At 35.4% G+C, this 144,179-nt stretch overlaps 1 protein-coding gene and 1 non-coding gene across 3 annotated transcripts; both read right to left on the bottom strand.

Moving 5' to 3' along the window:
* Positions 1-12,995: 12,995 nt before the first annotated feature.
* Positions 12,996-13,102, bottom strand: LOC129239947 (U6 spliceosomal RNA). Its single transcript, XR_008581984.1, has one exon. It is a non-coding gene; the product is annotated as a U6 spliceosomal RNA (small nuclear RNA).
* Positions 13,103-18,915: 5,813 nt separating this feature from the next.
* On the bottom strand, positions 18,916-101,947 carry LOC129238818 (myc protein). Of its 2 annotated transcripts, none has more exons than XM_054874011.1 (3): positions 101,659-101,947; positions 59,753-61,170; positions 18,916-21,249 (listed from the first exon to the last, which is right to left on the bottom strand). In XM_054874011.1, the coding sequence occupies exons 2-3, from the start codon at positions 61,023-61,025 to the stop codon at positions 20,402-20,404; spliced, it is 2,121 nt and encodes a 706-aa protein (XP_054729986.1). In that variant the 5' UTR covers positions 61,026-61,170; positions 101,659-101,947; the 3' UTR covers positions 18,916-20,401. The 2 variants fall into 2 exon arrangements, with proteins under 2 accessions (XP_054729986.1, XP_054729985.1); XM_054874010.1 differs by lacking the exon at positions 101,659-101,947 and adding an exon at positions 70,023-71,988.
* Positions 101,948-144,179: the final 42,232 nt, after the last annotated feature.

A 144,179-nucleotide genomic window follows, 5' to 3' on the forward strand; every position in this document is an offset into this window, starting at 1 on the left:
GGGTAAAAATTTAATGTTTTTTAATTCATTAATACGTTAAGGCGGCCGCCGTAGCCGAATGGGTTGGTGCGTGATTATCATTCGGAATTCACAGAGAGCTCGTTGGTTCGAATTTCGGTGAAAGCAAAATTAATAAAAACATTTTTCTAATAGCGGTCGCCCCTCGGCAGGCAATGGGAAACCTCCGAGTGTATTTCTGCCATGAAAAAGCTCCTCATAAAAATATCTGCCGTTCGGAGTCGGCTTGAAACTGTAGGTCCCTCCATTTGTGGAACAACATCAACACGCACACCACAAATAGGAGGAGGAGCTCGGCCAAGCTCCTAACAGAAGTGTACGCGCCAATTATTTATTTATTTTTTTTAATAAGTTAAGGAGTCCACCACTACTTATCAGCACTTTTGCTGTAGGCATTTCCTAACATTTTCCAACTATTGCGGTCAAAATAAAGTAAGCATTTAAAAAATAAAAATTATGTATCTCAGTTTGTAATAATAAACTGCTTTAACAGATTAATATGACTTTGTTACTAATCTACAAAGCAAACGAGGTATGTACATATTAACACTTTTGTGAGCTTCGCTCAAAAGCTTGGTACTCTTCTATCAGAGATCGTATTTTCACATTCGGGTGCCTCGCCAAAAAAAGTATCGAGTTTTCCACCGGAAAATTAAATTTTTAATATTTTAAGACTTCTGTTAAAATATTTCAGAAAACTATTAAGATTTCAACTTTTAATTTCTTAGCTTTACCTGTTTGGCGCCAGAAAAGTTCAAATTCAAAAAGGTTGAGAGATAATTTAAGTCAGGCAATATTCTAACTATGTAGGGACTTACTAAAGCCAACGCGAAAAATCTTAAAACTACGAACATTTCTGGAAGGAGCATTAAACCGTATTCTTTCTAGAAGAGCCGGGCAGTAAATTTCGCCATTAACGAGATCAAAGGTAAATGACACTGTTGTTTAGTGCAGAAGACTGGTCAATTATTAGAGCCTATGACGAAATTTAGAAACTTTTTCGATAGGTTGCACAGCAAAAGTTGAAATAATGATCTATAAGTATTTATGGGTATCATTTTAATGCACCAAATGTTTCATACAATCGACAGCGAGATTCGTAGAATGGCTTCGGGTCTGAGAAATTGAGTGAATGTAGTGCAAAACGCACAACAATTTCTCTAACACTCTCTACTAGATTTATATGGACTGCATGATAAGGTCGCCAAATAAAACCAGCGTAATCTAATTTGGACCGGAAAAACGTAGATTATAATATATTAAGGGGTCCCAGTGGTCTAGAATTTTCAAAAAATTGATTTTTTTTAATATTTCGAAAGTGTAGGCTTTTAAGCATACATATACTGCACAATTTTTGGAAGGATATTTCCAGTACTTTCGATTCTACAGCCATTTTAGTAGGTAGGGTCAGATTCGTCACAGGGCGGCATTAATGGTCCCATTATTCACTCTCAAAACTTTAAACTCTATTATTTCAAAACTACTTTTCGAAGTATCGTCTGAAATTCTACTACTTACTAGTAGAATCATATTATTATTTCAATTATTTCGTATTTTTTTGATTAAAGACGTGAAAAACCCCCGATTTTTAGAGAGTCAGATTCAAAATAGCTTCATTTTGTCAAATTTTTTTTTTGTTTTTATTCTAGTACAGGACATACATACATAGCTACAGTTACACTGATTAATATTTTGTTTTGGTTTTTGTGTTCCAGATAAATAGAAGAGCCAAAATAGGCTACACTGTCCAGGTCCAATTTTTCGGGGGGGTCCACTTTAGCGCCATTTTTTAAATACATTTTTTTTAAATAGTTAAATAAAAGGCCTAAAAATTTGAATAACGTTTTTCATTTTTTCCTTTATTGTAAAAAAATTCTGAAAATACCCTAAATTCTCGAGCTCTAAACCACCGAGAACCCTTAAGAGTACTGTAAGGTCTCTTTTTATACGGATTATTTTTATGCTATTTTGAAGTTGTGCGGTTTGTATTTCATCCGAAAATTTCTTGGCAGTCTTTAAAAATCGTTGCTAAAATCTATGAGTTAAAGTTCGAATTGTTGGACCATCCACCGAGTTCACCAGATTTGGCACCTATCTACTTCTATCTCTTTCCAGGTGTAAAACAATTGACGTGTGGAAAGCGTTTTTCATCAAATTATGAGGTCATAACAGCTGTGGAAGCGTACTTTGCAGTTCTTCCAGATTCTCACTTCAGGGATGGAATTCATAAATTGCAATCTCGTTGGCACAAGTGTATTGATGTTCAGGAAGACTATACTGAATAATAAAGTGTATGTCAAACTATAAAACTGTGTTTTTCTTATAGCACCGCAAAATTTATTGGACATTCCCCTCTCTTTCTTCACAAATATCATTATTTTAAATCTGCTGATAAAATTTTTAAATATTTAATGCAAAGTTATGCTTAAAATCTTTTATCTGAGGTGATGTCGTGGAAACTAAATTTAGTTAAATAGGAAGAACTTGATTTTTGGGGATATTTTCTCTTCGGTCAAGCTCGCATAAATCTTAGTATTTTTTCGGAAATATATTGGTGAAGGCTTTCAAATATAATATTATACATTTTATAATTCCAGTACAGTATCGATAATTTTTTTGTTTTCTTTGGAGAAGATGCACCCTAAAGTGCATTGCACGTATGCATGTATGTGTGTACTGGTTATATTATTAAATGCATTTTTATACTAAATACGTATCGATAATTAGAAAATATATACATACATAGATATTTGCGCAATAATCGCAATTCTATATTTACATACATATGTACATGTGTCTGTGTGACTAATAGTGTGTGTAAACGTACGCATATTGCAAATTTGCAAAATTTAGTTCGCTTCCCATGTTTCAATTCCTGCAGAAGTTTACTTTTACTTGTTAAAAATATCTTGTATACTTAGATTAAAAAAATTAACTCTCTCATTCCTTTTGTTTCTTTTTTAAAGAACTCTGCCTTCCGGCCATTATTTGCTTGTGTTGAGTACTTAAATTGTTTATATGTATGTTTGAATTTTTCTTGCACTTTTTATAAGCATAATTTTTTTTAATTTTTTCTTCTATTTTTTTAGTTTTCATAGTTTATTTTATGTTTAGTAGCACGTTTGCAAATATTTACCAAAAATTTTCGTTTTGAGATGATCGCTTTTGTTTATTCTAATTTTAATATTTTTCATTGCAATGCATAAATTCATTTGTACTTTCTGTTTTCATTCTATTAAATGTTGTCCAAATTAAATTTCACATTTACTGATCGTAATTTTTTAATTAAATTCTTTTTACCAATTCTATCCAAAATATTTTGTTTATACATACCTACATATACATATATGTATAACGGTGATTTTTTAGCTATTATCTTTCTAAACAGTTGGTTTAAAAAGCTGACGAACGTTTCGTGTTTTTTTGCACTGTCAAACATCTTCAGTTTGGTCTATAATTTAACCATGAATCGTCTTACAAACGAACAACGTTTGCAAATCATTGAATTTTATTATAAAAATGTATGTTCTGTTAAGAAAGTTCATCGCGCGCTTCTTCCATTTTATGGTCAGTATAATCGATCCACTGAAGCGGCTATTCGAGCTATTGTGACTAAATTAAGAACCAAATTTACATAATTGCACATCACACCACCAACACGCTTACGTCGAGTGCGAACTGAAGAAAATATCGCAGCTGTATCGGCCAGTGTTAATGTTGACCATCAATTATCGATTCGTCGCCGTTCGCAGCAATTGGGTCTCTGTTACTGAACAACGTGGAAAATTTTGCGAAAGGATTTTGGTGTGAAGCCTTTCAAAATACAGCTGGTGCAAGAATTGAAGCCGAACGACCTACCGCAACGCAGAATTTTTGGTGAATGGGCTCTTGGAAAGTTGGCCGAAGATCCACTTTTTTATCGAAAAATTGTGTTCTGCGACAAAGCTCATTTTTGGATCAATGGATACGTAAATAAGCAGAATGTCGATTTTCGCGTAAAGATCAGCCAGAAGAATTGCAAGAGCTACCAATGTATCCAGAAAAGGTCACAGTTTGGTGCGGTTAATGGGATGGAGGTATCATTGGACCGTACTTCTTCAAAGATGCTGCGAATCGTAACGTAACTGTGAATGGTGAGCGCTACCGTGAAATGATATCCAACTTTTTTTTGCCCAAAATGCAAGAGCTTGACTTGCATGACATGTGGTTTCAGCAAGACGGTGCCTATTGCCACACAGCACGCGTAACAATGGACTTGTTGAGAGGCGAGTTCGGTGAACATTTTATTTCACGTTCAGGACCTGTCAATTGGCCACCCAGATCGTGCGATATAACGCCTTTAGATTATTTTTTGTGGGGCTATGTTAAAGCTTATGTCTATTCAGACAAGCCTGCTTGAATTAACGCATTGGAAGACAACATTAAAGCATTTATATGTGAGATACCGGCCGAAACATTGGAAATAGTATGCCAAAATTTGACTAAGCGGATGGACCATTTGAAGCGGGGTCGCCGTCAACATTTGCATGAAATAATCATCAAACATTAAATTGTATGGGCTGTACTATCGATTTAAATAAAAATTTCATGCATTTTTCTGAATTTTAGGTGTGTTTTTTTGAAAAACTTTCCTATAGCTCCTAAAAAATCACCCTTTAAATATACATACATACATATTAGACTGTAATTAAAAGTAAAAATGCAATAAAGTTAACTTCAAATTTATCCTGCATCACAAACGGAGGATATTGAAGCCCACGCAAGGGTGGAAAGCCTCTGATGGCCATTCGCTTGACAGTGGCAGGACATTTCACGATTCAAGCAACTCACAGGTTGCCCCCAAGTGTCCTCTGCGTAGCTGCCAAACACCTATTTAGGAGCGAGCTAATGTGAGGAGGCGAAACTAGCGAGGATTTCTGGCAAGCACAAGCCACAGAATAACTCAGAATAGAAAATTATGCTAACGAAAAAATATTTTATGTAAAAAGTATTGGAAGATTTATACTTTTTGAGCGAAACAGCTGCAGTGCACAAACAATCAAGGAATGAAGCGCACAATGATCAAAATAAAGATTTCTATCGCTCAAAATCATTTTTTTTTTTATTTAATGAAAAGTTATCAAAAACAAAATTGGGTGATTAACTTTGCGCCATCTTGTATAAACTTAGAAAACTTCTCTAACGACATCCGTAACCTACATGAGGAAAAGATTTTTCATAGTGTGGCCACTAGCAAACCGTTCACCGGCTCTCAACGAATTTAAAAGAGCCATGAAAAAGTGGAATTGAGTTGGTGTTACACGAAAAAAATTAACACAATTCTCCCACTCATGTTGCTTGGTTACCGATTCTCCTGAAACTTTTATCTTCTTGTCAAAATAGTCGATTTGCTTTGTCACATTTTTCAACAAAAGGCGAATCATTTTGAGCTACGAAATCAAACAATAATTGTAAAATTATAATAAAATATCTCAACCCAATCGAGTATAACACCGATGTAGACTTTCATATTACTCGGTCAAGAAGGCAAACGTAGGGATTGGATAACCACGAAATGACATCTACTACGTTAGTGAAGTTTGAACAAGATTTATTCCCTATGAAGGATAATTTATTGTATGGATCGTCATGTACTCCCAGCTTTATAAAGGGACACCCTTGAATAAAAAGCTTAATAGGCATTCACACAGTTTTCTGTCAAATTCACCGAGAGCTGAGTAGCGATACGAGATAGGCGCTACCTTTGTATTCTCTCAATCGTGTAAATACTCTGACCAAAACAAAATTCCCGAGTTGTCATGAAAAACCAGGAATATAAAATATCGATTTTGGTTGGAAGCAAAATTCAATACATATCGCTCGTTTGCTGGGAGAACGTCATAACCCAAACAAAAAAAAAATATTTTTTTTAGAAAAGTTTGGAAAAATTACCACAAACTGTTCTTTCATGTTATGTAATGAATTTAAGCCAATTTCTATTACAATAAAAATATTTCATTAGACGAAAATATGGTCTTGCTATTATTTAGGGGGGCATAGTAAATTTCCATGTATTCCATAAAAAAATTATCTGCTGTTCGGAGGCGACTCAAAAGTGTAGGTCCTCCATTTGTAGAACAGCATAAAGATCATCATCAGTTCCTGTTTCTCCTATTGGAGCATATCGATAAAGCATCTCCATCTTGTTCGGTCCGTAGGCAGTAGCTTAATTTCGTTCCACGACTTTCCAGACTCTTCGATTTCCTTCTGAACCATTTCCCTCCATGACATTTTTGGGCGACCAACCTAGCGAGCACCTTGCGAGGAGTATGGCCAATCCACCTCCACTTTCTCAGCTTTATCAAGTCAGCTATCGTTTGAATTTTGCACCTCTCGTACAGCTCGTCCGTCCGCAACTTTGAATTTTGTTTACAATCCAGATGTTTATAACCCAGATTTCTGAGCCATACAAGCGCACCGACAATACGAGGATGGTTCAATAAATACTCGTGTTTGATTACAGAGAGCATTCCTGAGGGAAGTTAGTGTTAGAATCGTGTGCCACTATATATAAAACGAGGGCAAAACAAATTTCAGACTGATTGATAGGTTAGTTTGGACTTTGCCTTACTAGCTGCCACGTAGTTCGTGATTTTCGCTAAGATAGAAAAAGAGCAGCATCGTTCGGTAATTCGCTTTTTGTTTTTGAATAGGAAAAATGCGAGGAGATAAAAGTAAAGTTGGTTGTTGCCTATAGGGACGCTTTACCATCTATGACCACAGTTAGATATTGGTTCAACGAATTTAAACGCGGGCGAACATCCGTTTTTGATGAGGAGCAGCCAGAATGCCCGGCATACGTCGTTACCGAGGAAATCATTCAAAAAGACCATGACTTGATTCTCGCTGATTTGCGAACGAAAGTGCGCGAAGTAACAGAAGCCGTAGGTGTGTCGACCGGAACGGTAAGTAATATTTTACATGATAAGTTAGCGATAAAAAAAATTGTCTGATGGCATCGTTGAGGCAACCTGGATGCATCATTACACACCGAAGACAATGCCATCGATCGGAAAGGTCATGGCAACGATTTTTTGGGATGTGAACGGCGTCATCCTCTTGGATTTTTAGAAAAAGGAAGAACGATCACTGGACAATACTACAGTGAGTTATTGGACCGCTTTTACAAAAAATTTAAGGCAGCATTTGGCGAAAATCCGGAGTTGTTGCCGCCAAACTGTATGAATTGCTGCCGCAATCATTGGGATATTCCGAGCGCGTAGCGCATCCCATATCCTAATACGAGATACGCTATAAAAAGCTGTGATGTAGTCTACAAACGTTAGCTGGAGGGTTGTCTGACATTCTTGTGCTTGTTCCACAATGAACCGCAGAGTGCTGATTCGGTCGACGCAGGATCCATTGCTTCTAAAATTTGCCTGCTGTTACCCCAAAGTGTTGTCTATGGTAATTTTGACGCGATTTAACAGCGCCCTGGACAGGGTCTTTGACGCTATTGACAGCATCATTATTCTTCTATAATTTTTGCAGAACAACAGGTCTCCTTTCTTTGGCAGTACTACCTGGATACCTTGTAGCCAATCATCAGGGAGCTTCTCTTCATCCCAGATAGCATTAAGAAAATGTGCAGTCTGCTCTGGGCAAGCCTTAAAAACCTCTGCTAGAAGACCATCGCCGCCGGCCGCCATGTTAGGTTAGACTAGCCACGTTGGCATTTGGGCCGCCTTGTTACTTTTCTATAGCAGTGAGTATATCCTATTTGGTTGGCGGATATATTTTGGACGAGGAGGAGGAATTATGGCATGAAGGTTAGAACATCGGCCCATCCAAGCCCTATCTTGATTTAGAATGTCACTGAAATGTTCTCGCCAGCGTTGCATTTGCTCGTTGTCAGATGCTAGTAGTCTCCCATCTTTTGCCCTTATGGGGCGAGTTCTTTTTTGGGGGGTGCGACATTTTCCGAATCGTATAATACAGCAAACGAGTGTTTTGGGCTAGTGCTGCTTGTTCGACCACGCGCGAATTCATTCATTCAACTGCGTTTATCTTGCTTACAGGCTTTCTGCACAGACTTAATAAGTTGGTTGTGGTGTGTTTGCAGCTTGTTGCTTATCAGGAAAGCGTTTAGTTTGGTCTCTGGTTTTCTTTGCCTGCCTTCTTTCTTCAAGAAGACGCCAGGTATGATCATCCAAGGCTTCCGACTTGGTGGTTTGTAACCCAAAGTCGTTTTGCAGATAGTAAGGTGGCTGGATGCGCGCCCCAAGTAAAAGGAGAAGCTCGGTCAAACACCTAAGCGGACACCAAAGGGATTGAAAAAAGTGTCCGCTTATGGGAAGTGTCCGCTTAAGAGAGGAGAGCGTACACTGTACTTATATATAGTAATTTTCTTGAATTTCTCTCCGTAAATGCGCGACATGGAACGAATTGTGATTATGAATTGCCTATGATTATGAAATACCTTGTTCAAATACTTATTCTTAACTGAAAGCCTTTGATTTTAAGAAAGTTTTTTATTTTTATTATTCTATTACAAATAAATAAATAAAATACCTACAAACTCTATAAGAGTGGGCGACATTTACGAACGACGCAATAATGCATTTGGCGTCCAATCGCGCAAAGCCAAACGCAATAAACTTTTATCTTCTTTCAACACATCGCACAAGTGCCTAATAAATCATTGGAAATGAGCAAAAATAATTTGCAAAATAATACAAAACAAAAATAGAAAAAAAAAAAACATTTAAAAAAGAGTAGTGAAATAATTGGGAGCGCTGAAATTGAAAGGAAAAGAGATAAACAAGGGCGCATATAAATGAAAACATAAACTCAAATGACCTTCACCTATAAACTGGCAAGCTGCCTGCCGGCCGGCCGGCACGCCCCAAAACAAAAGCGAATGCCGAACACCGGTATTTACTGTACGAACTAGAATGCATAGCATTACAGCTGATGGACGGTATCGAATCGGTGTTTTACTCCAGTAGGCAAACGTCACCGCGTCAATCAGCACACAACCCACGGCTGCTGCCCATCAACCTTCAACTGCCCACACCGCCCCATTTAGAGCGAGATTGGACGACTATTCGCGGTAATTGAGGAGCGAAAGTGTGCATGTGCGCTTGCAATACAACTACATCTGCATCCACACACAAATGTGTGTATGTGTGTAATGCTATTATTTCTCTTGCGTTTGTATGTTTGCAGTGGCAGCAGTTTTGATGTTATTGAAACACAAAATATTAATAAAAAAAAAACATGCATAACTGAACAAAACAATGAAATGCAAATAAAAGACGCAAAAAACGTAAATTTTATTGCCTTTTTTGCTAGAACTACTGAAAAAGTGAGTAAATATAAACGTTATTTTTAGCATTGTTAAAAGAAATTAATAACTTACTTCGCTCGCGCACGTCCGAGTTGTTCTCTGTTCGTGCACGATTTATTAATTCGATAAAAACCGTTAATTTATTTATTTTGTGTTTTTTGCGCCATGCAATAATTTTTAGCAACAGAGGGTAATAATTTTTTTTGCGACCCCTTTTTTTGGTAATATTTACGAGTTCGATTTAGAATTAAATGCCTGAAAAAGTAGTAGAGAATTTGTGCTCCTGAATGGGATACCTCTACAACTTATACCTGAAAATGACATGAGAGGCTTTCCTGAAAACATTTTCCATCATTAACATCACACAACTTGGTCTTAAAATATACCCATAGAGAGTCGAAATGATTTCACCACATTAGGAATTAGAGGAGGTTTATTAAGGAGTTGAAGTGGTTTCACCACATTAAGAGAGGAGGCACTTGAACCCATACTAGTGGTATCACAATGGACCTCTAGGCCTAAGTGGCATCTCTACGCCTTCATCGTAACCTAACCTAAACTAATAGAGCGATTCCATATCAAGTGATCCAAGTATTTTGGGAATCGCCATTTTTTCTGAATTTTTTAGCTCATTTGTAGTCTTGCATATAATAAGAAATAAACTGAAAAAAATAAAATAAAAAAAGTAAAATTTTGAGATTTATTCGATGGTGAAAATTTCTGTAAAATAAAAAGTTAACGACATCGACAAACTTACTTTATAATAACTTTTTTTTTGGAAATTTTTTTAGTAAACGGAAACAGTTAAAAAAAGTAATAATTTTGAGATTTTTTCGATGGTGAAAATTTCGGGAAAATAAAAAGTTTACCATATCGTAAACTTACTTTTTAATAAATACTTTAGGATTTCTCGATAATTTCAATCTGAACCAAGACTTTTTTATCACTACTGTAATTTTGATTTTATTCTTAATTTTTGTATGCCAAGATTTAAATATGTAATCTATTCTTAAGGTCAATTATTGTAAAAATAATCAATAGTCGTATGTTTGGCTTAAATAAAATAAAATAAATAAACATTGAACAGTTGAAATTTTGATTTTTTTCTTTTTATTTGGTTTCTAAATTTAAAAAAATTGTTTAAGTTACTCTAAGCTGTCAATCTTTGTTCATAGATTTTCACATTATAGGCTAAAAGCGGAAAATAAAATGCAATGCTTTTCTAATTTTTGCTCTACGGCTGCTACCTGTTAAATGTACTTTGATTTTACACCGAATTTTTAAATTCCACCAATTGTTTCCAGTTTTCAAGAAATTTTAAATAACAAAAACCATTCAAACAGAGATGAAACAACATTTTGGTGACCTCTTTCGGAACCTGAACAGACTACAACATTGTCGTGAAATTGTTGTGAAATTTCACGCATACTTCATGGACAAGAATTTAATATCAATTTTCATAGCTCATTTCATGCGAAATACCCTCATGGTCTAGGCTTAATAAAGAAAAAAAAGGATATGGTTTGTACTACGACTTCTATTCAAATGCACAATTAAATAATTTGTAATCAGCAATACAAAAGTTCTCTTAAATCCCATATTTGTTTGAAATTCTTATTCTGTGCATTTCTTAAAGGTTTATTTAAAATCGCAACTGTTTCGCTGCCAATGTAAAGAAAAATAATGGATTTGAGAACTGTTTCATCCAACGTTTTTTATTCCTGCAAAGAGCATACGAAAACTTCCAAATCTGATTCGCAGTCACGCGAAAAGCATTCGTTATACACCAGACTAGGCACGAATAACAGATAACAGATTATTAGGCGAAATAAAACTTCAAGTCCGTCCATTTGTAGAAAAACATGAAAATCCTACCCCAAATTAGTGTAAAAGTTAATAAAGCCTGAAGTTACGGAAAAAAATTCTTTTTATTTTAATTTTATTTAAAAATATATTTGTTGTTAGAGCATTTTTCCCTATAAACTATCATCAATGTCTGCTCTCAGTTAATTTTTTTTCTCTTCCTTTCAGTGGCATTTAACCTTTCTAGACTTCGTATTGCATTAAAGAGGCATTGCACTTCATTTACCAATACTTACTGTACTTACAATGTCTGTCGGTTCTTGCCATAGGACAACGCACCATCAAGAGCTAGGACTAAGAGAGGTTTGCTGGCGCCTAACTATGGGGCTACGCCGGACGAAATCCTTACTGGGAGAGTACAACGAAAAGAGGTTTAACAAATTCATAACAACAACATATTAAGAAATTCATTGTAAAAAAAAAACTAAAACATTTTAAACTTTTATGAGAAATGTTTAAGTCAGTAATTTTTCTACAATTTCTATAAATTTTTTCCTAAGTACATCTTTAAAAATTACATTTTACGAAACAAAAACTACCTTCCTAACCGGCCGACCCTGAATGCCGTTATCAGAGTCCAACCACCACCTATTGCAGCGACCAGCTGCCTCGTGAGACCCGCGTAACTTTGGCTCAATTTACGTTTGAGATATTGTAGTAGGTTAAGCTCCTACGTATCCGGAATAGACCCCAACATATGTTCGGCAGGTCCGACAGTTTCTGCGGTATCGTCAATAGTCATATTCTTTTGGAGCAGATGAGCTTTGATATTTCTCCCAGAGCACTGCGTTTTCTTCCTCCTGTGGTGACCTTTCAGAGAAGGACACAGTTGAGCAGTTTCTCTGTAAATGTTCGAGTTTGTCAGTTAGGTGATTAAGGACAGCCTGAGTCAGTGCACCAACCAAAATCCCATCAATCTTCTCCATTACATCAACAGCTCTGGCTGACTGTAGATATTTGCCTGTTGGAGAGGTTTCATAATATTTTCAGAACGGTGCTTTAATGCTACTTGGTGAGTGCCAGACTGGTACTTTAACCATTTCGTAACCATAACCAGAGTCTCAACATTACAGCTTTTGTCGATTAGTCATGCCGTAACAATAAACAGCTGATATTGAAGTAGAATTGATGACAACATTTGCATTTTGTCATAAAACATGGATAATTTTCCACTAAGTCAATTAATTCTTCGTCGTTCATTTCTGATATTCAATTTTTCATCGCAAACACCAAAGAAATCTCAAGTAAGTCACACGTGCTTACGGTTTAGATTAGATTTGTGGGGGGTTGTACTAGTCCAGGCACTCAGTCAGGAGACCATTGTACTACACCCGGATAGATTTCAGTAGAAAGAATAGAGATAGGAAAGATAAAATGTGGGTGGTAAGACGGAACAATTAGTTTGAGGTCATTCTGCCACAAATCTCTTGGATTCACTGATGAATCTTAAGAGATCAGATCATTGATGAATCTTTATCCATACTCAATATATCCCAACCCAATACCCTAAGTCTGATTTTGGAAAACGCCGGACAGCTACAGAGAAAATGCTCTGCAGTGTCGTCTTCTCAAGACAGGATAGGCATATCGGGCTCTCTACGAACCCCTTGGCAGCCATATGTTGACCACAGGCGCTGTGCCCCATGATTAAACCCACCAGTATTCTCAGGTCCTTTCTGCTTAGTTTTAGCAGAAAGGTCGCTATTTGCCTGTTTGGTTCTTTCACAAAGCACTTGGCTACTCTGCACGAGTTCAACTCAGACCAACGTCCTTTATGGGTAGTCCTCATTAAGTCGTCAATCCATAGTTGAATCGATGCCGCATTAAAGATGGGCCATGCTAATCTTCTCTGTATCGTTCCAATTTTAGTATATGTTCTGTCGAAGCAAGAATGCTGCTTATGGTTACGGCGAAAAACCAAAATTCAATAGATGCATACGGCTACGGTTACGGTTACGGCGTTATGGTGCGGCATCTATAATCGTTTCCAGTGATGCCCATATGTTTGAGCAGAACAGCTGATTGCTATGGCTACGGTTATGGCTATGGCACGGCACCAATAATCGTAGCTTGACAGGCCTTGGCCGCATATAGATCCGGATCGTTCCGGTAATGTATGTAGAACCAACTGCCGTTAGAACAACACTACAGCTGTCGTAGCTGAATGCGTGGCATTCGGTAGGTAGTGTACGGGTTTGAAGCACAGCACCGGACATGAAACACCAAGTGATGAAAAGTTTATTTCTAATAGGGGTGACTCCACGGCAGGCAATGAAAAAAACCTCCGAGTGTATTTGTGTCATGAAAATGATATTCATAAAAAACGATCTGCCGTTCGGAGCCGGCTTAACCCTGCAGGTCCTTCCGCTCGGCAGGCAATGGCAAAACCTGCGCATGTATTACTGCCAAAAAAAAGCGCCGCATAAAAACCATCTGCCATTCGCAGGCGGCATAAAACTGCAGGCCCCTCCATTTGAGAAAAAACATCAACTCGCTCACCCAACAGAAGGTGCAACCACATAATAATAATTATTTGTATTCAATTGAATACACAAATCGCCAGTTGCAACAAAATTAAGCCAACGTAGAAATTAGTATAGAGTGAAGCCAACAACTACGCGCCAGTAGACGAACTTAAACCCAATAGTACGCAGAAAACCAAGTTTAATAGCAAATCAAGCGAAATATTCTAAACAAACAAAAGTGAGAGAGAGAGAGAGAGAGAGAGAGGGAAAGAAATAAAAACTTCTACTGCTTTTCCGAAATAATAAAGCCAATAGTTTATTTTTTTGTGCTTTTGTTTACTTTTAACTTCAAAAAAGTTCATTTTTATTTACACGTTCTTTTGCATTTTTTTTTCACAAACAATTTTTATATTTTGCATTTTTCCTACAATTAAGTAATATTTTGTACATACAACTAGAATTCAAATAGAAATTTTTGTTTCGATAAAAAAGCGCTTTAATAGCTAATTATAAACAAGTACAAAAAAGAAATTAATCATTAAGCGAAAATGTATGTAACCATAGATCATAGATAACTAATAATAGTAATAATAATAATAAAAATAAAAAAAAAAACACTTGAATGGTTTACCAATAAAAAATATAGCATTATTTTGAAAATAAAATTTAAGTCCATTGTATATACCACAAACTGAGCGAGTTTTGAACACATATGATTTAGTTGTTTGTAGGTCAGCCGCGAGCAAATCCAAATCAAACGACAGAATTCATAAAAATTAATTGAATTTCAACAAATTGCAAATTGATAAATTGACGAGTTCACGCTTTCACGTATGGTAAATTTGCGTGCTTTTTTTTTTTTTTGTTTTCATTTTTCTTTGTAACTAGTTTGAATCCAAATTTAGCAAAAGCAGGCACGCCGAGAGCAGCTTGAATAGTACACGCACAGCACACGCACTGCACTGTGAGAAAATAGAAATTATAACACAATTTTTGAGGTATTTGCAAATTGCAAAAAATAATAGAAAAATTATGCACAAGCATTTTATTGTCAGCTTTTATATATTTATAACTTTTTTCACTGTTACTTAATCGTTCGATTCCTTTGTTTTTCGTTCTAAAATATGTATGTATGTATGTAGTAGTAGGTAGTGATTTTTCTTTCAGCAAAAAATTCAACTAAAATGCCTATCAAGCAATGCTGCATTTCTAACTCACAGATAAATTTTCGGTATTTTCGTATTATGCTATATGTATGTATATATTATCCTGGATAAGTTATACTATATAAGTTAGGTATGTACTTGTATGTATATTTCAAATTGTATATTCAACTTAGTTTCAAATATATTCACTAGCGAAAAATTGCATTACAAGTTTCTTGTTTTCTTATTTTTGTCAACAATTTTGTTTGCTCTTTTTTTTTGGTTTTTTTGTTTTTTCTTTTCTATTTTCTGTTTGTTTTCGGTTTTTTAGATTTGTCTATTTTTACAGTGTATTTATTATATTGTGTGTTTTCTGTATGTATTGTATAAAAAAACAAAAAACTAAACTTTTCAGGTGTGTAAAAAAATGTGAAAAGTTTATGCGAGGATTTCAGATTTTGGTTGCTCTCCATTTTAATTATTTCCATAAATTAACGCAACTCATTATTACAAGTATTTATTTATATGCTGTATTTTTATTTTTTTTGTCGAAGCTATTGCGCTTAATTGTAGATGTTGTTGTATGACTTCAACGCCAACACTGATTGATTGTTGTGTTTTTTTCTCTTTATATTTATTATGTTGCAGTTTCAATGTGGCTTTTTATTAACAACTTTAGTTTAGTTTGCGCATGCGCGCATGCACGATTGGATTGGATTTGTTTGCTCGATTTAAATTTTTTCTTTTTAATTTGCAAATTTTTCACAACTAGCGCTTGGTTGAATGCAAAATTAAATACATATATATGTATGTATGTATATTATTTTATAATTATAAAATATAAAAATGTAAAATATAATTAAAGTTTAATAAAAAAAAATATAACAAAAAAATTAAGAAAAATATATGTATATATGTATGTATATGCAGGTGCACACTCCATTGTGTGTGTCGCACTTAAATTTTGTTTACTTTAGTATCATATTTTGCATGGTGCGCGAAATAAAATATATTTCTATTATTCACTATGGGCACTTACTTTAGTAGAAAAATATAATTTTGTTATAATTTTGCTATGTGTACGTTTTGTGTATTTGTATGTGTGTTGCAGTGTGTGTGTTTTTGTAATTTATGGTTCTATGTATTGTTGTATAAGGGTGTGTGTGTGTGTGTTTGGTTTAGTATTTAATTATTTCTATGAATGTTGTATAAAAAAGGGTATTCTGCTTGTTGTACCGGAAGTTATTGTGGATTTTTGTATTGTTTTTGTTTTTGTTTCGTATGCGTTGAAATTGCTTGACATTTCGAAATTCATTAAAGGAGATTTCTCTTTTACATATACACATCTTCGCTTTTGCATCTTTGTTTTGCATTTTTGTTTTATTTTTTCGTGTGGCATGTACTATTAGTTACTATACATATGTATGCATGTATGTACGTATGTTTAGTAAAACAATTATATTCGTATTATCATAAGCATAAAAAATAGTTTTGCATTTATTATTATTATTTTTATATTTTTAATATATTTGCATACCGCTTTTTATATTATGTAAAGATTTATGTAATTGTATATAAGTATGTATGTATATATATATATATTATGTTTATTTATAAACAAAAAACTCTGAATTTTCACTGACATTAGTGGTATCAATTTATATTTACAAATTAGTGCATTAGCATCAGCAGCGAGTGGCCAACAAAAAAATCTTCTTCGAACTTCTTTTTTGAGGTTTGAGGTTTTTTTATATTTTTATTTGAGCAAATAAGTGGTAGAAAATTGTATGGCATGCTTAGCAAGTAAGAAGGGAGTGATGGGAGCGTTGACATTATTATTATAGCGCTTTATTATACAACAGAAGGCGCTGCTAACAAACAACAGCGCTTCGTTTGAGATTTAAGTAGGAAAGAAAATTGAAAAAAAAACAGATATAAAAAAATTAAAAGAAAAGATAGAAAAAAATAAAATAAAAAAGAAAAGATAGAAAACAAATAAAAAAAAAGATCGAAAAAAAGGTATGAAAAATAAAAAGAAAAGGGAGAAAAAAAATAAAAAGAAAGATAGAAAAAAAAAACGAAAGATAGAAAAAAAAATAAAAAGAAAAGGGAGAAAAAAAATAAAAATATATAAAAATATTAAGAAAAGGGAGAAAAGGGAGAAAAAAAAATAAAAATATTAAGAAAAAATTTGTATTTGTTTTTTTTTTTAATTTATTTAATATATTTTAAAATTTTTTTTCTCCCTTTTCTTTTTATTTTTTTATACATTTTTTATTTTTTTTCTCTCTTTTCTTTTTATTTGCTTTTTTTAATTTTTTTAATATATTTTTTAAATAACAAAAACAATTAAAATGCTTTTTTTTTAATTAGAAAAAAGTGGTATTGCTTACTATTTTATGCACACAAAAAGTTGAAAACTTGTCTAATGGCGTAAAAACACGCAGCAAACATATGTATGTATGTGCAATAGTATAAGCACATAAGATATTTTATGATTAAAAGGCACCACCCGCTACCAAATCTATGTATGTATATGTGTAAGTGTTTATTACCTACGAAATACGAAAAAATGCGTCAGGGCGTGTTGTTGTTGTCATTATTATTTTGTCAGTACTGCTTTGCATTCAGCATACGCAGTTGCGCTATACATTTCAAATATATTTACATTTGTACATTTGCATGTATATGTTTGTATGCATATGTAAATATGTATTATATATTATATGGTATTATTAATATCATATACATACTTATTAGCCGTACATGTTGTTGTAAATCTATATATGCACACACATATAAAGTATTTATATACATATATGCATATGTGTGTTTATATTTAATATATAAGTGCAGTAAAGAAATCTTAAGAGTAAAAATTACATCGACAGTTAAACAGTTGAGAACAGGCACCCCCACCCCACCCCATCCAATCACTAACACCCAACCAACGCAAATGCATTGACATGTTTTCAACATTTCTCCTCCTCAACTCACCACCACTACTACTGCTCATTTGAAACGAGACGAGAGCGCGCCGAAGCCTAACAACCACTAACTGACCTGTCTCAACTTGCAATTTAATTAATATGCTTTATGTATTTATGTATGTATGCATAATATTTATGTACGTACCATTTAATATAAAGTTATGTTTAATATATTTATATATATACATTTATTTATTTGAAAAAAAAAAGAGAAATAAACTATGCATATTTTCTTCAAAGCTTACAACTGAAAATGTTTAAGAAAATATTTATAAAAATTAATTCAAAAAACAAAAAAGTAACGCACTTGCAGGCAAATAAAAATTCAAACGCCTTCTATTCTATGATTCTTCTACTTCCTAAAATACGACCTACAAAACTACTAAAATATAAGTGTAAACAAGTTCCAGCAGTTGTGGTAGTTACTGTTATTGTTATTGGTGGGTATTAAAAAAAAACACCAAGTTATTTGTGAAATATGAAAGATCTTTTGTTTTTCATTTCATTTCATTATTATCGAAAAATGAAAAAGTTAGCTTATTAATGCGCTTTATACATTTTTAATTATTTTGCCAAACCTGCACGCTAGCAATGTGCTAGTTTGCTTGTGTGTAGGTGTGTATGTATATATTGAAGTGTGTATTTTGCAACGATTTGCGTCAAGGTTTCACTTTTTAACACCTTGTTTCGTTTTACAGCCGATCGAAATCAAATCAAGTGAAATTAAGGTAAACAAAAGTGTATTATTATATATATTTTTTGTATACTTTCAAATGTATGTACGTATGTTTCCTGCACACACACATATATTCATTTTGCTACAATAATAAATTGCCGCTGAATTAGTTTGTTACCAAATGTGTGGCAACCTCAATTCATTTATTTATTATTTATTTAAATAATAAAATTGTGCGGGGCGTGGCAACAGCAGCGCTGGAGTGACAGGCTGGCCACGCGCTAGCGCCGCTGCCCACTTTAGTGCCGCCGCTATATTCGTTCTTTGTAAATGGTAAATGTACGCTTTGTTGTTTTTGTTGTTATTTTTGCTGCTGCTTGTACCCGCTGCGCTCATCAAACGCTTTATATGCTTCATTAAAATACATAGATTTTGTTGTTTACTTTTTATTTTTTCTTCTTTAAATTAGCTTCAAAGTCGCATTCCTTGCAATTCTTTGTCTCTTAGGTTTAATCCGTCTAGTTTGTATCCTCTTTGTGTTTAAGGATATTTGTTTTGTCCAGTTAGTTTTGTATGTATGTATGTATGTATGTTTCTTCGTTCATTCTTCTCAAGTTCAAGTCACTAGTTTATTTATTGTTTTTCACATTTTTTGTTTTTTTTCCTTTTTGTTTTCCTAAAACTTAAAGTAGTTTATTGTTTGTTTTGGTTAAGAAAAATGATATCACAAAAATTTAAAATGTACAAATGTATGTAAGTATGTATGTATATAGTAATTTTAATTTAAAAAAATATTATATAAAAAACTATTAACTAATAGGCATTGCAATGGAAGCAAAATTAGACTTGTTTGCAACGCTAAAGCCGCAAAGGGCAGAGTGCCGGTTTTTCGTTTGCCAAAAAAGAGGGCAAATTCAAGTGCGTGGACTTGCAGCAGGGTGAGTGCGTGAAGAGTTGCACAAAATGGCGCGCACATTAGGATGCTTTTTGTTCTACTCTCACAAATAACTCACGCTCTAGCACTCTCAGAAATAATCAATTAGTTGGTACGAATTGTAATTTAAATACGTACTTACATATAAACACATACATGTAAGTATGCACGCATATTAGGAAAACAAAAAAAAAGAATAATTATTTTAAAAGCTTTCAGTTGGGTTGTTGTTCAGCGTCCATTCTAATTCTTCCATTACTAAGTTTTTGTTTTTTTTGTTTCTTGTATGCGCTCAGTGTTTCAAATTGTTGACTTATCACCTACGTTTTAACAAAATCGATTAATTAATAGCAAATAGTTATAATAGCAAGTTTAGTAGTATCTAATTAAAATTAATGATCTGAATTGTTTATCATCATTAAATGTTATAAATATTAAACAAATATTTGTAAGAACTTTCTTCAAGTAACAATTTTACTACCGCATTTTCATCATCATATCCAACTACTGCACTTTGCTGCGCTTTGCACTTTCCTGCACATGAAAGCCTGTCGTCTGCCTGCGCCTGCCTTCTCGCTTAGTTCGATTTCTCGCTTTGCATAGTAATCGCACTAATTCGGCAATGCCGCCTTAAGCTTTGTATGCAGACTCAAAACGAAACATATTTTACAAAAACAATGTTTACTTTTCACAATTCACGCATTCACCCGGAAGGCGTGAGCTGCTTCTAACACGCTAACAACATTTCAATGTGATTTCACATTTTCAAAAGCTTTTCTACTCTCCATGCACGCTGACCGCTGCTACGCTTCGGATGACGCCGTTGTTGCACAATACGCCGTCGACGTCCCCTCTTCGTGTTCGCAATCATCACCACTTCTGCACCATCGTTGACTGTATTGAAAAAATCATTGCCGCCTTCAGCATCCTCTCCACCACCATTCGCTTGCGCGACGGCCGGCCGCACGCCCCATAACGGCTATCAATCTCTCATTAGGCTACGCAAACGCGCCAAATATTCTTGATGTCTGCGCATCTGCTCTTTGAGCACCTCTTTCGTATCACATAGTTGCTGATTTTCGCGCGTCAGCGATTCGCACAATTTCGCCGCCTCACGCAATATATTCACCTTGGGCGCACGCTCCTTATCCTTAATGCTGGGTATTTGTTTCTTTAGTTCTTCGAAAAGATTCTTGAGACCGATGCGACGCTGTCGTTCCATATCGTTATGCAAATTGCGTTTCTCAATGGTATCGGAATTCTCGTCGAGACTGTAATGACGTCGCACAGTGCCACCGACAGCGACTGTTAGTGCACTCACACCGCCACCGCTATTAACACTGTGATGGCCGTGCTTTAACGACTTCTTGCCGCGATGTTTCTTGCTCGGCGGCAGCGTATAATCCAAGTCACGACTGGCATCAGCAGCATTGACACTACCGTGCACGGTCAGACGTTTACGCGTTTTATCGCCAGTTCCAGTGATTATATGACTGTGACCGTTGGCGTCGGCGCTTAGTGCGTTGGCCTGTTGTTGCTGCATGAACTTGTTGGCATAGGTAGTGGTATTGCTTTGGTACGGCGTGCTGGAAGGTGAAGGGTAGCGTGAGGTAGCAACTGACTTGACCGGACTACTGCTGGCCGGCGTGTAAGGTAGGGTGTAGGAGCCGCGGCGGCGTGGTGGGATGGTGCGTATGCCATTGGGATTCTTGACGATACGCCCCGTTGAAAACCGGTAGCCGACTTTGTGTTCGATAGCGCGACGATCACGATCGGAGGGGTTTGTGGGTAGCTTTTTATCACTGACAGACACAACGTCGATTTCCTCATCTGCAAAATAACGAGAGAAAAACATGGAAAACTTTATTATTAGAAACAGGGTTTTAGAAGGAGTAATTCAAAAACAAACTTATGCGTAAATAAAAAAAAAAAAATTATAATCAATGATGAATCTGAACCCCCCTCCCATCAATCTTGTACAAAGCTGCTGCCACTTATATGATTTTGCATCTTACAAATCATATAATATATTGCTTCTAATTGCGCTGGGGGCAAGTAGTGATGGTGCAAGGCAGCAGCCCATCTCAAATCCTCTGAAACCCAGTATCATAAATCTCGAAAAAGAGCGCAAAATCGGATTCGACAACAAATTGAGAGACACATAAATCAACAACATAAGTTTGACGTCATCCCTCGTACAGTCGGGTACATGCACGTGTACGCTCGTGAGTATAAAACCATTGGTAGAGTTACCAGAACACGGTGAAATTTATGTGGCAATGAATTTATATGTAATACTTGCTAAATGGAGCAATACGTTAGAGGTATAAAGAAAAAAAAACAAAAAACAGAGGTGTGCGGAAGCACAAATCAGCGCGAAGAGACAGCCAACCAACCACCCACTCAGTCAGGCACAGCAAAAAGCGAGCATAAAAACTATTATAGTGTATACTCAAATGCTAAATATATCAGCTATGGTCGATGAGACGACAAGCGTGTGGAGCATTAAATATAAAATGTCGATGGCTTTAGGGCCAAGTAACTTTACATATTGAACAACACGACGGCCTGACGGCTGTAGCTGCGGCTGGCATCGAACTGAGCTGTGGGTGGGGCCGCCTATGGACGTCAGCCCGCGGTATGATGTCACTAAGCTGTAGCCCAGCTAACAATGTTGCAACCGCCGCAGTCACGGACAGAAAGCAAACACTCTTCCACCCGAACACATAGGCAGATGTCAGCTGTCGCCGCAGATAAGGTATTGTAAGCTTCTACAAACACACACTCGCACAATTTGTTTGTATACTCATGGCAAGTGAGTTATATAAAGCTTACACTTGAGTGCAAAATGAAAGTAAGCGGTGAAATACCAAGTTTTAATATTTTTTTTAATTTTTTTATTTTGTTTTTAATTTTGTTTTATGATTTTTTTTTTCTTTTTTTCTTTTTCTTTTTTAATCTTTAATCTCTTTGAAAATCTTTTTAATTCTTAAATTTTCGTTTTTAATCTTTAATCTCTTTTAAAATCTTTTTAATTTCTAATATTTGTTTTTAATTTATTTTTTTTTTTTTTAATTTTTAATTTTTTTTTTTTTCGAAATGTATTAAACTTTCATGATTTGGAGATTTTATTTAAATTGTTTTTATTGCAGAATGCACTGTTTAAAAAAAATATATAAAAAGTTAAATACCAAAAAAAAGGTTGAACTTCTTAATTCTCCGTGCTACTACTATTTTGAACACAGCTGTACACACATACATACATACTTTTAATGCGGATTAAAGTATATATCCATCTATGTAGATAAATACAAAAAAAATGCAAAAGAGTAGGTGAAAGGTATCAAACTTCAGGAAGCAAATGCTGTTCATCACCGCGCTGTTCTGTCGAAAGTGGGCGTGATTAGCATACGGAAAAAAGGTATTTTTAAAATAGCTTGTTTCCACTGCTCGGCATGGTAGTGAAAGCCTACGAAATGACAGGAAGAAGATGATGTAAATCACAAAAACCTAAAAATAAATGTGATTAGCTTTTCTTTTTTTTTCTCTTTTCCTTTTCGTTTTTGCTGCGACTGTCAATATGTGAGATTTGAACTCACTAGACCTAAGCGAATTGTGACATTTGTATAGGATGAACGGCAGAAAAGGCATTCGATCTATGTAAACCATAAAAAGGCAGTTTTATGGAAAATGTGAAAAATAATAAATGCCGCAAAATTCAAGAATTTTTAGGTTAGAAAAAAAATTAGCTGGCGACATAATAATGGCGCCAGCAAACTACACATTTCTTAACATAGCAATAAAATGTGATAGCAAAGTTTGAGTGCATGAAGAAATAAATAATCGCAACAATTTCATAGTTGCATGTATGAAAGTTGAATTGCGCGATTTTTGGCGTCAATCGGGCAAGGCAACAAATGTACCATATGTAGGTAGCGCAGTGCAGAGTTTGCGAACCCAAAGCTGAATGTGCTCATACAAAAATGGTGTTGCACCAAAAAAAAAAATTAAGCGCCTGTCAACAACTAATAAAAGCTTTGCTGAATTAGATTAGTCGAGCACTAAAGAACCGTCGAAAGTGCAGAAAAGTCAAACATCATAGTAACAATAGGGCTGAGACTGAGGCTAAAATATTGCAAGTGGGTTAATGGATATGATTTTTTTTCGTTATTTTAGTCAATGTAGCAGTTAACGAATTACAGGCCAAAGTAAATTACATAAGTACACCCGAAAAGAAAATAAATATAGACAACAACAGAGGTCAAATGTAAAGAAAAAACTCATTAAACCAACACAAAATTTGCTTAGTTACAAATATATGTACATATGTATGTATGTTAGCCTAGAATGCATGAAATGAATTACTAATTAAAAATCAAACACAAAACCAAAAATGGTGATACTTCAAACACAAAGTAACTAGCAAGAGATTCCACAAATGAAAGGGGTGGAAATATCAGACATAAAGTAAAAAGCTAAAAAGCAACAAAAACATGGCTTACGGTCTCCAAAACACAACCCACAAACTGCTAAAATGCTAAAAGACTAGAATTTTGAAAACGTAGTGTAGTAAAAAAACTACATAGTCCTCAAAAAACTTGTATTTATATACATCTACACCCATATATGCCAACCCACTACAAACAAGCGGCAGCAACACACCCCTTCTCGGCAGTAAAACCACAAAAAAAACAAAGAAAAATCAACAAATTGCACACAGACACCTACCAAAACCAAAGCTAGCGCCCACCCACGATTGCCCCCACCATGCGTGGGATGATGGCTAGACCCCAAAAACTACGCCACCACTACACTAATACGAGCACTACACTAATATGAGTACTACACTAACAATGCTGCTACGGCACACTACACCAATAACGATGGATGCTAGCGGCAAAGTCAACACAGTGCGAGTACGGCACACAGCTGATATGCTGCTCGGAGATGGGACTCAGTTGAGATGAAGAGTGTGAGCGCCACAGCACACGACTCGAAATGCTTTCATATTCATACACATATACACATGCAGACGTACACTCATACAATAATAGCAACAACAATACCAACATAATATCTATTAATGTACGTCAACAGCAGCAAGCGACACACTTAACTCATCTTTTTCCGCATAGCAACAGTAAAATTTTCGCAGTAAAAGAAAGAAAGAATTTCTTTTTGTATACTTTTCAAGCCGTGCAGGGTAGGCCGCTACTCTAAGTTCAATTCGTTCAATTGACTTTGCTTTGGTAGTTTGGCGTAATGGTATAATGGGCCAACTTTGCGGCTAATGTCGATGAGGTGTGATGGTGGTGGTAATGAGAGTATATCGTTTGCTATGTGCTTGTGTGGCATGTGTGTGTGTGTGAGTGTGACGTTAGCTGACAGGCTGGCAAACGCGTGAGCAAGCAACGAGTCATGTGCTGTAGCGAAATATAATAAATGAGTAAAACGAGCAAAACTGGCATGAAATAATGAAATAAAAAGAATCCGAGTGATGAGGGGAGGAAAATGAAGCAAGCCTAAGCACTATAGTGTTGGCAGCCGAAAATGTGATACGTTAAGTGTATTTATTTAGGGTAAACTTATAACAAATAACTATTTCTGAGTTTTATCCTATTTAAAAATTGCCATTTACTTTGACATAATTAAAGGAAAAAAATTACTGTTAAAATTTTGCCAAGTTTTTAGATAATGTGTTCCACTTCTCAGCTTAACCAACGCGCTTACGCACTTTATTTGTGATGAAATATGATTGCGTTATGCCCATTCAATAAGCACGCAGCGATTTTCTACATAATGAACCAAATGTTAGCTTTCGGTATTTTAGCTTTCCACTTTCTGCCTTCCTTCCTTCCTTTTTGGGTCATACAGCCGCCTTAATCTCACATAGCCTCTAGAGTTTTTGAATATTTTTGAAATTAATTTTATTTTAATTTCATGTTATTTTAAATTATTCTTGAATTTTTTAATTTTGTATACCAATTTTATAACAATAATTTTAAAATTTATTACATTATTTATCAATTTTAAATTTTTCTTTTTTCGAATTTTCTTGTCTGAATTTCATTCAATTTTGACCGTTTGTTTTTAATATTGACGTTTGATACATTTTTTTTGTAATGTTTTGTACTATTAATTTTTTAGAATTTTTGTTCTTTTTTTTATTTATTTTATTTCATTCATTTTTTTTACATTTTTATTTTTATTTAAATTTAGTGATTATTATATGTTCTGTTCTTTTTTTATTTTTTCTATTGCATATATTATATTTTTATTTATGTAATTTCTTTGTTTTAGTTTTTATTTTTTTACTTTACTTCTTTTACTTTATTTTCATTTTTAATTTTATTTATTTATTTCGTTTTACATCTTTTTTATTTCCTTTTTTTATTTTTTTTATTTCCTTTTTTATTTTTATTAATTTGTAATTTCTTATTTTTTGTTGCAATTACATTTTCTAATTATTATTTTAATTTACTTTTTTATTTGTTATTTCCTTTTTTTTGTTTGTAATTACAGTTTTATCGTTTTCATGTTGTTATAAATTTTTCCTTGATTTTTCTTATGGTTACTGATTTTTGTTTTTGTGATTTTGTGTTGAATTAATAATTAATTTTTAATTTTTTTTAATTTTCACATCTAAAGGGTAAATGGACGTGCATTTGCATGAGCAGGTTACTTTCAGTAGCTACGTGTGGCAATCCGCGGAAATGAAAATCGCTTTAATTTTCATTTATTATGTTCGCAAATATCTGTTTAAACAAATTTTTTTTTTGTATGATCATAGGCAACGCTGATACACGCCAGGAGGGCGTGACGTGCTTGTGTTACGTAAAAACGTAAAATTTACGCAAGCAACTTGACTCTTTAAATAGAGCACGCCCACGTGCGGATAGTTGCCCTTTAATCGATTCACACACCAACAAATTATAAAGAATTCTACAATCTCACTGGCCGTTATCGCCGCAAAGATTAGAAATATTTTCTCGAGTCTAGTTGCGATGTGCTGTCAAGCGCGTAAACGCACAAAATTAAAAACTAGCAACTGTACGCTCGCGGCATTTATCTCCACAGAATCAACTGCTGATGAGTGAATTTCGGAAAGATAAATGTGTAGAAAATCCTTTCAATCGCGTTATTTCAGTAGAGATCTTTTTAGCAATTTTTCAAAATCAGTTGCTAACTACAATTCAGAAATGTGTGCATATGTACATACCTATTCGCTAATTTAATTACGGCAAAACTATATCACAAACACAGCACAGCACAGCAAACTGGGCGTATGGGTGACATCATGCAGTGTGCTAAAAAAAGTATGCGGATTACAGTTATGGCCTTTAGGTCGAGAGTGTTAGTTTTGCGGGCAACAATTCGTATTTTTTCTATTGTTTTTTGTTTTTGCAAAAACGTGTTAAATATTTGTAATAGCAAAAGTACAGTAAAGTAGCTGTCGCTAAGTTTGGTTCAAAGGCGTTTGCGTTTAGCAAGCAACCAGGATACTACAGTAGCTACAGTTTCAGACGCAAAGACTTACGCACAGCCTCTCAGTTGCATAATTACAATTATTACTTCCGCTGCTTGTGCCGTAATGTTTACTTAAGTATCTACATATGTAGGTGTGTGCATAAAATGCTGATAACTTCCCCTCATGTGCAAGAAATGTTCGTACATATGTATGTATATTATGTATGTGTTAGGATGTAAACTAATGCCGACATTTAACAAGGATGTTAAGCTCTTTTTCTCGGCTTAACATCGACAAATTTTTGCATACAAAATATAACATATGCCATGTTATTAAATTTATGTCAACACAATTAATGTCATACATTAAGAATTATGTGTGTTCAGCCGCGAGACACCGGAAATACAAACACATAAGACATAAATAAGTGTGTGTTGAAAGCAGAAATGAACGCAAGTTTTCGCTATAGCGTTAGAAAAAGTGTTGTTTACGATATTCCTGTAGGGCCAGGTCACAGGTTGCGTGATGAAAACCAATAATTTTTCCCGAAAGTGTTTTATACAAACTTATTTAGCTTTAAACTATTTGCTTTATAATTAGTTTCTAGATTAAACAGTCAAGTAAATGGCCAACAGGTAGCAAAGTACTAGTTGCAAACTGGTGTAGTTGTTACTAGTTGCAAAGTAACTAGTTACAAACTGGGGTAATTGCTGCCAGTTTCAACAAACTTATTTTTTTATAATCAACTTTAAATGTTTTGCATCTAATTCTTGAATCTTTACGAAAAAGTAACTCAAAATAAATGATTTTTTTTTTTAATAATTCGTTTCGTGTAAACATATATTTTTCTTATATATATATTATATATGTATGCATATGCACACGCACGTACCTATTACTAATAGAGTAGAGTAATTTCAGTAATTGTAGAAAATAATAATATAATTTATGTAAACGCACGCTCATAATCAAATCAAATTTCCAATACCATTAATACTAATTTTCAACGCCCGTGGCATATACACCAAAAGCTCATACTCAGCTATGTATATAAGACACAAAATCAATTTTAACAACACACAAGAAAACTAAAACGATTTGGATTACATAAATAATGATTAATAAACAGTCGGTATGAAGCGCATCCAGGACAAGTAAAAAATCCATAAAAAATATGTATCTATGTTAAGAACAAAAAATCCGAAAGAAATGGGGCAAACTGAACCCAAATCTCTACACACGAACCAAATTTCAAATAATTAACCACCAACTACCTACCTACCCTGCAATTATGCACACCACCATGAAGCATTAATAAAGTAAGTAACAAAAGCAACAGATGGAAGATTAATTGAAATTTCGATCAATTATGATTATCGAATTTGGCTACCACAACAGTTTCGTTTCACAGAAAAGAGAGCAACAAAGAGCGAAAATGTAGAGTAATGCTATTCACGAACTGTAAGTAAAAGCAGGCAGTGGTGATGGTGGTGGTGGTGGTAGGTAGGTGGTGATTAATCAGCCGACCGGCATGCATTCACCTTAGTTATGCGCTGTGTGCGTCGCCTATTATTCGGTATACTTTGCGGTCTCGTGATTAATAGGTAACGATATAAAACAATAAATGCAAATGTACAATATGACAGCATTTCTCCTTCACTATGCCATTTTTTTTTTGTTTTACCTATTGTCGAAAATGTTATTGACCGTTAATACTAAAAAATGCGTAGACGTTGATGTATTGGCTATGGATAGTTGTGTGCAGTAGCAAAAGTTATAAAACCGCTTTTGAGCAAAATACAAAAAACTACTTTTTAAATTAACAAAAAAATTTATACAAAAAACTAAGCAATAAAAAAAACTTTCTTTACGAAATACAACTATAATTGAAACTTTAGTAGCAATTTGAGTTTAATATTTATATTTCTTCTTTGTCACATTTTTATAACGCTGGTATATCTGTTGCCACCAGTGCTGCCATGTTTACGCAGTTGCTTTTGCTATTGGTTTTTTTTTTTTGAGCTTTTTTCTAGCGTAAGTAGTAATCACAGGGGAATTCGCAATCCACTAACACCGGCACCACTTGACTGGTATGTGGTGGAAAAACCATGCCACCAGGCGACACGCATTTTCACATGCAAGCATATGTGCCGACATACATACATACATACATGCACGCACTGCAGCTATAGCTGCTAAATTACTTAATTCACTTAATACATTATCGAATAGAAATAAAATATGCGGGCCAGCCAACTACCTAGCAAGCGCTTGGCAAAAATGCACATACAGGCAGAGAGATCTATATGTATGTAGGTATACTTGTATGTATGTAAGCGCACGTCTATTTTCACAGCAGGCAAAATAGTCGCCGCATAGACGGCACTTACACATAAAGCATATTGTATAAGCAAGTTTAATGCTACGTAATTATATTAATTATGATGTGTAAATGAGTCAAACATTCATATGGCGATAATATTTTACGAATTTTCCAAGACAATACAACCGAACAGCAGCAAAAATACCTTTCAAGAAAAAGCAAAGAGCATTTCCTGCGCATACAGCATATGCGGCAAACTGGTCCGGTAGAAACCACATTTGCACCAGTTGAAAATACGCCAGCAAAAGGCGAGGAGTGCAGTTCAGCGCACTAGACAGAAGATGCAGCTTACTGGCCTCTTGGTTGGGGTAAACTCGAATCATTTCGGTACGTAATGCCATGGGAATGATGATGACGACCGATGACTAGACCGAACTGGGAGGATTCATTCTCCCGACAGTCGGTGCTATGTTATCGAAACGACCCGGACTTACTATATATGCAGCATTCCCCATGCTTGTATGGGAAATATCTTTGATACAACAACTTGAAAAACTGCTATAACAATGCCAAAAAAAAAGAAAAAAGCACGGCGAACAACCTATCGTTACGAACTCAATAAAAGCGGACCACTTAGCAACTAATGTATCTCCTTGTTGGGTCTGTAAGCAGTGGTTATGTGTGTAATGTCATTTACTATATGCATTCATGCGGCACATAATTACCACTAATTGCAGCAGGTAAGTAAGAGACAGGCCAAATGTGTGTACAAGTTTGTAGAAAAAAAATGTAAAAATGAAAATAAAAATATTTTTTTTGAAATGTGCTTCTTGACAACAAAAATTATAATTGCACTATGTAGTATATAGAAAACTTGAGAGTTTGCTTTCGAATTTCCCCTATGCATTGCGATAACCACTTAAATTTAACCGACATTTAAAACTTTATAAGCTCGCATATCTGGTTTTTACTTAATAGCTGACAAAATGTCCCCAATGTAATCAAATTACAGATGACTGCTGTCGGAGCTACAGATGACTGCTGTGCGCTTGTTAATCAACGGCTTAAATTCAATTTGTAACGCGCGCTGGAAGCCGGGCCTAATAATTTATTTCTACTTGCATTCAAATTACAATTGAAAAAGTCCAAATTTTATATCTTACCAAAAAAAATCCTTAATCGTTTCATTCATTCTTAGAATTAACGCTTCGCGATAAGTTGAGTGTGGCGCCACTCATAGGAATGAATGCACTTTGTATTCAAATTAATTAAAATTGCTGCAATTAACTTTAAACACTTGGTTTTTTAGTTTTACGATTTTTTGCTTGTCGTGTGGAAAACGTGTTGAATGAGTGTTAATTAAAAGTTTCGCAAAAGTAAAACATTAAATAAATAGAAACAATTTTCACGTTCGTGATGAAATACGAGTAGACTAATGCTTGTATGTAAACTTTATTGGGCGCGGAAAAATAACTTGAACGTCTTCCTATGTATTGAGTGAAGCTTTGGTGAAATCGAATTTGCGACTTATTATTATTAGAAGGCCATTACGCACTCGAGTTATAGGTTTTTTTTTTTAATTTTAGCACAATTTCGGGTTTGTTGCGACTTACTCGCGTGCCAATGTAATGCGGAATACTGAAGTATGCCAAATGCAACAAGTTATTAAGTACACCAAATTCAACTAGTTATATAGTAGAACGAATGCAATTAGTTATGAAGTGGACCAAATGCAACTAGTCATGAAGTGTATCAAATGTTACTAGTTGTATAGTTTACCAAACACGACTAGTTACAAATTACACCAAATACAACCAGTTGTAATTTATGTAAAATGTAATAAGCGCGGATTTTACTAATATGAGAAATAGAAAAATGTGTATCACTCAGACTCAGCTCAATTGCCTCAATAGCAACTTATGTACTGTACATGTACCTCTGTACAGGCGGCAAGCGACAAACGCCAGAAAACTAAGCTGAAGAAAAGAGACAATCATCGCTAGCAACAGCGAAGACAGTTAATATGTATAAATTTAAATTAAATGCAGATTATAACATTTATAATCAACTTTGCTTGGTGATATTGAAATCGGTAAAACCAGCTGGAGCTGGAATCAATATACATACATATGCATAATATGACTATAGTTAACATTAAAATGAATATGTAAATATGTTCATATGCACATAGAAACTGATGTGTGTGCACATTCACAGCTAAAGTGATTTCTCAGAAAAATAGCTGCTATCTAAAATTTCAAATGAAATGCCTCCAATGCTGATGGCATAAAGACTGCAACGCAGCATCTTTAAGTGGAGGCTTGCACGCGCAATACTGAGCATTTAAAAGAATCACTTAATATAGGCAAAGATTGTAGAACGGGAATCCTTAAGATGCAGATATGCATGCATGGATGGATGTAACGACGACGGCCAATGCAGTTGGAAAAAGTCATTAATTTGAAATAAAAAATAATGATAAAAGGCAAAAAGGTAGTCAGCGTACCGGCAGGTAGTACAGCGTGACAAGTGGCATGCCGAACAAATGGAGAAGAACGAGCAAAAAATAAAATAAAAATAAATTGAGTGTTGCGACGCTTTTGCGACTCCAACGCAGCCGGCCGGCTGGCCGGCCTAGCCAATAACTTGTGTGGTTTGCGTGGCAACAGGCATTCATACAAACAAACTTACGGCAAGTGATCTTAACTTGCTATGCTATGTGTACGATGGTCAAAAGAGATCCGAAAAAGGTATTGCCGGCATAGCAAACATTATGTCGTCATCAGGAGATGAGTATCATCAGCGCATTAAAGGTGAGTGAGATAGGCGAAGACTTTTAATGGTGTGCTGCCAACACCATGCCGCTTGTTGCAGTCACAACTTGATGGCATGCTGGGGATTGTTGCCAAATTGGCGGCGGTAACGTCATGTCGAATGCCTGCTATAGCTGGTTCGAGGCGGCGTTTCTGTCAAACTCATTAACATATGAAAGGAAAAAAAGGAGTGCGCGCAAATGGAGGGAAAACTAAAAAGCCATAAACAAATAAAAATTAAAATAAAAAACTAAACTTAAAAAATTGGAGAATCTTGCATGTGGTATGCTAAGAATCTGCAGTTACTTTAGCTCTGTGCAGGCACATTTCTTTACAGAAAAATCAACAAAGCAATCATCTTTAAGCAGGATGATGCGGCAACTTCACGAACATCCCTGTTTGTGTGTATTTGCTTGGCTAACAGAAAGCTGCTTAGCGGCATACCAAGGAAACAACACAATGCACACAAGCCGCCATGTTGCATTGTCATTTTCTCTACACACTTAACATTTCACATTATAAATCATACGCTCACCTAAACTTATGCGCATTGGTACATATGAGTGTGCATGAGTGCCGCCAATAGGCAGCTTAGAAACTTCAAAGCAGCTGCAGCAAAGTGAATGTTGCTCTGCGTTGATTGTCTGGCTGCTGCTGCTACGTCTATCTATTACACTGATTGGCTGGCTGGCTGAATGGCTGGCAGACAACTCAAGCAAAAATGAATGGCACTTAGCAACCGTGCAAAAAGACAACAACAAACAACCAACAACCAGTAATCGCAAAAACCAAACACTAGTCACCACAGCAACTCAGCAACAATCCGCGTGACGTGCAACTTGTGTCTGTCTGCTCATGCTACATAAAAATGCACATACATACACACAAACAAGTTCGAGCAACAGTCGAGAGCTGCTGACTCGCTTACAGCTACAGCTTGTAATCTAAAAATCTCAATTCGTTGACCCAAATACCATGGGTCTGGGGTAAACTACAACAGCAATTCGCGCAAACGACCTCCAAAAATATGTAGTTTTGCCCACCCGTCAGCCAATGCAACCTCCCAACAACGTTCCATTCTCCTGTCACTCTCTACCCCAATAGCTGCAATCGACTCTACTCTACTCTACCAGTAAGTGCAGCAATGTGCACTTTTCAAACGAGTGAATGGTGGTGGTCTGCTTGCCGCAGCTGCTGATGGCATTCCCAAGTAGTAAAATAAAAAAGAACAATTGAAGTAAAAAGTTGCAAGAAAATCTGTTGCCAAGGAGTGGGGTAGAGAGAGAGAGTAAGAGCGAGCGCGAAGTTTTTGCTTGTGTTCACACTGGTTTGTCGACTCTCTATTCAAGTCGTATCTTTTAGCAACAACTGAAGCCGGTTTTAAGTGCCCCACTGCATGGCAGCTTCCCTCTCCACCAATCATACTCCTCGATGAGCAAACTGCAAGCTTCGCAAGAATCTACTGCAACAACTGCAAAAGCACCATTGTTACGGAACTTCTTTAGCTCATCACAACACACGCAAACACCATCATTTTTTTATTGCTGGACACAATGTTGCTAGACATGATGCTACACCGCAGGAATGCAACAATACTGTATGTCTGCCGTGTTAACTGGTTTCAAAAGCAAAAATAACAAAGAAGAAAACAATTAAAGAGATAAATATTTTAATGGCATGTTATGTTATAAATACAGAGAGAAAAAATGGAGCCATGTGAAAAAACATCGGCAGTGAAAGATGCGCTGGAAAGCAAAGCACGCCAAGGCAATGCAGTTGCTATTTGGACATTTTAGGGCAGTAATAAAAAAAAGCTTTTCTCTATTGGATTTATTAGTGTTGCTGCTGTTTTTTTTATCTTTTTTAAGTGGAAATAAAATTGGCAACGGCTCTGAAATAGGCAATTAGCGGTACGAGCTTGTGCCAAGACATTGCCAATTTCGATTTATTTATGGCTTGTAACAAATAAATGAATAAATGAATGATTGTCTGCACAGTTCGCGATGAAAGTGGTAATAGATAAAATTTAAATTGCAATTCGCAATAAATGAAGAGGAAAACTTTTTTGTTTCAAATTTACCACGAAATTCATGTGTACAAGTGTATGTATTCAAACGTCATTGTGTAAAGAAATATAGCAAAGTTCACAACATTCGGTGAATTCGTGGCAGAAACTCACTGTAGGTAAGGAAAATATTTTTTTCTAATAGAAGTTGTAATGGCAAAACTCCGAGTGTATTTTCGCAAGGAAACAAGTTTCAAATAAAAGTCATCTGCCTCTCAAGGGCATCATGGAATTGTAGACATCTCAATTTGCAGGGAAGCAGTAGTCAACGCCCCATAAATTGTAGAAGCGAGACATATTGCCACATTTTTTCTACTCATTTATTTTTATTTCTTAAATTTTTATTAATAGTCTTATTTTTAATTCCTTACTTATTTAATTATTTTTAATTTTTTCTTTATTTCCTTTTTATTTTTTTTATTTTATTTTTTTTTGTATTTTGGTTATACTTTGTATTCTTTTTATTGCTATTTCTTTTTAACCTTTTTTTATTTTTATCATTTTCTATTTTCTTTATTATTAATTTTTTTATTAATTATTTTTTTTTATTATAAATTTTTTTTATTATTAATTTTTTTATTATTAATTTTTTTTTATTATTAATTTTTTTTATGATAAATTTTTTTTTATTAATTTGTTTTTTGTTAATTTTCTACTTTTTTTTGTTAATTTTCTAATTTTTTTATTGTTAATTTAATAATTTTTTTATTGTAATTTTTTTTTATATTTATTTTTATGATTCTTTTTTTTTTATTTAAAAAAATTCTCGTGCATACGTTATAAGTCAATACATTTTTATAAGTCAGCCTTTTTTATTTTGAATATTTTTCACGTTTACAATTTCACAGCTTTGTTTATTAGCTTTTTACTATAGACAGTTAACAAGAAAAAGGTGCGCGCAAAAATCACCGAATTCGTAGAAGTTTCATTAGTCTGCCGAATACATTCATTCATTTATTTGCCAACTTAATACCCAGCAGGGAAAACCAAAACTAGTGGAAACGACTGAAAAGAGCCACGTCGCTACTCATTTCGAGGGTATGAAATGCCTTCGCGGTATTGGGACTCAGAGTATTACGGTATTAAAGGCGAAGGGTAAATATATAAATTAAAGGGCACATTATAAAAAAATATTTTTTTTAGGCATTCCTAAGAATCGAAACTTGGTTTCTTTTGAATAGGACAATGCGCGACCATAAGAAAAAATAATTTCTAATAATAACTCCAGAATCGAATTTAAAACCCTTTATTAATGATACACCAATTCTTTATTGAAGTTTTCTTTCCCAAATTTTTTGCTTAGGGGATTTAAGAGTTTCAGAATTTTCGATAATTTAAGAGTTTCGAAATTCACAATTTTTGATTTGGAATTCAATGGAGGTGCACTGGTTCGGTGTAAGTACTTCTTAAGATTTTCGTACCGGGTGAATTCGCCATCTCAAACGGCAATACACACGTCAACACAAATACTTGCAAGAAAAGTCATTAGTATGCAATTCAATTGCGCTCATTGTGGTTTTTCTACAATCACCTAACAATTAATTACACAACAACACTGACTGCCTTACTATAAATAAACTAAATACAATCAACTTTTACAAATTTACGTGCAAATATAAAATGAAATTAATAAAAATGGAAATACAATAAAAGATTGCAATTTCGAATGGTTGAGAAAGCGCCAAGCAAGCGGCAGATTGAATGAAAGGGTCGAAAAAAATAACAAATGCAAATTAAGAAAAAGCATTTATTTATTATTTGAAACAAATTACGACAGTCATCAAATGAAACGCTGAATAGCTGGCATACAATAGCAGAATAAAAATGCGCTTTACCCTGCGAAACTAGTTGCTATATTGATTTGCTAGCAACTTTTTTGCCGGCTGCTAAATTCATCGAAACGAGTCGAATTCGCTGCTTGCTTACCTACTCGCGCGCGCGCCCTTTCTTCTGTCTGTCTCGCTGTCTGGGCGCGCATTCAATTTCTCAAACGGTTGTGTGCACAATAGCAACAAAAGCGGCATAGGAACAAAAACTCACTCGGATCTGTTGCGAAACACTACTACGAGTTGTGTTGCTAAGCCGCGACGAGTTGAGAAAAAATTAAGCCAAGATCAATAGCAATAAAAACGTATACACATAAGTCTATGCGCGCGCGTTTGTGTGTATGTGTTTGGCAACAAGATTAAAACGAATGTTAACGCGATATGGGTATTTTATGATTTTTTTCTCAACTTTGCTTTGCATTAGTTCCTCATTGCAAGGCGAGATTTCTTACAGCAGCAACAGCAGCAGGGGACTGAAAAAATCCGACAGTCAATGAAGGGGAAGCAAGCGGCGAAATGAATGAGCGTTCAGTTCAAAGCGATCGCGGTCGTGGCTATTGTTTATTATAGCAGCGCGACATCGACTGACTTTGCTGACATCGTTGAACCTGAACTCCAATTCCAACCTTTAAGTATCGCGCGACTACATTGAAAACTACTACAAAGTGCACTTGACAGCATTGTTACTTATTTTAGTTTTTATTACAATTTTTTTTAATTTTTTTTTCGTTTTTTTTTTTATTTGGTGTTCGATAAGCAGAAGAAATAAATGAAAAATGCATATTCGGAATATATAAAATGACGCATATTAATAAAAAAATACTCGTAAACTGGTTATTTGGTGTTAGAAATGTGAAAGCAGCGTTTGGTGGGTGCGTAATAAAATTACATCATGAGAGGGGCATGGGACGATTAATTTCGAAAATTTATAATAATAAAATATATAAAATTAACAAAAACATAAAACACGCACACACACAAACATACATACACAGAATAATAAAAAGAAATGCAGTGAAAGCTTGCCAATCCGAATTAATGATTAGTCGGGATTGCCGGATGAAGCTGAAAATTTGAAACTGAACTGAAATGTACCTTCTTCTTTTCTTCATAATTTATGCAAAATTTGTTGTCAGAAATTGTAAAAATATCAACTCTATTAGAAAATTTACGGCTAAATTTGCTCTAAATATTGACAAGCAAATGACGTCGCATAGAAAAAAATAATAACAAATATTTTCCCATTGAAAAAAATACTAATTACTAAATTACAAATATTTCATAAATAATAGTTCACGCATAGCTGGATTAATACACAAGAAAATAAGAGGTACGCCTTCTTGCCTTAACCACGCCTACTTCCCTAAGATTTCTTCGTATATACACCCGATGGTAAAATATTTTTTTTAATTTTTATTTATTTATTTTTTTTGTTTATTATTATTTTTATTATTATTTTGTTTTATTATTTTTTATTAATTAATTTTTTTTTCTAATATAATTTTTTTTATTATTATTATTTTTATAATTATTATTTTTATTATTATTATTTTTTTATTACTATTTTTTTATTTTTTGAAATATGTATATCTATCTACAACAAAAACCATATACCAGAAAGTTTCCATCTTTGTACAAAGTTTTTCAAACATTTTATCACAATTATCAACTTTTAATCCGAATTTTCAGAATTTTTCTGTGTATGCAGTTGTATAGCCCACTGAATTTTAGTCTGACAAAGTACAAGTCTCAAGTGACTACGAAATATCGTTGATTTTCGACAAAAATTTTTTCGCTGACGAACTTATCCTCATTTATTGCTTTAAATGCTTAGCGAAATTTAAAAAAAAACCTTCAATTGCATCATTACAATATAATAATTATAAAGAATATACTTTTTGCTTCTAAATTCGAATATTGCTTTGATAAATTTTTAATGCCACATTCAATCCTGCATAGCTTCAATTCGTATCTCTTTAAGAAAATCGATCTGTTCAATGCGCGCTTCGTGCACTTTAAACAATTTGTATTAAAGAGTTTCATTTAATTCGAACAACTATCGAGTACCCAATGTCTAGAAAGTTCGATCTGGATTTCTAGATAAGTACCTGCTTCGACTGACGATCGTCCGCCGCTAGATCGCTGAATATCGATAAGAACACACATCCAACAACAAACATGCATGCTTGCCCAGTAATTTTTGTGGGAAAGTATTGAACGACGAACTGAAATGCTGAATAATGAATAAAAAGACCTTCAAAAGTATAAAAGACACGCTTAAAATGTATGTCACAGTGGCGTTGGAGTTTTTTCTTTGCTTTTTGTTTTTGTTTTATTGGTTTGTATCGTAAAAGAATACAATATTAGGTGAGAAGTCAGTTTAGTGAGAGTCGAGAAACACAAAAGGTGAATGGCACAGAAGCAATGCGCAAAAATACGGAAGAAATAAAATGAATAAAAATAAGAAGAAGTTAACAATAAAATGAGTGCATAACATGAATGTGTGATTACACAAAAGGTGAAATCAAAATGTTGGAGGAGAAATGGAGAAAGAAATTTCTATGCCCGGCAATTGAATGAAACAGGAAATCAATACAAAACATAAGTCAAAAGTATTGAAAACTTAAAGGAAATTATGGTGAAAAATACTGAATAAGGCAAGGAAATCAGAGAAAAATATATACATGCATATATATATATATAATTAATTGACAGGAATTTTAGGGAAGCATTTGTATATGAAGCCAGTAAATGAAATCGATAGTCGCCAACCTGTTTGTCAATGCATTACAAAGCTAATTTATTAGTTTCCAGAAATGCGCAGACCGCACGAAAATACCCGCAACAGGAAAAAATAGAAAAAATAGATATTTACGTGAGTTTCCTCAAAGTGCATGCACGATGCATGATAATTTCAGCTTTCCCTTGTAGCAGGCAAAACTATTGTAAAGTGAAAAGTGTTAAAAATAGTCACTAACCAAAAACCATTTTAAAATTTACTGAACTCAAATAGGAAAAGTATTTAATTCTCGGTGCAATAATTTTATCGCAAAATTTACACAAGCGTCGAATGCCTACAAAACAATTAGGCCAATAAACTACAGCCGACCCATGTACCAAAATAGCCACATATACACACACACATAACATTTCTGCCCGGTGAGTGTGTGTGAGTCGATTTTGTTGCAGTGACGCGCTGCTGCACCCAAATCAACATTTAGCGCATACATATACATGTATTTAAGAACGACAGCTACAACAACAATAACAACAACAACAACAACAACGGTAGCAAGCAGTTGTTGGCAAGTGAACACATTCTAATAAATTCGTAACATAAGTGAACTGCTTGTGACCGACAGGCATATGACAACATCAATGACTCACGAATGCAGAGCGGAATGACGGAATGACGTCAAAAGCACAGCAGCATTCTGCAAGCAAAATTGGAAATGATGCAAGTTTTCTAAGCGAAAAAGTTTGAAAAATCGAATCATGCAACAAAGAAACTAAGTCATAAGTGCGCATGAGAGTGAAATATAATATCTAACAGCGGGGAATAGCATATCATAAGGCGCCTAATGTTAAATGGAATACATACATATTTAACGCTTAGTCGTATTTCTGTGCAGCTAACATAATTATGTAAAAGTATAACATAGCACTCTCGCATTTACAGTGCAAATTCAAACATGTAATGTAATTGTACGAATTTTAAATTGTTTTTATGGGATTATTGTGGAGAAATTTGATGAAATGTAAAGTGAAAATTTGAGAGACTAGAATCTATACCTGAACGGGAGCGTGAGCGACTCCTAATATTATATTTTTATTACAAATGTCAAAGAAATATACACCTATTTTTTCAGCTTATAATATTGTAAATAATTTCGTGTGAAAAATTCAACATTAATATGGCTGAATAAAAGAGAAGGGGGAAAAATATTTAATGCGAAACTTTCGACTTTTTTAAAGCTGCTCTGTTGGCATTTTGATATTAAAGAAGCCGACGGATTTCTTGTTATTTTATTTTTAATTTATTTTTATTTTTTCTAATTTTTTTATATATTTTATTATTTATTTTTTTTTTTTATTAATATTTTTCTTTATTTTTTTATTTATTATTATTATTTTATTTATTTATTTTTATTTTTATTTATTATTATTATTTTTATTTATTTATTTATTTCCACCTTTCCATTTATTTTTTTTTATACATATTTTTTTATTATTTCTCGTTCACAGTATATTTCATATAAAATCAAAGAAATAATACTTTTGTGAAATGTATTAAAACGCTTTGCTAAGCAACTATTTTTTTTTAATTTTATATTTTTTTCCACCAACTAACTGCTGCATTACGTACTAAGTATGTATGTGTGTGGCATGCACTTCATGCCTGCAAAAGACTACTCATATTGCACCATCCACATTCACGAAACTGGCGTCGGTTTTTTGTTTTGCAAATCAGCCTCGCCGGACAGACCGGCTGTTACCCCTTACCCCTACCGCTCTTATCACTCGCTACATCTGTCTACTTGTCGTACACATTTTTTTGGATTTTTTTTTTGCATGCAAACCAGCCGCCAGTCGGGTTTTCTGTTTTGTTGCAGATTTGCATTTTTTGTTCGCCGCCTTTCTTACTTATTTTGCGAAATTTGCGCGCGCAACATGTTTATCCGGTGTCGGTTAAATTTTAAAGAAATATTCTATACAAGCATAAATACACGCACACACACATGTGAAATATGACAAAATGTGTGGTACTTCAAGCAAATGCCGTATTCGACACAAACGCAAGGCAGGCGTGTGGACGAGGCAGTGGCACAGACACATGTTGCCAGCAGCCAGCCAGCTACGAGTGGCTGTACTGGCGATCACTCGCCATTGCAATTGCGATTTTTCGCACGTTTGGCAGAAATGTCTTGCGTATACGAGTGCGAGCGAACGAAATAAAAAAGCGAAAAAAATTATAAAAAGAGATTAATAAAAGTTATTAAAAAGAATTGGCGGAAAGGCGGCAACGGATGCGCCACGAATGCAGTTTTAATGCATTGCATAGTAAAAAGCGAGAAGGCAGGCGACATCGCCTACATTTGGCGCCGGTTGTGTGTCAACGACACTTGGCAGCTGCCAAAAATTATGAAAGCAACAAACAAGTTAAAAAAAAGCCGTTACAAGCATTCGCCACTTCCTGTGCAGCTATGCACATATCTCTATGTGAGAAACGTTACAAATGCAAGCGATGAAAAAAGCCTTGGATATTTGGACTTTGAGACTTTGTGACTTTTGTAGCCGCCATTGGAAAAAGTGCATTAAGGCGCTGAAAATTTATTTGAAATTAATATTTGTGCTTTAATTGCTTACTACTGCTAAGCGGCAAGCGGGCAGCGCGCACATTACAAATCTGAGGCAGAATGATCAGCGAAGCTGAACCAATTCTAACATGAAGCACGTTACAGAGTCACGCAGACAGACAGTTGTGGAAGAAAAAAAAGAAAATGCATAGCGAAAACGTTAAAAAACTGTGGGTGGAAGGCGGTGCGCCAAAGATGGGTGTGGTGCAACTGCTTGTTAGCGGAAGCGCATAAATGACTTTCAAACAACAAAGAAATTATAAAAACGAAAACGAGAAACAATAAAATCGCACAATTGCAAAAAAGCAGCTGCAGCAGCAATACTAGAATCCCAACGGAGACACGCAAATGCTGCATAACAGTGAAAAATTGCGGCAACAGGCAGTCATTGCACCAGCATTCAACCACAGGCTCTGCACAGGCGGCAGACCGCAGCCGGAGAAAGGGATAGGAGTTGCTGTGCAGCAAGCAGCGCGGCAGCGAATGGCTTAATTGCAAGCAGTGCGGCGCTCGGTTGACTGCATCAGCGATTTACGACGGATTGTTTTGAATTGGAGCTACAGCAGCTGGTGTGCAAGCTATGATGTAGCGCTGGTGCAATGCGCGGCTAGTGGTATAAAAGATGCTGTTGTAAATGAGTTGAAGGCAGCCAGATTGACTAGGAACACGGGGAAACGAAAGACAGCAAGTGGTGGTAGTAGTCCAGCGTATGCGAATGAACGAATCTATGTTGGTTGTGGCTTTTGTCTGCAGATCATTAGCACTCCATTTCTTTTGGTTTGAATTAATTTTGCGTTTTTTTTTTTTTGCATTTTTGTTTTCCTTTTTTGCGTCTTATTAGCGTCATTTGCTTTTTGTTTCGCTTTATTTAGCCTTAAGCCAAAGCAACACTTGCATTTTTCTTCATTCAAGCGGATACGAACTTCATTCATTCAGAAAACCGCAACGGCGAAATACAGACGATAGACAAGGCAGACAGACAGACAGACGGACAAACAGGCAGGCGCAATTGCCAGCATTGTGAAATGGGTTTTCAGGCATAAGTGCGCGTTGTAACCTCAGCGCTTGCACTTTGGAACTGGAATTGAAACTGCCACTGTGGGAGCAACAGCAGCAGCAGCAAAGGCAGTGGCGGCGGCGCAAGCGAACGACAAATGCACAGAGATTAAGATGACGCTTTACCACTGTGTACGTTTTATTATTTTATTTTTGTTTTATTTTATTTATTTTTTTTTTTTTTGGTTTTTACAGTCTGACGGTAAAGTTGTGTGAAAAAATGCAAGATGCGCAAATTCTATATGAATTTCGTGCGGGAATGAATGAACGAGTTTGGATAGTGGAAAGAAGGCAGGAGGAGCACGCACACACGCACGCACACATACAGGCAGAAGTCAAATGTCAGTCTTATTTTTGTGTCCGTAGTATTGAAAATCACACGCCCAAGCGAAAAATTCCCCCCATATGTTGACAGTAAGGCGGCTATCCGCCTAGGCGCCGCAAAGTTTCAGACTGTTGCTGTTGTTGGTGAGGTCTACATACTTTTATGCAGCCACTCAAGAGATCGTGGGAAAATTTGTTTTACATATTGTATATGTATGCATGTATGCAGTATGTATGTGTGTGCGTACTTGTATACAAACAAATGCGCTTGAAGGGTGCAAAAATTCGCAGAATTAAGAATGACAAGAAATGTAAAGCAGCAAGTGAGAAAAATATTTACAATGAAATGAAGTGTTTATATGGTAAATAAATGGACATTTGGTGATTGGTGGCACAGTTGGGTGTGCCCGCCAAGCAGCAGCGACGATTGTGTCATCATTAAAAACAAAATCAGCGGCAACATTGGCGCTAACGCATAATGAAATCGAGAAAAGTTTGTGTAGGTAATATAATAGGCGGCCAAGGGTAGCCAATGTGGTAACCAAAACAAAGTACGCAACAACTAAACAATAAAAAGTCAGATTGTAAACAATAAACACAGCAACAGCTAGTCAAAAGAACAAACAGGCACAAAGTAAATGGAAGAGGGAAAGATGAAAAACAATTACAAACGGAACGCAGCGCACTTAATCAGCTGAAAAAATAAAGCAAACACAACAGAAACATACAAACATACAGACAATAATGTCCAATCACTTGTAGGCTGATTCAAGCACGAAAAATTACATCATCTCCAGAGGCGATCGCCGTGCCGCGACAAGATCATTGTGCGCCCAGACAGACGATTTTACGGCATAAATGCAGCGGCAGTTCGCATGGACACGCGTGTGGGCGGAGGAAACGTGTCTCATACATATCCACATAACTGGTTTCGGCGACAAGTGCATGGAAAGCCGTGACAACGGTGGGTGTAGCACGCATGAATAGCGCTGATGTACATGACTATGCATGTATGTATGCATGTACAAGCCACACAAACACACAACAGAGACAACAACAAAAGCCAGCTTAAACTGGTTTCCATTAAGGCAAATGTAGTTATTAGAATTCATACAATAAATTAGGCTTGGAATTTGAGACGAACATAGACACACACACACACGCGCACATACACAGAAAGGTTATGAATTAATATATAAATGGGCATTACTAAGCGTATGAGTAACATTAATTATTGCAAAGCGACGCAATTTTTGAAAAACAAAAAAAAACACAAATAGAGTGAGAAAAAAATTATAGGCGTAGGAAAAAAATGTTGACTTTATCGGCGCCTTGCTGGCTGCTGCAATGATGATAAGTGCAATAAAAATCACAGCAGCGGCTCATTTCGATGATTTACTGTGGCGACGTCATGTTTACATGCAGGTATGTATGTTTGTATGCATGTGTGTATGTATGTATGTACCAACCAACACATATTTACTATTATATATAGACGCTTATAATTGAAGGGCGCTGTGGTACTAATTCAAACAAATATTTTTATTCCTTTGGTGAAAGAACATTTTACTAAACAAAAAAAATTTAAAAATATACAAAAAAATAAAAAAAACCTAAATAATAATAAAAATAAAAAATAAGCAAAAAATAAAAACTAAAAAAATATAAAAAAATAAATAAAATAAAAATAAAAAATAAATAAAAAAGTAAGAAAAGTCAAATAAAAAAAAAAAAATTTTTAAAAATAAAAAAAGGATACAAAATTAAAAAAAACAAAAAAAATAAAAAAATTACTGGTATTTAATGTAGTTAATGCGAAAATTGTAAATTGTGATTGCTGTGTCGGCACCTAAGTGTATGCTAGAAGAACGCTTATATCCCCAAAAAAGGGATATAGTTGTATGTAAATATCGTCTTAAGCTAAATTAAGTTAGCTGCTAAAAACTTACGGCAAGTACAGAAGCACACTAATATACATATTTTTTTTTTTTGTTTTGGTATTATAAAAATAAATAACTTTTCAGCCACTCAACAAAGAAAAAGCACGTCCCGCAAGGATATTAAGTACTTTACGTGTACGCCGCAGAGCAAATGAATAGAATATTTACATACATACGTATGGAGCTATAACGACGACGCAGTAGTCTGGCAATATTTTACAAGCACCAACAAAGAGTGGAGTGCGCCCAAGACCCTCCCAATCGAAGTAGACAAAAAGCACAATGGATGCTGAAATGTGCGCAAATACGCTACGACAGAATGACGCATGCAATAAAAATGATGTATTATGTTGCAGTAAAATAGAGAGAACGAACGGGGAAAATACTTAAAGAGTAGCTCTATGTGCCTGGGAGAATGTCGTATGTGTGTGTGTATGCGCACGCCAATACATCCATTGTTCAGATTAAGACCCACCCAATTGCGTCTGCAAAAAAAAAGGCCAGCAGACACAGCAGTTACAACAACAATAAAAAAACAAATCCCAGATACTTGAATGGGTAACCCCGAAATAATGTGGAATGCAAACGCAAATAAAAATTTAAGTACTAAACAACAATTTCACGTTTATAGATATTTGAGAAGCCTGTGGCAAATATGTGATTTAAATTAGCAATGCAAATACAAATAAGTAATTCGTAAAATAGATTACATTTTACGCTCTTTCACTTTTTCTCTTATTGAGCACTATCGAAGTCATTAGAAAATTAGTTGCAAACAAAGCGTGACATCGCATTGCTTTAATTAAAACAATATAGAAAATTAATTAAATTTCCGCAAAGCTGCAACTGAGACAACTTTATTAAATTTCAGCAAAACAGAAAAGCACACAAGAACACAAACGGGCACAGATGCAAGCAGGCAACAGGCAAGTCGTTACAAATTACCCCTAGCTGCATGCGGTTAGAAGTCAGTGATTACATGAGAAAAGCCACTGCAGACACCACAGGAGTGAGACTTATTTGCGATTTACTGCTATCCATTCTGGTTACATATTACAACTACTTGTACACGCACGAGCAAGCGATCAATGTGCCTTTCCCCTTGGGGAACTAACAGAGAGCAGTCGACCCGCACACACATACAAGCCACACGTAAGCAATCCATCCCAACGATTGATTAAAACGAAACAAATAAGCAGCCGACAAACCAAACCACCAAAGCTACTCACTCACCAGTAATGGTGATCAACTACGACTAGATGATGGAGGGGAGTAACAAAACTCCATTGGCAGACACATAAACGGTTTTTTATGTTTTGTTTGTGCAAGAACAAGAGTACATTCCAAATTTGTTGTTAACAACCTGTATTGCTATTTTTGTTGTTGTAGTTTGCTTTTGTTGTCACAATAATGAGATGGCAATGGACCCAACCAAAGGCAACAAGCGTAGCGCAGCATGCAACAAAAAGAGCATAACAAAGAGCAGGAATGCGCTCATGGTCAAATGTTGCAGCAACATGCGGCTGGAAGTGGAGTAAGCACCGAAGGTACGAGTATGAGTAGTGGAGCGGAGCGGAGAATTCGCAGCAATGCTGCCGAAAAAGGGCAAACAAACTAAAAACCAGCAACAGCAGTGGCGGCGTAACTGCCGCATACATATATAGAAATTTTGTGAACTTCTGCCTCTTATGTATTTATTTAAGTATTTTTAGAAGAAATAAATGCATGAAATTGTTTACACGAATAAATTACTTAGTTTGCCACCGCAAAACAAAATAGTTGGACTATTTGCTCACTATTTCGCACGATTAGCACACATGTCTGCAATGCTCAACCGAAATACAGAGATTTTGGAAGCGCACTCTGCTAACTCTTAGAGGCTATTCCATAAGCAGTGTTTCATTTCGAATGACTTATAACCAATGCCTTATAAACTGAATGATTACCACTAGCTTTAATCAGTCTCCCACTATTAGGTCGGCTATGCCCCGGTAGCAGTGGCGCACCAGCGTTATCAAGCTCAAATAAACACTTTTTGAAGTTTCAGCTCTCAATAAATTCTATAAAAGTTAATAACTCACTATATGCCCCTCGTCTCAATAAATTCTATAAAAGTTAATAGCTCACTATACGCCCCTCGTCTACTATTACCCACCCCACTTTTCGTCTGTTCAACCGGCACCGTCCCCGCTCTCCAAAAATTAAACAATAGATTTTCTGATAACTTTTTGATATGCGCGCCAAACGAAACCCGCGCCACTCTAACAAAAGGTCGTTGAATGCTTAGTAACAGACGGTACTACATAACTACAACTACTACGTGTACAAGTAAATTAGTGCCTCCACTCAATGTTACTACGAGTAGTACCAGTATCAAGTTGTAAACTATATATGTAAGCAAACTGAGCTTTCGGCCGCAGCGAGAGTTTGTTTGAACGAGATAGATGTGACGCGAGAGCAGCAGTTGTTAGTGGGATGGGTTATAAAGTGTGTGCAGAGAGGAGTGAGCAAAGAAAATGCGTAGTATAATTCTTATACTACTATATTCAAGTAAAAAAACAACACAGGAGGTTGGCGGGTGGGCTAACGGGTATGCGAATGATATGTATGTATACGCAACAGTCTTCAACGCAAAAAAGCAAAAGAAAAGCAAGAGCTTTCTTTTATACTAGCGGGTATGTAAATACATGCATATACATATGTATTGTATGTATAAGTAAATACATGCGCACTTACGTGAACACGAAGTTTAAAGCAGCCACGGAGAGGCTGACAACAGTCGTAGAGTGAGTGAGCCAGCGTCGTGGCTGCTGCTGCTGCCGATAAAAATGTTGCTGACGCATGCACTCGGCAATAATTTGTATAGATACACAAAAATTCGCAGCGCAGGGATGGGAAGCAAAAACATTTATGTGTATGTACACTAGCAGGCAAGTGTATGTATAATAAACCAGAATATACTTCAATAAAAGCTTTTGCTAACTGTGTATCTGTAATCGATGTGAGAAGACTACATTGTATGAACGCGCGCAAAAGCGCGCTATCAAGACTACATATGAATATTCGAACATATTAATATATGTACGTATGCATGTACATATGTATGTGCATAAATACGTTCATTATACATACATCCATATGCATGTAGATATGCATTTTGCTCATGTTGCCGGGCAGCTAAAGCTATGACTATCACTGCTGCCGGTTGGTTGCTAGCTACTTGCTGCTCGCAACTTCGCCACTCGCTTTTGCTGGGCGCGTTCGCTGTCTCGCTTTACGCTTTTGCTGTTGCTATTATCGCACGACCTTGAAAGTCAAAATTTATTGCTACACGTGTGCAAATAAAATTCATTCAAAGCGTATGCGGCATGCGAACGCCAGCGGAAATGTGTGCGAGTGGTTTTGCGTTAGGCACAAATGCCACAAGAATAACTCAACGACAAAAAAAAAATAAAATTTAACGAAATTTGAAATGCCATCACAGCAAAAGTAAAATAAGCAATTGTTTTTCCATTTTGTTTTTGTATTTTTTACAAAACACCAATAAAAAACTTAACAAAAAGAGCAACAACACTAGGCAGCACAGATTGCCCACGATTTATGTAGATAAAAGTTTACTGTTTCCAACAAAGTTGCTGAAGGCTGTTTATTTTTGGATAGCTACTGATATGTTATCGACGACAGTGAGAAGGGTTGTGAAGTGCGTAGTTTTACTTCTAAGCGCAGGCTAAAGCCAGCGTCGTTCCCACGACAGTCGGTTCTATGATTTATGTCCAGCCGAGGACTGTCAATCAAGTACATGCACGGGGGATGTTTATGGTGGTACAACAAAAACAACAACAACAAACACAAAAACAACAAACAACAAAAACAACAACCTTTTTATTTAATTTTTTTAACGTGTTCGACATTTTGGCCCATTTTGGCAATTTTGCTCTTCTTTATTTGGTGTTTATTAATTTTTTATAAAAGTTTAATTCATACAGAAATAACTATATTAATCGTTTTTTTCACACTTTTTGCTAATTTCCACAAAAAAATTAAGAATAATTTGTGGTATGCAGTTTCATAGCCCTTTAAATTTTAGTTTAATCGTGCGCAATTTGCAAGAGGCTACAAAATACCGTTGACCTTTGACAATTTTTTTTTGCTGGCAGTGTACATATTTTCTTCCATACAAAGTAGGTGCAACAATTTTTTATATGCAGGAAAAAGCCTAGCTACGTCAAAATTCTGCTAAAAGAGTTGAAAGTTTTAATCAAATTTTGATATTTGAAATTTGAATATTTGAAATTTTAAACTTTTTAATATTAGAAATTTTTGATCAAGTTTGAAACATTGCGTTATGTGGTTTTTGTTGAAGTATGAACTAGATATTTATGAAAAAAAAATAGTGGTGTGTTTGAACGGAGTTTGCGAAGAAATTGCGGAATTAAAAGTGGTTAGTGCAAGTACATGCATATGTGTCCGCCTGTGTGTGTATGTATGTTTCTGTGTAGTTATGTATTGTAGTAACATTTTTTATAGCTCACATTGAGATGTCACCGGCACAAATAAAACGCAAGTAAGTCACTCAGGTAATTGGCATTTTCGTGATCCAATTCAAGTTGCGTCTATTTTTATGCTGCTATTGGATTGTGACTTTTATTGCCTTGCAGATATGTTTAACTTCTGTATTTTTTAATGGCTAATGCTCAACGCAACACGCAATTGCGTGCGAGCGACAAAACGTGCTAAAGAAAAAATTTATTACCTGCATTGAACAAAGAAACAAAACATTTCATAGGCATTAACGAGAAACAAAAACAAAAGCACTTAACAATTTCTAAGGCATTTACCTTTTTTTATTACTTTTTTCGTTTTATCATTTTTTTTTATTTTTCTTGTTTTGTTCTTTTTTTGGTCGCGCCACAGACAGGTGAGTCGTTTGGACTCGGAAATGGCTGGGAAAATGCAGCCAAAAATAGTGGCAGCTAATGTAATTAACAACAAAATTTCTTTTCTCTTATATTTTGCTTTCTCAACCGTTGTTTACCACACGCACGCCAGACTCAATTGTAAGCGTGAAAATCTGCACGCACATTTTTTGTGCGCCAATTTTTTCCTGTATCTTTTATCACCAAATAAGTTCGATGCCTGATTAAAATGTTTGTGCGAGTTTACTACATTTTTCATAATTAATTTATATCTTTCTTTCACAACTTTCCCATTTTCGCCGGCATTTGGCTTTATTATTATTATTGTTCAGCTTTATTTTCCGTTTTAGTGCTATAAATAAAGCGTTGATGTTGTTGTTGCTATGTAAAAGCGCGCTGCTGGCGATGAAAGGTTGTTGGTGGTATTGCGTGTGCATTGTGTGAGTGAATGTTAATTGACACGCCTTTTGCGTGTTGACCTTCGCCGAGTTCATTAGCATCGCAATTGTTACATGCATACGCATACATATGTACATACATACAATTTCTACAAATGTACATATGTACATACATACAAATTTCTAACTCAAGCCAAAAAAATAGTTAGAACGACACAAAAAAACGAAAACTACAGCAAAGTAGCAAGAGAAACAAGAACAAAATATAAAAATTTGTTGTCACTTTTTCCCCACCCATTTGCAAACCGACGTACATAAGTACGTACGTATGTTAATAAAAGTTCGCGTGTATTTAGATATTTACACGTGCGTAAAGGCTTACGCTTAATACACCCAATGCGTATCGTTAAACGACAATTCATTTATGCTAAGCTTCTGAACTTTTTTATTATTGCTTTACAAGCCTACGTAGTTAATAGGGTTTTTGTTGTTACTAATTTCTGTATTTAGTATTCAATATTAAAGTTTAGGCTACTAACTGCCATGAAAGCTGGGCTAATATCTTAGTCAAGTGCACAAAGAAAACCAGCATTAATTAGAAAAATGTAATATGAACAAAAAAAAAAAACCACAGTAAACACATACGTACATACGTACATAATTTCATACAGACTTTAGAGAATTCCATTCACATAGCTACTATTGTCAAGCGCTCATATCAACAACGCTGAATGCCAGCACTTATTGTTACCGGCTGCTTAATTCTGTATATCAACATTTGTATGTATGTATACGCGTAGGTACCAGTCACTTGAGTTCTCAAGAGTCTTTTCTTTGATAAGCGTATGGCGTATGGCGACGACAGACATACATATGGCAATAAAAAATCGTACATCAAGTAGAATATGTATGTGTATGTGGATAAGTATAGAGATAACAGAAAGACGCAATTAATAATTTGAAGGGAGACTGAATCTCAAGGCCACATACATCTCGCGCTATAAAATATTAAAATATTCAAGCTTTGAAAAGTGAAATTAGCTCAACGTCATTTGCGTAAAAAATGAGTGAAGTCATTAGACAAGTATTTAAGACAGTTTCTCAGAATGATATAAGAATTCGATAGAAAATAATTTCTGAAATACTTTTGCTTGACACATTGTTGATAGGTTGCTGTCAGCAGGTTGTTTATACATATGTACATGCATGCATGCATGCTGGGGCAATGCTAAGGCAATAGCATCTAACCGAGTGCGTTGGAGAAGTTTTGTAGAGTCCTTATGCCGTTCAAAGGAGTAAACAGGAGAGAAAGAAATGCATGCATATCTTAACTCTTTAGACACGAATCATCATCGATGCATATGCATGTATGTACATATGTATGTGAATGGCTTACATCCGTTAAAAATGTCAGTCGCATAAGAGCGCAGCAAAGAATTGCGACAGCAATAATTGAAATATAAAAACAAAATTTAATTCAAGTCAATTAAGAATAAGCAATGAATAATAATAATAAATAATAATACTCACAATAAGAACAACGATAATTATTATTCTACCAATAAAATAACCCAACGAAATAAAAATGAAATGGAATATTACACTACATTAAATAAAACAGTAAAAAAAATTTAAAAATAAAAAAAAATAAAAAATTAGAAAAAAAATATAAAAAAAATTTAAAAATACAATTAAAAAAATTAAAAAATACAAAAATATAAACAAAAAATTAAAAAAATTAAAAAAAAATTAAAAAAAAAAAAATTTTTTAAATTTAAAAAAATTAAAAAAAAAATTTTTTAAATTAAAAAAAATTGAAAAATAGAAAATAAGTTAAATAAAACAAAATAAAAAAATTGTATACAAAAATTTTTTAAATAAACTTATAATAGAAGAAATAAAATTAGTGAATAATACACAATAAAATGTATATTAATAAAAAAGAATTTTATTAATTTACATTTGAATATTGAAAACAAAAACACAAAGATAATAATTAAATTATATGTAAATCGGCCGCTAAAATAAAACAAAACAAAAAAGGTTAATAAATCGGTTAATCTATAAAAAAAATATAATAAAATTAGACAAAAGAAAATATTTATAATACAGTAAAATGTATTAAATATAATAAAACCAAAAATGAAAAAAACATTAACTAAGTTAAGCTAATTACAATATAATAAAAGAAATGTTTAAATTAAAAAGAACAAAAATTAGTACATTAAACAAAAGCAAAATATAAAAGCTTTAATAAAACGAATTAAAATATATTATATAAAAAAGCATAAAAAATGAGAAAAGAAAATTATAAAAGAAAAGTTATAAGAAAAAACAATTATAAAATGGAATAAAAAAAGAGAAAATAAATAATGAAAAGCAAAACACAAAGAATAATAATTTTAATTAAATTAAAAAAATAAAAAAATTATAAAAAAAAAAAAACATAAAAAATAAAATAAAAAAATTCCGTAAAATAATATGAGACAAAATAAATAAAGCGAATAATAAAATGTAATGACAACAAAAAATGGTATTATTTATATTAACCATATTCAAGCATATGCAAATAAAACCAAATTCCGCAACTTGCAAGCATCAAAATCCTTAAATTACTTTTGCTAATTCCAAATTAAGTCGTCAGCTGCAGAATCAAATAAACAACGTCAAATATTTGTAGATATAAACAAAGTCTAAACGCAGTGTACACAAAGCATGTAAATACGGAAACAACAACACCAACAACGTTTAAATCAGTTTACAAGAAATACAAAATAAAAAAAAGAAAAACAGCAGACGACGAGTTTAGAAGTACTCCCACAAAATACGGGCACGCGCACATACACAACTGCACTTGCGAGTCCGCAAAAAGATTGAATTTCAATAGAAAATCATAAAGACTACACATAGCGGCGACAACGATGATACAGGCACACACACACACATACATACACAAATCCACATAAACCCACACAAAGTGAGTATCTCGTTTGGCATTTAATGTCTTTTTCGGCGAATTTAATTTGAAGAATTCCTGAGTCAGTCGGTCGATATGAGAATGCCGCAGACAGTAGAGCAGAGCAGTAGATACCAGTTGAGCAATAAAAAATTCCCATAATTAACATCAATAAATGAAATTCGCGCACACATGCAAACATGAATTGCTACAAATACAACAATAAAGCACAGTGGTTCTTGTACCGCGCAGCGAATCTCGAATCTCAGCCGATCGTGAATGGCGACGCAAGCAAATCTGCAAATTGTACAAATGTATTACATACATACATACATATGCATGTATATGTGCGTGTGATTGTACTAGATGGTGTGTGTATACGAATAATTTTTGCGAAATATCTGGGGCGTATACTCTCCACACTAATTAGCGAAAATACCACTGCCAATTGAACGTACTACCACATGCGTATGTATCTGTGTGTGCATAGGCACATATGAATATTTCTGGCTGTTGCTTGAAGATTTCAGCAAGCGGAAATCGCCAACATAATATCAATGAGCGGAACGTCATCGGCAGACGGACAGCGCATTTAGCGCAGTGCAAATTGGTGAATGAAGTTCGAAGTTGCGGCAACGGCAACCTACAACAACGCCAACGCGTCGTTGTGACTAGTAAAAAGTCATTTGTATTTAATGGATGTACATATGTACATACATAAGTTCGCATGTATGTATGTGTATGTGAAAAATTTGTTTGGTTTTTGTTCGTAATTTTTTGCGTATTAATTTGAGCTTTATGTTTTTTCGTGTTTCTTGCTATTAATTCAACAGATTCCTTCTCGTTGGCGACAACATAACATTTGATGCTTAGCAACAAGATTGAAAAGGTAAGTGAAAATGAATGAATGTGGAATTATAGCACATGCGTATATGTGTGTGTATGTATATAAACATGTGTGCACACTAATTGGATTTATAATAATTTAAAGATTTCGGCTTAAAATTAAATAAAAGCGAACCAAATTAAATATAATAAAAATAAATAAAATAAAAATTTCGAACAATATGAAGAACAAAATAAAATAAAACAAAAGTAAAAACAATAAATTAGCACGCGAAATGAAAAAAATATGTATAATTAATATTAAGAAAAATACAAAAATTAAAATTTAATAAAACGACCAAAAGAAAAATAAATTGAAATGTAATCAAATTAAAAGTAACAACAGTAATTTAACTCGAAATTTCAATAAAAATTTAATAAAACAATAAAGAAAAATTAAAATAAAACAAAAAGTAAAAGCAAAAAATAAAATAAAAATAAATAAAATTTCATTAAAAAAATCTAATTAAAAAAATCGAACTAAATAAATATAAATCAAATAAATTGAAATAAAATCCAAATAAATCAAACAGAATAAAATTTAAAACAATGAAGAACAAACAAAAATAGGCAATAAATTGAAAAATTAAAAAGCAATTGAAAATTAAAAAACAAAAACGAATTAAACTAAATAAAATAGTTTGAAATAAATTTAAACTACATTGACATTAAAACAATAACGAAAAAGAAATAAATTACAAAAATAAAGAAATTTAAAATATATTAATAATTACAAAAATTGAAATAAATCCAAATAAAATGAAGATTTACGATAATAATAATAATAAATAAATTACAAAAATGAAGAAATTTAAAATAATAATTACAAAAATTGAAATAAATCCAAATAAAATGAAGATTTACGATAATAATAATAATAAATAAATTACAAAAATATAAAAATTACAAATAATAAAATAAAATCGAATTAAATTAAATTAAATAGCATGAAATAAATATAAATTAAATTGACATTAAAACAATAACGAAAGAGAAATAAATTACAAAAATAAAAAATTACAAATAATAATAAAAATTAGAAATATATAATAAACGATTATCCCATGCCCTTATTGAAAGACCTTGTATTTAGCAAAAATAAAAACAATTACAAATACCAACAACTGCACTAATGCATTCACCAACATCTCCACGCAACTACTCGCAAATACTAGTTTTTGTATGCGCTTACACACATACATATAAACACACATCCGAGTGCATGCAATCCACAGAGTGCTGCATAGTTCGCGCACTATGCCAGGCATCGAATAAAACTACTCATACAATAACAATGTTGTCACAAGCATTTCAAGTTTTACGTTTCTGTACGCTTACAAATTCTGTGAATGATTTTACGCGCCAAATTATATGCGCGCCCCTCTTTCGGCGCCACACAACCAAAGCCCTTGCAGTGAGCGCCAACTACCGCACACAGTTGATATTCACATATGTATGTACTATGCATATGTAAGCAAATAAAAAAAAACAAAAAACAAATTGTATGAGGTGCAAAACAAGCCAACATCCCAGTCAGAAGCAATACAGCTTCCACCGCCGCTGCTACCTCTGCCGCAGCATGTACTGACTGACTAAATACGCGCGTCAGTCTGCAATTTTATTTTAATGTTTTTCTACTTTCGTCTCGTTATTATTATTGTTCGGTATACCTAAGTTAGTAGTAGTAGTAGTAGTATTTAGTAGAGTAGTTGGCGCGTCGGCATGTATTTGTGTGGCATGCATGGAGGAAGCTCACACTGCGCCAAATTGCACTCGGTTATACGAGTATTAAAGCTCTGCTCTGGCTGGCCGAGTGGGTGTGTTGGCGTGAGGGAGTGTGGGTGGGGTCTTGCTGGAGAACCAATAGTGCGCATGTGCTGGCTAACTACGCGAATGCAGATGTACAACATGCGATACCCAGACTTTTTCCAACTATGCTTTGCACACGAAGACCTCGGTGTAACAATGTAGGCGTAGTCGATACAGAGATGACGACGCCAACGTTCAAATGATAAGGCGTGCATAGACGCGTGCATAAATATGTATGTAGTTAGATAAACTACAGACTCTCGCAGCATTTGATTTACTTACAATGTATGCACATTTATACATATATGTATGGCTGAATGTATGTCTGTGCACGAGCACTCTCTTGTAAGCATGGGAGTATGCATTTATACCGGTGAGTATCTGATAAGCGAGAAATGCGCGCAAATTTAATTTGATTTGTAGGTATCTCCGCGGCTGCCGGCGAGTGTGAGTTATTCAAAAACGTATTGATGCAGGTTGATAAAGGAAATGTGTACGATTTGGGTTTCTGTAAACTTGATAGACGTATGTATGTATGTATGTACATATGTATGACAACTTTTGTGTAGAGAAGTGAAAATGAGAATTTAGAACTGAGAAAATGTTGCTTTATTACTAATTTTTTTTTTTCTTTTATTTTTTTGTTTTTAATACCTCGTTACATATTTAAGTAAAACAAAATTATGTGTATCACCCAAAGTAGCGAAAAAAATGTACGCTTACTCTTTAATATTTATTGCAATTATTTTCAAATAACAATTAAATTGAACCAATAAAAACATTTCCTGCTTTTTCTTTTATTTAATTCTTATTCTTCTGCAAGAAATTCGCCTCACTTCTACACAGTACCAACTCCTGTTGCATGCAATTTTGCATTCAAACTCAGACAATGGATAAACCATGCGCCCCGTGTCTGTAATTCTGGCACAATTGCAATGCACTTAGCATGTCTGTTCCCCACTCCAATGCAATATTAACGCCACTATTTTCGGTACGGTTTACTTCCTGCTACTATTGCTCCCATTATGGATGCAACACATGTATACCGCCATGTGCACCAGACTTGCAACATAATGAAGCACAGACATGTATAGACATTGTACATAGTAGGAGTGGATAGAAAATAAATAGCAAAGAAAAAATCCAGATTCACAGACAAACGAGAGCGGCCCGGTCCAAATACAAAGGCCACCATCAGTCAATGGAAGTCGTGGTAAATAGTTACTACTTGTATTTGCACTCTCACGTGTTCCCTCAGCTTGCGTGTGCCTGTGTTATGAGGCGCATTATTGTTAAGCTGGCGTGTCGCGCGTGAATTCAAGATCTACGTACCCCACATTTTCTTTTCACTGATTTAGGCAGACAATACAAAGTTGTACCAAAAAAGGAGCACAAAATAAAGTTCCGAGAGGTAATTCAAATTACATAAATAACGAACCTTTTAACTGCCAGCAGTTACAAAAAATTCAAAAATATAAACGGGTGGGCGTAGTAGCAGCATAAATTGTCATCTAGCAAATTTTTGTAATGGATCAAACTTGTCGCGTGTACCAGGTTGCTGCCAGTACTTTTGGCATTTAAATACTTGTAATAATTCTACACGCATTCTGGCTGTCGCCACTTTTTTTTTCAAAATCATACACCAGGAGCTGAGCCCAACTCATAAGCCCCAAATTAATAATAGAGAAAATACTCCTCAAATACCTTTAAGCATTGGGCTGTTCGGAAGCTTTTATTTATTTTCCTGTTGGTTGTTTGTTTTTTAAATAATTATGAAATTAAGTTTTTTTTAAACAAACTAGTTATGAAATCATGTTTTTTAAATTTTTTAATGTTATTTGGGTATTTCATTTTTACCCTTTTAAATAATTCATTTGAGTGCATATCTGTGTGCTTTCGCCAAAACGACTGGTTTCGTCTAAGTACTTTTTACCTGCAAATCAATAAATTACAGAATTCTAATGCAATATTCCAGCTATTAACTAATCATAGTTGCAGCTTGAGCAGGCAACTCAATAAAACTTGAATTTTAATAAAAAAAAGTATATGAAAAATCAGAATTCATATAAAAAAAAATTAGCATTTATATGAAAAATCAGAATTTATATGAAAAATTAGAAATTATATTAAAAATCAGAGTTCATATGAAAAATATCAGAATTTATATGAAAAATCAGAGTTCATATGAAAGAAATCAGAATTTACATGAAAAATCAGAAATTATATGAAAAATCAAAATTTAAATCAACTTCCTTCACCATGCTGTTTTATAAAAACAAAAAAAAAATGATAATTGAACTTTCCTTCTATGGCATAAAGTATACGCACCGTACACCTCTACTTGCGTTTTCCGCTTTAACACTTGCTTTAATAAAATTAAATTGATGAGAAAATGGAAAACTGAGTATGCATGCAACATTACTATATAAAATCTGCCGTTTCACGTGCACATGAAATTTTTGACGGCTAACAAAAAAAATTACATTTTTGTTGCACGGTGTTTTAAATTACAAAACAAACAAAATATGTATTCAGCAGTGCGCTTAAATTACTTAAAATCTTACTTAGTCACATGCCTATTTAAACTACAATTCAGCGATCAATTCACATTTCGAAAAAAGGGTGTTGCCACTATTTACTTGGTTTTTTCTCCCGTTTTTTGTAGCAACTGCCCAAGTGTATACACATACATACATAATTGCGTGTTCTTCATAAGTACAATGCAAAGCAGACACCGAAATTTCTACAACCGAAAATTTAGTCGGTGTACTGCAAAACGGCAGTGCGCATGCCTCATTTTCGCGCCAAGTGAACACACCCAGCAGACAAGTTGTACTATGTGCTTATGTATGCATGTATTTGAATTGATGACAGCAGCATCATAGTACTTTTATGCAGCGCCAAATAAGGAAAATTCTCGAACAAAAGGATAACAGACAACAAAAACAGCAACGACGGGGCGTAATAATAAAAAGGATATGGCAATGACAACGACGAGAGCAGAATGAAAGCTTCAAATGAATTTTTACATAAAACGCCAAGTGTACAACGAAAAAAAATACAATTAGTGAGAATAAGTATGGAAATGATGAACTATGTGTGACGAACATAAAAAAAGTAGAAATAAAAGAAAAACACAAAACAGGCAGAAAAAGGTCCACAAAAGAAGCCGACCAAATGCGCAGCAACAAATCATATTCAAGTATGTATATATGCTGCATTTATGTATAAATATATGTGCGTATATATGTACATCCATAACTGTAGGTAAATATGTATATATGTATGTATGTTTAAGCGCCAGCCTAGCAAGAGCCATTGCCTCGGATACACAATTTAGTGTTGGTGCACCAACTAGCGCTTACATAAATAAATCTATACATACAAACTACTACATTCTGTGAGTGTGGGTGTATTGGGTGGTTGGCCAACATTTTAATAGTATTTTGTTATTGATTTTTTTGTTTTTTTTTTAGCTTTGCATGTGCCTACCAGCTGAGGCGCCAGTTTTTCGAACTACCAACCGACCGACGACGACCAACTCACTGCCAGCCGCCAAGTGGCAATTGCTGCCGTCACTTGGTTGTAAATGGGCGTTAAAAAGTGGGCGGCGGTAAGCTGATTGTTTCGAGCTGATATTTAAAACACCCGTGCACACATACGTAAGCGTGCACACACACACACACTTGAGCGCGGAAGTGAAAAACTTGGGTAGTGTGGAAATGAAATCGCGTTGCTACAATTGCGCCAACAACAGTGTGAACTACTTGGAGAGTTCAAAAAACTTTGAAATGACTGCGCAAAAAAAATGCAAGAAACAAAAACAAAAAACAACAATAATAACCAACTGGTGAAGATTATAGTAGGTGTGTATGTATGTGCAAGTATGTATGTTTTTACCTAGATTGAGCGTGAAATATTAAGTTACTCTAGCAGCTACTAAGCCACTTTAATACTCGTAGTAGTGCGCATAACTGCTCAGGCGCCACATTCACACGCCAATTTCAACTAAGCATTTCACAAGCTGATGAAATTGTGCCAAAGTAGAGCAGTGAGATGATAACTCAGTTAGAGATAGACACCGCTAGGCTAGTAGACTTTTAGAATTTTCATTATTTCTTTTTCTAACTGTGTGCCAACCTTCCCTATTATCTCTTTACATATTTACTTATACCAGCTTCATTTACTTTTACTCACCGGAATCCGAAGGTGTATATGCCGAATTCGAGAGATCGTCGATGCCTTCTTTGCAGCGTGTGTAACTGTGATCGCTGTGACAGTGCGCTTGTGTGACATGATGACTCATACTCGTTTGACTGGAGGCTTGACTCGGTACTGGCGATGTGCGTCCATACGAAAGCTCACCGTCGAGTATTGACGACGCTGAACCATAACCGGAATTGGCTGTGCTCTCCTCATCCTCATCAGAATCACAATAGGAAGAAACGTTCATTTTAGCCGGATACAGCAATTTATGCTCATCGCGCATTATCACATCAAGCACTTCATGTATATCAGGATGACCGGAGGTGAGACGTGTATTTATTTTATCTTTACTCGTATCCTGCAGCTCTTTGCTGATGTTATCGATTATGCCCGCATTCAGCGATATATTATTGCTGCCCATCATGCAGGCGCGCAAGTCGATGTTGGTCTGTTTGAAGTCGGTAGCTTCATCGTCTAGTGAGGGTGGAGTGTCCGGCAACTCGTAAGTCATTGTATCAAAGGCTGATACAACGTTGGTATTTTGTGTACTCGATTTGTTGCTGTTATTATTGCATGACAACTGCAATGTGGAGAGTTTCTGTTGTAATTGTTGGTGTTTTTGCAATTTGCGTTGTTGTTGTATTTGGTGTTGTGGTGCATTGGATTTGCGTAGCAGCGAAGTACCGGGCGGTATATGTTGCATGCTTTGCACGGACGCCTGTGTTTGTGGTGTGGCGGAGTTGCGCATATTGGGTATGCTATGTTGTTGCAATTGTTTTTCGTAGTCATCGCTCGGTTCCAATTTAATTTCGGTTTTAATTTCAATATTTTGTTGTTGGCTGTTGGTTTGAATCGATTGCATTTTGCTTTTGTTGTTGTTGGCCACAACCACAGTTGGCGCCGGTAATTGTGGCGGCTTGGCGGTGACAGCAGAGAGCGGTACAGCGCGCGTTACTGCCAAATCACTGCCTGTCGATGTGGCTGATGTGCTCAACTCGGTCTGTGATTGTCCGGACCACATGCAATCGCTATTGCGTATTTCGGTCTTGAACGAAACGTAATCGGGTGTCCCGCTAATGGGCAAATCATTGCCGCTATCCATTTTCTGTATGTCACCCCAAATGGTGCTGCCCCATCCCCCCAAGAGATCCTCGAACAATTCACTGGGATCGGGACGGATGAGCGAGTAATCATCGCTTTGATCACTTAGATAGCTGCTGCCCAAGATGGGCGATGAGCTGTATGTGTTGAATATTTTGGCCATTTTCGATTCGCTTTCAAGTGGTTCCAAATCGAAAACGGTATCGCAATTATCTAGATCCTGCGCTCGTTGTGGCAGAATTTTGTTGCTTTGCTGCGAATACACTTTTGCAGTAGAAAACTTGATAACGGGGATGTAAGTGCTAATGCTGAAGAGAAAAGAAAAACAAGAAAATTAATGAATGAATAAACTAATCAAGAAAGTTCAAAAATAGACAACGAATATAAATATTCAAATAAAATAAAGCTTTTGTGGTAAACTTTCACTATTTAATTCGCTAAGAGTGATTCCTGTTGGAAGATTTCAAAGCTACTTTCAAATATGTATGCATATTTCTAAGTTAAATACTACTTCGGAGCTTTCACGTTAAGCTTTTACTGCGAATCTTGTTGTAAGATTTCAAATTCCCCTCCATATACATATGTATTAGATACAAAATAATAAGCTAAGTGTAAAAGTCTTTAAAATACGAATTACTAAATTAAATAGTTTTTCGTAAAGCTTTCATGACAACTTCTGAAACATTTGCAGCTTTTACTGTTATTCTTGTTGTAAAATTGCAAAGCTACGTTCATATACCCAAATTTAATAGCTTTTCTTAAAACTCTCATGGAGCTTTTACAACTTTAAAGCTCTGCATTTGAAGCTTTCACAATAAGCTTTCACTGTGATACTTATAGTAGGATTTCAAAGCTTTCTTCATATATAAAAAGCTAAGTTTAATATTTTTTCCTAAAGCTTTCAAGCAGCTTTTGGAATTGCGAAACTACTGGCAATAAAAAGCAGTACTGCTACACTCACAGCAATACACCTAAACTTAGAATTTCAATTTCTTCTAAAACTGCTAAGATTATTTTTAGTTCTAAAATTTACCCTGCGAATGCTGACTCTACTCAAAGCCACATATTTACCAGGCACAGTGGTGCTATGCGCCTAATTATCTTATCTCTATAAGATACTGGCGATTTTGAAATCAACCAAGTAGTGGTAGAAAGCACTATAAGTGAATCGGCATTGAAATTCCATGAAAAAATAATTGAGAACAACAAACGAATCCACTTGTTCGTATGCATGCAATGCGGGAGCTGTCAAAGAACACTTGCGAAAACCACAGGTGAGGAACTTAAATATATGTACCTGCACATAGGTAAGTGTAAATGAGTAATTATTTTACTCACGACTATGCATACCTCACATATGAGTGTGTGAGTATGCACAAGTTGTAAATAGTAGGATAGAAAAAGACCACAAGGGAGATGCTAGTAGCCATGTAGCAAATTTGGCGTACGGGGTGCAAAACACCCTACAGGAAAACGTACCAATTGCTTCGGTTTTAATTAACGCCAAATTCAAATCAGTTCACACGTGATTGCTTTAATGTATCTGTAAATCCTTTAAGCCCCAGCGATCTTTAAAACTGAGTTAGTTCAAATATGACTGGCACCCAATTATGGCAATTCGGTTATTTTTCTCTAAAAGATTTTAAATTTAAATTAAAGATTTTTGTAAATTATCTAAACACTCAAGTGCCATAATCTTAAAGTGACATTTCGTATGTATGAGGTCGAATTTATATATAATCAAGGACTTTCGGTTCAACAACATACTCCAAAAATGTAGAGCACCTTTCCATGTTGCCGTCACAACAATAACCACTCTTACTGCGAATGTTAGAAGATCGCTGCCCAAGATAAATTCCAATGTAGTTTATCTTGAGTAAGTTAGCTTTATTACCTGCAGGGTAGTTCGGAGCAATTATAAAGAAAAATATATATGCACAAGTTTTTGTTTCTATTCGCTTAGCGATAAAGGCAAAAAACCCCAACTTGTAATTTCCACCATCAGATTAGTTAGAACGGCAGAATCGTAGCATCGACAATAGCATACTGGACTGGCATGTACTTGTGTGCATTTTTGTATTGATGTGGCGCCACAAGCCAATCACCGTTTATCAAATAACAAAACGTAGTAATCAAATCGTTATTTTCTAATCGCCGATCAGGCAAATTGATCAAAAGTGTTAGTCGGACAAATATTAATAGAAAATATAAATTGGTATGTATTTCATCGCTTGAAATTAATTGACTGTGTAATTCCACTTAATCCAATATGAGTTTCTACTCATGATACAAAAATGGTTGTGGAACCTGTGAATTTCTACTTATAAGTTTTTGCTCACCAGCGAATGCTAACAGAAAGCTTGAGTACCCCGAGACAATATTTCTGTAAAATTTGGTTTGTTTTTCTTTGCGTTTTGTCTAGTCTGTAAGGTAGTTTGCACTATAGATTAATAAAAAAACCATAAAACAAATAAAATAAAAAACAATAAATAAAAATAAATAATAAAGAATCAAGCAGTAAAATAAAAAGAACAAAAAAAAAAAAACAATAAAAAATAATTTAAAAAAAAATTAAAAAAAAAACAATAAAAAAAAGCAAAAAAAAAAACAAACAAAAATAATAAAAAATTAGAAAAACAAAAGAGAACAATAAAAAAAAACAAAGCAATAAAAAAATAACAATAATAAAAAATATAAAAAAAAAATTAAAAAAAATTTAAAAAATAAATTGAAAAAATTCATAGGCTCTAAATTTTCTTGATGGGTTGGTTGCCTCCGGAGCAGGATTATGTATTGTGAGTAATATTTTGCTGAGTGGCAACGTATTTAGTTATTGCGACTAATTTTTATTTTAAAATTATTTTTCCTTGCACATATTGTTGTTGCTGTATTTTCAGTGTATTATTTACACCACCAGACCATTGAACCATTTCTTTTTACAGTTTGTTTTCATCGCAAAGTTATAGTGAAATGTTTCTGTGTCGCAAGACAAACAGAAAAGTCGATCAAAATAAAAACGCAAAAATTCTATAATAACACTGTGCGACAGTGAAATTATACTTTTATGGAGACCTAGTTCAACTTTTAGGTATAGTAAAACTAAGAAAAATGGTATAGGAGAAATTTCCAATACACCCCCAAAATCTCATTTTATGGCCATAAAACCGTTTTTCAGTAGGTTGATGTGAAGAATAACTCCTAACTTCGCCAATTTCCATCCGATTTCGAATTTGCTTTTTTAGTTCGAAAGAACAAAAACAAGCCTTTTTGACAGTGTGTTGACATTTTTTCTGAAATGACAGCTGACGAGACTGTAGACGGAAGTATTTGGAATTTTTTTATTTTTTCTCTATTTTTTCGACTTTGACATAATTTTTACGATATTATCCGATATTGAGGATTTTTTTTAGTACCCCTCTGTTATAGTAAATTTAATTTTGCGTCAAATGAGCTATATCTGACTGTAATTGAATTAAAATTAATAGAGTTGTGTGAGTTTTAAGATTTTTTTTTTTTTTTACTAATTTGGTATGTAGGTATAGCTTACGCTAAATGGGAATAAGGACGTGTTTTGATGCGTTATTATAGATACGTAATATTTATTGGAGTGTATATGTATACATAAGAGTACACTGTACTGCATACAACAGAACTGGTTAGAACTTACGAAAATATCTGACATATTATAGCACATTTTTTTCAATAGCAATATGAAAAAGCTCCCAAGTGTACCAAAGTTCACACTGTACATTGATTAACAAAAGAAGTTTGTTATTTTAATTTAACCTTATTAAAACGTCAAAGTTTTATTGTGTGTTTCATTGAAATTCAAGAGATATAAATCAAAACGTTGCCAGAAAAGTCGAATTTCTCAATATTCTCTGATGATGTGGCATCAGCAGCCTTGTCATAAACCAGATGATTGTTATTTTTGTAAAACGGACGTAAACGGTCATCATTATAAAACTCGAAAGTACATAAAGTATGCTGATGTTGCAACTGTTAAGACCCCGTAGTCTTGGACGATATGATTGACTCAACTGCAGGTCATGAACTGAAGGAAGTTCAACTCATTGCTGATGATGATCAAACTGATAACAATAAACCTGATGATGAAGAGTACTTTCCGTCTGGTTCTAAGTCTTCAGAACGACACATTGTATCAAATTCAGATTTTCAGGATCTTTCTCGTGATTTACTTCTATCGGGAAGACAATCTGAAACGCTCCCTTCTCGATTTAAACAATGGAATTTAGTTGATGACGACTTAAGATGAATGATGATGATCGAATTTCTTACAGAGAAGTATTCAAAACTGATGAAGAGAATGACAAATGTACCGAACCATACTAAACTCCAAAGGGGCGTTTCCAATGCATTTTTAAGTTTGGAACCAGTTCCGTTGCGTACTGCACCGTACCGCACCGTACCATACCGTACAGTGCTGCACTGCACAATACTCCAATAAATATTATGTGTTTATAATGACACTTGTTATCATTTTCATGCTTCGAAACGCATACCAAATCTCGTAGTAAAAAAAAGAAAAAATCTTAAAACTCACACAACTCTATTAATTTTAATTCAATTACAGTCAAATATAGCTCATTTGACGCAAAATTAAATTTACTATAACAGAGGGGTACTAAAAAAAATCCTCAATATCGGATAATATCGTAAAAATTATCTCAAAGTCGAAAAAATAGAGAAAAAATAAAAAAATTCCAAATACTTCCGTCTACAGTCTCGTCAGTTGTCATTTCAGAGAAATTGTCAACACACTGTCAATAAGGCTTGTTTTTGTTCTTTCGAACTAAAAAAGCAAATTCGAAATCGGATGGAAATTGGCGAAGTTAGGAGTTATTCTTCACATCAACCTACTGAAAAAGGGTTTTATGGCCATAAAATGAGATTTTGGGGGTGTATTGGAAATTTCTCCTATACCATTTTGTTTAGTTTTTCTATATCCATAAGTTGTGCTAGGTCTCCATAAAAGTATATTAATTTTTTTTTTTTGTCACACAGTGTAATGAAATCAAATAGATAAAAATGTGACGATGTTTGTGCACAATTGCAATCAAGAAATTCTTCATTATACGACTGTACAGGTAACACATTTGTACACAGCAATTTACAGGTTCTCTACAGTTGGACTGCAAGCCAAGAACAATGCAACGTAAATTGCAGCAATAAATTCTGCTGAATTAAAAAACAAATTATTATGGAAATTTTATGAATGAAAACGAAATTAATGAGTATATCAATAGACTTCAAATTGAAATAAACAGCTAAGGAATGTTAAAAGCACAAATTGCCAAATCCACAACAAATATGCTAATGTTAATTAGGCGCACAGAAATTGTGTGCAAGCAAATGAACAAGTGAACAACAACAAAGGCAGCAAGAAACGCAGCTTGAAGGCAATTGATAATTGCAAAAAAAAAAAAGAAAACATTCCCCTTATTTATCGCACACAAGCGAGGACGTAGTACGTACTTCAAAGTTCACATAAATACCGACTGATATCATGCGCTGGCGTGGCATAACGACGCTAACCGTGGAAGCTTGCCGGCCGGTATGCAGTCTGATGCGAGTTATGAGCATTTGGGGCATATGCAAAGTGCAAAAGTGCACAGTAAAGACCCGTGAATTTCAATTATTTATATTTAATTACTGATAAATATTAATATATTATTTATATGCAGCAGAAATGAAAAATTAATGGATTGAGGAGAATATATACGCTTTTGATACGTAAGTACTTAGTCAGAAATGGGTGAAAAAAAGTGAAAAAAAAAAAATTGTATAGCACATAAGTAACAACGCATTTGCAAAAGAGCATACTTTTAGCTTAGTTTCTATTTAATAAAGTAATTTTTAATTTTTCTAATATTTTTTATTTTATCATACTTTTATATCGCACACGCCAGAATAAAAACATTTTGATAACTAAACAGGGATGAGTCAAATTTATGCACTTTTTTCTTCATATTTACAGTTATTTCCACTCCTTTTTTAATTCAAATAATTTTCTTTGTCATAACTTTCAACAAATATAATCTTTTATTTTTTACTTGAAAAACTGTAGCCCATTGCAATAGTTTTTTATTAGTGTGTAAATTTCACGTACTAATTCCAGATGTAATTAAGAAATGTAATCATATGTTTATTGCATAAAACTGAAAAGCTGTATAAAACTCCTACTCATTCGCTGCGCCCAATAAAACACACCATAAATCAGTCCGAAAATGTGCAACACGCGCTGTACATTTTTCCTATGCACAACCCATAAAAAAATCATAGAGCATGAAATCGTCTCGTACAAGTCTCGTCAGCAACGAAAAACAGTTAAGTTGTAAATAAATAAATAGGTATAACAAATGATGCAGGAACTCGTTAAAATGTTGTGCATTACATGTGGCCTTGAGTCGTACTGAAGTGTATGAAATGATTATTTTGCCTCATGTAATTGTACGCGAAACATTCACTTTCAAGGTAGCACTTAAGTTTTACACAACTTTATAATATATTACATATGTACATATGTGCATATAATGCGATTTTCCACAAAGAAAGCAAATGCATTTATAAATGTGTCTATTTATTTATTATTACCACGCTTAGCGGAATGAAACGTACCATATAATTAGACGGAATCCAAAAGTATTCAATTAGTCACTGTACTTATTTAAGAGCCATTTACTTTGAAACGTATGTCTGTATGTATTTAATATTTTCAAGAAAAATAAATTGCAACGCTGCGTCATCCATTTAATCAAATGCAAATTCCATTCATCTATTTTCGCACTCTCTCCCATTCGCTTTGCAATGCTTTCGGCATCATAGCTTCCACAACTTACGAACTCACATGTAACTGTAAATTCATAGAAATTGCATTGGAGCGAGTTACGCCCACAATATAAACAGGCCAAAGTAAACTTGCAAATTGATATCCCACACACGTCATTCGCAATGTTTCTTGCCGTTTGTTGCTGTTTTTTTTTAGCTAAAATTCGCGGCTGGACTGTGCTGGGCGATATTAGATTAAGGACATTAGGCAACCCGACATACATACATATAATATATAACAGAGAACTTAAAAAAAATGCGAAATTACCGTTACACATATATACATATAAAACAAGTATGCAAGCATATAAAAGAAAAAAAACTCAAGTGATAAAAAAGGGCGTTAAATTATTGATAGGGTGGAGAGTGTTTAATAACAGCCGGAAGAAAAAAAAGCAACTTTTGGCGAAAAATCCATCAAAGTAGCACTAAGCTGTGCAATCATTTAGTAAAGCCAGAATTTTTTTTATTGTTTAAATTTATTAACTATTAAAAATGAAATTTTTAGCACTTAGGGCAAAAAATTATAATCTCGATTTCGTGACGTGATTAAAACAACGCGAATTAAAAACTGCTAACTAATAAAAGTTTAATTAATTAAAATGTAAGTCATGATTCGTGCACTTTTATATCGTTTCAGGATACAAAGTTACAACAATAATATTTTATTTTTAATTATTGCGCGCAACAACTTAATATTGTTGTCGACAAAAAAAAATCTGGCAGCATTTGCAAATAACAAATGTTCGATAGGTTAGAACAAAATGGAAAAAGAAACGGCAAGTGCAGTTATAAGTATTGACAGGTACAAAAAGGTACATTTGTTCGAGCGCATCAGCAGGGCTAGCAATAAATAAATGTACCGCTAACCACTGCAGAATAATGGGAAGAAATTTTGAGAGGATTACCAAAGTGGAAATAAATAAGACAGTGAACTAATACAATAAAAACAACAAGGTCATGAAGGGAAAGATGTTGAAAATATTGTATGTACAAAAACTAAATAAAGAATATTCCACAGAAAAATTTAATAAAAAAAGGAAAAAATAATAATAAAAAAAAGAAAAAGAAAAAGAAAAAAGAACAAAATAATAAATAAATAAAAAATAGTAATTAAATAAAAAAAAGAAAACAAATTTGAGAAAAAAAGAAAAAAATTAGATAAAAAAAGAAAAAAAAAAATTTGATAAAAAAGAAAAAATAATAATTAAATAAAACACGAAAAAAATTTAACAAAAATAGAAAAAAATTAAAGAAAGAAAGAAAAACATTTAATAAAAATAAAAAGAAAAAATATAAATAATCACGTAAAAAAATTCAAATTAAAAATATAATGGTAAAAAAATAGAATGGCAAAAAAATAATATAGCAAAAAATATTAAATATTAAAAAAAAATAAAAAATGTATAATTGGAAGCGAAAAAAGTCTAAATTTCAACTGAAATAAGAAAAAACAGGTCTAATTAAAAAAGTTGCTACAAAAAAAAGAGACAAAAAAAGTGAACACGAATTTTGTGCATACATAAAATTAAAGAATATAAGTTAAAAAAAAGTAGATCAGACACTACAAAAATTTTTGAAACTAAAAAATTAAAAATTTAAAGCAATAAATCTCTAAGAATATCTAAGTAATTAAATATTCCAGTTTTTTCATACAATAAAATAATTTTACATTTTCCAATTAGAAAAAAAAATGAAAGGCAAAACAGCTAGTTTTTATTCCTTCACGAAATCAAATATTTCAGTTTTGGCATAAAATAAAATAATTTGATATTTTCCTTCATAGTAAAAGGAGTCCTGAACAGTTAGTTTTTACTCATCCACTAAATCCTAACGAAATTAAATATTCCAGTTTTGGCATAAAATAAAATAATTCGCTATTTTTCCACATAGCAAATCATAACAGTTTTTTTTTTCTAGTTTTTAGCCCTCCACAAAATCTCTAAAAAAGTAAATATTTAAGTTTTGGCATAAAATGAAATAATTTTATATTTTCCTTCATAGTAAAAGGAGCAGTTAGTTCTTATTCATCCCCTAAATCTCAACGGAATTAAATATTCCAGTTTTGGCATAAAAGAAAATTATTTTATATATTTCCACACAGCAAATCATAACAGTTTTTTTTTTCAGTTTTGATTCCTCCACTAAATCTCAATGAAAGTAAATATTCCAGTTTTGGCATAAAATAAAATAATTCACTATTTATTCACATAGCAAAGGCAAGATAAAACTAAGTCTTTTATTGTTATTTTAGAGTCCGTCCCTTTGCTTTTATGAATATCAATGTTGGTTTATAAAAAATTCCCATTACCTTTTTCTCTATTTATGGTTTGACAGCCTGTTCTTTCTTTTGCAATAAAATACAAATAGTAGTGGATGTTTGTTTTAGCGACTTCGAGTGTTATCCTTTTAACCTTGACCCACCTTGTCAATTCAGATTTAAATTATAAAACTTTACACTTCCAAATAATTCTTGGAAACTTTGAACACTTGCCAAGTTCTTATGGAAGTAAATGTAACTTTATTTTTCAATTTTGTCAATACAATTATTATAGTCCGAAAAATTCTTTCGCGCCTTTTTGCACTCGTCAAGAAAAAACAATTAAAAAAAAACAGTACGCTTTGGTTGGACGACAGGAAGCGATTAAACACTTTGCTCCTTTACAATGTCACTTTGACCTTCTATGGTGTACTGTCTGTCTGAGAGTATAACCACCACTGATTTGCCTGGCGTATGGCGGTAGCTCAAATGGCTCTTCTATTGGAATTTTCAGTTCCTAGTATTGGATTTGAACTTCGTCTCTGTGGTAGCGGTTCTTTTTTCCGGTTTCCCTGATTCAACTATTTATCGTAGTTTTGTATTCCCAATTTATTACTGTTTATATTTGCAAAGTCTCACTCGGGGCTCGAACCAAGTAAAACAACAAAGTTGATATCGATGTTTTGAAACGGGCTTGACACAGCAAATGTTCTTGGTGGAAATTGCTTAGAATCGGTATAGTCACTCGCGTTTGCGTTTATTGATTTTATTTTTCTCACTTTTATACTTTGCCCACTTATATTGTTGTACACATCTGTCAATAAAAGTAAATTTGCACTACGTTTCTTCTTTTGTTTGTTATTTGCAAAATTGCGAATTTTCGTGATAATTAATGATTTAGAATTGTTTTCAACTCTATGCATGACAGCAATTGCTCACAGCTTTTTGTGTTCTTTCTGTGGCTTCTGCGGCTAACTAGCGCGAACTGTCGTTCAGAAATATCAAATCACGATTAAGATTTCTTGGCACAAAATTTAAATGCTTGCGGCGAAAATATTCACCGAATTTTTGCACCTTACACGACTTTCGGTAATTTTCAAACTGAGTTCAAGCAATTAACCAAAATAAAACCTTATTTCGGCTAATGCACTTTCGGCTTTAAATATGTTCACAAAGAGTCCTTAAACAATTTCTCCTGTGAGTTGGATAGTCGTCCACTTGCAGTGTTGATGAGAAATTGAACGACAACATAAATTATTTAACAAGGTAACACCGGCGCGAATAAATTCTGCAACTCCAGTGAGCAGCTCGCTTTGGCTTTTGCGAAATTTTTTTATTACTTTATATTTAGTTTCAGGAAAACAACGAAAATATATTTCACTTTCGCTGTTGTTTGTTGAGTGTTCAGCTCGGTATATCAGCCAAATTAAATTTCTTTCGATTTTTTAATTATGGTGCGTACTTGAATTTATTTTTACACACAAATTATTGCTATTTAGTTATTTATTTATTTTTAATTATTAATTGATTTGAAAAGCAAATAGAATAAAGTTGCTATTATTTTCGCGTTTGTGAATTTTATTTGAGCGCAATGTACGTTGCGTTGTAGGTTGTGTGGCGGAATGAAGTTGGCGAATTTCCAACGTCTAAAGAAATTTTAGTATCTGTTGTTGATAGATGATGGTGTTTAGCATTAATGCAGTCACCTTAAAATTTTAACAAAATATTTTTTCCTTGAATATATATTATTCACTACACGTCGCGGCGCGTATTGAAATATTTGCTTCTTGACTAACGAACAAATCTGATTGCTGACTGCTGATTCCAGCTACAATTTTCTGACCATTCTCTTTCACTTTCAAAACGGTATTGAATTTGCAGAAATACGCGCGCCGCTCAAGAAGATAGAAAATTGGTAACGGTGTACAACAAATTTCCACCGATGATGTTGATAGCGTTGACAGCTGTTGCAGCGACGGCTAAACCACACGACGTACAAACGCGGCGAACAGGTTCAAAGCGTACGAACGAATGAAGAACTTTGATAGAGTGTTTTGCGCCTTTATTAGTTCAAATCAGCCAGGCAAATGAGTAAATGAGAAGGTGAAAGAGAAACAGCGCGAGCGCGAGCCAAAGAGCAAGAGCAAAAGAAGGAAACGAGCGCAAAAGAATGGCAGTGATGATATTTTGGGAGCAGTGGAGACTTTGCCGGCAGAAACGAATATTCACATTTGTATAAATAAGGATAGTGCTGTACGGCAGTAAACATTTGGATTTTTTTTCAATGATTTGTCGAATGTTTGAAAACACAAGTTGGCGCATTTTTTCTAGTAGCTCAACTTTTTCGATGAATTTAAATTTAAAGAAGCATAGGTGGTATTTATTTAAAGACTGTCAGTCAACTACTGATAAAAAAAAATAATTAAATTTGATTTTGTAACTTAGAAAGACTTTTTCAAATAACGGAGCACTTGGACCGAAATCACCTTCTAACTTTGTTAAGTGAGAGGCAAAAATGATAGAACAACGTTTTTCTAATAGCCCTCGCCCCTCCACAGTCGGCTTATAACTGTAGGTCTCTTCATTTGTGGAACAACATCAAGACGAACGCCACAAAATAGGAGGAGGAGTTCGGCTAGACACCTAGCAGAATTGTACGCGCCATTTTTTCGCAACGATCATGTGCGGCAGTTTTGCTCAACTTTACTTGCTTGCGCTTGTGAAGACTGGTATTCCGTATATCCTGTTTTATGACTCGTAGTATTTACAGAAAAATTGCAGTCAAATGTCAAAGAATATTTGCACAACATACTTTCCTTACTTCTGATAGGCGGGTATATACCTGCATATGTATGTACATATACATATATATTCATGTTTTCACCTTATCTACCAAGTTCTAACGCATCTTAACTACCTTTTTGTGGTTTATGTTTATGCATACATATGGCACTTTATGTAAGCACCTGCGTTCATATTTTGGTTTGGATAAAAATATATATTTTTTCTTATGTCAAAGAATATTCGGACGAAGATTTCTTGGAAACGCACCGAAGACGAAGATTTCTTGGACATTACAAACGCAAAGTTCTGCCTGCGAGTTTTCTTGTGCTCTACATCCATTGTTCGAATTTTGAAGATTTCAGCTGTTTCGAACCATCGTCGATACTAATGAATTTTGTACTGTGAAAATTGTTCTCCAATGTTTACATCGCTTGAAATTAACGCTAAAAAGGTTACACTTCGAGGTCGAAAGGTATAAATAGTTGGTCTATACTAAAATAGTTTCTCTGAATTGTCAGATTTTGTTTACCTCTTTCTTTGTTGTTGTCCAAAGAATTCAGCACGACCAAAATACGTATCGCTGACAAATTTGACATTTCGAGTTTGACATTGTAGAAGTTTTAAGCAACAACAAAGAACATTCCACAACAGTTCGGTTCGGGAACAACCTGGATTTATATCCGCCCAAGGACTGTCACGGCAGCAGCTTTCACCGTATGCGTAAGAAGAATGTTAATGCTGCTACAACAACAACAACATAGCAAGGTTGTTTTTGCTCTACTGCGCTGTCTTGTAAATCCGCTTTGACTTGTGTATTCTTAATCTGAATATAAAATACCTGATTGATTATAAGAGTGGGAGGGTACAGCATAAAATAGTGTACATATTTATATTGTATTATGCGTATTTGTTAGTATAAATTGTTTGTATTTTTCGCACTCATATCTACATATAGAACTTAGGTGAAAAGGAAGAAATATCCGCATATACATACATATGTATGTATGTACACCTATATATATGTACGTATGTATGCGGTTGAACTAATTAAAGCGATGAAAAAACCTTTCTTCCACCTTAACGTTGCTCAAAATGCAAAAATCATCAAATCAGTTTTAGTGACTTTTTTTTAACAAGTCATAGTAGGCTTCACAGCAAATATTTGTTTACTGTACCGTTACATTTAAAAAAAAACAAATTTCCGTTTACTTCACGCAAGGCCATTGTAACCAAACAAACAACCAAACATATTTCTCTTAAGCAGGATATACACATGAAAGCTGGTCTCTAGTACATGACAAGAATGGCATAGTTTCGCATTGCGGATAGCCAGCCAGGTACTTACATCAAATACTAGTGTAAACTGTTCCAACAACAGCAACCAAATTCTTGATCGTGAAATGTGTACGACAAAAATTTAAATCTTAAAATTTTCCAGCTGGTTTTTGCGCCAGGTAAATATGATGGCACCTCTTACTTGATTATATTTCAATGCGGAAAGTAGTGTGCTCACCATGCCTATCAACAATAATGAATATTGTTGTGATTCTAGTGAAGCCCTTAGGAACGAAACAATTTTGTGGAGGACAAAAACTATAAAAATAAGTTAAAGCGTACCCAAAAGTAAATAAAGAAAAATCCTAAATTTCAAGAGCGCTAAAATGTATTCTTCTAATGCCACGACGTCTGCTTGTTTACCTGCATTCTCCTCAACGATCACAGCGAATTTGATGGAATCCTGCTTTACCTTTGAGCAATTTTTAATTCTTATTCTTATATCTGTGAGCATAACTGCAATCTTTCGTAGCCATATTAACGTGGGCTCTTTGGTAGGAGTAAAACTACTTAGTTCATTGGTATAAGTCAGCCTTGTCCAGCACATTGTGGAATAATGATATAGTGGCTGTCACACTTGCTACTTGAGGTCTCCCGGTGAATGTCATCGATTAATTATCAACTTTTAAATTTTGAAATTCTACATTTTGGAGCTTGCTAGAACACTAGAGCGAGTTTATTTGATCTCATACGGCGACGATTGTCCCCAATATTGGCGTCCGGCAATGACATCTATGGCTTGTGTTGTAAAGCAGCTCCAACTTTCTCCCACTAAAGCCACGGCGACCCTATTTACGGCCTGGACGAAGAAGGTAACACTACCTCTAAAGGTTAAAGTCGATAATACATCAATGCAGACTGTTAATAATTCCATGTTGCTAGAAGTGTTGCTCGTTAGTTTGCCCTCCTTCTCGGTGCACACAACCGTGACTGCGACAAACATCCAAAGTTGGAAGAAAGTTCTCAAGACGCTAGCCGGCAGCACTTGGGACAAATATAATACAAAGAAACGTTGCTGACGACATTTATGGTAGTCGACCCCTGGTTATAAAAATGTCTGAAACTAGTGCTACGCAGTGGATGAAGCTCCAGACCTGCCAAAATACCGCAATCAGAACGGCTACGGGATGCCACCCGAAGCTCCCCATTCCAGGGACTGGATAGTGAGGCATTTATGCTCCCAGTTAGAGAGAATATGTTATGCTCAACAAGCAGTTCCTGCTAGGGTACTAGTGAGGAAGCATCTGCATGACTTGACTGAAGCGATCCACAGCTACACTCGGCAACCAATGTGGCTCTCAGTATACAGACAAGCCAAAAACTATATTCGTCGGGAATCACTCACCACCTCAATGACCTCTGCTTCCGGAGTCCACCCACCACCTATTGCACACGTATAGCTTGTTCAGCTGGTTCGTGAAACCCGCGTGAATTTGACACAATTACGTTCCGGATACTTTAGTAGGTTACATTTCTCCCTATCAGAAGCGACACTGAAATACTCAACATACTCGTACACTTCTGCTCACAAAATTAAGTCACTCTATCTATTCGCAATATTTTTCAAGCTACATTTTTTTCGTTTATTTTAATAAAAAATATAGTTCATTGTATAACAAAAGCCTTACAAATCCAAGTTGCAAAAATTTTACAAAATTCGTGAAAAATTTAAAAAACTTGTCATCAAAATGTTTAACTTTTTCATCAGAATCTTTAGACACTTTTTAAGAACGCAGTATGGGCTATAAAACAAGCCCATTCAATAACAAAGGACAATTCCAAGTGACTCAAAATTGTATTGATTGTTGACAATTTTTACCTACACGATTTTGAGCATTTTCTTCCCTATAAAAGACTCACCTCAATTTTCAGTTAGAGAAAAATCAGCAAAATACTTTAATGCCGTTGTAAACAGCATAAAAAGTTCTATAGAACTAAATTTTTGGTTATTCCTTGTGAAACGGTGCGCAATAAATAAATAATCTTTATTTGTGGTCCTACAGGGATTAGTCCGTTGTGTCCTTTGCGGAACCGATTTTGACTGTCAGCTGTCATTGATTGTATGTGTTTATTATATAGGCCGCATATCTTGCCGGGACGGAGAAAATAGGCCTGCAGGTACAATTTGGCATTCTATACAAATACAGGCAATCATTCGGCTGTCCGTCAAATGCGAATTGACAGATTCATTATGACAGGTCTAAAACTGGGGAACTTTCAACTTTTGTTGTATGGCGAGTTCGACACAACAACAATTTATACAAGCACAATACAATACAGCTGTTTATATACGGCAATACTTTCATTGTGGCATCGCTCAGTGCTTTGTTAGATATTTCAATCGAACTCATTGCCGGAACCGACGCAACGGACTCATTCTGGCAGACCTCTTATACCGAAAATTTTTTCCAATATCAATCCATTTTAGTACCTATCTGCAAATAAATTGTTCACATTTGCGGAGCAACACTACCTCCCTCGAATTTAAATGAAAATTAGGCATATCAGCGAGAGCGGGAAACTAGAAACTATGCGATTTAATATTAAAGAGAAAAACGCCCACCAAAATGCCAGTTTCACTCAATTTTACCACTCAATATCTCTTCTATCCAATATCTCTTTTACTCTCTCTCTCTCTGCAATAATCAGCTTTCGCTCATCACTCCGCAGCACTCCAACCGGCTACTCTCTTAGCTTTTTTATTTACCGGCATGCAGCCAACAGGCCGACTAATTGCACGTCAACAAGTTTGGCTTATTACCGTTTTGTTTTGATTTGCATTTTCCTCTGCACCGATGCCAGAGAAGGTTTTTAGCATGACGAATGTCGTTCACGAGTTTTAGTACATGAGTTGCACCTTCTCTGATACCAGCAACAAAGATCACAAGTGAAATAAAAGCGAAAATATTGAAAAGAAACAAAACAAATTTATGTAATTGTTTATCTGCAAATGCGCTTTTGGAGTTTGTTTCTTGTATTTACTTATTTTTATTTTTTATAGCGACGAGTCGTCTTATTTGTAAACAAACCTATTTCTCACGCTGCTGCAGCCGCAAAAGCGTGAAAATCTAAATGCATTGCGTTGTACGTAGAGATGTACATTTGTACGAAGGTATGTACAGCTATGGACAGGGAAATAGAGCACTTCGATGTAGTGCCTCTATATGAATTGTTATTTCTTGGAAGATTAAATGAGATTCGTACATATTTTTATGCTATGAATCACTTCTCTTAAGGGGACAGATACCTGTAAACGGCCATATTTTGCCTGATTTTCATTAAAATTATTTAAAATGAAGAAGTTCATATATTTTTTTCAAAATTGGCATACAGTTTATTTATATATATATTAATATAATATAAACACATTTTTTTTATATTAATCATTTGAAATGGTGGATGTAAACTCAATTCTTCCAGGAAGGTCGCAGCGGGGCTTCTCAATCGGCGGGCATTGTAGCTTTGGCGTCAGTGACCTGATACAAAAAACCAAAAATTTTTTTGTTTATTAATGTCATAATTTCTATATGAATTAAAAACAAGTGGAAAAAATCGCGGAATAAAATGCTTAAAAAAATGAATTTTGAGGCGAATTTTCCTACTATTTTTGCTTCGAAAAAATTATTTTTTCGGAAATTTTTCGAAATTGTAAATTCACATAGAAAGTATAATAATATCATAAAAAAGATGTGTGGAAAATTTCAGTGAATTCGGTCAATAACATTTCGAGTTATCGTGTACGCCAATTCGAAAAATATAATTTTGAGAAAAACGCGTCTAAGGTTTGAATACATAACTATACCTCTCCCAGGGTTCGAACGCAAAGAATAGAGTCGTCACGGTTGACGATCTATAATATAAGAAGTACTTTACGTTCTAAAATTTTTTTGACATATTCTTAAAGGATTATATTAACATTTTACGAAAAAAAGAAACAAAAATTTTTTTTCGAAATTTTACAGGTAGAGTAAAGTCGGGTATTGTGGGCACCATTTTACCTTGATATTAATTAATTTCTGCCAAAATAATCGTAATGGAAAAACGATATTTTTTTCTTTCTAACAGATATTGAATTATCTTTACATTTTATTGCAAAATATACCCTAATACGATTTTTCGTCTGATAATATAGAAAAACTGAAACCACCTTAAAATTTGATGAAAAGAAAAATGGTGGGTAATGTGGCCCAGGGTATTCGGGTAATGTGGGCCACTATATAAAATCACCAAACCCAATTGTAAGAGTTAATAAAAAGTCAATGAATTTATTTATATATTTCTTTAATTTTAATTAATGACCTTCTTTGTTGACTACTTGAAAAAAAAAAAATTTACCTTAGGTAAATATAAATCCATTTGTGGAACAACATCAAGACGCGCACCACAAATAGGAGGAGGAGCTCGGCCAAACACCCAAAAAAGGGTGTACACGCCACTTACATATTATATATATATATATAAATATAAATCCACATTCTGTATAGCAGATGGTGGAAATTTGCTTAAGTAAATCGAAAAACATCTTTACATTTTCTTTTGTGAATTCCATTGCTCTATTAAAAGACATTCCCGTTGGAGAGCGAAAACTAAGCTTATTTTTTGTGCCTGCGCAGGAATCCATGCAGCCAACCTTTCCCTGCAAATTGCCTAAGGACCGGAAAGTTGTTTGGCACTTTGGCAATTTCGTCAATTGAAACGTCAGGGATCTAATATCGTGTTTTGTGAGGCCGCAAAGTCTTGATTCCATTTCTAATGTAAGTATATTTCACAAGGTATTTTTCTGTGGCTTCGTCCAGTATTGGCTTACCTTCAAATGGGGTTTTTAAAAGCAAGCTAGGGAATGCATTTCTACTTGCCATTTTTGCAATGTAAAACGCGGCACATCAAAAGTCTTTGATGCAAAAAGTGTGCCCATCTCCTCATTCCTAACAGCTTCAATGGAAATATCAATCAGACATAGGCGTAGACGCCTCAAGGAAAATAAATTGCATAGGCGTGTCACGTTCTTGACGCTTAGTCTGGAAAAGGCATCCTCTGGAACCCAATCAATATGGAACATCTAGATGATCTTGATTCTGTTGATCACATTGCTTTACTGGATGGGAGGATTTTCAACTCAAATATGAAGTCTGTACTGAAGTATGGCTGCGAAAAGTAGTGCCTAGCGGGTTTAACAAACAAAAAATGCAAACTTGTATAAACCGCTGTTTAAGGGCTCCGATGGTCAAATAATTGGATTTGACGATGATGACGAGCGCTTTTCTCGAAGCGAACAAAGTCCAGTTGAGATTCAAATACGCGAACGAAAGTGGAAAGGGATAGGTCATACAATCCGTAAACCTACGACTGACATCAGCAGTATGTCGCTAGACTGGAAACCGCAAGGCTCTTAGGGAAGGGTGTGGTCGAAAGGAACATGGACATCTGACGACTTGGCCGCAGATAAAGGCAAAAGCTACAAGGCGATCCCAATGGGACTTATTTGTATCAGCACTCACAGACATAACAGCTACAGAACGTGCTATCTCAACTGGATATATGTAGTAAAATGGAGCCGCAAAAGAAGACGAGATTGGAAGCAACATGTCCTCGAAATGACCGACGGCAGCTTGGCAAAACTAGTGGTGACCGAGAAACCAAACAATAAACACCCGCAAGTAAGACCACTAAAGAAATGGAAAGAGTGCTGGATCGGGATCAACATCCGATCATTAATAACACTGATTTTTGTATTGTACACTAATGTGTATATAAGCTTCTGTTAGAAGCAGGAAAATAATCCTAAATAAAGATGAAGAAGTAGCAAGTTTTGGAAAAATTGTTTTGATAAAATTTCAACCTACACGCATACTTACATATAATATGTAAGCTAGTTACCGTACACATTTTCCGTTGTGGAGGTAAGGAGGAGGGTTGACTATTTGTGGATTACGATGCTGCTGATGAAGTTCATCAGATCATACCTCGCGGATGGTGTCTTGAGAGAATAACCAAGAAATTTGAAAAAGCTAAAATTTTGTCAACCACAGAAGATCGCTCGAACATCTTCGATCCACCGTGGCCAGAAATAATTCGCGACCTTACAAGTTTGTGTACTTGCCCAGCGCTCGCTGAGTTGACGCGAAGCTCATCTTCCCAGGAGCAGACCGCACGTGGTCAAGAGGATCCCATCCTCTTCTTTCACGGAGAAACCACCTCACAGGTCCCTTGTCTTGCTAGCTCTTCCGCCTCGCAGTTTCTCGCAATGGAGCCCATGTGGCAATGCCATGTCGGTTAGGGAGTTAAAATGTTCCACAAAAATATTCCTCGTTATTTTTTTACATAGAACTGCTGAATACATCATATGTATATCTACAATAAAATAAAAGGATTACATAGTTTCCTATGCTGATTTGCCGTAAGAGTGAAAACTTTGCACTTTGAAAAATAAAATTCAGACGTAAACTTTCTAATCGCCGATATACGGAAATTTTTTCGTCCACTCTACCAGCATCCAAAGTCGGAATTTGGTAATTTTTTTTTTTAATTTTTTTATTTCTTTTTTTTTTAATTTTGTTTTTTTAATTTTGTTTTTTTTTAATTTGGTTTTTTTTTAATTTTTTTTATTTATTTTTATAACTTTAATTTTTGTTTGTGTTGCACAGTGTAAATATAGCAAATATGTTGTATACTGTATTCATATAATTTTTTAATCATTTTGCTTATTCTTTATTTATTATACATAAAAAAATGCTATAACAGGTTTCTCTGTCAGGTGAACTTATTTATCTAAGTTTATAATTTAAACAACTTGGAAACAAATGAAATATGCGGGATTAGACACATACATACATACTTATGCAAATATGTGCATGTACATATATATGTATATGTATCTAAGAGGACCTAATTTTAGAACAAAAAAAATTATAAAATTTTGTAGTGTAAATTCAATTAACACTCCAAATTTTCCAAAAAAATGTATTGCGGAAGGGAGCGCATTTTAGCCGAAACCTCAGAGAAGGTACGAAAAAATGTCGACATTTAAATAACACAAAAAAACAAAATCGCACTTTTTGTCTGATGAATGACTTTTGACACTTGATGTTTACAAATTTGACAATATTCTAAATATACCCTCATATTTTTTGTAATAGCTCTTGTTTACGAGTTATAGCTATCACAAAAAAATCACTATATTTCAGTGTTAATTGACGAATATTTAAACAAATATTACGTTTTTTTTTGGCATCGTCAAGACGAGTTTGTATAAATGACCGGAATAGGTTTTGTTTTATTTATTATACTCTGTTTCAAGAAAAACGTTTGAATGTGACATCGTTCGTAAATGAGGAGTACAAAAATTACTTCGGTCACCCGAATGGATATGAAAAATAAGCCTTGGATCTACGTTTGTGGACGAATAAGAAAAGGAATAAATTTAGATACGAAACTGCTATGATCTGGATTGAACCTGTGAACCACTACGACGACTGTTATTTTTGTATGGTAAAAATAACTGGCATTAACCGAAAAAATCGAGGCAAATGGGAATATCCTTCCATACGATCGGCACATAGACGTGTTTTGAGCTCTACGATGTCATCTGAACCTCAACCTGGTGCTTCACAGGAAGAACCTTTACATTTTGAGGCAAAAACAGACAATAGCGATAGTGACTTTGATTGTGACCTGGGAACACCAAAACCATTTAGCCAAGATCATTTAAACGACCTCATTACAGATCTGGGACTGTCAAAGACTGGTTCAGAAATTTTGGCGTCTAGATTAAAAGAAAGAAACTTAGTCACAAAAGAAAGTAAAATTTCTTACTATCGCAGAAGATAACAAACTTTCCTTGAATATTTTGCTGAAGAAGATGACTTTTTATTTTGTAAAAATGTACCTGGTTTAATGGCTGCAATAGGATTACAAAATTACGTTTCTAGTGAGTGACGTTTATTTATAGATTCATCAAAACGGAGTTTAAAATGTGTTCTCTTACACAATGGGAACAAATTGGGCTCATTGCCTATTGCACATTCTACTAAAGTAAAAGAAGAATATACAACTATTGCTCTGGTTTTAGACAAAATTAAATATGCGGAACACAATTGGGTCATATGTGTCGATTTAAAAATGGTAAACTTTCTTTTAGGCCAACAAGGTGGTTACACAAAGTTTCCCTGTTTTCTTTGCTTATGGGATAGTAGAGCTAAAAATCAACATTGGATTAAAAAAGATTGGCCTGCTCGGGAAGCGTTAGTACCAAGACAACAGAACGTGATAAACCCACCTTTAGTATCAAGGGATCGTATAATTTTACCTCCGTTACATATAAAACTGGGGCTTATAAAATAATTTGTTAAAGCTCTTGACGAAAATGGAAATTGTTTTCTTTTTCTGTCTAAAAAGTTCCCAAAATTGAGTGCGGAAAAGATAAAAGCGGGTATTTTTGACGGGCCACAGATAAGGCCGTTAATAAAAGACTCAAATTTCATAGACACTATGACAGTGATTGAGAAAATGGCATGGAATGAGTTTGTTTGGCTTGTTCAAAATTTCTTAGGAAATAAGAAAAGTTCTGACTATTCTCAGCACGTCGAACAACTAATGGGTCACTTCCAAAGGGTTGGATGTAATATGAGCATTAAGTTACATTTTCTTCACAATCATCTGGACTATTTTCCAGCCAATCTTGGGGATCTCAGCGAAGAACAGGGCGAGCGATTCCACCAGGACCTTCGTACGATGGAGGAACGCTATCAAGGTTACTGGAACACACACATGATGGCCGACTATTGCTGGAGCATTAACAACAGTTCTATGCCTTCAACTTCAGCAAGGAAATCATATAAAAGAAAATTTTATTACAAAAAGTCAAATGTGTCATATAGAGCTGATACAGGAATTTCAGTTACAGATTTGAAATTGTCATTAAAAAGTTGGACTAAAAACATGTATCATAACCCAATCATCAGAAATGCTGTTGTGCAGTGTAATTTCCGATTATCTTTCAGTCACAGAAGTTTAAACATTCTATTTCTAATAGCATAAAAGTCGCTTCTTTTTTATAAGCCACTTCAGTTTATTCCTGAAATAGAAAGGTAAATAAAAGTTTTAATGTATTTATAGCAACAAGTGTGAACAAGTGTTTTTTATTGGTAAATAATGTGTCGAGTTTAGCATCTTAACGGTTTTCTAAATAACTTGCAGAACACTTTTCATTAAAAAATTTTTTTTCAGTGCTGCGAGAAAAGAAACAGTCAAACATCGTTAATTCCAAATTTTATCAAGGAGCCATATTTTCAACTGTCAGGGCTTGGTTGAAAGTTTATTGATGATTTTTATTGGCAAATCTTTTAACTAAATATTGAAAAAAATCAGAATCTTGAACTAACATTTAAATTGTCGGATCTGAGGCTCAGAAAATCCAAGAGTTATTGTTGAAAATACTCTATCCTCAACGTGTGATTGTTTAGTGCGGTTTATGGTCCGGCGGAGTCATTGGACTTTTTCGAAAATGAAGCTGGAGCAACAGTTACGGTGAATAGATTGCGCTATCGAGAGATGATTAACTATTTTTATGGCCGGAATTGGATGGTATTGATCTAGACAACGTTTATTTTCAACAAGATGGCACTACGTGCCACGCAAGCAACGAAACCATTGATCTTTTACGGAAATAACACCGCTTATTGGAAACCCCTTTATATGTATGTATACATGAAAAATACCTAGGAAGTGATTAAAATTTGTGGCGGCAATTTTATTACGCGAAAATATACCGAACAAATTTTAATCTTACGTTGAGCACCCGGGTCTGGCAGACTTTTTCGACATTGGGCGTGAATGTAACATATTTCTATTACAGTTAACGACTTGAGCTTCCACGTAGCTTCCTAAAATTTAGCTATCTATCGAATATAACCTTTTAAAAAAGATCCTCGAACAGGACGAAAAAACACCAGACCCAGGTACCCAACCGAAGATTTTAAAAAAGTGTCCAACGGAGCGTGACCAATATTTGGAAATGCATAGGTCCAAGTCTCCGAGCATGAAACACCAAAATGATATAAAATTTTTTTCCTAATAGCAGCCGCCTTCGGCAAACAATTGCGCACTTCGAGTGTATTTCTGCCATGAAAAAGCTCTTCATAAAACAAGCAAAAACCATCTGCCGTTCGGAGGTGGCGTAAAACTGTAGGTGCCCGCATATCTGGAACACTACCAAGATGTACAAAATGGAAAATGCAGTAGGAGTTCGAGTTCGACCTAACAACCAACAAAGGATGTAAGTGACCTGTGTTCAAAATATTAAGCGCGCGACGAATTACTAAGCCTCAGATAATTTAATTTTTGTATTTAATTTTTTTTTGCAAGAAATATCAAATAAATCAAATTTCCAAACTTTGTGCAAAATTCACATAAATTTAATAAATTAAACAAAAATTCCATCAAAATATCCAATTTTTTATTCAGAATTTTTTGAAAAATTCTGGGTATGCAGTTTTATAGCGCATTTTGTATTCGGAAAGTGTTCATTGATTTTTGACATTCATTTTTTTGCACTGAAGCATTTTCTTCCATATAAAAGGCTTCCGAATATGTGATTTATATGGCAGAAAATTCTCAACATCGCATGCAAAAAGAATTTCAAAAAATAAACGCGATTTTTAGGCGTCTTCAAACTTGCACTTTAATCTACTAAAATGGAATGGGCTATAAAACTATGTGCATATATTTAAGAATGCACACAGAAAATTTAATATCGTTCGGGTGAATATTTTCGAAGTTACACGCAAATTTGAAAAGGCGTTTCAGAGAATTTTTACCCTATGTAAAGTGTTTTTCAAACTTTAAACGCGTCTTTCTCAAAACCGTGTTTTCGAAGTCGGTGGATACGATTTCTCAAAAACGGCTGAACCGATCGTCTTGAAATTTTATCACAACCTTCTCAGATATATTCTCCAGGTATTAATCGAAGGAATAAGAATTCTGATGATTTTTTCTATTTTTTTTAAGACAATTTTTCGCAAAAATTTTTGTAGAAAATTCGATTTTTTTCCTATTGCCGCCAAAAATTAAAAAAATTAAAATTTTGACAATTCCTTCGATTAATACCTAGCTTTATCTATCCACAAAAGGACTCTTATTGGTTTTTCGATTTCAGATAATCCAAACCGGAGATATTTTGTCCATCGCCGAACGCTTTTTTTCGAAGACGCTTGGGAGATCAACTGCAGGGCCCGTGCACTTCAATATTTTCACTAACTTTAAGTGCTATGATTAACTTTAAAGTAGATATTATTTGAATAATTAAAAATTGTATTTGTTTAATAAAAAATTCTCAAAAAAACGCGATTTTTCAGCCTTACAAGTGTATATAACCCCTTACAAAATATTGTAAGGGGTTATATACAAAATTTTTGTCTACAAAATTTTTTCTTAATATATTTTTAATTTTTTAAATTTTATTTATTTTTAATTTTTTTAATTTTTAATTTTTTTATGCAATTTTTTGTAAATTTTCACAAAGTTTGGAGATTTGCGTTATATGGTTGTTGTTGCAGAATGCACTTTACTTTTATAAGAACATCAAAAAAACTAAATACAAAAAAGTGAAAACTTAGTAATTCGTTGCGCTCTTATATTTTGAGCACAGCTGTAAAAACATCCACCAAATAAGCTTTAAAAATGTAATAAAATAATATCAAACTTTTATTTCAACAAATTGTGGGCGTAAGAATTGTATGAGCTGAATTTTCTCGATCTTGTATACGAATAAAATTTAAAAAAAATTGCATATAAATAAACGAAATTAAATAAACGAAATTGTTAGCAGCAGATTTATTCCAGAGCCGTTATACGGGCATGAGTATGCACAAAAAATAGTCCACACAAACGTACATTCTCGTACATATGTACCTTCAATTATTTCTTTTTTTGCATTGTGGCGAAATACTTGGTGCCATACAAAGTGGCAAAGTGCATATCGACTCACTCATTCATTGATTTTGTGCATGTGTTTGTAAGTTCTTAATGATAATTTTATTTAATTTGGAATGTTTTGTTATTGTGAAATCGCCATTACTACTGATCATGCAATAATATGAAGATATCAACAAAGGCGTCGACAGGATTTCGTATAAGAGGAGAGAATCGAAAAATATGTACAATGTGGCACAAAATTAATCATGCAATTTTGGATTTGCATAACTTTTTTACTAAAGAAAAACTAAATGATTTTGAGTGATGGAAATCTTTATTTTGCGGAAAATCTTTGTTATGCGTTACAAGTTAAACTGCCACTTTGGTGCTTTGTTACCACTAGAAACTTTAATTTATTTTATTCTGAATTCGATGAAGAACGTCGCCAAGCCGGTCGTGAATTGGCGAAAAAAATTAACTGCAATCATAAAACGATTCTCAATCGCCTTCATTCCATGGGATTTACCGAAAAATTGAAATTCTAGGTGCCTCAAGAGCTCAATGAACAAAACAAAGCAAGTCACCTTCAAATTGCTTCTCAGCATCTCGCCCGCCATAGACCAACACGAGGTCATAAACAGTCCTTTTTGTACCGAATCGTCACGGGAGAAGATAAATGGTGCCTACACATCAATACGAAGCAAAAAAAGGAGTGGGTGGCTCCAGGAGATACGCCAAGGCCGAGAATCAAGCCGAATCTTCATCCAAAGAAGGTCATGACACATGTTTGGTGGGATTGGGAGGGCATGGTGCACTAGAAAATACTCGAAAAGAATACCACAGTCAAGAAGGACCTCTACATTGCCCAGCTACACCGCGTGAATGAGGCTATTCGACTGAAAAGACCATCACGACAACGCCAGTCCCCATGTTGCACAAGTCGTCAAAGCCGCACTACAAGAGCTCGAATGGGAGGTCCTTCAGCATGCGCCGTATTCTCTGGACCTTGCACTGACCGATTACCAACTTTTCCGCTCCCTGTGAAACCATATGAAGGGAGTTACCTTCGACAACAAAGAGGTCCTTAAAAAGTGACTCAACAACTTCTTTGACACCAGACCAGGTAATTTTTGGTGGAACGGCATCAATAAATTCGGCGAGAGGTGGGAAGAGGCGAATATATAATTGATTAACTTATTGTTTTTTGTTTAAATAAAAGTCTTCGGTAAAACGCTACGAACTTATTCTCCCACTTAACCGACATTTTTTTCATTGTTCGTTTAATAAATTTATTTTCTTTTGCTCAAAAAAGCAAGAAATGCTTTTTATGATTTCATTGTTTATTTGTTTTTTTTTTTATTTGTTTTGTTTTTTTTTTGTGAATGGCCAGTTTTCATGCGAAAGCTTCGCAAACATCTCCTTGGGGTAACATTGAAAAATGAAATATCTGCAATTTTATTTATGCCTTTCGGTATCTGCATTACCCAATGAATTCATTAAAATCTTCTAAAAATAAACATTCTTGAAATAGAAATAGAAAAAGGAAAAGCCTTAAGTTTTTATAATCAGTTGATATACAAAAGCTACTCAAGTGATTTTCTTCATTCGACTAGAAAATGGAAACGCATTTCAGTGAAGCTCAAAAGCGATTAAATAGCGTAATAATGTAATGAATATAAAAACTATAATTGATGAAAAAATACATGCAATACACACGTCCAAATACATACACATGTTTGATGGTGTATATTTGTAAAGATCATCCATAGTTTTAATAGGCAGAGTGCGAATTTCAAAGGCGTTAATTTACTTTGTATGGACGAGTGCGAGTACAATACGAATATCAGTGTGTGTTTACACAATACTTTTTGTTGTTCAAGATATTTTTATATTTAATTTGTAAGCGGATAGTGCACGTTGTAAATTTTTTGAGTTGTTACTAGCTACATACAGCCGTTGGAAAATACTTAAGAACGATGCGTTAGTAGCGATTTATGAGAATGTTTTTATGGAGTACGGAGTTTTTGCACTTGGATATATTTGCTGTGATCCCATTCATTGAAATTCGTTCATTTATCTATTTCTCTTGTAGGTTAGTTTATACTGGCTGGCCGAAGCCATGCAGAGATCCATGAACCTGGCAACTTTGCAATTGGTTAGGCTAAGCCATCTGTCTTTTGCCTTTCTTAGCATGCGATCCTCTAGTTGTTTATGAATTGTGCGCAGTGGTTTAAGTATCTGACTTATTTGATCCCCTGCAAGTTTCGCGCCTTTTTTAGCTATTCCATCCCTCTATGCCTTTGTGCCCACGAACCCAATAAACACAAAGCCTGCGGTAACAAGCGAGCTTGTTGATTGCTTCCTTGCATACAAGGACATTTTTGAATGATACACAGTATGATTTTATCGCTTTTATAGCCGCTTGGCAATCCACGAAAAAGTTTATAGCGCAGTTAATTGCTGCGTCTGTATATGCAAGCACTGCTGATTTCTTTATAGCAAATATCTCAGCTTGAAATACAGTACAATAGTAAGGGAGTTTAAATGCCTTATTGGTGATTAATTCTGCACAATATATGCCGGAGCCGACCTCTCTTCCATTTTTGATCTATTACTAAATACATTGATGGTGTTACTCTTCGGAGCCAACCCTTTGCGCCATCCACCGTCTTCAATAACGGCTTTTAGTGGTTTTCCAAAACTCATAACTGGAATCATATAGTCTGAATTGTCTGAGGCATTCCCAGTATAGAGCTATGTGCGCAAGTTCTAGAGGTAAGCTGTTCGGTTGCTTGTAGCCTCACAGCTGAGTTTGCAGCCCGATTTTCTCTTGAAGGATTCGGATTGATTTTTTACGTTTTAGTAGGAGCAGTGATATTTTTGTGAGAAATATACTTAAGAACGTTTCGATCTTCGTACAAAATTTTGTGAATTGTTTTCTGTTTTATATTGTAACAGGTAAGTAAGTACAACTTAAGTGTCCGGAGTATTCTTAAAGCACTTCGTTTTAGTTGAAACGATTCAATAATGTCGAAAGGGAAAAATTGCACCCCAACTCTTCGAAAGCAATCATAGAATTGCAAAAGACCGATTTATCCCACAGCGCAATTTCAACAAGATTAAACTTTTCAAAAACGATGGTTTTTAATACTTTGGAATATTTTTCTTAGTATAAAACAACAGAAAACGTTCCCAAAAAGGAAGAAAGACTAGTAGCCAGGTAGGTAGGATGATTATTAGATTCTCAAAATAAGATCCCAAGACGAGTACTGCTGACATCAATCGAGCAATTTTTGTTCACCTGGAAAAGCGAATAACAAAAAGAGCAGTGGCGCTTCCATTGACATGAGCAGGGATTCACGGTCGACTGGCACGGAAGAAGCCATTGGTAACAGCATCGCAACGACAACGCCAAATTCAATTTGCTCGAGAGCCTGGATTCAAAATCAGTGGCGTTTTATTTTATTCAGCGACGAAACGAAAGTAAATAGAATTGGTCCAGATGGTAGGGTAAAATGCCGCGACCAAAATGTCAAGCATTCGACCCTAAGATCGTCTCACCAACCACACAGCAAGGGGGTGACTCAATAATGGTGTGGGAGCGATGTCGGGACAATGCATGGTATTGAATGATAATAGGGGGGACGTATTGAAGGTAATATGTATGTGATCAAGTACGTGCAGATACTTCAAAATCGAATACCAACTTTTGCGGAAGAGAATTTACCGGTGATTTGGAAATTTCAACAAGACAATGATCCGAAGTACCACTCGAGTGGCACAAACAAGTTTTTTGACGACAATTTGATCACTGTTCTGGATTAGGCATCTTCGAGTGCCGACTTAAATCCAATAGAACATCTTTGGAACAACGTGAAAAATGCACTCCTAGTAAGCAGAACATAATAAATGTGAGAGAGTTATTTGGAGAGGCTAAGGCAGCATGGGAATCTGATTGTGTTGAACGTTGCTTATTTCTACATATAGTACGCCAACAGAAACTTAGAAAACATTCATAAGTCATCCTCATAGTCTTTAACTAAATATATCCGAAGACAATTTTCAACATTTTTTATTTTAATAATATTTTTTCATAAACAAATGGTATGAAACCTGCACCGTGCAGTAGTTTCATAAAAAATAGGCTGGACACGAACGACCATCATCGACATGGGATTGATGCAAAGGAGCTGTGGGGCAGTAATAAAGCAAAAAGGTTTTATGGTATTTTATTTTATTTATTTATTTATTTGTTTATATAAATAGTACATAGTAAGACTAAGGTCTTTTAATAGTACTTCAACAATATTATAAAAAACTGGTTTTCCAACAAAATTTTAATGTATACTTTTCCCTTTCGCCTGTAGTTTTTATGATTTTATTCTTATTTTGATTCGTTCTTAAGTATTATATTTTTATCGAAAGAATTTCGCATTGCATTAACTTTTGTGCATAAAGCAAACAAACTTTATGTTTTTCTTAGATAAAAAGACTGAAACATTTTTAATTTATAAAATAAAACCTAACATGCAAAACCTTTAAGTGATTTTATTGAAAAAAAGTCTCAAATGAAGAGAACTGGGTATCGTTATTGAGTATTTTTCCACGGCTGCACATGTAACGAAGGCAAAATGGCTGGTAGACTCAGCGCGGGGTGGTAGGGCGGTTGTAAATTTTTAATATTTAAAATTCAACAAATGTGTAAAGCACAATAATCATGGAAGCAAATTGTAAATAACTAGCGCAGTCGAAGTAACAGAGTGGGTTACACAAAAAAAGAGGTCGAAGTGCAAAACATCCAATAAATCTAAATTAAGTGGGCTTGTGTGCGACTGTCATAGAGAGGTTGACGCAGAGTTCGATGTCTACTGTGGGCAAGAAACAGTAAATGATGAAAATAACTTCTGTTGCTCATAAAACCCAGTTGCCGGTCGAAGGTCTTCCATTTGTAGGATAACATCAAAACGCGTACCTCAAACATCACGACTGTGGCACCGAATATAACCTACGAATTTCACAAAACAAAAGCTTTTAGTTTGCTTGTAAATAACAAACAATAAGCAACAATAATATTTCTCCATTGGATACCTGTTTAAAAACCTTCGCTTGGACACCCGCGTCTACCCCAACCCCTAAGTAATTACATGCATTGGTATGGGAATATGTGGCAAATGCGCGATATTTATAATTCATTTTTAAGTATCCTTTTCATTGGTTTTGGCATGCATTGAGCTGACTACAGAAGTAAAAATAATCGCTGGAAATATTTTGGTTTATGAAAAACCGATTGTTTTTTGTAGTTCTTCAGTTTTACTCATTTCGAAAAAGGATGAGGAAAAAATGAAATTTATAGTAAAATATGAAATGATAGTTATTTATGAATTCGGGGGAAGGCAAGCAAAACATGTAAAAGAGATTTTTGAGTGCTGTTGACATACTGGATTCTTGCCTACAATATACAGTGTGAACGATATGAAGTGTTACCTATTCAAAACACCATAACTGTTTTGTGTGAAATTAGTTTTATTGATTACAAAGATAAAATTGTTCCAAAATCATTACAATTTTAAAATATATTCAATTTAGCTCGATATGACCACCTTTTGCCTTGACTATAGCCTTCAAACGGTCAAAAAATGAGTTGCATGCTGCACGAATGTGATCTTGAGGTATTTTGGCCCATTCCCGTATAATCGCTTTTTTCAGCGCATCCATACTGGCATATTTTTTTGTCCTCACCTTGCTCTCCAAAATGGAACAGATGGAATAGTCCATCGGATTTGCGTCTGGCGAATTCGAAAGCTATTGTGTGGACGAAATGAAGTGTGGAACATGATTTTTTAACCATTCTTGGAACACACGAGCTTTATGAGACGGTGCCGAGTCCTGTTGGAACGTCCATGGTATACGACCGAAATGTTTGCGTGTCCACGGCTCTAAAGCAGCTTCTAAAACATTTTCCCGATAATAAGTCGCATTCACTTTGACACCAGGCTCGATAAAAACTATTGGAGAGCGTCCATCAGCGGTCACTGCGGCCCAAACCATTACTTGCGATGGGAAATTGCTTCGAGTGGCCATAGGTAGGCTCAAATTCTCGCGTGAGTGTTCGGTCAAGTAAACCCTATCGTTTTGAGTGTTTATGAACTGCTCAATTGGAAAATTTTTTTCATCAGAAAACACAATGTTAGGAAATTCGCCACGATCGTGCAACCGCAACAACTCCTTTGCTCTTTCGCACCGAACTGTTTTTTGCTGGGGTAAAAGATCGTGTGCTTATTGGAACTTGTAAGCCTTGATCTTGAGCTGATTTTTCTATATGCGTCGAATGCTGTCTTGCGATATTTTCAGTTCTTTGGCCATTTTTCTTCCATTTCGACGTGGATTTCGTTCAAGTCGAGCCTTCACTTTCCGAACCATTTCTGGCGTTGTTGCGGTTTTTTTGGTCCACCTCCATAGCGTTTTGCAATGCTACCAGTATCGTTGTAACGTTTTATAGTGCGATACACAAACATTTTATTCACTTTGAGGTTACTGAGCTCACGAACAATGGCTGGTTATGATTTTCCAGCCAAATACTCGTATAACGCAATCATACTATTACGTTTGAATTCCATCACAGAAAAAAATTCAACAAAACTGAGACACAAATACTCATTAGAACAATTTTGACATTGATGCCATGAGCTGTTTTACAGATACAAGCAGTGTGAAGTTGGTAACACTTCATATCGTTGACGCTGTAATTGAAACGAGTATTCCGACGAAGCTTTTCGCGTCCTTGTAGACAAAGACGGTTGGTTGGTTGACTACAATATTCTCAGGGATATCCAAGTAATTGGTTTGTTGAAAAATGGTTTCATAGCCAAACGAGTACTGAATTGAGAAACAATAGCTGGATTATACGTACGATTTTCGATGTTTGCAAGAACCAATGTGTTCGATGAAACCGTCAAAAATTTCGTCTTGCAACACTTTTTCTGAACCCATCAACTTCCTTGCAAATATAAATAAAAAAAAGCCTCAATTTGAATGTACCATTAAAAGACGCTGAAAGCATTGAAAGTTCTATAATATACCTGAATGATGTCATACATACAGCAGCCATTAAATCTAGTCCGGCAACCGTATCAAGAGCATCATACTCTAATGGCTGCCCAAAAATAAAAAGATTAATAATGACAAAAGGCATCTCTGAGAAGAAGAAATTTCAAGATATCTTCAACAACTGAGTCCCACAATAGATGCAAACTAATCGCTATGGAAAGCAACGAGAAAAATGCTCAATAAAACTGTTCATCAGCCGGCAATTCGGAAAGTTGATGACTCTTGGGCTAGGACGAATCGAGAAAAAGCGGATATACTAGCTAACTACTATAGACAAGTTTTTTCATCTAGCAATGCGACTATAATTAATCCAACAGGAATGGAACCTGACATATCTTCTAATACAACAACTACTTATCCAAAAAATTACAACTGACAACATAAAAAAATGCATTAAAAATAAAATAAAGAAGAATAAAGCTCCAGGCTACGATCAGATAACCGGCGTCCTCTTAAGGGAGCTGCCTTTAAAAGGACTTCAATATCTCCGAAATCTCTACAACTCTCTCCTATGGCTGCAATACTTCCCCAGTATATAAGATTAGATTAGATTAGATTTGTGGGGGGTTGGACAAGTCCAAGCACTCAGTCAGGAGCCCATTTTACTACACCCCGATAGATTTCAGTAGAAAGAATAGAGATAGGAAAGATAAAAAGTGGGTGCTAAGACGGATAAATTAGTTTAAGATCACTCTTCCACAAATCTCTTGGATTCATTGATGCATCTTAAGAGATCTGGAAGAGGAAGAGTATGAACTTTATCCATACCAGACTTTGGAAAATAGCGGAAGTCATAGCCTAAACCTAAATCTAATCTAAACCAGGAAAAGATTCTGCTATTCCATCATCATATAGACCTATAGGCTTATTGCCAGCAATGAGCAAAGTATGTATGTATTTGAAAAATTATAGACTAACGCCAATACTTGACAACAAAAAAGCGATTCTTGACCATCAATTTGGATTTAGATGCAAACATTCAACTGTGCAGCAAATTCACCCAGTCACGCATAAAATATTATCTGACATTGACAATAAGAATTTTGCATTGGAGTTTATCTTCACACAGAAAAGGCATTCGACAAGGTCTGGCACAACGGCTTTTTCTGGAAGTTAAAACGGTTAATGTCAAAAATATATTTTCAAATTCTAAAAAGTTATATTACTGAACCATATTTCTATGTCAAGGTCATTGATGGTAGCTCAACACTAAGGAAGATAAGAGCCGGAATTCCCCAAGGCAGTGTGCCAGGCCCACTGTTCTATACATTATTTACAAGTGATGTCCCAGCACCTGAAGAAGAACATACGATGCTAGCTACTTTTGCTGACGACACAGTCCTTCTTACTTCCAGTAAAAGTATTTCCACTGCCACAAATGATATACAAAAGTCCCTAGACACTATTAACTCGTATTTCAAGGAGTTGAATATTAAAATAAACGAACTTAAGATAAATGGTTCTGACATCCTCCTAAGTAATGCAATTGACGAAGAGCTTACATGGAAGCAACACAAGAAAAAGAAAAAATCACAAATGAACTTGAAGTTGAAACAACTTTATTGGTTGTTAAACAAAAATTAGAAATTATTAATAACAAAGTTCTTAAAAAGGGTGGTTAAGTTTCAAGGGCCGGTGTTGATTTTGAATAAAATACATTTTTTTAGGAAATTATTATCATTTCTCTTTATTATGATAATACTGGTATGGCTCAAGTACGTATGGAACAAAATATCGGCCAAATGGCCGCCGCGGCCTCGGCGGCACATCTCCATCCGATGGTCTAAATTTTCGATGACGCTGAGGCATAATTGAGGTTCTATGCTGTTAGTGTGCCGAATTATCTCATCCTTTAGCTCTTGAATTGTTGCTGGCTTATCGACGTACACCTTTTCTTTCAAATAACCACAAAGAAAGAAGTCCAACGGTGTCGTTGACGTTTAGGTGTGATTCACATTCAACATCGGCCCTTGAAATTTAACCACCCTTTATATAATACAATAATAACACCAATATGGACATATGGACTACAACTGTGGGGTACAGCAAAAAAGATGAACCTAAACATTATTCAAAGGCAACAATCAAAAATACTACGGCTAATAGTAAAGAAATACAAAACGTTGCCAATGCCATAACATCCAACTTGTTTCAAAAGAAAGCAAAGATTCCATCAACTTTTTGGCCGTTTTGATGTGAAATGTGTGACCATTTGATTAATGCAATCGACGTCAGCTTTGTCTGCATTATAATAAATCATGGGCGATGGTTTTTCTGCTTCGTCTTCACAATCTTGGGTGCAATGAACGGTGGAAAGTAAATTAACCACCCTGTTCTTTTTTGGTACATAGCTGCTGATTGTGACAAGGTTTTCACGAAGGTTTTCAAATAATGGCGAAAGCACTGGGCGAGAATTGTGCTTTTTCATTTCTGGTGGAATGCAGCGTTTTTGGGATCGTATGGTGCCAACTAATGCAACATTTTGTATTTACAAAGAAATTGATGGCACCATCTCCGAGGCGCCTAACCGTGTAACTTTTTAAATCATTTTTTTCGTCCTGTTCGAATCCTTTTCAAAAGTTTATATCCACTAAACGATAGAAAATTACATTTTAGGAAGCTACCTGGAAGCTCAAGTCGTTAGCTATAATAGAAATACAGGGTGGCTGATGAAAGCCGCTACCAAAAAAAAATTTAATAACTTTTTTTCTTTTTAAGTTATCTGTTCCATTTGCTGATTGATCTTTAAAATTTATTAAAATGGATAACTGGGACACGCAAACAAGAATTTGGATAGTCCGCCGCTATCACGCACTGGAGTCCGTAGTTTTGGTACAGAGAGAGTACAGGCGGATGTTTGGCGGCGATCCCCCGAGCAGATGGACCATAATGAGACTGGTGAATAATTTTGCTGAGCAAGGAACAGTCGCAAGAAGGCCTTATTATCGAAACCCACCAGTTCGGACGGAGGAAACGATCGCTGCTGTAGCTGCAGCTATACAAAGCAATCCAAGGGTTTCAACAAGAAGCTTATCTGCTCAACTTGGTGTCAGCCGACAGTCTTTGCAAACAATAATGCACAAAGATTTAGACTTATTTCCCTACAAAATTCAAATGGTTAACAAACTGAATGCAGCAGACTTGCCGATTCGCTTGGAATTTTGCCAGAAGATCCTGCAAATGGTGGAAGAAGACCAAAACATGTTAAACTGCCTTTTCATGTCTGATGAGGCCCATTTCGATTTAAACGGCAATGTGAACAAACAAAATTGTCGAATATGGAGTACTTCTAACCCACAGATACTCCACGAGACGAAAAAGCCAATCTGGCCACACCTGGGTGCCCAACGGAGGGATATTTTGAAATTAAAAGAAACGTTTCTAGATATTCGGGTGATTTTAATAATTTATGTATGTCCGCACTATAGTCCTAGCTCACGTTTTTCGTGCTAACCGCACACACAAACAATCACTCTCACCAACGACGGTTGTCCTTTCTTCAATACTCACTCAAATTGTATTTCAACAAATAAGAAAGTCGTAAACAAAACTAAAGTTTTCCATATTTACATAAAAAGAAGAAGGAAAAGTGAAACAAAGCCAAAACTTAAATTGCAGTTCCAATTCTAAACGAACCAAAAAACAACAACACTTTGCGAATAAATGAATAATAAATAAAGTGCATATGTACAACAACAACAGCAACGCGGAAGGTGTTACATTGATTGTAGAACAACAGCAACGAAAATGTAAACAAAACTATTTAGTATTTACTTACACAAGTACATGCCATAAGTCATAGCAAAATGCGCGGCAATACAACAGAAACAAAAACCAAAGTGCATACAAACGTACAGATACTACGAGCGCAAACACAAATAGTGTAATTATTGAGTGCTCGAATGCGATCGAGTAAGGGGCGTTTTTAGGCTTAGAGAACTTTCAATAGGGATAATTGTCAAAGCTGCGATAGTAGACACATTTTTCTAAGATTTTGTTTTTGTTCATTTGATTCGGCAAATTGAAAAAAAAAAGAAAAAAAAAAATTAAAAAAAAAATTGATTCTATGCACAAATCCGTATATTCTTATTTGGTTACTTTCACTAGACTATAAGCATACAGCTTCAGTACTCGATTGTTCATTAGACTTGGAAATAAATAAAAAAAAATGAAAAAAAGGAATACAAAAAAAAAAAAAATAAAATAAAAATATTTAATTTATAAAAAGTAATTTTATTTAGTAAGGAAGGAAGTGCTAAATTCGGTCCTTACCGCACAATATGTATGTAAAGAGTGATCAATTTAGAGGTATCGGATTTTAAATTGAAATAAAACAACGAAAATTCAAATGGATAAGGCAATCTTTATTATTTTTATGTAGAACCACTCATGACATTCATTTTTTAAAGATAATCACTTTCAAATGTTGGCCGTAGCTGCGCCGTAATTCGGTCATACGTAAACACCAATTTTGAATGACACGCTGGAGGACTTCGGCCGGTAACTCGTGAATAACTTTAGTAATGTTGGCTATCGAAGCTGGATTATCCCCAAAACATTTATACTTTACTGTTATCACACGATTTTGGTGGCCACTCCACACCGAAACGACGACACAGTAAATCCATTGTTTCACGGGCTGTATGGCAAGTAGCGCCGTATTGTTAGACTAAAATGTTGTGGAGATCACGGACTTCAATTTCCGGCATCAAAGAGTTGCTTATCATGGCGCGATAGCGTTCGCCACTCACTGTTAGATTGGCGCCAACCTCGTCTTTGAAGAAATATAGGCCAATGATTCCTCCAGGCCGCACCAAACGCTTGTTTTAAGGGACCATAAATTGGCCTGAGCGCGCGATGAACACTTTTCACAGAGCGTTGATTTTCATAATACAATCGTACGATTTGTAAACGTTGTTGAGGCGTAAGTCTTTCCATGATGAAATATCTATGAATACTAAATACTGAATTTAGTATGACAGTAGTCCCGCATGATCTGTAAAAAACCCCTATTGGAAAAGGTAGCTCCAATTTCATCACCCTTTATATACCCGTTCACATTTTTTTAATATAAAGTTGTTCTCGAGGTACAAAATTCTTTTTTCATGTTTCTCTTTTATGACTTCAATTGTCTCAAAATGTTTTCCACGGAGCGGCAACTTGAGCTTGGGAAACAGGAAAAAGTCACATGGAGCCATATCAGGCGAATACGGTGCTTGCGGAACGATATTAACATTATTTTTGTTCAAATAATCGCGAACAAGACGTGATGTGTGAGCTGGTGCATTATCGTGATGCAAGAACCATGTCTTGTTGTCCCACAATTCCTTCCTTTTAAGACGAATGTTCTCGCGCAAACGCTTTAAAACGTCTAAATAATATTCAGCTTTAACCGATCGGCCTTGCGGAAGGAACTCCGAGTGCACCACACCTTCGTAATCGAAAAAAAACAGTCAGCATAACCTTAATTTTTGAGCGACTTTGGCGTGGTTTTTTGGGTTGATGTACCTCTTTGAACGATTTGTACCACTGGAAAACACGTGCACGCGATAGAGCAGAGTCCCCATAGGCTGTCTGCAACATTTTTAAGGCGTCTGAAGCCGAAATTTTATTGGAATAACGAAATTTCAAACAAATTCTTTGTTCAACTTGAATTTCCATCGCTAAGTTCGAAGAACACACTCGAGCTTGACTTGTTTACAGTAGCACAGAAAACAAACTATGTGAGATATCACGCTGAAATTTGCCATATAAGCTTATAACAGTCCTACCAAAAAACAAAAAATTTATTTTTGCCACGGACCGTTTTATTGATAACGTCTCGTTCATATTTGAGCAGAAGTTATAATGGGGATACAATTTTTTTTATTTTTTTAAAACTACGGTTATAGTAGACGTGGTTATTGACAGAGTTCGCTTATTTTTAGAACCAACGGACCTTGAACAAAAAGTACTACGCGTATGTGTACCAAGTTCATTGCAATACAAGGTGGCGCCCTCATGGAATATATAATATATAATTTTTGGAAATGGTGTCGTACGCCAATCATATTTGACACTTGTGAACCAGACAGCTGCAGTAAGCAAACAGACAAGCAACGGTGGGCGTAAAGGTCAAAATTAAGATTCCCATCATTTTTTTTTAATATTTTTATTTAGTAAAAAACAATTACTCAAAAACCAATTTTTGCGCCACCTTGTATTTTTGCTCGAGTTATCTTGCGCACGCACAGAAGGACGGATAAACATCACTAAACCGACTCGTCTCATCATTCTGAGTATTTTCATATATGTATACTGCATTATTATAAATACTAGGGCTTATTAACAAGTTTTTACAATTTATTTGCTTTATATTCAATTTTATTAATTTTTTGTTTTTTTTTTATAATATAATTGATTCTCTTACTTACTTTTTGCAAGTTTAAAAAAAGTTAATTAGAATTAAAAAAAAATCGAGTAGGCAGTTTTATAGTACTTTGAATTTTGGTATAATAAAGCGCAAGTTTTAAGAAGCTCAAAAGTCCCGTTGAAGTTAATGGTTAGCTGCTAGAGTGACGTTAGTCGCTTATTAAGGAGCCTAATTTTGACACGAAACTCAATTTTTTCCACAATTCTTTTTACCTTCCTATCAACTTGTTTAGCCCGCAATATCTCAAGAATTAACAAACAGATTTGTCTAAATTAAGTACTCATGATTGTATTGTAGATAAAGCACTACTAAAGAGGGGACTAACACCTCCGTTACGCAAACCTTTACAGCTACCCTCGTATTAAACTTCCATTTGTGGGACAACATCAAGTGCACGCCACAAATAGAAGGAGGAGCTCGGCGATACGCCTAACAGAAGTGTACGCGCCAATTATTTATTGATTTATTTTTAAATAATATTTGTAGGCTCAGTGCTCAATAAATAAATCACACTAGTGTCACCCGTGGTCGATAACAACTAATAACGTTACTCACTTTAAGTAGCAGGTTTCACTCAATTTCAATTGAACTATACAATGTAACTATATGACGGTTTCAGGTTTTTCCAATATCTACCACTTTTCACCGCAAGACAGATATTAACAATTTTTGTAAACGTAACAAATTTCATTATCTTAGCTTTTGTGGTTCCAGAAAAAGGTGATTTGGAAATTTCTATTTATATGGGAGGTGACACGCCCCATTTTCTAATCGCTACCACTTTTCACTATAAGTACGGTACATAAAATTTATGCATTCGTGCCAAATTTCAGCTGCCTAGCTTAATTGGTTTTAGGGATATATTGGCTTTTACATTTTGGTCCGTATGCCAGAAGCCACGCCTTCTATATGTTGAAGTCAACATTTCAGCACTAAACAAAGTTACTGCCTAAAAATAGGTGCATGTTTCATTGAAATCGGGGTCAGAAGGGGGTTTAAATATTTTAATGTGCCGTATTTCCGCTCTCTGTCGCTGTTTCCCCTCCAAGAGCGAGCACAACTCCCTATAGGCTCAATACTAAGTCTCTATTTCCTTACCAAACACAATTCAATTTTCTCAAATGTTTCAGTTGGAAATTTGCTAATCTACACTTATGTATGCTTTCTTATAAAGACGGTTATATAAAATAAATCAATAAAATGTGGCAACCCTATCTAGGCATGCATACCATTAAACCTTCAATATCAACTAATAACGCTTTGCTCACTTAACTATGTACTTCGAATTGTTCTTAAAGAAAAAAAAACCATAAAAATGATAAATGAAAAATCGCAAATATTTGACAAGTCTGCAGTTTGTCGCTTTGATACGGATGCATACGCGTGTATTGGAGAATGATTTGGCAATAATGCATTTTTGCACAAGTATTTACAGGCTTTCTGCTATCTTATAGGGAAATAATAAAATGACAAATATGCTAATGTAAATAAAATAAATTTTGGCTTTATATGTATGTATGTATGTAGATGTATATTTGTGTGCAATGGCGGCAGTAGCACGCAGATAATGTTGATAAAAAAAAATATTCGACAAACACTGACTTTGTCACTTCAAGTGAGAACATATAACATACATATACACATGCATACATACATGTGTTTGTGCACAAACAAAGTAGCATAGCAAACTGTTTGTTCTTGTATTTGTACAAATGCAATCTAACGCTAATTGCAGTTCACTATGACTTTGTTGTAGGTTAGTTTTGTTTTCATTAGCGCAATGGCCGCATTGAAAAGGAACAGGGGATGGAGTATGCCTTCGCGCATAAAACTTACATCTTACATCCATACATATGGGTGCATGCATAGCTGCATACACACATGCACATCTACACACACTTGTTCAGTACAGAAATTGTAGGTGGGTGCTAATTGCGGAAACACACCGTCAATGCCAAACTGTAATTCCGGAAGACCTTAGGCAGAGAGTGATTAAGCGTAAGCATGTTTGAGGGGCAAATAATGTGTGCGAAGTGTGGATAAATACATTGTATTGCTTTTGAGTGCTTTTTTGAATCGCTTTGAAGAAAGTAAATAAATGTTTTTTTTTGTTTTTTATTGCATGTAGTGGCCACTTACCTTAAGCTTTGGTGTAATTACTTAATACGATAACTGTTGCTGCTTTTCGACGAGATGTGGCGGTGGGTGTTTAGTAAGACACTTATCGTGGCACTTAATTTAATAGACTTTTATTTTTACACATTTGTACTCAAATTTCATAGATAGGACCTGAGCGATTTGGGCTTATCAAATATAATTTTAAAATTACAAAATTCATAGTATTTGATTTCGAGCATTTTCTTTAAACACTATGCTAAGATTTACGTAAAACTAATACACACTTCAATTGAACTTCAGAGTTGATTGGAGATCTGCAAAATAAAAATAAAAAATAGAAATAATTAATTAAAAAATAAATTAAAGAGAAAAAAGAAAATGAAAATACCAATTATGAAATTAAAATGTATATTAAACTTTTTAAAATACGCGGTATGGCTACTAAATAATAAGACGGATGTGCATCATCACGCCGCACTGTAGTGTTTTGGCGGCAAACAAAATTAAATATCGGGTTGGGGAAAAAGAAATGCCGTGTTTGTGATCGAAATTTGACGCTGTATTTAACGTACTTAGAATTATTCGATTCAAGTCAAATATGCCCCGTTTTGTTCGCAAACTTGTTGTCATTTAGAAGGCAACTTCATTATCCCCCCTTTATAAAAAATAAATAAATAAAAATCAATAAAAAAAACAAAACAAACAAACAAATTTAATAATAAATAAATAAACAGTCAAAACTTTGGACCATGACGCGCTCCCATAATTCGCAACACGGATGTTCGCATGCATGTTGTAGGTGTTTGCACAAAATTCTAATATTTTATTTTTTATATATTTATTTTTTGTATATTTATATTTTATTATTTTATTTATAATATTATTTTTTATTTATAATATTATTAAAATATGTAACTACAATCCCAAAAAATGCATAAACAAAGAAAAAACTAGTAGTAAAACTTAAATACCGGGAAGTCGAGCATATTTTAGCGCCACCGCTAACAGCTCAAAATTGCTTGTATTATTCAATTTACCATTGCTCGCAAGTACAGTTGCTGTCAAAAAAGCAACAAAACTTTTAAAGCGAATGCAACAACAACAACAACAACGGCGTGAAAAGCTCTCATTGCACTCTCGTTTTTGCTAAATCACCACAAAAGCATTCATATGCATGTGTGAATGTACATTTGTATGTATGTACGTATGTATGTGTCTATAACAGACGAGAGACGTAAAAAAGACAAAGTCAGTGAGAGGAAGAAGCAGAAAGCAAAAACTTGAAACCTGCCGGCCGGTTTTCATTGACGTGTCGCATTTTTGCACACTACCAGAATGAGATACGCTTTTGTTGTAGTAGTAGTAGTAGTAGTAGTAGTAGTAGTAGTAGTAGTATAAATTGTACAAGTAGTAGTATGTAGTAGTAGAATCAAGTTGTCTCGTACATGAAAATGTAAATACTCGGGGTATCATATAGAACTGAATTGATTTTATCACGGAGTGGTGTCAGTGGGTTGTAGGGGTACAAATGTGTATATTTCACAATTTTGCAACGATTACGACGAGTCACTCGGTCGGTACTAGGAATTTCACAATGGTATGAAAATGGTAAGTACATACATGCATATGTATCCATGCAAGTATGTACATTTTTAGATACATACAAATAATTCACATTATGCCATACATACATATTTATGTATATAATATAAATATGTATGTATGTATGTATATAATTATCAGGGATTTTTACATTTTCGCAAATATCATTCACTTCTTCTATTTCCTTGTGACTCTCACGGCACTACTAGTCAATTTTATCTTAAGCCGCATTATCACTAATACTACATTCTGCACTGGCAAATGGAACCCCATTGATATTGTATTTACGCATTTATTTGCAATTTATCACACATTCTCATAGACTTACATATGGACTTAGCCATATATACTTACATATACATATGTATATATATACGTATATTTAATCGTGCAAAGCCAAATTCTGCGACACATCACAAAATATATGCATGACTCTCTCGGTGAGACAGAAAGAGAATTGAGAGCGGAGATAGCGTACGCTCATCAGGAATTCGACGACGCACTCAAGAACCAACAAATACCGGCTTGGTGCGAGTGCAAAAGCCGGTGAGTGGAAGAATGGAAATGAGTGGAAATTATTTGAGTGTGGAGAGTAACAGGTAAAATAATTTGGCAGAGAGTCGTTCCCGATTAGGGTTGCAGATGTAGTTTTTAAGAAAGAAAAATAGTTTCTAGGAAAAATTGCGGCAAATAAAAGGTGTATTACTATTTTTTATTTTTGCTTGTGTGCGCGCACTTTTTCTGATTTATTTTTTTTTCATTTTCATTACGGTACTTGATTTTTAAAAGTACCAGCAACTGATTCGTTTTATTTAATCTAATTTTGTATAAGTTCTTGGCAACAACCTGTGGGGGCGTGGAATTTAACCCTCCGTTGGACACATTTTTTAAGACCTTCGGTTGGGCCCAACGGAGGATTAAAAATAGGAAAACAAATAACTTTCTCGATTTTAGCCATTTTGATAAAATACAAATACAAGGTTTATTAAATAAAGGGTGATTTTTTAGCTATTATCTTTTTAAACAGTTGGTTTAAACAGCTGACGCAAGTTTCGTGTTTTGTTTCACTGTCAAACATCTTCAGTTTGGTCTATAATTTAACCATGAATCGTCTTACAAACGAACAACGCTTGCAAATCATTGAATTTTATTATAAAAATGCGTGTTTAAAGTCGGAAAATTTTGTTCAGCGACGAAGCTCATTTTTGGATCAAAGGGTAAGTAAATAAGCAGAATTGTAGATTTTGGAGTGAAGATCAGCCAGATGAATTGCAAGAGCTACCAATGTATCCAGAAAAGGTCACAATTTGGTGCGGTTTATAGGTTGGAGGTATCATTGGACCGTATTTCTTCAAATATGCTGCGAATCGTAACGTAACTGTGAATGGTGAGCACTACCGTGAAATGATATCCAACTTTTTCTGCCCAAAATGCAAGAGTTTGACTTGCATTACATGTGGTTTCAGCAAGACGGTGCCACATGCCACACAGCACGCGTAACAATGGACTTGTTGAGAGGCGAGTTCGATGAACATTTTATTTCACGTTCGGGACCTGTCAATTAGCCACCCAGATCGTGCGATATATCGTCTTTAGATTATTTTTTGTGAGACTACGTTAAAGCTCATGTCTATTCAGACAAGCCTGCTTCAATTAACGCATTGGAAGACAACATTAAAGCATTTATATGTGAGATACCGGCCGAAACATTGGAAAGAGTATGCCAAAATTGGACTAAGCGGATGGACCATTTGAAGCGCAGTCGCGGTCAACATTTGCATGAAATAAATTCAAACATTAAATTATATGGACTGTACTATCGATTTAAATAAAAATTCCATGAATTTTTCTGAATTTTACGTGTGTTTTTTTTAAAAACTTTCCTATAGCTCTTAAAAAATCACCCTTTAGAATGCGTGACAACTAGAAACATCAGCTTCACTTATATTTGAAGGATGAAAAGAAGGAAATGAACGAAAGTTGCATTTTTTGTAAAAATTAAAATATAGATATTTCATTGAAATTTTTCGCAACACAAATATAAACATTTTGTGCTGGAGTATACATATCATACACACAAATGTGCCATAAAGCTATGCACAAACATATCTAAATACGATAACAAACGAAACAACCTTGTGAGCTGCACGTAAAATATTATTATATATAATTTAGTTGAAGAAAAAGAAAATCATTATTTTATCGACATTTTCGACATTTTCTTTAACATCAAAAATGTCTGAACCAAGGCGAATATATTAAAAGTGGTATCGGTAAATCAGCTGATTTTTGTTTTCTTTCACCGTGTCCATGTAGCCAGCACAGAGTGAAACAAAGCGAATTAATTCTTTGTTTTCTACTTCGCCAATTCTTTGTTGTGACAATCAAACGTACAAAACATTGGTGTTGGTTTGGTGCCGTCATCTTTATTGAATTCGCCTTGGCCTGAACGGAATCGACGAAGCCAAAATTGCATGTAATAATTAGGTTGGGGAATAAGTTCGTAGCGTTTTTACGGAAAACTTTTATTTAAATAAAAAAAAAACGATAATTAAATCAATAACTTAATCTGTTTGTAACCTCTTCCCACCTCTCGCCGTATTTATTGATGCCGTTCCGCCAAAAATCGCCTAGTCTGGTGGGAAGTTGTTGAGCTAGTTTTTAAGGACCGTCTTTGTTATCGAAGGTAACGCCCTCCGTATGGTTTAACAGGGAGCTGAAAAGATGGTAATCGGTCAGTGCAAGGTCCAGAGAATATGGCGAATGTTGAAGGACCTCCCATACGAGCTCTTGGCGAGCTTGGCCTGGCGTTGTAGTGAAGGAGTATGGTTTGATCATTTCGATCCTGGAGTCACCCACTTCTTTCTTTGCTTCATATTGATGTATAGGCACTATTTCTCTTCTCCCGTGACGATTCGGTACAAAAAGCGCTGTTTATGACAGCGTGTTGCTCGAGGGCGGGCGAGATCCTGAGAAGCAATTTGAAGGCGACTTTGTTTGTTTTTTTCGTTGAGCTCTTGAGGCACCCAGGCACCCAATTTCTCGGTAAATCCCATGGAATGAAGGTGATTGAGAATCGTTCTATAACCGCAGCTCATTTTTTCCGCCAATTCACGACTGGTATGGCGACGTTCTTCATCGAATTTAGAAGGCCTTCCGTTGCGGGACGTGTCATCGACGTCAAAGTCGCTATTTGTGAACTTTGCAAACCATTCCCGGGCTGTAGACTCGCCTATGACACCTTCTTCATACACTTCGCAAATGTCCCGGACTGCTTCGGCAGCTTTTTGACCTCGATGAAAAGCAAAGAAGAGCAGGTGTCGAAAATGTTGATTTTTGCCTCCTGGGTACTCCGTTTCTAAGCCTCAACACTAATAAAAAATTAAATAACTCAAAAATACAATTAACACAGTTTTGAAGAGCAGAAGGAGAAAATGATAGAAATAGCAAAGAAATCGTTGTAAAAAAAACAAATCGCTATGAACTTATTCCCCAACTCAGTGTTTTGGTTTTGGATCCTTTGTTAAATAAAGGGTGTATTTTCGGAGCCGGAAAACTTTAAATTAGCATAACTGCAATTTTAGAGAAAGCCAACTTATTAGCTCTCAATTCTATTGAAATCATTTCTTGCAATTCGACGCGGTTAGACTATTTTCGGGCCTAGGTAAAGGCAAACATCAAGAAGGTACCAGCAGTAAGCAGCTGATTTTACGTTTTCTCTCATTTTATTCCCTCTCTAAATGGTCAAACTTTGTTTACTTTTTCCTTTGCTATTGTCTAAGGAGCAACAAGCATCAAGCAACAGCGAAATACACGCCCGTGAAAGATTTGATGTTCTAGAGAAATTCAAGCAACAACAAAATACACGCCATTGTTGTTTTTGCTCTACAGCTGCTACCTTATTGATGTGACTTACCTAAGCCATACGCCAGGTACGATTGAGCACTTGAAAGCAGTGATGAAATTTAAGATTTCCAAATTGTACTTAGAAATGTACTTTTTCGAGCCGTACTGTACTTTAGACTATTTGGCTTCGATAAGATTATTTATGGAAAATATGCGTTCAACGCATGCCGATCAGTAAGGTAAAGATAAAACGTCTCGGATTGATTGATGGGATATGTTGGAGGAAATACATAGATACTCAACTAACTCAAACAAAATCTTGATGCAAAAACTTATCGATGTTGAAATTGTACTAAAACTCGACAAATTTTCATCTTGTATTTATTACCGAAATACAGCCGAATTTACTGTGAATAGTGCGTGAAAATTAGCCTGAAAATCTGAAATTTTATTCACAAAATTATTTGTCAAATAAATCCAAAATCACGCATATTAAAAAAAACCTCTTAATTTAAGCTTCTCAGTCTCTAAAAAAGCATATTTAGGTAGGTAAAAGTTTTGGCTACTTATTTATTTTTTATTTAATTTTGTTGTGTAATTTGTTTATATGATACTTTATATAATTTTTTTAGTTCATACTACAACAAAAACCATGTAACGACACGTGTAAAGATCCTTAAGTCAAGTGCAGAAAGCTCAAATTGCAATAGGCCTTAGGAATAATGCGATTTACAAAGAAGAACTCTTAGTCAAAAACAACATCTAGTTCCGAAAATTCATTTCTACAGTGGAAAGACGAGCACTAAAAATGGCATAAGTAGAGTAATCGAATTCATAACTTTAGCGAAGACCATGCGGAAAGATTATGAAGTTTCACCAGACATCTTGAGGACCTGTACTTCGCCGAAGACATCTGCCTACTCTCTCACAAACTCTCTGACATGCAAGCGAGGGCGGACAGACTAGTCGCGCTGGCACGCACTGTCGGACTGCAGATCATCGCTAAGACCAGGGCTATGAAAGTTAACCACAATAACGCAAGGCAGATATTGATTGACGGATGCTAGGTGGAATCTGTCGAAAGCTTCTGCTACCTCGGCTGCATCATCAGGGCAGATGGTGGAGCAGATGAAGATGTCAACTGCAGGCTAAACAAAGCAAGGGCGGCATTCGGGGAATGCATACGGTATAGGGGAGTTTGCAAATCTCCAGGCGCACTAAACTACGAGTATTCGGCTCATGCGTAAAGGCAATATTGTTGTATGGAAGCGAAACATGGCTGGTCACACCGTCACACAGAGGCTACAATCCTTCATCAACAAATGCCTCCGCATTATCTGCAGAATATTCTGGCCAAACACCATCAGTAACGACGCATTGTGTAGATTAACGAACGAGGAGCCCATTTTTAGGCAAATCAAACGCAGATAATGGCGATGGATAGGTCACAAACCACCAGATAGCATCACGAGGATGGCACTGATCTGGAACACGCGAGGGAGTAGAGGTCGCGGTCGACCAAAAAACACTTGGAGAAGGTCGAACTAGAGAATGAAAACATCTTTTGGGACGGTGCAAAAACAACAGCACAGAATCGCGTACGATGGAAGAGTCTTGTCGAGGCCCTATGTTCCCGAGAGGAGTGAATAAGGAAAAAAATGCGGAAAGATTTATTGATGTTAGCGACAATTTGTTGCTGTGTTACTGCATTCGCCTAGATTACATAAATCGCTTAAAAAAATGCACAAATAACAACGGACCAAGAATGGTATCCTGAGGCACGGCAAGGTGGCAGCGATATTACCAATATTAATTTTTTTTTAATTTTAGTAAATTTCTTTTGAATTCATCATACTTAAGAACATACATGAGAACGGTGCTGATTCCCTAATGAAACTGATTTCGTTGGGGTCGGGAACCAACAAATTTTCAATAATTCATATTAAGATCCTCCAAATGTATATTTACGATAGAATTACTTGAATGTATTCCAAACTAATATGGCGTATTGTAACATAAGAGCCACCTAGTATACGAGGGTTGCTAGTATTACAATATTTCAGGGTTTGGATACTTCTAGTGTTGTCAGACGTCATCTGCCGTTACCATTAGAGAGTTTTACATATTTTACCACAAATTCATTCAGAACATTTTGCTGTGTGAGCCATATTAGAGTTTTTTATAGTGGCTTTAAAAATGCATCACGGCAAAAAAATTAAATTAAACCGTAACGATATTCTTGCAATTATTTTTCACAAATTTCGACGGAGATAAGGATGCGACAATGAACTAAAATCATTAAACGGCGAGCAAGCAGCAGCCATTAGCACTAAAAAAAATTGTTACCCTGAATTTTCAAGAGGTCGACGAATTCCGCTCACCGACGAATCCCGTGAAGAATGTCCGAAATCAGTTGTTCTGCTATCGAAAGATCAACGTTGTGTGCGAAATAATTGAAAAAGATCTTCATATCACATGCCGCGAGTTTAAGGCTTCCTTGGACATTAGTATGGCGCGCATCGATGAGATGTTGCATGATCAGCTTGTGGTAAAAAAGTTGAGTCGCGTTAGGTTAGGTTGGGTTAGCCAGGTTGCTTATCTAAGACAAGACACTCGGTGGCCCTAAAGTTCATTGTGATACTTGCATTTGATTTCCATCTCCTAACTTGTTGCTTAAACCAAGAATTTATTTTAACACGATTTTCAATATTTTTCTTGAATCTCATAGAGCAAATAGAGTGAGATTTTTCGAAGCGTTTAAATTAGTCTCAGGAAAAGTATATGAGACTTGCCAGATTTTGCTCACGCCGTTTAATAATTTATTTCTTATAATGAATGGAAATGTGTCCGTAATAATTGCTTAAATGAACTTTAAAAACATTTTTTAATATTGTTTTCACCTAATTTTCTTTTTACACGATTTTTTGGCGAACGTATCTATCGTGTAAAAAGAGAAGTGTACGAGTATTAGTCCCTCAATTGAGAAATTTTGCAAATTTTCCAGGTTTTCAAAGAAATAATCGACAAGATATTTGGCACGGCTACTTTGCAGGACATTCGCAGAGGAGGTGTTGTATCGACTCTATTTCTTCTTCATCTCCACAACTCTGGCAGAAGTCATTATGAGGTCCACCCATTTTGCTGGCTAGGGTGCCCATAATGCAGTGACTCGTTATAACACCTGTAAGGACTGTAACACCACTGGTACTTGATCCCCGCACACATTTTCTCCTTTTAAGATTCAGTTTTGGCCAGAGCGCTTTGGAGACCCTGTAGTTAGTAGTCAGAAACCAGTGAGTTCGAGTCAGAGAGTGAGTTCACATTGGATCCACGTTGGATAACAATTAAAAAAAACAAAAATGCCATGGAAACGCGACTGGGCAAAGTACTTCGAAAATCTCTACAAATAAACATTATAAAAAAAAAAGTGCTTTGAAAATTGGTTCAAACGAAATGAAAAGTGTATTGATCATCACGGAGAAAGTGTGAAAATAAAAAAAAAACCGTTAACAATAAAATCATTTTGAACCATAAATCCTCATTTTTCCATTGTTAAGCCAGAAATAAAGGGTGTGCAATTTAGAGGTATTGTATTTTAAATTGAAATAAAACAATGAAAATAAAAATTGATTTGGTAAATATTTATTATTTTTGTGTAGCACCATTCACTACATGTATTTCTTAAAGATAATCCCTGCCAAATGTTGGCCGCAACTGCGCCGTATTTCGGTCAACCGTGAACACCATTTTTGAATGACTCGCAGGAGGACTTCGGGTGGTATCTCGTGAATACCTTTAGTAATGTTGGCTTCCAATGGCTCAATCGGAGCTGGTTTACCCACAAAGCATTTAGATTTCACGTACCCCCACAAATGAAAGTCCAAAGGTGTGATATCACATGACCTTGGTGGCCTATCCACTGGTCCGAGGCGAGAGATAAATTGCTCATCGAAACGACGACGCAGTAAATCCATTGTTTCGCGGGCTGTATGCCAAGTAGCGCCCTATTGCTGGAACCAAATGTGGTGGAGCTCATGGGCTTTAATTTTCGTTCATCCAGCATCAAAAAGTTGTTTCTCAGGGCGCGATAACGTTCGCCATTCACATTGTCACCAGCCTCGTCTTTGTGGAAATATGGGCTGATGATTCCTTCAAACCTTAGGCCGCACCAATCGGTTGTTTTCAATGGCTGTAATGGATTTTCTTGAATGGCTTCGAATTGCTCTTCAGTCAAAATACGCGAATTTTGCTTATTGACATAGCCACCCTTTATAAATAGCAGCCCTCGTACATGTACTAAATAAGATACAAACAACTTGGCGCTATGACGCACATTTTGGGTTGATTTTACAAAAAAAATTATATAAATAAATAAACAATAAGCCAAAATAAACCATTATTACACCAAACAGATTTAAAAGTTTAAAAACGCTTACATATTTTTCAATATTTTGATCGAACTTGAGAAAAAATAAATTTGCTACTCCATTAAGGAAAATAATATCCAGCAGAGTTACTGTAAACTCATACATACAAATGTAAGTATGTATAATTCCTTAGCTGGCAATTATCTATATGTTTATCGCAGAAACCGAAAAATATGTGCATACGTATTTACATACATGCATCCATACATATCCACAATGCATTCAAAGGAAAAAAAACAAAAAATACACATACACGCATGTACTTTGTATGTATGTGTGTATTCTAATTTGTAAAAGCACAGATGCATAAGTATGTTGTGATAACATACACATACGTACATATAAATATACAGACATACATTTGTACCGAATTGTATCTGAGCTTATTGGTTGTGCTTTTGCTACGCACGCACTCACGCACATGCATATGCAAGCGCTCGCCTGCAGGGTAACAAAAACCAACACACACTCAATTGCAGAAACATTAGAAAATTACCCTTATTTTGAGAAATTAAAGAGAGTTGAATGACCTTTGCATTGTCTGCGAACTTAGTTTTTACTGACTGAAGGTCATCGGGGAAGCCAAAGCGCATAGCCACCTGCCGCCGCCCACTTTTTTTAGTGTCCATAGAGCAATAGAGAGAGCAATGGTAGACGATTGCAGAGTGAAAGGCAGGAAGCCGGACTAATCTTTGGAGAACTTAATTTATTTTTTGGGCAAGTGTAATTTTATGCACAATTAATAAATACATCAGGGAATTAAAATTTTATGGACAGGCAGCGATGATATCTGCTAATAACGCACATCAGGGGCGTAGAGGTTCATAGAATCACGGTAATGGAGTGAACGAATGCTGTCATGTAGTACAAAATATTTTCATTTCTTATTATTAACATATTTCAACTGTTACTATTACTATTTCTACTATGAATTAATTCGAAAGGCTCTTTATTCACCGAAAACGACTACATTTTTCCATTCCTTTGTCGTATCTCGTATCTCTCATCTATGGCGAGAATTGGTGTTTTTTTTTAGTTCAAAATTATTCAGAATTTACTATTCGAATTTTATTTTATTTTGTACTGAACTACACAAACAACACCTGCAGAAAGTACCACTCAGATTTTAACCCATTCATTATATTTTTTTGCCCACACACGAAAGGCTGAGATAACCCTGCAGGGAAAAGCTAAATTAGTATAGAAACATTTCAGTACAGGTACTGATATTTAATAGAAGAAATCATATTAGTTCGCCTTTGACTAGAACAATGATTCACTTGTGGTTCTTGTTGTTGTACTAACTCAAATATTCTCCTTACATGTACAGGGAATGCTATTGGAGTGAAAGCCCTTTCCGGATCGTTCCACTGTCGTGGGGGAGATGATTAATTTTAGTTAATTTTTTTTTAAATAAGAAAGTTTAAGGCTCGTCTATGGAGGCATCAATGCATCACGATGATTAGAGGATTATACTGATCAATACATCTATCTGAAAAAAAACTATGTCTAAGTCTAACAAATAAAGGCATAAATTAATTGATATTTGCAAGAAATTTATTCTCTTTAGATGTATATTCACATCAAAAGTGGGTAAGATTAGAGGAACGGATTTATATAAGGTGGCGCAAAATTAATCACCCTTTCGGAAGAATTAAAATTTCCACAAATGACAATATATGACAACAGACAAGCAATGGGGCGCGTAAAGGTCAAGCTAAAGGTTTCCATCACTCAAAATCTTTTTTTTATTTTAGTGAAAAAGTTTTTCAAAAACAAAATTGGATGATTAATTTTGTGCCACCATGTATTTGCGCATGTATCCATACCTATGATTTGTGCCGTTGCTGCGGTCCTGGAATCGCTGCGTTTGTGCAGGTGATAAACGCTCGGAGTAGTGCGCGTTGTTGCCACGGTTTGTGTCCGGCGTTTACCTACACCGTTCGACCCTTCTCCGTTTTTTGTAAATTTTGACTATATGTATTCTCTGCAAATGTTGTGAATTTATTAAGATATATATCCTTTCTCTCTCTCATTCTCTCTCGGGTCTCTCCCCCTTTCTTTGTCTGCCTGGAAAGTTTCACTTCTGTTATAGTACTACTTAACGACTAGTATTTTCCCTGCAGGGTAGCTAGTTTGCAGACGGATGTGTTTGCATATGTAGTTGTATAAGCAAATTTGTATTCATGCATGTTTTATAGCATCTGCGAATAAAAATGTAAACAAAGTGTAACACATTGTTGTAACTTAATGTAAAATAAACATAAACAGACAGAAAGCAAAACAGCAGAACAGCAAAATGTGAGTTTGCCACAATTTGCATACTGAAATACAACAATAGGGAGATTCTCTCGGCATTGCTTAACCTTATACGGTGTACGGATGTTAGAATAGAAGAGCACGAAGTTTGAAGCGGGGGAAAAAGAACGTAACTTTGCTGTGACGTAAGTGTACATAGGAGAGGTGCAAGGCGCTTTGAATCGGGTAAAAGCGACGATTGCGACTTTCCCTATTTTGAAACTGAACAACTGAAATGCCAATTCTTAACCCTCAACCCTTAACAATTCATAATTTTGATTTTTTCGTTTCCATGTCAAATTTTTGAGCTAAAAGTACGTTCATATAATATATATATCATATATTAGGAGTAAATCCACAAAAATTAATCTATCCTTTCACATAGGGTAGTTTGGCTGCAAAATTGACAATCAACTGTTAAGACTGTTTTGAAAGGGTTGGTGGAATATTCTATTGTTTTTGGCTTGTTTAATTATTACTAACTACATATATAGTTGGAGGAAATCCGTAAACGACATCTACTGCGGTTGCAAAACTTTATGGCAGCACTAGGCATGCGAAATTCGATATTGCATTTTATAATAAGCAATAACAGGTCAAAACGACTATGAACACACATTTTTCTCTGTAATAGGTCTTTGACCGGAATGTCCTTCAGGATGTCGGTACAAGTCTTTTGATTGGCCTCTACGGACGCAAAACGTTTTCCTTCCGTGCCCAAATGCAATTTTCCGAAAAAGTAGAAGTCACAGGGAGCCGTATCAGGCAAATACGGTGAGTGATTGATGGTCAAAATGCGATTTCTAGTCAAAAAATCAGTCACATGAGTGGATCGATGAGATGGTGCAGTATCATGCAATAAACGGCAGCTTCATCCTCTACGGTATTCAGGGCGAATTCGACGAATGCGATGTAACAAAAGCTTCAAAATGCCAAGATAGAAAATTGCATTAACGGTTTGGCTCGTTGGCACGAAATCCTTGTCGACAATTCCCTTGGTATCGTAAAAACAAATGAGCATCGACTTGATTTTTGACTTCGCCAAACGCGATTTTTTGACGCTTAGTTACAGGTTGATGTTGGAAAAACTACGTTTCATCACCAGTTAAAATGTTGTAAAGGGAGTTCTCGTCTTTTCTTGCCTCTTTAATAAGGTATTTCGAATGTTGAATTTTGAGCAATTTTTGGTCCTCAGTTAACTTGTGCGGAATGAAACGTGTACAGGCCTTTCGTAAGCCCAAATGATAAGTTAAAATGCGATAAATCGAGGTTTTCGAGATATTCAACTCCGATTCCATGACTTCAACTCTCATTTCGGTTCACTTTTTGATAAATTTACGAACAATTTCGATGGAGTTTTCAGCGATTACTGATTTTAGGCGGCCCGTATGTTCATTGCCATTTATGTCCTCACAACCATCTCTGAAACGTGTAAACCACTCATGAACTCTGGCACGAGATAGACAATCATTGCCATAAACTTTTTTCATCAATTCAAATGTTTCGGTAAACGTTTACCGATTTTAAAACAAAAGTTAATATTAGCTCAAAGACTCATTTTTGTACCGATGACACAAACATACTGACACTTTAGAGGCACTACCTTCGCTTCCTCTGAACCGAATGTTATCAAGCTTTCACTGGAAGTCAGCTAGAGATGTAATTTCTAACGCACTAACTCATTAAAAAGGTTTTATGAAGCCAGTCTTGTTTATTTTGTACTTTGTACCTTGTAGACTTGTGAATATATGATGTACACTTTCTTTTGACGTTGACTGTATATTAAAAAAAAAAAATACTGAGGACGTTGCTAAAATACATCTAACGGTATATTTCCAAAAATGATTCATGCATCACAAAGGGTTAATTTGTTTGTTTGTTTTTTACATTACACACAACCGGTGAGGTGTGCGAGAGAACTAAGAAGAGAGTATCGAATGGGGCAGCTTTTGTAAACAAAACTGAAAAGTTGGGTTAGGCTAATGCGAACAGGAAAGTAATGGAATAGAAAGGAAAATATACATAGAGAAAAAGTTGGTTTGTAAATACCAAAAAAGCAAACAATAATCGACAATTAAGTCAGCTCAACAGCTGATTCTGTCAAACGCTCCCAGAGCGGAGTAGCGGGTGCCGATATGCGACACAAAAGCTAATAAATAATAACAATAATTTGTTTGAACACTTTTTAATATAAAAATATACCGATAAATCTGATTTCCAGTACAAAATAAGAGAAATAATTCTATATTAATTCTAGGCGAGGAAAAATAAGTTATTAGAAAACAACAATAAATGGTTCAAACAATTTAAGAAACATTAAAAACAAATCATAGTAAATTTTTTTTGTTATTAAAAATTTCTTAGACCAAAAAAAAACAGATAAATATTTTCAAATACTTTTTATAAAAAATACTTTAATAACACTCCATTTGCCATTTTTTCTTAGACCTTCGGTTGGGCATCTGGCCTTTTTCGACCTATTCGAAAATTTTTTATAAAAGGCTATTATCCGTAAATCGATAGAAAATTTAATTTTCGGAAGCTACATGGATGTTCAGGTTGTCAGCTATAATAGAAAAATGTTAAACTCATGAGCCAAAGGAAAATCTTCTCTTCTGATTAAATAAAATCAATCTGTAAACATTTTATACCGAAAAGTACACTTTTCCCATGAAAATTCAATGTAAATTTTTTAAGAATTGGTGACTCAGGTAAATAAGACAAAAACAAAAAAATAAATAAAAACAATCGGTGTCTTAACTTTTTTGACCAAGAAGAAGAACAAATTTTTTTTAGGTGCCATCCTAATGTACATATACCTACAGAAATATATTCATCTGCATATTCATGTCTAAAAGATCCCCCACTTATCCCGTTCAAACAGTCTAAGCAAATATGTCGATAGTGAGAAACACATAGTACATCCATTTCGGAGCGAAATCAATTCAAAGTTGCACACGTTTATGTACATACATATATATGTGTGTATGTAGTTCGAATAAGGCGTCAGCTGACCCTCACATTGATATTAACATTTTGCGTATCAAACTCAATTCCAAACGCTTTTCGCTAGTTCACTACATTCAATGCTTCCAGCCTTGCCGGTGTGAATATTTGTGAGTTTTTACATTTCCCGAAAAGTCAGGGGAACGCAAGCGAAGGCCTTGAATTGTACAGGGTAATCTAAGTGCAAGATTAAAAATAGAATAGAATGAGCAAAACTGTATTCTTCTTAATCAATTGTGGCTTGATTAGAAAGAAAAATCTTTAATTTGCTGTTCGGCTGGGTTCGCACACCATGTCATTCAGTCTAGATATCCCGATAATTTATGGATTAACTCGTCGATCTTCAACGAAACCCCATAAAAAAGTTACTGAGTTCAAATCACAGCTACAAAGAGGCCAATTAACATCGTCAAGGCAGCTGATGACTATAAGAATATCGAAATTAGTGCTCAAAAGATCGGTTGTTTGATAGGTTTAGAGATATGCTCAGTGATGTGGGTGAAACCAAAGCAACCAATGCTAAGCCACATTTTCACGATTGAGATCACGAGCTTTCAGAGTAGGCTCTAGTGTCGCTGCTCATGTACGCTGTCGGCTTGTCGGCATTGGTGTTGATCCATCCAAAAGCGCCACCTCTCTATTTCCACGTTCCTGTTGGGTTTCGTCGAGTTTCGTTGAAAGAAAGGATTGTTCAAGTTTATAATTTAGATTTTCAGCTCACAAAATATCGGTGATCGGTGCTGTGTAGCGCTCAGCCACTGAAAATAGCAAACCAGGAACTTTGAGCACAAACTTGCGTACAGCTTGCACGGTGAATGTTTCATTCTGCAAGAAACACAGACATATTGTATTTGTCAACATTTACCAACCTTAAGGCGACTTATTACGTTTCGTGGCGGTATGAAACTGACTGGCCCCTAGGGCTGTGAACAGAAAAAAGCTGTCAGTGTCAAAGATATATTTGCTAATGAGCCACCCAGTAATTATTCGAACGCTTCTTAATAACGTAGGTATGTATATATATATCTATGTTCATGTACTGTATAGCGACATATTCGCACTTGAAAAAAAAAACAAATCAATTTTTTTCTGCTTAGGGGCGATGCCGATAAGCAAAACCAAAGCGCCTGAAGTGAGAAATGTATTATATTTTTGTTGACAAAAAAGATGGTAACCCTACTTCTTTCCTCAAGAAGCAAAAAAGCCAAACAGGTGGAAAAAGGAAGAAAGAGGATGACAGTGGATAATTACGTTCGTAGTAACCGCTTCAAGCTACTGATGAATTCCATCAGGTGTGTGATATTTAAACCCGTAATATCCGGGCGGGTGCAGCAAAAAAGTGATAGCCCAGATGTCTAAATCTTTGCCCGATGAGAGCGAGGCAGCAAAGAAGGAGACGTTACGATGATACCACTCATCCTCCAGCAGTTTCGCGCTACGCCACTGTGACCAGGGACCCAAATGGGCCTAGTATCGAAGTATTGAGATGCAATCGAGAGCGAAGTCAATCATTTCTCGACTAATTTCAAACGCACAAACAACGAACCCAAGGCTCTAACTGTTGCTGGGCTGTCGGAGTAGATATTAACGCCCTTTATAGTAATTACAGTAGTAAGTAACCAATCCACTGCTTCCTTGGTTGTGGCTACTTCCGCTTGGTAAAGCTACACCGATTCGGTAACCTAAATTTGAGCTGAATGGGGGCCTCCACGAAGAATACTACCCCACCAACTCTTCTGTTTAACTTTGAGCCATCCGTAAACATGTTTGCCATGCCCTGTTTCCATATCCTGCACCCCGCCCACTCAAATAAATTCGTTAAAAAAAAAAATTACTACCTACGAGTATATTTATTTTTAAGAATTATACAATCGAAGATGTGGCAAGCACGACTCTCTCATTAGTCTCAATATGCATACGTAGGGCCGAAACTTAGAACCTAAAATATTCAGTTTATTAAGTTAAGTTTTAATTAATCCCTAACGCAGCTTTCGAAAAAGCAGGTGGGTCAAATTATTAACTTATGTTAAGTTACGTAAATTAAGTCTAGTCTTATTGAGCTCTAGGATATGATATACAGAAGGTATTCTCCTTGAAGTTACGACACAATAAACACTTTTGAGTTTTGGATATTAGCTCGCAAAAATGTTAATGTAAGAGTGGGGGCTTCTTTGAAACTAAAATCGGAGTGTACATTTTTGTAACAGTAGAAGTCTATAGTTCGCAATTCCTTTTCAAACTGATGTTGTCAGCAGTACTCTCCGTGAGTGGACAGTTTAAGGGACAGTAGCTAAGTTTTATATTTATAAAGTGGTCTAAAGTTATGCATATGCAAAAAGTCTTAGTCCCAACCAAGGATGATAGATTTACAAGTTTTGCTCTTTATCTATGAAGAAAAAGAAAATTGTGAGAGGAACTTCGGCTGCCAATTCACGGGGGTGAATCTCCAGCCCTGCAAGATCGTTTCACATGCATTCACAAACTCGTTTAACCAGTCGTGGTCCAGATGGCAACGAAGTAACATGAGTGCAAATTGTGTTCAGTTTTTCCGTATATCACCAACACGTTTTTTTGTAAACACATCCCAAGTGACGTGAGCCCATCAGCTCAAAATTCGCTTAGAGCCGAATAACGATCTGTTAAAGAGCACATCTCAAAAAATCTTTTCCAAAAAATTGTTTTCTCTGCCTACAACATTTAAAGGATAAGTTAGGTTAGACTAAGGTGCTTGTCGCCCTCCACTTAGGTGTGGAGGCCTATTTTGATACCTCTTGTTTGGGCATAAGTCTCTCCTCTAACTCCCGCTGGTGAAACCATTTTGTCTCTCTGATAAGCAATGAAAAATTGCGGATAGTTGTAGATTTCAAGTCTGCCAGACATTCAAAGAAGTAAGAATTTAGACAGCGATGCCATTTTTTGACAAGCGAAAGACAGTGGCAGTGTTCTCCTCGTTCCTGCAGCTGGGACAAAAGCCATTAGAGAAAACCCTCATGCACTTTTCATGGATTCCCATTTGGCAGTACCTGGTGATGATGTCAATTACTGTCTTAAGCCGGAAAGCCGGTCTAGATTGATGAGGGACCTATTTCTGTTTTCACACCTTCTAGGTCACCTCAACTAGACAGATGTAAGCTCCATGACCGATCTAGTATAGCCTGAACGATGTAGATCGACCTGATCCGGAGCTTGCTTGAGGATTATTCGATGTTCACACACGTTGAATTCCCTTCCTTGTCAGCTTGCCCGCGATGGAGCGTCTGTACCCAAAGACCCAAACAACGTTCGTAGTGTATCGCTTAGCCAGCTCATTTGGCATATTTCTATTTAGAAAATTTTTATAAGTTTTTCATTTACCATCAATTAGATCTGCATGTGGTTGTTCATTTTATCTTCACACCAGCTTTCAATTATAGTTTTTGCTCTCATACCTGGAGAAACCTTCGCCCATTACGTGAACATAGACAAAGGTACGAAAATAAACAACATTCCACAAATATCTACTACAACAAACATACTAACATGCTTACAGTTATTTCATTACCAAAAAATTGTAACACAAACAAAACGAAATAAATGTTTAATTGGTTGCGCCCAAAAATCGTTATCAAGTATTTAACACACCTGACAGCGAGTGCGGGCTCCGCTGACTTCCTTGGGTATCTGAGAAAGCAGGTTGGGTCGATTGGTACGTATGAAAAAAAATCTCTGAAATGCTAAAACCGACAAAGAAGTGGTCGACATTGAAATTGCGTGATGACGTGAGAAGTATTTTATTTGTCGAACTTGTTTAGGTTTGTGTTGTTGTTGTTATATTCTGTTACATATATATTTCAAATGCTTCCATTGCAGCATAAGGATATTTGTTTTTTGTATTTAGATATCCATACAATTGTATGTACTTGTGCATACATATACTTATATTATACATATGTACAGTTGTGGTCCAAATAAAAGCAGCGCGACATACTATAAAGTTTTGAGGATGTTTTTTTTTTTAATTTTTAAAAAAAATTTATTACAGTTTATGCTGTGAAAACCCATATAACACGGAGTTTACAACGTTGCACAAAATTAAAAAAAAAATCCACAAATTGGCACCAAAATTTCAAACTTTTTAGTCAAAATTGAATTTATTTAAGAATTTGTTGTAAATTCGAATTTATAGAAAAAACTAGAAACTACTTACTAGTATACTATTATAGAAAACCTAGAATTTATGGAAAAGCAGGTGGCCCAAAATTAATCATCAATTTGCTTTTTTGAATAACTTTTTTTTTGCTAAATAAAAGAAAATGCTTTTGAGTGATGGCAAAATCTGTATTTTGAACTTCGCGCGCTCAATTGCTTGTCTGTTTGTATACTGCAGCTGTCTAGTTCACAAGTGGGATATATATTGGCGTACGACGTCATTTGCCAAATTTAAGAACTTTCTGACAGGGTGATTAATTTTGCGCCACCTGTTTCTCTACAAATTCTAGGCATGCAGTTTGAAATGGAAAATTCTGACTAACAAGTTTGCAATTTTTGGATTTTGTACAAAATTTGGAGCTTTGAGTTGGATGAATTTCGTTGAACCATATTTTTATAAAAAATAAGAAAAATAAAATACAAATTAAAAAATAATCGAAAAATTACAATATGTGGCACTGCTAATATTTTAACCACCACTTTTCGGTAACTTTTCTGCATGAACTTCTCTGTAAGTTTTTCCCTTCTCGGCTCTTACCTCTCGGGTTGCTTTGTTCCCTCTATGGCTTTAATAACTTTAACCTTTCTCAGTTCATCGTCATTGCCTAGTAAAAGTACATACATACATATATACTTGGATATACTTATATATGTAGCAGAACAGTAGTACGTATGTACGTCTGCATGTCTGTGTTTATCGCACAAACTGCGAGAGTTCAAACACAAAGTTTACTTTCCGTTGTTTTGCTTTGTCTCGGTGTTAGTTTGTATTGCGTTTAAGTTGTTTTTTCTCAAATGACTGAATTGAGGCTATGACCTCGAGCTTTTAAGGTTTTATTCTGTTACGCATCAAAGGTGGCAGCAACACCACTGCGTTTCTCACGTCGAAGGGGGTGTTCTTCTTTTGCTCGCCGCAAACTCTTTGCGATAGGGACCTCATCTCTATTTGTCTGTGGCGGGAACAAAGAGTGTACAAAGACTGTAAGGAGATAGAGCTTAAATTAATAAGGAACCACCGATTTTTAAAAAATACGACGATATTAGTGAGGCAACAAGATGTGTATTAAATTGTTATTATTGCTAAAGTAATATCTTTTATATCTTAAACTCAAGTGAACTCCTATTGCTGATGGCATTAATGACCAAGGCAGTTCTTACGCGTTTCTGCGATATTCACCTTAAGGGTTTGAACATTGTTGTTTTTTTTAATTATACGCAGAACACCGCTTTGGAAGGCTGTCACAAAAACATCTAACTAGCTAAAATTCTTGCTCTGAGGTGTCCATTAACGACAAGAACGTTGACAATACGATTATCGAACTGGGTGCGCCAAAGATCCATTGCGTGATGAGCTGTGTGACATCAAAAATATTAGATGACAGATTGCGACATCTGTCAATTATTGTAATTTCAGGCTGTGACGTAACAATAGAAAAGGAAGAGAACAGCACTGAGGGGAAATTCGCTTGTGACTAAAAATAAAAGTGAAAAGCAACACAACAATAAATTTCTGTCAAATTCACTGAGAGCAGGTTGTCGGCGTCGGCGGGTCTCCCTCCCGTGCAGTGACAAGGTACACCATTTTGCTGCAACCAAAGCAACCATTAAAAAGTTTTTGTTTTGCGACTATGACCCCACTTAAAGGAGCAGTCTGCACTGCTGCTCCCCACAGATAACCGTATATCGTCTTTTTGCTTTTAATACAGGGTCCGCCATATAACTTTACGGAATTAAAAATGCTATAAAAAAGAAACTACTCAATATTTTTCCAAACTGTTTTTTTTATTTTGAAGTACAATCCTTCCGGTTAATGATGGAACACAACTTCATTCCAATTGTACTTTGTACGGCGTCGTACCAAGGTCTTTACGCAAAATTCGTCTCAATGATGTCTCCGAAATGTCCAATTGTTGAGAACGACGTTGAACTGATGTTCCTGGTGATTCACGAACACTCTCGGCCACAGCAGCAATATTTTCGGGTGTACGCACGGTTTTTGGTCGGTCACGCGTTGGTTTGTCAATAAGCAACCCAGTTTCTCTTACTTTTTTCGCAAAGTAACGCACATACGTTTCATTCGGTGCTTTTCTTCTTCCCATTGCCGTACGTAATTTTCGTACACATTCTGCAACATTACCATAATTTTCAAAGTAATGTCGCAATATTTCCCAGCGTTCTTTGAGCGTATACACAACCATTTCAATAAAACTAATTTTCTGTCAAATCAGATGACAGATAAGTGTTACCATTCTTCAAATAATACCTAGTTCAAATCCGTAACGATAGATGGCGGGCCCTATAAAAAGGAATTGGGAAAATTGTGATCAAAAGCGAAGTAAAACTTTTGAATCTAGGATGGGTGTACATACTTTATTTTCAATGTACTTTTCCACTTATTTTTAACTACACGCATTTGTTGGGGGTTTGGTCGAGCTCATCCTTCAATTTTTGGCGTGTGTGTCTGAATGTTGTTCCACAAATGGAGGAACCTACAATTTTATGATGTGTCAGAGCGGTTATGAGAAGCTTGATTTTCACGGCAAAAATACACGCGGAGATTTGTCATTGCCCGCCGAGGTCCGCCAGTTATCAGATAAAACGTTCTATCGTTTATTATTTCATGCCATAAGATTGGATTCCACAAACACATTCAATATTGTGAAATACGTCAAGTCCCAAAGACCCCCCCCCCCCAGAAATCAGTTGTGCCATACAACCCCATAGCGCCTAAAGCACGAAGACGTCCAAAACTAACATGGTTTGAAGTTCTAATAGACCTGAAGACACTGGATGTTAGAAACTGGAGAACTGTTACCCAGGATCGAGATGCATGGAAACGAGTCTTGAACGAAGCTAAAGCTCACTCCGAGCTGTAAAGCTGCCCGATGATGATGATGAATAATTATTATTATTATTTTGGGTCCACAGTGCACTGTGACCTCTCATGTGATCTGCTATGCTTGCCCGCGAGGCTATAATCGGAAACTTCCAATGAATTTCAGCACTTCCTCAGGCTTCCATAGCGTTTCATCATGCAGACCGCAAAAATGACAGACTCTTGTTTCTATGTACTAATCCTAGTTTTCTGAAATGATAACGGAGGCTAAAATGTCCCGTTTAGTATCCAATGTGAGTTCGTAAGTTCCCTCCACCCAGATTTAGGAGCCTCCTTGATGCTCTTCGAAAAAGAAAGGTAAACTATTTTGTCTACCTCTGCCTTGGGATACCAGAGTCACATGAGTTCCAAGTTGTTGTTCTTGTAACAGTTGAATTCTGTGCCTCTCCAGCCTTTGTTAAAGTCTTTATACGGGTTTTGGTGAGTTCAAAAAGAGGTTTTGCTCTATGAAATTTTAATGTAGCGGCTAATTTCAGTAGGCTGCTCGCCTGTTCCTTGGCGTTATAATCTTCAATTCCTAATACCAAGCTCTTCAAGACGGTGTTTCTCGCTCTCAAGCTATTGAGGACAGTGAAATATGTCCTAAGATACCCTAAGATTTGTTAGCTGTCGTTGTAACAGCATAAAACAGTTCCACAAAATTTGAGGAATGCTGGCACTTCTTGGTTCCAATTGGATATAAATTCGAGTCATTCTAGTAACACATAATCGACTCTGCTACCCTACTGTTACTATATTTACTTCTATTTAGGAATATAAAGATCTGAAAATTTTTTCTTAGGTGAACAATATTTCATCAAAAACGAAAGAAGGATTATTGAAAGGGAGTTTAAGGTACAGACTCGTTTTTGACGACACACTTCAATTTTTTTTTTTTCTTTTTTACCATTAGTTCCGTTTTTTATTTCAACGCGGTTTTTGGAATGATCTCTCTTTGGCTACATCTTCGAGCTGGATGAATAAAAAAAAATACATAGAACTAAAATATTACTAGTAATTATAATGAACACAATTTGTGTTCACTGTAAATAAGCGCTTGTGCATGCATTTTTTTAAAAGTATCCCAGTAATGTGCGGCAATGTAATTTGTATTCTCTATCATCTTAATTTGAAATTAAAATTTTATTGGCCTATCGCTTCGTCAGCGCTTGGGGCAACATATCAGCGGCAGCTGTGGCGTTCGACACAAATCAATCGACACACGTCGGGAACCTTTACAGGTACATTTATTTACAACAAATATCTATTTCCCGCATTTATAACTGCGAAATACTGGTTGTAAAATATTTTTTTGTTTCCAAAGCCTTTTGTACACAGCCAAAACTACAGGGGCTTAATTAGATAAATTTGCGATTTCTTTACGACATCGTTCCTTTCCATTTCTAAAAATACTCAAATGCGCTTACTAACTCTGCCTACAAAACTCTGCCTTCTTAAAATATTACTTTTATTTTTTTTAAGATTTTTTCTCACCCAGAGATGCTAACATCGAAATTGAATAATGATTAATAGAAAGGCCATAATTCTTTGGCTTCGCTTTGGTAATAAAAACATCAAGGGAATTGAGTACGTAGCGAAATCTACATAAATTAGACAAGAACAAAGATTTTTTTCGTTTTTTTTTTTGTGAGTGTTTTTTGTTTTGGTTTTGTCAAAGAACGTCCACTCAAAAAAAACTTAGTACATTTTTGTCGTCACTTTCTTCTTATTTCTAAAAATATCCAAAACACTCACATGGACATTGCCTGCTGGAATATGTTTCAAAAAGTAATTAAGTACTTACAGAGAATTGCGGATGCATAAAAAACGACACGAACCCATATGTTGCCTTTTGAATTACAGTTTTTGGTACCGATTCATATTTTTACTGCCTGCTTGCATTGCCGTCTCCCAACAACAAAAAAATGCCTACTGCGGGCAAAGTTGATAGTTATTATAAGCACTTAGTGTTATGTAGATGGTAGGGTCATCGATTATTCGGATTTTTTAAAAAAAGAGAAACATCAAAAGTTTTTTCTTAAAAAGATTGGTAGCTATCAAAAATGTGAAATTGAAATGTCTGAATTTTAATTTGAAACAAAGGATTTTTTAGCTCATTTTTTCAAATGCTTATCAGTCTCTTCATCCAGAAGGGTAGCGCAATTTTTTTAACGTGCTTTAACCTTGTTATATTCCGCGCACAAGATATTTCGAAAAATCTTATTTATGGTCCGATTCGAAACATTGTCAGGGGATAATCCAGAAATGATGCAGACGAATGCCAATAGCGAGATAGAGCCAGGTTCTATAAAATACGGCCTGAGATGTTTGGGACGAGAGGATGGACTAATGCAGTAGTAGTCGAGGCAGTCTCTCTATCGCTCTCCCTTTGCCTTGTCCTAATTTGTTGTCGGCCCTCCTTGACTCCATGCACCATGATCCTCTGTCTTGCGTCGTCACATCATCAAGGTGTTGCTCTCTTGTCCCATGTAGCGTATTTAGTCAGGTAGATTGTGGTATTCCTCTAGTTCTTGTTGGCTTCTTTCTGTTCATGGCGAGTTTGATGATGTGGCCTTCGTCTCTATGCATTACGTGACCGTACTATCTTAGCATGCCTCTCTCATTTCCTCCGAGATTGGGGCAATTTTCATATCTTCTCGTACCGTGATAAATTCCGCAGTTAATCGGAAAGCCAACTCTCTCTAATAAAGTAAAAATTATTTTAATTTAAAGAAAGGGAAAGATAATTGTATATTTTTTTCAAACAGAATCCCGTCGTTGGCCCACTTCTCTTTACATGATTGACTCGGTGAAAATATGAACTTTGCAAGCACGTTGACACTGCACGAATCGTAAGAACTAATTAATGAAATTAAAGACAAATTAATAGAATTTTGTACATCTGACCTTCGACCATCAAAGCAAACAATATACATGAAATTTTGCTGAGTTAAAACCACGGAAAGTAAGATTAAAATGTTTACTAGCGTTGAAAAACTATCGTTAATGCCACAATCGCTAGTTTGCGAACTCTATTGTTCATTGTGATATAGCAAAAAGAGTTTGCTCGTTTAAGAGTTTTGCTCCTGGGCCCGAAACTAATATCCCCTATGAGGCTTCTTCTGGTGCCAGTTATATCTGCAGCACTTCACATATTTAAAAAGTAATAAAGCAAAATATTTTACAAGCGAATGGTTAAAATTAGATTTAGCCGCTAAAAATTTTCGGTTTGAATTTTCACTCTGCTTGCTTGTATTCCTCTGTTTGTACTATTAGCCAAATCAACCAGTGAAATATTGTAAATTCTACGCTATTTTGTAGTTTTCATTTCTGCTCCCACTACTGTTCTCAACTTGAACATATGCGTAGTAGTAGGTAGCGGAAAATGCGGTAGCAACTGTTTTGCTCTGCTCCTAGCTACGTTTCGTTATTGCTTTTAGAACAGAGCAATAGTCAACAAAAATTCTAAGTGCTATCTGCAGTCGGAGTAGTAGTAAAGAATTTGGAGTCGGGCGGAGCACTTCTATCGAAACTATTCATGTGCGCTCCAGTTACCGCTACTGCTCTCGCTTCTGTTGCTCTGCTATTACTCCCAAAGCTGTTATTTGGGCACCGTTTGTTCTTGTTTTGTTAAATATGTTATATGTATATATATTTTGCGCGGGGCTATATTGAAAATATAACCGACAAATTATGTAGTTTAGGTTGTAAGTATGGTTGTATACAACTTAAAATTAAGTTTTAAAAGCTTCTGCATCCTCCAACCGTTTAATGCTAAACAAATCTATATTTGTTTTGATTTTTTCGTATATCGTATACAACCTCAGTTTTGTCGTAAAGAAACAGCTGCCACATCTCCTGCCACGCAGGAATTCAAAACACGCCTGATTCGTTCAAAGTCGCTGAGAGCCGGTTAATGGCCTGATATTGGCTACACCTTTTGAATTATCTCCATTGTGAATAATTTCCGCAGCAGCGCTCCAACTATAGACAGCAATTAATTTTTTTTCCTATCTTTGGCTACCAGCAGTAACTAAAATCTTAGAGCTGCATTTATTGTAAAAAAATTATACTCAATAATCTCAGCCTTGAATTGGCCAGTTTCGGTTATGCATGGCTTCTTACAAATGCTAGATTTTGTACTAGGTATGAATGTGGTTATAGAAGGTGGCGCAAAATTAATCACCTTATCGGAAGGTTTATAATTTTTGCAAATGGAGTCGTACATCAATCATACTTGAAAATTGTGAGGGAAACAGCTGCAGTACGCAGACAGATAGGCAGTGGAATAGGATTAATAATAGACAAATAAAGAGATAATAAGAAGAATAAAGATTTCCATCACTTGAAATCAAAATTTTCTTTATTAGAAAAAAAGTGATTAAAAAAACGTGATTAAAATAAAAAAAACTAAGAAAAGGATGATTAATTTTGCGCCACCTTGTATTTATAATTTTTATATATGATTTATTATCAATATTTTTTATAAATTGTTTCTGTTTTGTTTTTTAGTTTTTACATGATAAGTATTGGAGTTTTTTTTTTTATTATTCGATGCCCATATAATTGTGGAAAATGTAATAATAAATAATAAAGTTTCCAAAAACAAAAAAACAAACACTGCTCGAAAAAATACAAAATCTGAACCTTTTTCTCCCTATTCTCTTATAAAAAAATCTAAACGAATAAAATTTTACAGCAAAAAGCCTATGAAATCGGTTTTTAAAAGTACGCCTGATCACCCTAGTGTACAGCAAGAATCGCCCCACTGTATAAAATAGCAATAAGAATAGAATCACTTATCACTGTTATGTACCTAATGATTCTCCTCCGATAACCTTAACTGCTAGACGCTTAAGTGACGTTTGCTAGCGATAGAGCAACAAGTGAAAGGCATCAAATAGATTACATGCATGTGTGTGTGAGGTACATGCATATGGATACAGCCATGTACAAATATATATATGCCTGTATGTATTCACATATGAAGAGATGGGGCGAATGAAGCGCTCTGTAGCAACAATACTTCAAGTGGGTCGGTTTTGTACTTTACGTAGAGTACACATTTGAGTCTGTAGGCGACAGTAAAAAATGAAATATGCGACTCAATATTTGAGAATAGTTCAGAGTGGAAAATAAATATTTGATTTGTATTACAAACCTCTTTTGTAAAGAAAAAAAACAAAAACTCATTGGTAGATTTAATTAAGAAAAATTAGAAACACTGATCATTTTCTATACGGCATTGAGTTTCCTACATAGACATTTATTTACTTATTTTTTATATTAATTTAAGAGCAAAATGACAATGCAAACTTGATTTATTAAATTTAGTTGACGCGAAATCGAGCGTCAAACTTGAATCAAGTAAATTATCAAAGTAGATAAGCGTCTACTGATTGTCCTTTGTGTGATGACTACAAAAAGAATTGATCTCTACTTTATAGTCTACATTGTTAGGGTTTTACAAGTTCGAGTTTGTTGTTTACATTCAAATGAAACATATATTAGACCTAGATGGGTTTAGTGAGCCGTGAGTTATGGCTGTATACACCTGTGTACACAATAATAGCAGTGCGACATGTTGAAAAGTTTTGATTATTTATTTATTTATATGTTTGATTTTTTTTTACAAAAATATGACCTATATTATGGTAGGTGGGTAGGTTAAATGGTTGAAGTACAATTCTGGCACTCCCCAAGTAGCACTAAAGCGCCCTTTTGATACCATTATGAGACCTCTACAGCCAGCCAGAGCTGTTGATGTAATGCAGAAGATTGATGGGATTTAGGTTAGCGCACTGCTCCAAGCTGTCGAAGAAAGGAGCACCCAGTGACTTTAATTGCCTTGCGGCCAAACCCGGACATCTATAGAGAAATTACTCAACAGTCTCCTGCTCTGAGAGGTCCTTATAGCTTGGGAGTTAAATGTCAAAATTACCTCTTCCGCGTATGTGCCGTTCATCCAATTACCAGCTACTAGTTTGGAAAGTGAATGGCGTGGAGCCCCCAGGGCTTTGTGAATCCTCCGTCTATTGTACTGGGCCACAGGGTTTTCGAAATAGCATATGGAAAAGGGGAACTCCATCTTTTCTGCACTTTTCAAGGGCATGATGATGACCTGGTAAGAGGTCTCTGAGACCAATTCACTTCTATGTTCCTATGACCTCGAACCCAAATCAGAGAAAGGTTGCCTGCATACCCAAGAGATTTGATCAAGCTCCTTACAGGAGTTTACTAGTTTGGATCTACACCATGGCGTCGTCAGACCTTTGATTGTGGCTTGAATATCGAAAAAGATGTAAATATCTCCCTCGCTACCACGTTCCCCCGGTATTTTGCATGCCTGTAGGATCGCAAAGACTTCTGGCTGAAAAACACTAACAGTATTTGGCAATTTTAAGGAAATAGTTACATTGGCTGATTAAGAGAAAACCCCTGCTCCGACTCGCGACTCTATCTTGGAGCCGTCAGTGAAAACAGAACCAGCTTCGGTACAGATTCCCCCTCTTTCCAATCCTGCATACTTGGAAAGATTGCCCTGGCACGACCCTCAATCTCCAGTTTGTGGATAGAGAAATCTGTCCGAAGTTCAGAGAAATACGGTGTTAACTACCCACATACGCTACCATGTCCCTCCGGTGCCTCCATACGCCAACCTCCTTTAACTTGATTGCACTTTGAGCAGCAATGGGAATAATGTAAAAGTCGATGAGAAGTAAGTGCAAACAACATTTAGTGCAGTACGACCTGTGACTTGAGACCTCATTTTTTGCCGAACATAGATTTGCAGGAATAGAAGAGTATACTTGCATTCTTTGATTTTCAATGTGTAGCTTGCAGTGTAGTTTGGGGTCAAGTATCACCCTAAGATACCTAACTTCCGATAAAAGCGGGTGAACGTAGTTATTTAATTTGGGAAGTCTTATGTGTCTTATATTTTCTGGTAAATAGCACCAATTCCGTTTTGTCAGTGTTGACTCGGAGGACGCAATTGGCAGTCCTGTGATCTTTCCAAAATCTCAGCCATTACTAATGGAAACAATCCCTATACCATTAGGTTCAAGCCATCGGTATATGCTACTACATCTACCTAATAGCTTCCAGCCACTGGAGAGGTGAGAGGACACCAACCTGCAGTGTACCTCTATGTAGTGATTCTGGTCCCTCCCGCCACAACATTAATTTTCCTATAACCTAGCAGGGATGAGATTCAATAACAGATAAGTATATCTACTTCTAGCCTATTTAGTGCAGTGACAATTGACTCAGCCCTAACAATATTGAAAGCGCCCTCTATGCCTATAAAGGCCACCAAAGTGAATTGCTTCGCTTCTAGAGATTTTTCCACAGTCTCCACTACCTCATGAAAGGCTGTTTCGGTAGATTTCCCTTTCAGGTAGGCATGCTCAGCTGGAGATAATTTGGTCTCAGAGTGCTCTAGAATGTGGTAGTCCATCACTCTCCCGAACCGCCATCAGAATGAAGGAGTAAAATGTAGGGACATGAAGTCCTTGGCCCAAACGTGGCCCCTCCTTCTTGTCTTGGGAATGAAGACCACCCTCGTTTTCTTCCAGCTGGTAGGAACATGGTTTAACGCGATATATCTTATGAAGCACAGGAACCTCCAAGGTTTTAGTCCTCTGAAGCATTACTGGCATGATACCCTCATTACCTGGAGATTTGAACGGCCAGGATGATAACCACGATAGGTGCCAGGGAAACCTCAGGTAACCCTTCTTACCGACTCGTATCATCACTACAAGCTGGAGCAACAGGATTTTCCGAAAAATAGGCATCAAAAAGAATTTTTAAAGACACTTCGCCGGATTCCGCTCACAACGCGACTTTTGTGTCACTTTAATTTTAATCAAACAAAAAAATCGATAATTTAAAAATTCTGGCGACCGTCGCAGATGAATGGGTTGATGCGTGACTACCATTCTGAGTACGTAGTTTCGAATTTACGTGCATGAGACACCAAAATGAAGAAAATGTTTTTTTTTAAATAGAAGTCGCCCTTCGGTAGGCAATGGCAAACCTCTGAGTGTATTTCTGCCATGAAAAAGCTCCTCATAAAAACCATTTGCTGCTCGGAGTCAGCTTAAAATTATAGGTCCCTCCATTTGTGGAGCAACATCAAGACGCACACCACAAACAGAATAGGAGGAGTAGCTCGGCCGAACACCTAACAGAAGTCTAAATTTCTGCGGGGCTTCAAAATCCTTTAAGTTGCGCTCCCAATACTTTCACAGGTGATTCATGTCTTTATTTTTAACATTTTGCATATCTATACTAATATTATAAAGAGGAAAACTTTGTTTGTTTGTTTGTTACGAATAGGCTCAAAAACTACTGGACCGATTTTAAAAATTCTTTCACCATTCGAAAGCTACATCATCCACGAGTAACATGGATTATATTTTATTTTGGAAATAGGGCACGAGATATAGGTCAAAACGTGGACCCGGGTAACCTTCGGATGTGTATGTACAATATGGGTATCAAATGGAAGCTGTTGGTGAATGCTTTAGTCCAGAGTATTTTTCATGCCGCTCTGTGACTGGGGTCTCGAGATATAGGTCAAAACGTGGACCCGAGTAACCTTTGGTTGTGTATGTACAATATGGGTATCAAATGGAAGCTGTTGGTGAATGCTTTAGTCCAGAGTATTTTTCATGCCGCTCTGTGACTGGGGTCTCGAGATATAGGTCAAAACGTGGACCCGGGTAACCTTTGGTTGTATATGTACAATATGGGTATCAAATGAAAGCTGTTGATAAGTGCTTTAATACGGGGTAATTTTCATACCTATTGATGACTAGGGTCTCGAAATATATGCCAAAACGTGGACTCGCCGTGTCTTTGAACCGAATTAAACCAAACTTACACACATTGTTAAGTAGGTATTGAAGATGATTTCCGTATAGTTTGAATACCTATTGGTAGATAGGGTCCCGAGATATAGGTCAAAACGTGGACCCGGGTAACCTTCGGACGTGTATGTACAATATGGGTATCAAATGAAAGCTGTTGGTGACTACTTTAGTACAAAGTATTTTTCATGCCGCTACGTGACTGGGGTCTCGGGATATAGGTCAAAACGTGGACCCGGGTAACCTTTGGTTGTGTATGTACAATATGGGTATCAAATGAAAGCTGTTGATAAGTGCTTTAATACGGGGTAATTTTCATACCTATTGATGACTAGGGTCTCGAAATATATGCCAAAACGTGGACCCGCCGTGTCTTTGCACCGAATTAAACCAAACTTACGCACATTGTTAAGTAAGTATTGAAAATGGGTTTCGTAAAATGTGGTTGTAATTCGGAGCACTGGCAACGGGTACATCGTTCTTTTGAACCAGCCATAATGTCGCTTACTTTTTTAACGCTTGGGGCGGAACTGAACTGTCAAATTGACAGTGTGAGTTACAATGTGTCAATATTTCTTTCTGATTTGGATGCCATAAGAAAAAAGTAAGTGCAACATGTAAAAATTGTTTGTGAATTTTTTTGGAGTGGATTTTGGAACAGTGAATAATTTCTTACGAAATTTGAGAATTTAATGTGAAATCCGAATGTTCAAATGAAATTATGTGTTCGTGGAAAAAAAATTTGTTTCGTTTTTTTTTTTTTGAAAAATATAAATGGATAATGGTTAAAAAAGCTCCAATGCTTAATAAAACATATAAATTGAAACGAAAAATTCATGGATGATCATATGCGTTGATTTGAAATTTAAAAACAATCTTCTTTTTTCCTGATTTTCAATTTATATTTTATATTTACTCAAAAACAAATAGAAAAACAAAAAATATTGTTAATGCCAAAGCGCTTGAATAAAGAATAAAGAAATAAATAATATGAAAAGCATATATTTTCTGTTCTAAACCATATCTATTCTATTTTAGTGTGCCCAGCGAAGGGGGCCGGGTTTGCTAGTATATAATATATCAAATCTCGATTAAATTAGGTTTACAAACAAATTGACGCAAACGCAGCCATCGTCAAGCGTTTCAGTAAAATTTTTTGCATAAACGGAAAAACAACCAACCGTTGGTGGATACGAAGTGACATCATTGAGAGAATATCTGCATATTAAACAAACAAAACACTTTTCAACTTAATACAAACAGCATAACATGAAACTGGCGGGAAAATGGTAATCCTAAGGATGCTATCTGCAAGACCATCTACAATTGTCGGTAAATGTATACATATGATAAGTCTGCCGGAATAACCTACTCAGACTTCTCTTTCTACATATTTAAATAATCATATGCGGAAGTACCGACAAACAGAAATGTTACCTACAGTGTACGAGTATGTACAAGTACATACATAAATAGTACTCGTGAGAGATCGGAGACCGATCAATAAGTAAACTGTAAAAGAACAGAGCAGCAGCAGAGTACCACACAACTGCCGTCAACTCACTCTTTAGTAGTGTTACTTTGTTGGTTTTTTTTCAAAGGCAGCGGAAAAAGTTAATAAAAAGTGAGGCTAACAAAATGATAAGCGTATGCGACAAGAGAAATTACTAAATAATAGGAAATGTAAAAAGTAGCCAGTAAGTACTTAGTAAATATGGTAGAATGAAGGAAATAAAGTAAACACTTTTTCAAGCGATTCATCGCGGAAACAAGGTCAATTATTTTGATGAGTCTTGAGCATTGATAGGGCGCAAGAACAACGACCGGCCGACTGGCATATGAAGATGCTGTTGCTGCTGACGACAACGAAGACGCCAACGCCAGACAACAAGGAGATGCGTTGAATACTTTGTTCGCAATAAATTGGTGTGATGTGCTGCAGCAATCGGGGCACACCCATGGCTGAACACTTACATGCACATGCATGGATTTCAATAGACGTGTAGATATGTACGCTTAATATTTAAGTTTGTATGAGTATTGTGTGTACGTTTGGCGCACAATTGTCATATCAAGTAACAAGTACAACAACAACATCTAGTGCACTTATGCTACTTACTCTTGTACTTTCAGGAAGGAAGTGCCGAGGTACTTACATATATACAAACGTATTTTATTTTATAGAATACGGAAGCAGCGTATCATAGGTGGGGCAGATATATGTATGTACGCACAAATGTACAGTGTTAACGGATAAATGCAATTACGACAAATGGGAGAGTTTAATTCGCTACTTTGACGTGAGTCGTTGCGCTACTGGTACAGAGTGTGCGCCACCGTAATCTGGTCTATGGTATTGAAGAATAACTTTGCGAATGCTTAATACATTTGGGAAATTTTTGTTTTTAAGCTCTCCCTTTTATATTTGATTTCAACTTGTTTTCAAAAGCAATATTGTTTAAGAAGGTATTCTAGTGTTTGAAAAAATCGACATTTTTTTTGCATGTTGCCAAAGTCTAGACATATAAGAACATGTCATTAAGAGTATTTTCTAAAATTCCTATTATTTCAAGAGTTATAGCCTTTTTGGTGAAATAGAATCGGTTCCGATCCGTCTTGTCTCAAAACTTTGAACGCATTTTTCTCAAAACTTCTTTTTTCGAGTTGGCGGTAGGGAAATCTCGAGTTCTAATAAACCGATTTACTTTAAACTCGGGGAGCAAAAAACATGCTCTTGCAGTCCTTCATCGGATGACCCTAGCTCGCAACTATAAAAGTTTTGCTTATTAAAAACTTATTCAACATGAAAAATTTGCTCATCTGCAAAAAGAATATTTTCATGGCCGTTGACCGCATACCATCGAGAAGCTGCTTGCATCTGTCGAGCCTAATTTTCTTCAAGTGCGTTGTCAAGAGATGACCAGTTGAGCGGCCAAAGGCATTCATGTGGAGATCATCTCTAATTGGTCTTGATATGGATCTGGTCGATATGTTCATTCCTCTGGACAAAATTTTCTGTTTTCTAAGGGAATTTCTGAGAATTCTTTCTCGAACGGCTTTTGTGGCTGCACTGGTTGGAACTCACCATTGCGGGAATATGTCGAATTTGCAAAACTGCAGGCGTGCGTAGTCTATTAGACGAATGTTTTGTGAGGCCTTAAGAGGAGGATAAGTGTTATTTTGTATTGACATTTTCATCATATTTTATATCACTTCCAGCTATTTAAACTTCTTTCAAGAATATTGGGTACAAATTTGATCGGCGCAAAATTAACGAAGTTACGGGTATTTGAGCGTTTGTTGCTCGAAGCCGGGTTTCTATATTTTCTCGATGGCTATGCGGCGCGATATTGTTTTCATTTATAATCCCTAAATTTCCTTCTTTCAGGTAACGATGTGTATATACGGGGAAAGTCGTTCTGGATATTTAAGGGCATTATTTTTATGTCATTTCGGATTAATGACGAATGGTGACATGGCACCGGTTTTGATCCGTCTTGTCTGAAAATTTTAAACGCGTTTTTCTCAGTTTGCCGTTTCCCTTAAAGCTTTCGTTGTCCCTCGTGACGATTGTGTGCGAATTTTTATTTTTTTGGAGCGGCCCGAAAAGTAACAGTTTCTAGTCTCCGATTTATCATAGCTAAGAGCCGGAAAGCCTAGTTTCCAGTTTTCTTTAAAGATTCCGTTGTCTCTTACGACGATTGTGTGCGAATTTTTTATTTTCTTTTGATGAAATGGCATTGGATATAGGGAGCCGGAAAGGCCTAGTGTCCAGTCTCCCTCGAAACTTCCTTCATCTCTCATGACCATGAGACCATACTGAAAACCCTAGTGTCGAGTCTCCCTCGAAACTTCCTTCATTTCTCATGACGATGAGGTCGTACTGAAAGTTTGAATAACGAGATTCTGTTGCGTTCGTGCACAGATCCTCGTACGAGATGAGATAATTAAGATAATGCAGACTGACTTGAACATGTCTTTTTTTCTCAATCGAGTGTGACGAAATGACATAACATATTTCCTAGGGCAGTGCCGTTCACGCTTGACAAAGACTTGTCCACCTAGATGGCTTAACTCTGAAAAGCTCCGAAACATGGAATAAAAAGTCAGGGTAAGTGATTGAAATTCTCAAAAGGTTTCATGTTTTCACTTGGTTGAAGATACAAATACAATAGACCGCTATTGGATTGCTTTGTGCTAAGTCTCCAAACTGATAATAATAGAATAATAATAATGATATGCTAAGCACGAAAATCTACGCTCTAATTTTCACTAGCCAAGATAAAGGAAAGGCCTTCAAATACTAAAAAAAAATTGAGCACAACTCGTGCGATAACTAAAAAAAATCTTAATAATAAGGAACTATTGCAAAAACTTTTGACAAGCATACAACTGTACATATTTACATTTAATACCCACAGACTGGTGTCTAAGACTTGATATCTTCCACACGTTAAAAATATTTTATGCGTATTCAGCAAGATTTCTTACTGCTAATTATTATTAATAGCTTCACCCGAGACGCTTCAAATATATAGTAAAAATAAAAAATAGAAATGTGTGCAAAAAATATTTAAATAGTTTATGCCACATTAGCAGCTCATTAGCAAATCCATCGGTAGGCAAATAAAAAGGAAGTATAAAAATTATATTCCAAGCATTGCGAAATCATGCAATGCGTAGAGTAACCTGTCGGTCAGCAACTGCAGATGGTCAAGATTAATGAATTGGAAAGGCACTAATGTTAATGGCTCTTTTTGCGATTTTGTTGTAAGAATAGTATAATTTTTTTTCAATCAATAACATTTCGTGTGGCAAAGGAACATGCAAACTTTTTTTTTACTAGTTGAAAGAATTTGTTTTTTTTTGTGGGCTGCAAAATAAATATTCCATTTGGAGAATAAATAAATTTTAGAAATTTGGGTAGATGTATTAATTATAAATGAACGCAGTTTTAGAAAGTTGAAAATATGGACGTACAGTTCATATGTTTTTATTTGGAATATATTTTGAGAAATGAAATTTTTACGCATATTTATGCTTGGCTAAGTTGATGTGAAGTTGCCTGGGAAGGTTTGGAGAGTTGGTTTAGACCCTTTAAATGGCACTAGAAACACAATATTCCGCGAAATTTTATTTGTGATCGCATTTGGTGCACATTCAGAATATAAAAGGTCGGTCATCGATAGGCTTATCTTCAAATTTTATGATATTTTGAAACCGAAAACTATTACGTGCTCAAAAAGTAGCAGAAACGCCGGTCATACTAAAACGCTGGCTAATGGAATGGTTTGCCTTTCGCTTGAATAACGTTTTGACATACTGAAAACTTACTTACAAAGTGAGTGCGAAGTGCATGTTGTTCATAAAAGTAAGATGAATAATAAAAAATAAAATAAGTACGTAAACTAAATTTGATGATTTTCTTCTGAATTTGGGTTTCTTTTCTGTTTTGGTCGAAAAACGGGTTGTGCTGCTGAAGTTACATCGAGCTATATTTCGAAAAACGGATTTAAGTTAAATGTAAAGACAACAAATTCAGAAAAACCATACGAAAAAATAACACAAAGCACAGCACACCCTATTGAAATGATTGCAAAGCCTTCAAATTTACAGGAAGTCATAAAAGTCAAAGTACGAGGCGCTATTAATCTGCGCTATTAATGAATCAACGATTGCCATCTATATATATAAAAAGAAGTTGCATTTCCTTGGTAATCTTATAACTCAAGAACCGCCGAACCGATTAACACAAAAATTTCAGAGTTCTTTTCTATCTTTGAGGAGGTGGTTTGTGTGAAGTTTGATTGAAATCGGTGCAGCCGTTCCTGACATTTTATGTGAGTAATGGTTTCCTCTCATACGAAATGCCTGTATGGGAAAAACAACTACAAATACACAGCCGCTTATGAGCGTTTCTGTTGTACTGTTGTGGTTGTAAGTGTATTATGTTAATATTAATTTTGGACGAAAATATTATATAATAAAAGCTGGAGCATTCAAGGAACTGGAAAAACATTTTTAACTTTATTTATTTTAGCATAATTTATTTAGCGTAAAAAATTGAAATGGAAATTAAAGAATCAAAGTTTAATTACAAGTTTCTATCGGCACTTTCACCTTACCTGTATATAGGTGACCACCACAATCAAATTTTAAAAAAGTATAGAAAAGGCTATGTGACATCTTTAGAAAGTATGTTGAATGAAAAAAATCAACTAATTCAACTGTTTAAACATTTTACGAGTTCTATAAAGAAAACTTAATATGAAAAATTTCTTGCGATATAAAAAAAAACATTTTATGCATGGTGGTGCGAAGCCCACAGGGAAATGCTAGTTAAAATATAAAAAACTCTCTTAAGCGAACCACAAAAACGCAACAAATCATAACAATCGGTTGAAATTCGTTTCGCCAAACATTGTGGATCGATTGTCGATTTTAATATCATATATTCTGCCGCCGATTAAACATGGAACCAGGAAATAGACTCGAATATCCGTGCATGAAACATCAAAATTAAAAAAACAGTGTTTACTAAAGCAGTCGCCTCTCGGCAGGCAATGGCAAACCTCCGAATGTATTTCTGCCATGAAAAAAGCTCCTCATAAAAAATATCTGCGGTTCGGAGTCGGCAGTAGTGCTAATTATAAATGTTGCCCTTTTCCCATTAATGTGTTTACTACAAAATCTTTAAAGATATTACAAAAATCGTCAACTTCGTTACACAAACATAATTTTGAAAAACAAATGTTGAATCAATTTTTATAATTTTGAGATTTATTCAAAGTTGAAATTTTTGGTGTAGAGTTTTTTAAGGTGGAATATCTTAGTTCTTTTCAACGTTTTCATACATTTTTTTTAGAACTGTATATTTTTTTTTTTATTAAAAGGTTTGTGAAACATTTTTTTTGTTTTATTGAAAAGATTGTAAAAAGCAAGAGGTGCATTTGTAAAACTTCGGTATGGCAGTACAAGCAAATGCACATTACACCAAAAATACGGATTTTCAACTCCTATGGTATGTTAAATCAGTTCTGCTCTACGCCTGTGACACATTCTGCATGTTTCCGGAAATGGTACAATTGTACAGAAGTTTCAAATTTTTGTGAACTGCTGTTTGAGATGCATTCTACATATCTGGTGGCCATACAACTGGATATCTAACACCGAATTGCATCGACGATGCCATAAAAAACCAATCGCAACTGAAGTAAGAGAACATAAATGGAGGTAGCTTGGCCATACCCTACGGAAATCAGCAGACAAGCGCTGGACTGGAACCCGCAAGGACAGCGCAGAAGAGACAGGTCTAGGATCTCTTGGTGACGGTGCATCGAAGAGCCGTGGACGAAACAATAACCTGGCAGCAAGTGAAAAATATATCTGGGAATCGCACAAAATGGAAAAATTTTACTTTGGCCCTATGCTCCGCAACGGAGACCAAGGAATGATGATGATAATGATGATAGAAGAGCACACGACTTCAGATTTTTTTCTTATATTTTTACTACAGGGTGGCTGATGAAAGCCGCTACCAAAAAAAAATTGAATAACTTTTTTTCTTTTTAAGTTATCTGTTCCATTTTTGTTTTAATTTGCAGATTGATCTTTAAAATTTATTAAAATGGATAACTGGGACACGCAAACAAGAATTTGGATAGTCCGCCGCTATCACGCACTGGAGTCCGTAGTTTTGATACAGTGAGAGTACAGGCGGATGTTTGGCGGCGATCCCCCGAGCAGATGGACCATAATGAGACTGGTGAATAATTTTGCTGAGCAAGGAACAGTCGCAAGAAGGCCTTATCATCGAAACCCACCAGTTCGGACGGAGGAAACGATCGCTGCTGTAGCTGCAGCTATACAAAGCAATCCAAGGGTTTCAACAAGAAGCTTATCTGCTCAACTTGGTGTCAGCCGACAGTCTTTGCAAACAATAATGCACAAAGATTTAGACTTATTTCCCTACAAAATTCAAATGGTTAAAAAACTGAATGCAGCAGACTTGCCGATTCGCTTGGAATTTTGCCAGAAGATCCTGCAAATGGTGGAAGAAGACCAAAACATGTTAAACTGCCTTTTCATGTCTGATGAAGCCCATTTCGATTTAAACGGCAATGTGAACAAACAAAATTGTCGAATATGGAGTACTTCTAACCCACAGATACTCCACGAGACGGAATTGCACCCTCTTCGCGTGACAGTGTGGTGTGCGGTTTCTTCACGCTGTATTGTCGGGCCTTATTTTTTTGAAGAAAATGGTCACACCGTTACACTGGAGACCGTTATTTGAAAATGCTGAAAGAATTTTTCTATCCAGAACTACGCCGAAAGAGAATTCTTTTCAACTCTGTGTGGTTTCAACAAGATGGGGCAACGTCTCACATAGCCCAGACTGTTATGACAGAGTTGCGACGAAAATTTCACAATAAACTGATTTCAAGAAACTCCGAATTTCGTTGGCCCCCCAGGTCGCCTGACCTTACTGCACCTGACTTTTTCTTGTGGGGTTTATGTAAACAAGAAGTTTATAAAACAAAGCCAACAAATTTGGATGAACTAAAACAATCCATTCGGGCAACAATTGCGGCTATTCCTGTCGCAACTCTCAAAGCAGCAATGAACAACTTTTTACTAAGATGCCGCACTTGTGTCAACGAGCATGGGGGGCATTTAAATTCAATTATTTTTAAAACTAGTTAAGCTACATTTAATAAAATTTAATGACCTTCAACTTGAAAAAAAATAAATGAATTCCATACACTAAAAAAAAAGTTATTTGAGTTTCTTAATGTAGCAAAATTCATCAGCCACCCTGTATTATCAGTAATATGTGTAAGTTTCAAGATCAGTATTTTTGATTGATTTGTATTTATATGTATTTGCATATAACTCGAAAAGTTATGAGGACCCCATTATTGAACTTGCATGGATTACTGAGCGTAGCCTCAGCAATTACTAAAAAATTAAAAAAAAAAAAAAAATCTGGAGCAATGTCTTTCAACAATGAAAATAAACATTATAGTATACATACCTGGGTCACTATTCAGAAACTGAGAACCAGAAACCTTTAACATATACTCGATCGGTTCCAAAACGGAAGAGGGTGTTGGAGCCGCAGTATTCTATTCGAAATTAGGCTTTGAAGAGTCTTACGAATTACCGGACTACTGCAGTGTGTTCCAAGCTGAGATCTATGCAGCAACGAAAGCAGCAGACTTAGCTATAGAGAGCACTCTTCCGAACTATCAAATAAACTTTTACATTAACAGCCAAGCAGTCATCAAAACAATGCCGGAATGGGATGGATGAGTTGGGAACTGAGAAACAAGCCATCATCTACTGGGCTCCAGGACACAAGGGAACTGAAGGACATGAGAAAGTGGATATACTAGCCAAAGCAGGGGCAAATCTTCCTGTAGCTTGCACGGCCGATTTACAAACACTACTCTGCACGCAACTATGATCAGAAAGTACCGGGAATGTTTGAATAAAACAAAACAAAGTTAAATTTCAGGCAAATTTATTTTATCTCCTTTAAAATATGATCCGTCCGAAGCAACACACTTGTGCCAACGTCTAAGCCAGTCCACCCTTGAAAGGCCGACGAAGGGATGGCCTTCAGCTCCTTCGTCGCATTCTCTTTGATCTCCTCTATCGACTTAAATCTCCTTCCACGGGGCCATATCAGGTGAGTACGGTGCTTGCACGATAGTATTTACTTGGTGTTTGGTCAAATAATCCAGCACAATTTGGGCTTGGTGCGATGCGATATCATCATGGAAAATCCAAGAATTGTTTGCCCACATTTCCGACCGTTTGCGGCAATTGACTGTCTAGCCCGATGGAAGGTACTCATGGTGTCTCGGCAATCGAACAAAACAGTCAACGCGGTACTTTTTGATCATAGGGTATGTAGATGCAGCAATGGTTCATGCAACGAACTTACTATGGCAGGCACTGTATTTTATCTTTTTAGTGCAGAACGGTACATGCAAAATATGTAACGAGAGGAACTTACTCTGCCACTGCTCTGCACATAGTACGGTCACTCAGCTCTCAGTGAAATTGCTTTTGAGCTAACGTAATTGTAGAGTTTAGTTGCAAACTACGTTTTTCTTTTCACTCTCCTTTCTATTACCTTTCTTTTCTATATTCACTTAACAGCACTTTTTATTAGTGTTTACTACTGCTGGTTATTTACACACTCTCGCCTTTGTGTTCTCATGAAACTCATCTACAATTACGTCACACCGACGTTACGCTCAATTTTCCACTTCAATTTGCTCAATTTGCTGTATTCAATAATTTTTAGTTTTTCATTCAAGCCGAATGTCTTCCAATACCAACTTATCGGTGCTAAAATTAGTTCATTTTTCATTTATTAATTTCTATTCTCATGCAATCGGGCATAAGTCATCCACATTCGAACGCTGAGTCATGCGATGGTAGTAATACTTTTTAAGCTCTCTTGGCAATCTTTCTTGAATCAAGCGCAAATCGTTTTTGGCAAATTTTAAAGTTCACACTTAAGCTACTAATTGGTGGCGTTGGCCGTTTTAAGAAGAAAAGAAACCCAAAATGTAATATAAAACAAAAAATATATAAATATAATAAAATAAAAAAATTAAATAAAATTGAATCCAATAGCGATTGAGAAAGGAAACAAAGAGCGAAAGAAAGAAATACGTCGGAGAAAGCCTCAGCTTATTCTTCTAGAATGTATGTATACACTCGTGCATATGTGTTAGAAACTAATTTAAATAACAAAAGCATTAAAAGCAAGAACAACTATCACAATCACCAATAATTTGTATTGCTTTGGCGATTGACGGCGAATAAAACAATCAAAACAAAAGAGACCGTAAAATATTACATTTCTGACCCTGAACTTTGCAAAGTCTGCAAACGACATGCGGCTACTTCGCAAGCAACAGCTTAACATCAGCAGCAGATGTATTGCTGGAAGAGCGTCATACATGTGTACATACATACAATACATACATACGTAACGCGACAAAACGATAGCACAACAACACTTTCACAAGTTTTTACTATTTTTTATGAATTGTGTTTTCTTTAAAATCATAATTTTACAATAGTATAAAAGAGATTTCTTTAGCTAGCAAAAACCATAAAAATTCAGGTCTCAAAGCTGGTGCCAAAATTAGAAAAATTGCTGAAACTTTCAATAATACTTAACCCTCCGTTGGGCTCCCGGGTCTGGCCAGACTGGCTTTTTCGACTTTGGACGTGAATTTAACATATTTCTATTATAGCTAACGACTTGTGCTTCCAGATAGCATCCTTAAATTTAATTTTCTATCGATTTATTGATATAACCAAAAAAAAAAACCCCTCGAACAGGACGAAAAAAGGCCAGATCGGGGTGCTCAACCCAAGATTTTAAAAAAGGTGTAC

This window comes from Anastrepha obliqua, chromosome 2, assembly GCF_027943255.1.
Source record: "Anastrepha obliqua isolate idAnaObli1 chromosome 2, idAnaObli1_1.0, whole genome shotgun sequence".
Classification (NCBI taxonomy): Eukaryota; Metazoa; Arthropoda; class Insecta; order Diptera; family Tephritidae; genus Anastrepha; species Anastrepha obliqua.

Coding starts and splice junctions, on each gene's coding strand:
- LOC129238818 (XM_054874011.1), bottom strand. CDS start 61,025: ATGGCCAAAATATTCAACACATACAGCTCATCGCCCATCTTGGGCAGC. Junction 21,250..59,752: donor ATATACACCTTCGGATTCCG/GTGAGTAAAAGT, acceptor GTTATTTTGCAG/ATGAGGAAATCGACGTTGTG.